The sequence below is a fragment of the Salvelinus alpinus genome, chromosome 26, assembly GCF_045679555.1.
Source record: "Salvelinus alpinus chromosome 26, SLU_Salpinus.1, whole genome shotgun sequence".
NCBI lineage: Eukaryota > Metazoa > Chordata > Actinopteri > Salmoniformes > Salmonidae > Salvelinus > Salvelinus alpinus.
The window spans coordinates 3,927,098-4,045,703 of record NC_092111.1 but is presented as its reverse complement, the minus strand read 5'-3'; the positions used below and the strand labels follow the sequence as shown (position 1 = coordinate 4,045,703).

General features: G+C 42.9%; 4 protein-coding genes and 1 long non-coding RNA gene across 6 annotated transcripts; 4 read left to right on the top strand and 1 right to left on the bottom strand.

Moving 5' to 3' along the window:
* The first annotated feature begins 314 nt into the window (after nt 1–314).
* LOC139554478 (low-density lipoprotein receptor-related protein 12-like) lies at nt 315–30,975 on the top strand. The gene is made up of 10 exons (XM_071367292.1): nt 315–1,536; nt 8,634–8,690; nt 18,890–19,025; nt 21,870–22,072; nt 23,156–23,334; nt 25,651–25,881; nt 26,101–26,322; nt 27,166–27,635; nt 27,975–28,107; nt 28,983–30,975. The coding sequence occupies exons 1-10, from the start codon at nt 1,455–1,457 to the stop codon at nt 29,928–29,930; spliced, it is 2,661 nt and encodes an 886-aa protein (XP_071223393.1). The 5' UTR covers nt 315–1,454; the 3' UTR covers nt 29,931–30,975.
* A 20,555-nt stretch (nt 30,976–51,530) lies between these two features.
* Nucleotides 51,531–52,482, top strand: LOC139554288 (uncharacterized). The gene is made up of 3 exons (XR_011670806.1): nt 51,531–51,774; nt 51,904–51,985; nt 52,167–52,482. It is a non-coding gene; the product is annotated as an uncharacterized lncRNA (long non-coding RNA).
* A 1,387-nt stretch (nt 52,483–53,869) lies between these two features.
* LOC139555384 (uncharacterized) lies at nt 53,870–57,279 on the top strand. Its single transcript, XM_071369138.1, has 6 exons — nt 53,870–55,445; nt 56,206–56,423; nt 56,535–56,591; nt 56,696–56,795; nt 56,895–57,068; nt 57,189–57,279. Exons 1-5 carry the CDS (start codon nt 53,870–53,872, stop codon nt 57,065–57,067), a joined length of 2,124 nt encoding a protein of 707 aa, XP_071225239.1. The 3' UTR covers nt 57,068; nt 57,189–57,279.
* A 6,155-nt stretch (nt 57,280–63,434) lies between these two features.
* Nucleotides 63,435–66,780, bottom strand: LOC139554477 (mitoguardin 1-like). Its single transcript, XM_071367291.1, has 12 exons — nt 66,714–66,780; nt 65,816–65,986; nt 65,546–65,692; nt 65,376–65,456; nt 65,105–65,254; nt 64,941–64,990; nt 64,750–64,819; nt 64,571–64,657; nt 64,379–64,477; nt 64,176–64,256; nt 63,964–64,068; nt 63,435–63,778 (listed from the first exon to the last, which is right to left on the bottom strand). The coding sequence occupies exons 2-12, from the start codon at nt 65,831–65,833 to the stop codon at nt 63,647–63,649; spliced, it is 1,020 nt and encodes a 339-aa protein (XP_071223392.1). The 5' UTR covers nt 65,834–65,986; nt 66,714–66,780; the 3' UTR covers nt 63,435–63,646.
* A 1,812-nt stretch (nt 66,781–68,592) lies between these two features.
* Nucleotides 68,593–92,154, top strand: vps72a (vacuolar protein sorting 72 homolog a). 2 transcript variants are annotated; one of them, XM_071367289.1, is made up of 6 exons: nt 68,593–68,878; nt 81,899–82,051; nt 83,543–83,657; nt 86,787–86,963; nt 87,558–87,702; nt 91,480–92,154. In XM_071367289.1, the coding sequence occupies exons 1-6, from the start codon at nt 68,762–68,764 to the stop codon at nt 91,871–91,873; spliced, it is 1,101 nt and encodes a 366-aa protein (XP_071223390.1). In that variant the 5' UTR covers nt 68,593–68,761; the 3' UTR covers nt 91,874–92,154. The 2 variants fall into 2 exon arrangements, with proteins under 2 accessions (XP_071223390.1, XP_071223391.1); XM_071367290.1 differs by lacking the exon at nt 68,593–68,878 and adding an exon at nt 71,648–72,291.
* The last annotated feature ends 26,452 nt before the right edge of the window (nt 92,155–118,606 follow it).

Sequence of the window (118,606 nt, the reverse complement as noted above, 5' to 3'; positions counted from 1 at the left end):
TCCTTAGATACAATCTTGGCCTAATTCCAATACTTCCAAGTTATACGGAGTGTTATTGTCAGCATGAAAGGTGATTGATGGTCGTTTTTCAGGCGGAGTTGTAATGCTCGTTTGCGAGCGCACTGTTTGTCTCGTTGTCGTTTCCCTATTCCACCGGCCTGCACCTACGGGTGACGTTTTTTTAGATATTTAAACGTGTAATTCGCACTCCGACCTGAGAAAGGCAGCAATACGCAATACAGCGTCTAGTCTGCCGGAAACGCACAAAAAGACGAAGCAGAAGGGGATGATGATGATGATAATGATACTGATGATACTGATACCCCGGCTGTAACAACATTCAGCCGATTCATAGCTAGTAGTGGCTACAACGGGGTGTACTGTTACATACAGGTTAGGGCCCGGAGTTTTAGGGGGCTTATGCTTTATAACATTTTCAATGATGATGAAACTCTAAATAAACATTTTAGACACCACTAGAAGAAGACAGTGAAGTGACATTTCAAGGATACCTCAGGAATATTTTCGTTCCGTTCTGCCATTGCTTTGGAAGCTAGCTTACGTTAGCAGGCTAGCTTGTAGCTAGCAGTTGGGAGGTTGTGGAGGCGTAAAACGAGAGAAGAGGGATTGCAACGCTCTTTTGTTTTTTAGTTCAGTTATCTTTCGGTTATATTGTATTTATTTTTCTAGTTTACATTCAGTGACATTTATGTGCGATTTCAATGTTGGTATTGAAACGTCATTGCGCTAACCCAGCTAGCTATCTTTGTTAACGATAGCTAACGTTTGCGTTGATCACTAACGTTAGCTAGCTAGCTAACACAAAGGGGAGTTCTAGTAGCTAACGTTAGCTAGTTAACGGTGGAGTTGACTATATTGCTAGCAATGCCTTTGCATTTTCCTCTGTTCTGGAACAATGCATAACACAAAGGTTAATATCATACTAGGAGATGGGGTGTCACATATATCTACACATGTAATGTGACGATGGATTAATATTGGCTAGGAATAGATAGCTTACATTAGAGTAATCGTTAGCTAGCAGTTTGGTTAGCTAAAATTCAATGTCGCTATTTTGTTGTTATACTAGCTAACTAACTAGCCAGCCAGTTACAACGCACTGTTGTTTTTAACGGTTTGATTGCAGTATTTTGTCAAGACGGCTATAGTATTGTTTCTTCATTGTCATCTAGCTAGCAAGATAACTGTATGAGATCTGTATTGGCTGTATAATTGATTGTCGATCACTGTCAGTTGTCTGGCCAGAAAGGAATTGGCAAACGTTAGTTAAAATAACATTAAATCCGTAGCAATCTCATTGGTTGCTTTTGTATTTGTCACTTCCTAAATGTTTTTGGGACACCAAAGAGAGCTTGCTTAGTTACATTTTTGGGAACATTGTAACAAGTAACAAAGTAGCAACAAATATAATTTGGCCTAGTTCATTAGCTATAATGGCCTACTACACTTTGAGCTCAAATGGGATTTCATCTTCTTCATGGATATCTCTACACATGGTCCTCTTCATATTCACTGGTAAGTATTTAATAACTACATATTTGTTACAACTCTCATACAATCTATACCACAGCAACTCAAGCACACAGCAGGATATGGCCATTTCCATCTAAAAGGACCCATGCGCACCGACGTAGTCCTGTGTAGCTCAGTTGGTAGAGCATGTCGCTAGATAAGCCAGGGTTGTGGGTTCGATTCCCATGGTGGACCAGTATGAAAATGTATGCTCTAAGTCTCGTCTGCTAAATGACTAAAATGTAACATGAAGTTTATAGGAGCATATAACATTTGGTGTCAAATGAAAGCTAAGAGTCTATATTTTGGGGAGATTCTCACAATGCTATATGTATTGCGATTCGATACTGGGATTTTCTTGTGATTTGATGTTCCAATCATATTGCTCACTACAGTGCATTCGGGAAAGTATTCAGACCCCTTGACTTTTTCCACAATTTGTTACTTTACAGCCTTATTCTAAAATGGATAAAATATTTTTTCCTGTCACCAATCTTCACAGAATACCACATAATGACAAAGCAAAAACAGGTTTTTAGACATTTTTGGAAATGTATTAAAATTAATAACAGAAATGTCATATTTGCATAAGTATTCAGACCATTTGTTATGAGAATTGAAATTGAGCTCAGGTGCATCATGTTTCCATTGATCATCCTTGAGATGTTTCTACAACTTGATTGGAGTCCCCCTGTGGTAAATTCAATTCATTGGACATGATTTGGAAAGTCACACACACCTGTCTATATACGGTCCCACAGTTGACAGTGCATGTCAGAGCAAAAACCAAGCCATGGGGTCGAAGGAATTGTCCGTAGAGCTCAGAGACAGAATTGTATCGATGCACAAATCTGGGGAAGGGTACCAAAACATGTCTGCAGCATTGAAGGTCCCCAAGAACACAGTGGCTTCCATCATTCTTGAATGGAAGAAGTTTGGAACCACCAAGACTCTCCCTAGAGCTGGCTGCCTGGCCAAACTGAGCAATCGGTGGAGAAGGGCCTTGGTCAGGGAGGTGACCAAGAACCAGATAGTCACTCTGACAGAGCTCCAGCATTCCTCTGTGGAGATGGGAGAACCTTCCAGAAGGACAACTATCTCTGCAGCACTCCACCAATCAGGCCTTTATGGTAGAGTGGCCAGAGGGAAGCCACTCCTCAGTAAAAGGCACATGACAGCCCGCTTGGAGTTTGCCGAAAGGCACCTAAAGGACTCAGACCATGAGAAACAAGATTGAACTCTTTGACATGAATGCTAATCGTCACGTCTGGAGGAAACCTGGCACCATCCCTACGGTGAAGCATGGTGGAGGCAGCATCATGCTGTGGAGATGTCTTTCAGCGGCAGGGACTGGGAGACTAGTCAGGATCGAGGCAAAGATGAACGTAGCAAAGTACAGAGAGATCCTTGATGAACCTGCTCCAGAGCGCTCAGGACCTCAGACTGGAGCAAAGGTTCACCTTCCAACAGAACAACCCTAAGAACACAGCCAAGACAACGCAGGTGTGGCTTCGGGACAAGTCTCTGAATGTCCTTGAGTGGCTCAACCAGAGCCTGGACTTGAACCCGATCGAACATCTCTGGAGAGACCTGAAAATAGCTGTGCAGCGATGCTCCCCATCCAACCTGACAGAGAATCTGCAGAGACAAATGGGAGAAACTCCCCAAATACAGGTGTGCCAAGCTTGTAGCGTCATATCCAAGAAGACTCAAGGCTGTAATTGCTGCCAAAGGTGTTTAAACAAAGTACTGAGTAAAGGGTATGAATACTTATGTAAATGTGATATTTCAGCTTTTTATAGTTAATAGATTTGCAAAAATATCTAAACCAGTTTTTGCTTTGTTATTATGGGTATTTTGTGTAGATTGATGGAAAAAATAACATTAAAAATAATACATTTTAGAATAAGGCTGTAACGTAACAAAATGTGGAAAAGTCAAGGGGTCTGAATACTTTACGAATTCACTGTATATGTCTGCTGCAGAGACACGAGAAAATTTGTTTTGATCAGTCATGGAAATAAAAGTGCTGAAAACATGTTGGCACACTATTTTTAAAAAGCTGTAGAACAAGTTATAGAATGAAAAATACCTGAATTTCGGCGCAGGTACAGCCAACTAGTGCTAGCTAACGCTACCTGTCATTTTTATTTTTTTATTTTTACAAATCGATACTTTGAGTCTTGGTATTGATATAATATTGTCCAAAATTATATCGCAGTTTGTAACTGCCGATTTCCCCCCCCCCCCCCCCCACCATCACTTTCCAATTACCCACATATCTTTATGATATTTTCTTATTTCTCTCCCGCATGAGGGAGAATTATGAAAGTTCACAGAAGTAATAACTATAGGTAGACCTACCGTTTAGTTAGTGTTTTTACTGCTAACAATTTTGTTTATGAATCGGTAACAGTGACTGAAAAATCTGCAACAAAATGACTGCAATTGAATTTGCCACAATGGGGAAATCATAGTAATCCCAAACCACAGTTGCAGTAGAGTATGGTACAGTAGAGCACAAATGAGTAATATACTGTACTGAACTGTACTCTTTACTGTACTCTACTGTACCAGGGGTCGCATTAACACAGAATTCTGCGTATTTAAAATGAATGCAAAAAATAAAGATAAAACACTATTTTTAAGCACAAATCTCAAATGTTTCTTATTGTAATATCTGCTCGGCTTCAGAAAAATGTTGTGCTTCAGTTGCACTTTTCCGCTCGGATGAGAAATCTGTGCCCTCGTCGTCAGACTAAGCAAATTCACGTATTCACGAACGGGCATTCTATCAGCAGACAGCACTCTGATGTGCTAATTTTCTCGGTGTACTTTTATCCGGTAAAATGCAAGATTAACTTCAAGCAAAACATTAGAAAATGTAGATGGTTACAATCATTCTATGATAAACATTAGAAATGTGATGTACATGCTTTGTTTTGCAAAAAATACCTTGCTTTTTCATTGTAAGCTAATTTATTTGTGTGGCTGCTAGCCAAATAGCATTATACTTCTATTGTCAACTGATGAAAATTAAGCTATTTTCTGCCAAATTTTTGCCATTCATTTATTTTGTGTGATGAAAAACCTTAGTTGAATGCCCATGATGGGGTGGCAGGGTAGCCTAGTGGTTAGAGCGTTGGTCTAGTAACTGAAAGGTTGCAAGTTCAAATCCCGAGCTGACAAGGTACAAATCTGTCGTTCTACCTCTGAACAGGCAGTTAACCCACTTGCCTAGTAAAATAAAGGTATTAAAAAAAAGATCGCTGTTGACTTTTAATACACTGCTCAAAAAAATAAAGGGAACACTTAAACAACACAATGTAACTCCAAGTCAATCACACTTCTGTGAAATCAAACTGTCCACTTAGGAAGCAACACTCATTGACAATAAATTTCACATGCTGTTGTGCAAATGGAATAGACAAAAGGTGGAAATTATAGGCAATTAGCAAGACACCCCCAATAAAGGAGTGGTTCTGCAGGTGGTGACCACAGACCACTTCTCAGTTCTTATGCTTCCTGGCTGATGTTTTGGTCACTTTTGAATGCTGGCGGTGCTTTCACTCTAGTGGTAGCATGAGACGGAGTCTACAACCCACACAAGTGGCTCAGGTAGTGCAGCTCATCCAGGATGGCACATCAATGCGAGCTGTGGCAAGAAGGTTTGCTGTGTCTGTCAGCGTAGTGTCCAGAGCATGGAGGCGCTACCAGGAGACAGGCCAGTACATCAGGAGACGTGGAGGAGACCGTAGGAGGGCAACAACCCAGCAGCAGGACCGCTACCTCCGCCTTTGTGCAAGGAGGAGCAGGTGGAGCACTGCCAGAGCCCTGCAAAATGACCTCCAGCAGGCCACAAATGTGCATGTGTCTGCTCAAACGGTCAGAAACAGACTCCATGAGGGTGGTATGAGGGCCCGACGTCCACAGGTGGGGGTTGTGCTTACAGCCCAACACCATGCAGGACGTTTGGCATTTGCCAGAGACGATTTTGGACAATCCGTCAAGACAACCATGATAAAGGGTTAAACAGGTTTTAAATCTACTCTTAAATTTTATTGAATATAGCTATGATCCCCTTTATATCTTCATGTAATGACATGGGGGGAAAAATGGCACATTGTCATTGACTTGTCAACAGCTGCAACAAGTTGTCCAGTGTAGGAAATCCTCACTGGTACCCTAGTTTATAGAAAGGCCCTCATAATTATGCATTTCTGTATAGTACAGATCAAGGACCCATGATGTCATTATTTTACTGTAAATATGTTACCGGGTGTTGATCCACTTCACTTTACTGAAGTTCAATAGCCAAAAATGTCCTGAACAAAATATAAACGCAACATGAAACAATTTAAAAGATTTTACTGAGTTACCGTTCATATAAGGAAATCAGTCAATTGAAATAAATAAATTAGGCCCTAATCTATGTATTTCACATAACTGAGAATACAGATATGCATCTTTTGGTCACAGATATATATATATATTTTTTTAAAGTAGGGTCATGATTTAAAAACAAAAAACAGTATCTGGTGTGACCACCATTTGCCTAATGCAGCGCGACACATCTCCTTCACATAAAGTTGATCAGGCTGTTGATTGTGGCCTGTGGAATGTTGACCCACTCCTCTTCAATGGCTCTGTGAAGTTGCTGGATATTGTCGGGAACTGGAACACAACTGTCGTACACATAAATCCAGAGCATCCCAAACACGCTCAGTGGGTGACGTTTGCAGAGTATGCAGGCCATAATAGAACTGGGAAATGTTCAGCTTCCAGAAATAGTGTACGACATGGGGCCGTACATTATCATACTGAAACAAGAGTTGATGGCAGTGGATAAATGGCACGACAATGGGCCTAAGGATCTCGTGTTCGTTGTCCGTAGCTTATGCCTGCCCATACCATAACCAAATAGCCACCACGGGGCTCTCTGTTCACAACGTTGGCATCAGCAAACCGCTCACCCACACAACGCCATACACGTGGTCTGCAGTTGTGAGGCCAGTTGGACGTACTGCCAAATTCTCTAAAACGACGTTGGATGCGGCTTACGGTAAATAAATGAACATTACATTCTCTGGCAACAGCTCTTGTGGACTTTCCTGTAGTCAGCTTGCCAATTGCACGCTCCCTCAACTTGAGACATCTGTGGCATTGTGTTGTGTGACAAAACTGCACATTTTAGTGGCCTTTTATTGTCCTCAGCACAACGTGCACCTGTGTATGGATCATGCTGTTTAATCAGCTTCTTGATATGCCACACCTGTCAGGTGAACGGATTATTTTGCCAACGGAGAAATGCTCACAAACAGATATGTAAACAAATTTGTGCACAAAATCTGAAAGAAAGCATTTTGTGCATATAGCAAATTTATGGGATCTTTTATTTCAGCTCATGAAACATGGGACCAACACTTAACATGTTGCGTTTTATATTTGTGTTCAGTATACCATCAATAAGCTACAATAAAATAACAAAGGCCAAGTCATTTATTTTTTATCTACATCCCTGTTGGTGTGCATTTGTGTGCACATCTGACAGATGTGGCATATCAAGAAGCTGATTAAACAGCATGACCATTACTAGGGTTGCACATTTAGGGGAATATTCAGAGGTGGAAACTTTCTTTGGGAATATATGGGAATTAACGGGAATGTATGGGAATTAACGGAAATATATGCAAATTAATATTAATACCATTTAAATGTAGATGTTTTTTGCTTTGGATATATTTACCATATCATATGGAGACAGAAACATAAACCTTTTACCTTATAAGTAGACATAATTGCAAATGATTAAGTCCTTCCAATAGAAATAAAAAACAATTTAGTTACGAATTGAACTTTAATGAAATGAGTTGACCGTGGGTGGCTTTTGACCATTCAAATCAGATGTTAGGTACTCGTATATGAATCCTATAAAATGGCCAAATTGGGTGCAATCAATTAGCTCAATTTCTCGGAGCCAAAATTATATTTCAACAAATTGATTTGGCAGGAATGCTAATCTTAACGGTTTCTAACAACAGAAGCGATTTCATAACAATCTGAGATGGTGGGTGTCAACCCTCTTTCTTGTGCTTTTTGAGGTGGAACTACCCAACCAACAAATGAATGCAATATGCCTACTGGGGTGTTTTTCCCCCCCATTACCATCCATAATGGGCATGTAGGCCTAGTGGCTTGCCTTAGTTGATTGAGACATGAGCGATGAAGTTTTCAGAATAGCATGTCATAGGTTAATACTTCTAAGTAGTTTGTCTAGTCAAATGATTCAGTCCTTGTCTTGTTTGCGTTTAGTCAGTTTCAAGGCTACCCCAGGGAAGGAGCAGTGGTTCTGTAGTCAAAACTAGTCGTTTAACAACATTGTTTCCTTTGTTGAGACATGTTGGAGGGTTTGTCTGAAGATTATTGATGCTCTGTTCTATTGCTCACTCACAACACCACACACCCGACGTTGCCTAAATGCACTCAGCTCACAGCTTGGCTAATAACAAGGCATAAGCCTAGGGCCAGGCAGCCAAGTACTTCAAGTCTTCCATTAGCCTAGCCTGTCAAGATATATATATTTCTATAGGCATGTAGAATTCATTCTTTCAGTCATATATTCTTTTCTTAATTTTCTATGATACTCATAACCTGCAAGAATGTTACGCCTAGTTAGTTTTCCACTTTCCACTATTTTCCACTCAGTTGGTGACCAATGTTTACGCGTGACACTTTGGGCAAGTGTAATCGTCCTCTCTAACTGCCAGTTGTTCCCATACACATTAGCCTACACACTGTCTCAAAGCTTCTCAAATTCTCCTGCTGCAAGACTACAGATGTCATTTCAGTTGCCTGTTAATCGACGTGTTGTTTGTAGCCTATGTCTAAAGTCAGTCTTGGGTTTCATTGATTCAATAGGTCAACATTTGCATTTGCCCTAGAACCAGTGGACTTGCCTCAGAAGGGCCACAGTTATGAATAAGCCCGTTTACACGAAAGATGAGTCCAAAGCTCCATCCATGAGTCCAAAGCTCACCATCTCGTGATCACACAATCATTCATTAGAAAATATCAATTTTTTTTGTTTTTATCTTTTCTAGGAAATGCAGTTTGCTCCCAGCACAACGAGAACGTTTACGTATCGGGGATTTCTAATGGTAAGTTGATTTAGCCTAGATTTATGATTATCTCTGAGCTTGTAGGCAGTAGGCTTACAACTCAGCCTTTGTTTTTGTCTGCGAAGAACCAAACACTACAATTGTTGCCCACAGCAGAATTTCAGAATAGCCTTTTTGCATGAACAGAACAGAACAACCAGAGTTGGACTGCAGATTGAAGGAAAAGCTGCCAACAAGTCAAGTGCTCAGCATATGTGGGAATTCCTTCAAGATTTGGAAAAGCATGCCTCGTGAAGCTGGTTGAGAGAATGCCAAGAGTGTGCAAAGCTCTCAAGGCAAAGGGTGGCTACTTTGAAGAATCTAAAATATATTTTGATTTGTTGAAAAAATGTTGGGTTACTTTATGATTCCATATGTGTTATTTCATAGTTTTGATGTATTCACTATTATTATATAAAGTAGAAAATAGTAAAAATAAAGAAAAACCCTTGAGTAGGTGTGTCCAAACTTTTGACTTGTACTGTATAGGCCCTCAGAAGCAAACAGTTTTTTCACTCACTATAAATAAGAACATTGTGGCCTACTTTCCTGATTCCATTGTGACATTTTTGTCTTGACAAACTCACAACGGGTATTCCAGTGATGGTAGTCCACAGTATGGCTAATCTATAATCTATTGGCTACATGACTTGCAAAGGAGTAGGCTATTTGATGCAGACATAAGTATAACATTTCCATTGTACAAAATTACATTCACTTACTAGCTCGAGGAAGTTTTGCCCTGGCTTGGAAACATCTCTTGCAATAACTTTTTTAAATGATGATAAAACTATTAGTAATTTAAAGTTAGTACTTTTTTTGTAGCCCAACAAAATTATATTACCCAACAAAAAAATGTAACAGTGATCATAAATTGTATTTCCATAGCTGCACGCATCAATATCTATTTGGAAAAGGGAAATTATTTTGATGGTGATTACATTTTTTTGCCCTGTCAGAAGCTCTCTGGCAGTTGAAGCATCTAGCCTAATGAAAAGCGAGGGTAATACATTTTTTGAATAAATAATTTATTTTAGCTCATACAGTGCCTTTCGAAAGTATTCACACCCCTTTACTTTTTCCACATTTTGTTGTTACAGCCTGAATTTAAAATGTATTAAATTGAGATTTTGTGTCACACAATAGCCCGTAACGTCGAATTTTGTTTCTAGAAATTAATAAAAAAAATGAAAAGCTGAAATGTCTTGAGTCCATAAGTATTCAACCTTATTTGTTATGGCAAGCCTAAGTAAGTTCAGGATTAAAACTGTGCTTAACAAATCACAGAAGTTGCAAACTCATTCTGTGTTCAATAATAAATCATAAGTTAATATGATTTTTGAATTGCTACCCATCGCTTTACCCCACACATACAATTATCTATAAGGTCCCTCAATCGAGTAGTGAGGTTTTTCAATACCTCGCAAAGAAGGACACCGATTGGTAGATGTGTAACAACAACAAAAAGCAAACGCTGATTATCCTTTTGTGCATGGTGAAGTTATGAAATAGGCTTTGGATGATGTATCAATACACCCAGTCACTACAAAGAAGCATGCGTCCTTCTTTTTCACCATGAGGCCAATGGTGATTTCAACACTTACAGAGTTCAGGCTCCCGAGTGGCGCAGCGGTCTAAAGCAGTGCGTCACTGCAGTCCCTGGTTCGAATCCAGGCTGCATCACATCCGGCCGTGATTGGGAGTCCCATAGGGCGGCGCACAATTGGCCCAGCGTCGCCCGGGTTTGGCCGGGGTAGGCCGCCATTTTATATAAGAATTTGTTCTTAACTGACTTGACTAGTTAAATAAAGGTTAAATTTAAATAAAGTATAATCAAAAAAATGGTTGTGATATGAGAGAACTAAGGATGGATCAACAACATTGTAGTTACGACACATACCAACCTAAATGACAGGGTGAAAAGGAAGCCTGTACAGAATACAAAATATTCCAAAACATGCATCATGTTTGCAAAAAGGCACTGAAGTAATACTGCAAAAGAAATTACTTTCTGTCCTGAAATATTTGGGGCAAATCCAACACAACACATCACTAAGTATCACTTCATATCATCGAGCATAGTGGTGGCTGCATCATGTTATGGGTATGCTTGTCATCGGCAAGGACTAGGGAGTTTTTTTTAGCATAGAAAGACACGGAATACAGCAAAGCACAGGCATAATCCTCAAGGAATACCTGGTTGTCTTTCCAACAGACACTGGGAGATGAATGCACCTTTCAGCAGTACAATAACCTAAAACACATGGCCAAATATACACATATACACCAAATATACACAACATCTGCACCCCCTTTTTGCTCTCAGAACAGTCTCATTTAGTCGAAGCAATGGACTCTACAAGGTGTCGAAAGCGTTCCACAGGGATGCTGGCCCATGTTGACTCCAATGCTTCCCAAAGTTGTGTCAAGTTGGCTTGATATCCTTTGGGTGGTGGACCATTCTTGATACACATGGAAAACTGTTGAGCGTGAAAAATCCAGCAATGTTGCAGTTCTTGACACACTCAAACCGGTGCGCCTGGCACCTACTACCATACCCTGTTCAAAGGCTCTCTACTTCCATACGGCAAGCGGTACCGGTGCATCAAGTTGATACAACAGTAGCTAAGATGGGAAGAAGTCTGTCCATAATAAAGCGTTGCTCAACCTTGTTAACAGCACTATCAACAAGGCAGGTCCTACAGGCCCTGGTTTTGTTGCACCTGAACTACTGTTCAGTAGTGTGGTCAGGTGCCACAAAGAGGGACTTGGGAAAGTTGTAGTTGGCTCAGAACAGGGCAGCACGGCTGGCCCTTAAAAGTACACGGAGAGCTAACAATAATGACATGCATGTCAATCTTCGTAAGAGGTGTTGACAAGCTGAAGGTACAGAGCTGTCTGTTTTAAAATACTAGCTCACAGCTCGGACACCCATGCATACCCCACAAGACATGCCACCAGAGGTCTCTTCACGGCCCCCAAGTCCAGAACAGACTATGGGAGGCGCACAGTACTACATAGAGCCATGACTACATGGCACTCTATTCCACATCAGGTAACTGATGAAAGCAGTAGAATCAGATTTAAAAAGCAGGTAAAAATACACCTTATGGAACAGCGGGGAATGTGAAGTAACACACATATGATAACACACGCACTATACACACACGTACACATGGATTTTGTGTTGTAGATATGTGGTTGTGGAGTATGCGCCTGAGGGCACACACTTAGTGTGTTGTGAATGCTGTAATGTTTTTAAATGTGTATAACTGCCTTAATTCTGCCGGACCCCAGGAGAGTAGCTTCTGCCTTTACATCAGCTAATGGGGATCCATAGTAAATACAAATCACTCGGAGTTACAATGTGGCAATTGTTTGCTTGCCGAGGATTATAGGATTGAAGTGGTTTCCTTGATCAAAGAAATTCCAAACCTACGTAAGAAACTGGGGGAAACGCAGATTGGAATGTTTACCTTTTCTACGCCGGTGGCTGGACGATGTTCGCATTTGTTGGATGCATCTCTGCCTTGCTGTTTGTTGTCCGACTGGCCGGTGTTGCCCAGAGTTCGCTCTCCACGGGAGCCATCTTCTTCCTCTCCTCCCCCATCTGATAGTGGAGTCGAAGGAGCACAGCAAGAGGAGCATGCAAATCCAATGATGGTCGCATGTTACGAGCCATGGAAGCTAAAGACAGCGGCCTGCCGCAAAGCAGGCTAATCAAATCAAATGTATTTATATAGCCCTTCTTACATCAGCTGATATCTCAAAGTGCTGTACAGAAACCCAGCCTAAAACCCCAAACAGCAAGCAATGCAGGTGTAGAAGCACGGTGGCTCGGAAAAACTCCCTAGAAAGGCCAAAAACTAGGAAGAAACCTAGAGAGGAACCAGGCTATGAGGGGTGGCCAGTCCTCTTCTGGCTGTGCCGGGTGGAGATTATAACAGAACATGGCCAAGATGTTCAAATGTTCATAAATGACCAGCATGGTCGAATAATAATAATCACAGTTGAATAATAAATAATCAGTAGTTGTCGAGGGTGCAGCAAGTCAGCACCTCAGGAGTAAATGTCAGTTGGCTTTTCATAGCCGATCATTAAGAGTATCTCTACCACTCCTGCGGTCTCTAGAGAGTTGAAAACAGCAGGTCTGGGACAGGTAGCACATCCGGTGAACAGGTCAGGGTTCCATAGCCGCAGGCAGAACAGTTGAAACTGGAGCAGCAGTACGACCAGGTGGACTGGGGACAGCAAGGAGTCATCATGCCAGGTAGTCCTGAGGCATGGCCCTAGGGCTCAGGTCCTCCGAGAGAGAGAAAGAAAGAGAGAATTAGAGAGAGCATACTTAAATTCACACAGGACACCGGATAAGACAGGAGAAGTACTCCAGATATAACAAACTGACCCTAGCCCCCCGACACAAACTACTGCAGCATAAATACTGGAGGCTGAGACAGGAGGGGTCTGGGGCCCCATCCGATGATACCCCCGGACAGGGCCAAACAGGAAGGATATAACCCCACCCACTTTGCCAAAGCACAGCCCCCACACCACTAGAGGGATATCTTCAACCACCAATTTACCATCCTGAGACAAGGCCGAGTGTAGCCCACAAAGATCTCCACCACGGCACAACCCAAGGGGGGGCGCCAACCCAGACAGGAAGATCACGTCAGTGACTCAACCCACTCAAGAGACGCACCCCTCCTAGGGACGGCATGAAAGAGCACCAGTAAGCCAGTGACTCAGCCCCTGTAATAGGGTTAGAGGCAGAGAATCCCAGTGGAGAGAGGGGAACCGGCCAGGCAGAGGCAGCAAGGGCGGTTCGTTGCTCCAGAGCCTTTCCGTTCACCTTCACACTCCTGGGCCAGACTACACTCAATCATATGACCCACTGAAGAGATGAGTCTTCAGTAAAGACTTAAAAGTTGAGACCGAGTCTGCGTCTCTCACATGGGTAGGCAGACCATTCCATAAAAATTGAGATCTATAGGAGAAAGCCCTGCCTCCAGCTGTTTGCTTAGAAATTCTAGGGACAATTAGGAGGCCTGCGTCTTGTGACCGTAGCGTACGTGTAGGTATGTACGGCAGGACCAAATCGGAAAGATAGGTAGGAGCAAGCCCATGTAATGCTTTGTAGGTTAGCAGTAAAACCTTGAAATCAGCCCTTGCCCTTGCCTTAACAGGAAGCCAGTGTAGGGAGGCTAGCACACTCTGTACGACGGGCCCGGAGCAGATACAAACAACTAATAGTTTCGCCGCCCTGGAGCCTGATCTCCTGCACCTTAGTCACTGGTGGTACCTGTGTCTCTCGGCCGCCGTGCCTACTCATTCCCCTACGATTTCGAAGTCGGCATCAGCAACCTTCCGTCCCTGCTCTGGATCGATCGGGCCTGCACCAGGCACCGGGAGCAACTGACTCAAGTTATCCTGCCTCTCGCCCATCCTTAAAGGGTTCTCCGAATCATGTGAAGCGTTGGAGTGGGTGAATTTCCTCATCCTTCTCGCCAGCCGTGATTTTGGCAGCTCCATGATAAGAAATGTTCCTGGTGCAAAAACAATGTCCTATCCCGGAGCTCGAGTAAATTACATTACTAAGCTGCTCCCGAATGTACTACGTCAGGACATGGAAATCAATTCTATCGTAGTCCATGTGGGTTTTAATGACATTATGAAGTCAGCTCTGAACAGTTGAAACTGGATTTTAAAGAGCTGACTGATTCTCTGCTAGACACTAATAAAATACCCATCATATCTGGCCCTGTGCCCTCTCTGAATCGTGTCATTGAACGCTTTAGCAGAATTATTTCGCTTCACAACTGGCTATGTGATTATTGCAGCTCAATGGGTGTATCTTTCGTTGACATTTTCAATACCTTTTTGGTAAACAAAACACGTTTTATAAGGAGGATGGATTATAGATCATACCTTTTGATACAGTGGTAGCAATATATACATTTGACATTTTAGTCATTTAGCAGATGCCCTTATCCAGAGCCACTTACAGTAGTGAGTTCATGCATTTTCTGGTACTGGTCCCCCGTGGGAATCAAGCGCCAAGCTCCACCAACTGAGCCACATGGTTATAGCATCAACAGAAAAGACAGAAATCCCAATGGTGGTGGTGGTTGCTGTTTATATTTAGAACTACATTCCTGTAAAGCTCAGAGGATCTCATGTTAAATTATGTTGGAAGTAATATGGCTACAGGTTCATCTGCCTCACCTAAAGCCCATTATTGTGGGAATCTGCTATAGACCCCCAAGTGCTAACAGTCAGTATCTGGATAACATGTGAAGTGCTTGATAAATGTATGTAATATCAACAGAGAGGTATGTTTTCTGTGTGATTGTAATATTGACTGGCTTTCATCAAGCTGCCCACTCAAGAAAAAGCTTCAAACTGTAACCAGTGCCTGCAACCTGGTTCAGGTTATCAGTCAACATACCAGGGTAGTTACAAACAGCACAGGAATGAAATCATCAACATATATTGAACACATCTTCACTAATGCTACAGACATTTGCTTGACAGCAGTATCCAAATCCATCGGATGTAGTGATCACAATGTAGTAATAATATCTAGGAAAACCAAAGTCACACGAGGTCATACAAGAAGTTTTGTAGTGATTCCTATGTTGATATAAACAATATTTGTGGTGTGGTGTGTAATGAGGAGCTACCACACGCTGCACTTGACACATTTATGAAATTGCTTATTCCAGTTACTAATAAGCATGCACCCATTTAATAAAATGACTGTAAAAACGGTTAAATCCCAGTGGATTGATGAAGAATATAATATTTGTATGGTTGAGAGAGCTGAGGCAAATAAGTCTGGCTGCACAACTGATTGGCAAATGTACTGCAAATTGAGAAATCGTGACTAAACTAAATAAGAAGAAGAAATTATACTATGAAACAAAGATGAATAACAGTAAAAAGCTCTTGACTTTTTACAATTGGCTCAGAACAGGGCAGCACAGCTAGGCCTTGAATCTACACAGAGAGCTACAATTAATAATATGCATGTCAATCTCTCGTGGCTCAAAGTGGAGGAGAAATTGACATCACTACTTGTTTTTGTAAGATGTGTTGACATGCTGAATGCATCGAGGTGTCTGTTTAAACTACTAGCACACAGCTCAGACACCCAATTCCACATCAGGAAACAGATGCAAGCGTTAGAATCAGATTTATAAAAATACACCTTATGGAACAGTATGGACTGTGAAGAGAACATCTGTCATTTTAGTCCCATTTGATTTGATTTGATTTAGTCCCATTCAAATCTGCCATGTTAGTCATTTTTACTTGGCAGGAAGGTTATTATCCCAGCACTAAAAACCTACTGTCTTCAGATCATAATTATCCTGTGCGAATCTTCACGCCCCTGTTTTGAGGGATATTACAGAGTTGAACAGGTGCTGCACCCAGTTTGGGTAAGAACATCTGGACAATTTGATGCTTAAAACAAAGTACTATGCATATAGCCTTCAGATGAACTGTTTTGTCATATATCAACTTTCCTAGTGCGATACTTCAGTTTTAAAAGATGAAGTGGATGATATTCTGCCAATGAATTGCTAAATTGCCGTACACGTCAGGTAATTAAATGTCTGGATAGGTTACAGTTCATGCTTCTTAATGATATGCATTATTATTTTGACTTTCTCTGAACTGTAGGCTAATATTAGGTTATCCTTAGATATTTGAAATATCTTCACGCCAGGAAGAGCCAATTTTGAATGAGGAAAAAAAAGAATTGCAGCGGCAGTTTGGTAGAACTAATTCCGTCCGAATCGTCCACTGAAAAAATGGACATGCTGGGGTAATAATTACATAACTGACATTCTATAGTAGAATTAGTCCCATGCGAATAGGGCTTAAATCATGGAAAGAGCAGGTGTTCCTAATGTTTTGTACATTCAGTGTAGAAAATATGTCAAGACTTGAAAATGGCTGTCTAGCAATTATCAACAACCAACCTGACAGAGCTTGAAGAATTAAAAAAAATGTATAATGGGCAAATATTGTACAATCCAGGTGTGCAAATATCTTAGGTGTTTCTAACCTTACTTATCTAATCAAGATGTATAGTTTTTTTCTGTAGATTGTTGACCAAAAATGAAAATGAAATACATTTTTCCCCCCACTTTTTAGCACAACAAAATTTGGAAAAAGTCAAGGGGTGTGAATACTTTCTGAAGGTCCTCAGATTTTATTATATTTTGCCATAGTCTTTTCCGACCATGCAACAAAGGGTGATAGAAAATCAGTAGCTAACAACAACCTAGCATGATGGACAATGTTTATTGGCAGGTGGAATCATGCCCAATTAGGTTGCAAGGTAAAAATGGTAGGCGGGATCAGGTCAGCCCAGTATTGTCCAATGAGGTTGCATGGTGGATCCAAGCACATCTTTTATTTACTCTCTTTGTGCACAGTGCAGGGTTCGAGAACAATGACGTGATACACACACAGTTGAAGTCGGAAGTTTACATACACCTTAGCCAAATACATTTAAACTCAGTTTTTCACAATTCCTGACATTTAATTCAAGTAAAAATTCCCTTTCTTAGGTCAGTTAGGATCAGCACTTTATTTTAAGAATGTGAAATGTCAGAATAATAGTAGAGAAATGATTTATTGCAGCTTTTATTTCTTTCATCACATTCCCAGTGGGTCAGAAGTTTACATACACTCAATTAGTATTTGGTAGCATTGCCTTTAAATTGTTTAACTTGGGTCAAACATTTCGGGTAGCCTTCCACAAGCTTCCCACAATATGTTGGGTGAATTTTGGCCCATTCCTCCTGACAGAGCTGGTGTAACTGAGTCAGGTTTGTACGCCTCCTTGCTCGCACACGCTTTTTCAGTTCTGCCCACAAATTTTCTATGGGATTGAGGTCAGGGCTTGTGATGGCCGCTCCAATACCTTGACTTTGTTGTCCTTAAGCCATTTTGCCACAACTTTGGAAGTATGCTTGGGGTCATTGTCTGTTTGGAAGACCCATTTGTGACCAAGCTTTAACTTCCTGTCTGATGTCTTGAGATGTTGCTTCAATATATCCACATAATTTTCCATCCTCATTATGCCATCTATTTTGTGAAGTGCACCAGTCCCTCCTGAAGTAAAGCACCCCATAACATGATGCTGCCACCCCCGTGCTTCACGGTTGGGATGGTGTTCTTCGGCTTGCAAGCTCCCCCTTTTTCCTCCAAACATAACGATGGTCATTATGGCCAAACAGTTCTATTTTTGCTTCATCAGACCAGAGGACATTTCTCCAAAAAGTACCATCTTTGTCCCCATGTGCAGTTGCAAACCGAAGTCTGGCTTTTTTTAATGGCGGTTTTGGAGCAGTAGCTTCTTCCTTGCTGAGCGGCCTTTCAGGTTATGTCGATATAGGACTTGTTTTACTGTGGATATAGATACTTTTGTACCTATTTCCTCCAGCATCTTCACAAGATCCTTTGCTGTTTTTCTGGGATTGATTTGCACTTTTCGCACCAAAGTACGTTCATTTCTAGGAGACAGAACGCGTCTCCTTCCTGAGCAGTATGACGGCTGCGTGGTCCCATGGTACTATTGTTTGTACAGATGAATGTGGTATCTTCAGGCGTTTGGAAATTGCTCCCAAGGATGAACTAGACTTGTGGAGGTCTCAAAAAATAATTCTGAGGTCTTGGCTGATTTCTTTTGATTTCCCCATGATGTCAAGCAAAGAGGCACTGAGTTTGAAGGCAGGCCTTGAAATACATCCACAGGTACACCTCCAATTGACTCAAATTATGTCAATTAGCCTATCAGAAGCTTCTAAAGCCATGACATCATTTTCTGGAATTTTCCAAGCTGTTTAAAGGCACAGTCAACTTAGTGTATGTAAACTTCTGACCCACTGGAATTGTGAAACAGTGAATGATAAGTGAAATAATCTGTCTGTAAACAATTGTTGGAAAAATTAGTTTTAATGACTCCAACCTAAGTGTATGTAAACTTCCGACTTCAACTGTATGTAAGGCGGAACACAATCTTTGGTGACCCGTTTTGGCTACCGTGACCCGTGAGCACTACTTTCAAAAATTCCGGCCTGAAATTATCACTTTAAATGCTCATTTGTGTGTCTGCGTGGGTTGTCTCTCTCTGTGTGTGTGTGTGTGTGTGTGTGTGTGTGTGTGTGTGTGTGTGTGTCCAGCCTGTGGAGATGTGGCAGAGCAGATCAGGGCGTCCAGTGGAGTGATCACCAGCCCTGGCTGGCCCTTCCAGTACCCCTCCAGGATCAACTGCAGCTGGAACATCAGGGCTAACCCTGGGGAAATCATCACCATCAGGTACAGCAAGCTCTACACCATCTCCTCTACACAATCTATACCGCTTCTCTTCCTCAGCACTTCGATCCATCTCTCCCTCTTCCTCCTCTCCTCCCTCAGTATCTCCCTCGCTCAGTCTGTACCCTCCTCAGCCTAGCTGGATGTGTACGCTGCCCACGCGATAAGAGGGCCTGATTAATGCAGGGGCCGATTCCTCCTGCCCCAAGCCCGTAGGGGGCAGTTGAGGTGGGGGAAAATGCAGAGATTTTTTTTTTACTGCAACCGCCAACTACAGAAGCCTGCACTCAATAAGTGTTAATCAGCAGATGGGGAAGAGAGGAGGTAGGGGGCCCATATGGGGGTTGGGTAACTGGGGGCCCTAAGCAAGGCAAAACACTTTAGTCGACCCCCTCAACCCGCCCGTACCATCCGTTCTATTAGCCAACGTGCAATCACTGGATAATAAACTGGATGAGCTCATTTCGAGACTGTCCTACCAACGGGACATTAAAAACTGTAGTATCTTATGTGTCACCGAGTCGTGGCTAATCGACGACACAGATAATATACAGTTGGCTGGGTTTTACGCGCATCGGCAGGACAGAACAGCTACGTCCGGTAAGACAAGGGGAGGGGGTGTGTGTCTTTGTCAATAACAGCTGGTGCGCAATGTCTAATTTTAAGGTAATCTTGAGGTATTGCTCGCCTAAGGTAGAGTACCTCATGATAAGCTGTAGACCACACTATCTACCAAGAGAGTTTTCATCTTTATTTTTCGTAGCCGTCTATTTACCACAAAAAACGAGGCTGGCACTAAGACCACACTCAAGAACTGTATAAGGCCATAAGCAAACAAGACAATGCTCATCCAGAAGCGACGCACCTAGAGGCCAGGGACAGTTTTTCTGAGATTGATTTGCACTTTTCGCAAAGTACGTTCATCTCTAGGAGACAGAACGCGTCTCCTTCCTGAGCGGTGTGACGGCTGCGTGGTCCCATGGTGTTTATACTTGCATACTATTGTTTGTACAGATGAACGCGGTACCTTCAGGCGTTTGGAAATTGCTCCCAAGGATAAATCAGAATTGTGGAGGTCTACAATTTTTTTTTCTGAGGTCTTGGCTGATTTCATATGATTTTCCCATGATGTCAAGTAAAGAGGCACTGAGTTTGAAGGTAGGCCTTGAAATGTATCCACAGGTGCACCTCCAATTGACTCAAATGATGTCAATTAGCCAATTGACTCCAATTATTTCAATCAGAAGCATCTAAAGCCATGACATAATTTTCTGGAATTTTCCAAGCTGTTTAAAGGCACAGTCAACTTAGTGTATGTAAACTTCTGACCCACTGGAATTGTGATACAGTGAATGATAAGTGAAATAAACAATTGTAAACAATTGTTGGAAAAATGTATTTTGTCATGCACGAACCGACTAGCCAAAACTATTGTTTGTTAACAAGAATTTTGTGGAGTGGTTGAAAAACAATTTTTAATGACTCCAATTTAATTGTATGTAAACTTCTGACTTCAACTGTACGTACGGTCACTGTGGGGACAACGTCATCGATGCACTTATTGATGAAGCCAGTGACTGTTGTGGTGTGCTCCTCAATGCTATCGGAAGAGTCTTGGAACATATTCCAGTCTGTGCTAGCAAAACAGTCCTGTAGTAAAACAGTCCTGTAGTAAAACAGTCCTGTAGCTTAGTATCTGCGTCATCTGACTACTTCCGTATTGAGCGAGTCACTGGTCCTTCCTGCTTTAGTTTCGCTTGTAAGCAGGAACCAGGACGATAGCGTTATGGTCAGATTTGCCAAATGGAGGGCGAGGGAGTTCTTTGTACGCACCTTTGTGTGTGTGTGAAGTAAAGGTTGTCTAGATTCTTTTCCCCCTCTGGTTGCACATGTTACATGCTGGTAGAAATGAGGTAAAACGGATTTAAGTTTCCCTGCGTTAAAGTCCCTGGCCACTAGGAACGCCGCCTCTGGATGAGCACCGACCAGAGTGCTGACAGCAACTTGCCTTTTCTTTATGGCAGTGCTGTGTCCATGGTTACCAGCACATCAATAGACCCTGTTTAGTGGTTAAGAACAAACAGAAAATGCAATCTATCAATGACCATTAATGGGCAACAGGGCTTGCATGCAAACAACACTTGATAAATTCACTAAATTAGTGAATGTGTTAGTAATAGGTTAGTAGTGCTTATACGCAAGTCATGGTTCTACACATTAGTAATATAAGTGGTTTTACTCTCTTTATTTAAAAAATAAAAGCAGTTCAGTTATTGGTTATGTCTCATCCAATGTATTCTAACCCTGGAGGAAAGTCAACTAGTCATATCAGGGAAATACATTGATCATCTTTATTGTTGGGAAACTTCTTTCAACTGTTTGCTTTTTTCTAGCATGTACCCTATGAAAGTCGCTCATATCGGTGACATCCAGTTTACAGACTTCGACTAGATATGTGGTTTTCTTACCTACTTCAGTTGAATGCACTTATTGTTATTCGCTCTGGATAAGAGTGTCTATAAAGCTAGAGTCCTTAATTAGTGAAACTGCCACGTCCTTTTGGGATATTTCAACAAGTTACTGCAAACAACGTAAACACTCGAACATCAATGCACGCGCAATAGAACAGCAGAATATGTACTGCACATTTTATTTTACCACGCTGCTAGACACTCCTCTCCGTTGTTTCATCAACAAAACAATAACAAAGATGCTGGGGCGAACAGTGGTGCTGTTTCCCAAAATGCGGATTCGATCTTTAACTTACTAAATTGTGAAATGCACAGTACATGAATGGTTTTTACTGTCGGGAAACCTCTTTTAACCCTTTGCCATTTCTCCCCCCAGTTTCCAGGACTTTGAGATCCAGAGCTCTCACCGTTGCGGCCTGGACTGGATCTCCATTAGCAGCTACAAGAACCTGGATGGATACCGGGCATGTGGCTCATCCATCCCAGCCCCTTACATTTCCTCCCAGGACCACGTGTGGATCAAGTTCCACTCGGACGACATCATGACCGGCAAGGGCTTCAGGCTGTCTTATATAACAGGTAGCACCGCTCGCAGAATCATGCTATTTATGTCTGTAGCGAGGGCTACTGTACGGTCAGATCAGAGATGACATGTGGACAGATGTCTACTGGTGGTGAGGATGTTCCTACCCCCAAGAGAAAAGAGAGAAAGCAGCTTTTAGTTTTTTTGTCCTCTTTCTATGCTTTTCTCTCTGTTGTCTCCAAGCATTGGATTTTCAAACGTGTAAAAAGACAAAGGATCAGAGGCTCACGGACTGTGTACGTCTATAAATTAACGTATGAAGAAATTGATTCTGCAGATCTAATGTTGATGGTGCACAGCTTGATCAATAGGCACTATCATTGTACATAATTTAACTAAATGGTCCTACAATTTTTGCTTGATTGTCACTAATGGTAAAACATTTTTAAATGGTCACACAGTGCATTAAATGGTGGTATTTCAAAGCAGAGCTCATTTCAAGCTACTTTTTTCAAGTCATCATTAGTCTCATCATGCAGCCTTACAATGTATTAAAAATCAAAACATATATCCCAACGTTTGTAGAACTAAAGTTACACTAATAACTCTAAAGTAAGAATATAGGAATAGGTATTTCTTTTTTAATTCGCTCAACACAGAATAGCCGCACGTGCGCACTCCCTCAAATTGTTTGGAGAAAATGTCCTTTCTATTTTATTCAGCTTTGTTCAATTGTATTCTTCATACTATAAAATAATGCCATGGAATTCTAAGCAAATCTTGTCTGCTAAATGAACTAGTGTAGCCCACAGCCATTTGGCATAGCCAGATCAGGACCTAACATAAGGACAACATTTTCTTCATATCATGCTTCTTTAGACCTGTTTTAAAATATATAATGGATTTATTGTGAAGATGTAGGCCATATTACATGGATTTATTCGACTTTTTAAAATGTACATGTTCCAAAGGTCTGCATCAGTGGCAGGGATGTGTGGAAGCCAGGAGATGCAAAATGTGTTTATGTTAATTAACGGTCAATTACCGTGAGACCGACAGATATTTGCTTGACAATCACCGGCTGACGAACTTTCCTAGACCGCCACAGTCCTAGTGTTTCCTAATATTCCTAATTTCAGGAAAATCGGAGATGATCAGCTGCGACTTGGACCAGTTCCACTGTTCCAACGGAAAGTGCATCCCGGAGTCGTGGAAGTGCAACACCATGGACGAGTGTGGTGACAACTCTGACGAGGAGCTGTGTGTACAGCCCAACCCCTCGGCAGCATTCTCCTTCCAGCCCTGTGCCTTCAACCAGGTATCTCATTTACATACAGTACCAGTCAAAAGTTTGGACTCATTCAAGGGTTTTTCTTTCTATTTATTATTTGCTACATTGTAGAATAATAGTGATGACATCAACTGTGAAATAACACATATGGGATCATGTAGTAACCAACAGAGTGTTAAACAAATCAAAATATATTTTAGATTCTTCAGTGGTCACCTTTTGCCTTGATGAAAGCTTTGCACACTCTTGGCATTCTCTCAACCAGCTTCATGAGCAATACTTTTCCAACAGTCTTGAAGGAGTTCCCACATATGCTGAGCACTTGTTGGCTGCTTTTCCTTCACTCTGCGGTCCAACTAATCCCAAACCATCTCAATTAGGTTGAGGTCGGGTGATTTTGGAGGCCAGGTCATCTGATGCAGCACTCCATCACTCTCCTTGGTCAAATAGCCATTACACAGCCTGGAGGTGTGTTTTTGGTCATTGTCCTGTTGAAATTATAGTCCCACTAAGCGCAAACCAGATGGGATGGCGTATCACTGCAGAATGCTGTGGTTGCCATGCTTTTTAAGTGTGCCTTGGATTCTAAATAAATCACAGACAGTGTCACCAGCAAGCACCATCACACCTCCTCCTCCAAGCTTCACGGTGGGAACCACACATGCGGAGATCATTCGTTCACCTACTCTGCGTCTCAGAAAGACACTGCGGTTGGAACCAAAACTCTCAAATTTGGACTCATCAGTCCAAAGGACAGATTTACACCGGTCTAATGTCCGTTGCTCGTGTTTCTTGGCTCAAGCAAGTCTCTTCTTATTATTGGTGTTCTGTAGTAGTGGTTTCTTTGTAGCAATTTGTCCATGATGGCCTGATTCACGCAGTGTCTGAATAGTTGATGTTGAGATGTGTCTGTTACTTGAACTCTGAAGCATATATTTGAGCTGCAATTTTTGAGGCTGGTAACTCTAATAAACGTATCCTCTGCAGCAGAGGTAAATCTGGGTCTTCCTTTCCTGTGGCGGTCCTCATGAGAGCCAGTTTCATCATAGCACTTGATGGTTTTTGCGACTGCACTTGAAGAAACTCCGGATTGACTGACCTTCATGTCTTAAAGTAATGATGGGGGATCGTTTCTCTTTGCTTATTTGAGCTGTTCTTGCCATAATATGGACTTGGTATTTCACTAAATAGGGCTATCTTCTGTATACCACCACTACCTTGTCATAACATAACTGATTGGCTGAAACGCATTAAGAAGGAAAGAAATTCCACAAATTAACTTTTAACAAGCCACACCTGTTAATTGAAATGCAATCCAGGGGACTACCTCATGAAGAGAATGCCAAGACAGTGCAAAGCTGTCATCAAGGGAAAGGGTGGCTACTTTGAAGAATCTCCAATCTAAAATCTATTTTGATTGAACACTTTTTTTGGTTACTACATGATTCCATATGTGTTATTTTATAGTTCTAATGTCTTCACTATTATTCTACAATGTAGAAAATAGTAAAAATAAAGAAAAACCCTGGAATGAGTAGGTGTGTCCAAACATTTGACTGGTACCCCTGAGTTAATACATGTTAGAATCATCTTCGGCAGCGATTACAGCTGTGACTCTTTCTGGGTAAGTCTCTAAGAGCTTTGCACACCTGGATTGTATACTTTTTGCATATTATGATTTTTTCAAATTCTTCAAGCTCTGTGAAATTGGTTATTGGTCATTGCTAGACAGCCATTTTCCAGTCATTAATTATTATTTTTTTGCCCTTTTTCTCCCCAATTTTCGTGATATCTAATTGGTAGTCTTGTCCCATCGCTGCCACTCTCGTAACTCTCGTAATTTGTTAAGCAAGTTTGTACTCCTGAACGTATTAGGGCTTGCTATAACAGAAGAGTTGAAAACGAATTGACTCAAGCATTTTCAGCTTTTCATTTTAAATTAGTTTGTAGAAAATGTTTTTCACATAATTCTTATGGGGTATTGTGTGTGTTTAGACCAGTGACACAAAATCTAAATTTAGGCGGTTTTAAATTAAGGCTGTAACACAACAAAATGTGGAAAAAGTCAAGGGGTGTGAATACGTTTTTACGTTTTTACGAATATTTTTAATTGAATATAAAGTGCTTTTGGGGTGTCTAATGTACAGCCAATCTTGCGCAAGCTGTCCATTTTGTTGCCCACTTGATAAAAACAAGGACCACAATTGAAAATACGTTTGTAGACTTTGTTTTCAATCCTCTACGATTTTTGTTGTACTCCCATGGCCGAGGAAACTATGTATTTTAAATTTGTAAAATAAAATAATTGTATTAATATTATGAATTAATACAATTATCATTCAGTTTCCCTGCCTGTCCCGCTACACCCGCGTCTACACCTGCCTGCACGAGTCGCTCAAATGTGACGGCAGCATCGACTGCCAGGACCTTGGTGACGAGATCGACTGTGACGTGCCCACCTGCGGCGAGTGGCTGCGGAACTTCTACGGCACCTTCAGCTCGCCCAACTACCCTGACTTCTACCCACCAGGCAGCAACTGCACCTGGCTTATCGACACGGGCGACCACCGCAAGGTTGGATGTAGCTAGGACTGTTGATTTTATAAATACAAAAAATCCTCAATGATTTTTTGTATGTGTGTATTGTTGTACGGTATTCACATGGCTGAGACAACTATGGGTTTGTCTGAAATGACACGCTATATGGTAAACTATTTTTGACAAAGGCTCACCAGACGCAGACTATGTATTTAAAAATCATTCATTAAACAATCTTTAATGGATTGTTTCCAGGTGATCCTGCGTTTCATGGACTTCAAGCTGGACGGGACGGGCTATGGGGACTACGTCAAGGTGTACGACGGCTTGGAAGAGAACCCTCGCCGTCTACTCCGCGTCCTCACAGCCTTCGACTCCCGTGCCCCCATGGCCGTGGTCTCGTCCTCGGGCCAGCTGCGTGTTCACTTCTACGCTGACAAGATCAATGCGGCAAGGGGCTTCAATGTCACCTACCAGGTAAGCGCATGAGTTCAACCCAAGTTTCTCCAAATTGATTAGTTGCTATTGGTTTGGTTGCTAGGGCCGATTGATTCAATTAATAGTTTTCAAAATATAATATAGCAAAATATAGTAAGAGGTACCCACATCGTTGCATACTAGCTTCTTATTTATTGCGTGGGAGAAAAGCAATAAAAAAAAAAATCAAAACCAACAATCTTGTTTATTTAAAGGGACATTTAGCTTTATCTCTGCCACTGTATATAGAATAGTAACAACGTTACGTTTTTTCATAAATATAACAAATCAACAAGCTCGTTTTCATTTCACTGGCAGAATTAGGAAGTTTCGACTTCCTGTCTATTCTTCTGCTCATAGTGTACCACAAGATCCAGCATTCATACCGAATGCACGACGGACCAGAGCAGGAAGCACTGCCCCACACAGAGCTGTAGTATTTCTGATGTGTCATCGTGTATATATAGGAATGAATCCGCTGAAAGACATCCAATGGCTCTATCGAAGAAGTACAACAATATCTACACGCACACAAATATATAGTGCGATTGGTATATCAGAGGCTTTGCGAAATGCCACAAAGCAGGACTTACTTCAATTTTCTGATCTCGTCCGTATTTTTGTCATTGGGTGTATCGTGTATCGTTAGACGCACGAAACCCAGACCCACTTTCTTTGAGGCCAAATATGTGTAAAACACATCACACTGACCTAGAAGTGCTTCGGATATTTCCCTTTAAACTCTCCCTTGAAAAGTCTTTATTTCTTTGTTTTGGAATCATTACGGATGCCCTCGAATCAACTAATCAATGAATCTACCTGATCTACCTCATCTCCTGCCAGGTGGACGGTTTCTGTCTGCCCTGGGAGATCCCGTGTGGGGGCAACTGGGGCTGCTACACGGAGCAGCAGCGCTGCGACGGTTACTGGCACTGCCCCAATGGCCGCGACGAGGTCAACTGCAGCACCTGCCAGGAGGATGAGTTTCCCTGCTCCAGAAACGGCGCCTGCTACCCGCGCTCGGACCGCTGCAACTACCAGAACCGCTGCCCCAACGGCTCGGACGAGAAGAACTGCTTCTTCTGCCAGCCGGGCAACTTCCACTGTAAGAACAACCGCTGTGTGTTCGAGAGCTGGGTGTGTGACGCGCAGGACGACTGCGGCGACGGAAGCGACGAGGAGAGTTGTCCGGTCATCGTGCCCACACGGGTCATCACGGCGGCGGTTATAGGAAGTCTCATCTGTGGCCTGCTGCTGGTCATCGCTCTGGGCTGCACCTGCAAGCTCTACTCCCTCCGGATGTTTGAGCGCAGGTAATAAACTCAGACCCCTTGTTATTACACAGTTGTTAAACAGTTATACAGTGCCCACATAAGTCATAAGACTTTATTTCTGTCTGTGTGGTTTGCTATGACAGCTTGAGTATGTTTCACACCTACTACGACAGATGATTGGTAATCCAGACTAGTCTTTAGGCTTTTATAAATGCTTTCTTTGGATTCAAATAGCTAGTTAGCTCTCTGATTTCTGTCTTTGATCTCCATCAAAGGACACTGAATGAACTTTGAAATGCATTTTTTTTTTGTACATCTAACTGATCTGGTTGTGTTTGTTGCTTCCATTCCTTTGAATCCCTCTAACTGTTTCCCCAGGTCATTTGAGACCCAGCTGTCCAGGGTTGAGGCTGAGCTCCTGAGGAGGGAGGCTCCTCCGTCGTATGGCCAGCTGATCGCCCAGGGCCTCATACCCCCCGTGGAGGACTTCCCCGTCTGCTCCGGCAACCAGGCAAGTCTACATCTAGATCAAACTGCCCTCTCTTGTTCTCCTCGGAAGATGTGATCCTCTTGTCCATACACGACTCAAGCTTCAGTCTGTGTTAAGAGTGCACATTTCAAGTCCGGACGTGAATGCCTATCTTTGTCATAGGATTGGAGACACCAAGAATCAACTGTGTAATATCTAACAACCCGGCTTCAGTAACAAAAGTTGAAGCGGTTTAACTCTGATTCATTAAGTGGAAGTTGACTGGGATTGTTTAGTTAAACAGTAACTGCTGTATGGAGAACATTATGGCTGTTTACAGTATATGGCCGTTTATATATAGTAAGATTTATTTGAGCTTACAGTGTACAGACAAAAAGGGGAAAAAAAGATATTCGGGTGAAATGAAATAATTGATTTAAAGCAGTTTGTAACTGGAGTGGAGGGAGGAAGCATCGTTTGTCTCTGAGTGGAGGGAGGATCGCGGTAGCAGCCAGGAGAGTCACAGTTAGTCAGCCAAACACGGACAGGTCCGGAGCCTCAGCCACCAATCAAGCGGTCCTGCCTGCTTCTCTGTATAGCCACTCCTCCAACAAGTTTCTTCAGCACCAACTTTTCTCTCCTCATAAAGCCTTTGTCATGGAAGTCCAAACAAACAGTCCCGTTTGCCGCCGGCTTACAACTATGTGGGATAAACTCTAGTCTTTCCTGGTTTCTGTTGGGAGACACATTTCCCAATGACCTTCAGATTCACATCTCAGGAGTTTGATGTTTATTGTCATTTATAATAGATTGGGTTACTTACTGTAAAGGACTGTGTAAACTGTTGATTTAAAAAGGGCTTTATTATTTGATTGATGATACTAACAGACTTGCTGTTCTCCCTGTGTGTTGTCCAGGCGTCTGTGTTGGAGAACCTGAGGTTGGCTGTTCGCTCCCAGCTGGGTTTCACCTCCATCCACCTGCCCACCTCCGGTCGCCACAGCAACATCTGGCAACGCCTCTTCAACTTCACACGCTCACGGCGCTCCGGCTCACTGGCCCTGGTGTCTGCTGACGGCGAGGACAACAGCACCAGCAGCGGTAACGGTGGCTGCTCGGCCCACGAACCCGACAGGGCTGGACCCCACCGGGGGCTGCTGCCCCTCGACTCGGACGACACAGATACAGAGAGCGAGCGTCGGGATGTCCCTGGGGCCGTGGGGGGGCTTGTAGCCCCCCTCCCCGTAAAGACCCCTCCGGCAACTGCAGTGGAGGCCATCGTCTCGGTGTCGACAAACTCCACCACTCCCGCCCCTCTGCCCAGCCGTAGGGACAGCCACCGGGCTAGGGCCAGCCCGGCAGTGGTGGAGACACACACCATAGAGACCCCAGGGGGTGAGGCAGCAGAGCCTCAGTGTACTGCGACCGGGAGGAGCCAGCTGAGCAGTGCCCTGAGCCGCGTCACCCGCAGCCTGCGCTGGGTACGTTTCTCCCTAGGCCGCTCCGGAGGCTCCTCGGGTGGGGGAACCCAGAACCTCAGCCCTCTGAGGCACCTAGAGCATGGAGCAGGGACCAGGGAGGACGAAGACGACGTGGAGCTGCTTATCCCTGTGTCGGATGCTGCCTCGGACACTGACTCCACCAGCGAGACCTCCAGGCTCCTCAGCCTGGAGGTAGGTCTAGATCAGGCTGCCCCCCGCCTATCATCCCCAGCCTCTCTCAGGTCAGGCCGGGTGTCCCTGGGCCGGAACGGGCCCTGTGAACACTGTAGCATGGTTCACACCGCACAGATCCCAGACGCCTGTCTGGAGGCCACAGGCAAGACGGAGACCAACAGCGATGACGAGTTACTTCTGCTCTGCTAATAGCTCTAACCTAAATGACGTTACAGTATGACTCAACTGACTGTCAAAAATGGACTGTCCCTGTCAAACTTTGCCATTTATTTTCTCTGGAAGAGGGCGGGGGTTAAATGTCATTTTTATGCCCCGTTTTTGAAAAGTCTGTGGTTCGTACTGTATTGCAGTCTTCTTGGTGTATTCATCAGATGGTACAATCTCTGCCCTCCTCCCCCTCTTCCCCTCCAAGTTCCAGTTCCAGACCTTTCCCTTGGGAGTTCCAACTCAGCCTGGGAACTGGGGAGTAGAACTACTGAATCTTGACTTTGTCTTGCCGAGAAAAAGTTCAATTGCCCGTGCACCTGTGAGTGTGAGTTAGGCCTAACTCGAGGCAAGCAGAGTGGGACTGAGGCGTATAACAACGCAGCCACAGCACCTCTTCTTCTTACACTAATTTGGGACGAAGCAGAATAAATAAGCTGTCTTTTTATGTTCAAGAATAATGGTACGAGAGAGACCAAGTATAGAGTACGGAAAATTAACAAACTAGAGCCTGTGAAAAGTTAGACGAGATTTAAAAATAGCTGTCAGCTTTATTTGATGTCAGTTGTTTCTTCTCCTTCGGTGTAGGGGATGTGAGGGTGAGGGCTCTGAGTGTCTGTGGCTTACCGTGTGATGGTATGTTTGTTTCAGTTCAACGGGAGGCTGTGTAACTCCTTTCCTATTGAAAGGTACTGATGTGTTCTCATGCGTGATCTTAGCAAGAGCAGTTTATTTATGAAAAGTAAATTGCAGAGAACCTCTTTCTGAAGACGAAAACGTTGTATAACATCCACAGATGTTTGTTGTATTTATTGTTTTGTTACTGTTTTGGTAACCTCAGTGTTTTGGTACTGAGAATACTTGTGCCACTGTGTATATTTATTTCATTTTCAGTAGTGATTAATTGAGAAGATGCATGTCAAATTGTCTTGTGCAATTTTTTTGTTAAAGTGATACATTGAAAAACAAGTATATAAACATAACTGTTTTCTGCATGTAGAAAATCAGAATAAAGCATTCAACCTGCTAACTTGTTTGTGTTTCTTTGTTGGGATATGAGGTGAAATTTGTCATGCTCAAAGTCAATAGTAAATTCCTCTCCATCCAAGATGGCATAGCAGTCGGACGTCCTTTGTCCTCGTCTTGTCGTGTCCCGTGTATATATATATTTACATCTTTCTTCGCATATCTTTTATATATTTTCTTTTCCAAAAACTCAACTTCAAAACACTCTCCTGCAACCCGCCTCACCAATAAAAAATAAAAAAAGTATTATTTACCTCAAATCTGAAATCCACAATAGAAGCTAACCAGAAGCTAGCAAGCTAGCCAGTTTACTGGCTAACGTTAGTATTCAGCTAACCAAGGTTTGTGGTCATCAGCTATCCTTTAGCTCGAAAAGCTATCGCCAGTTTTGTACAACGCGACTCAGACCAGAACATACCGGACCTATTTTTCTCTCCATATCCCCGGATTTCAACCGCAAGCTCTGGACATTTACACCTGGATCTCGCAGCTAGCTAGCTGCTATCCGTGTGACTATTGGCTTACATCGGTCCCGGAGCAAACACCAATTATTCCGGAGCTAGTCAGCTGAAGAGTTCCATCAGCCACTCCTGGGCTACAATCACCTATCCGGACCCGTTTTACTGCCGATGCGGAGCCCCACCGGGCCTTCACGACTGGACTACCGAACGTTATCTGCCCGAGGGAGTTATCCAACTGGCCCCTCCGCCGCGACGTTACCTGAACGCCCATCTGCGGCCCGCTAATCGTTAGCTGTCTTATCGGCTGCTATCTGAATAGGTCTATCGGACAATTTTTCTTGGGTCACTATAACTATATCTATTTTGCCAATTGGATTGATCCCCTCTACCACACGGAACCCCACTAATCTACCGTCGGAAACGCACGAGGTGGCTAAAAACAGGCCTCCATCCTATGCTATAGCTTGCTACCGATGGCTCGGCTAGCTGTCTGAATCTCCGTTACCCCAACCAACCTCACTACTCACTGGACCCTTATGATCACTCGACTAAGCATGCCTCTCCTTAATGTCAATATGCCTTGTCCATTGCTGTTCTGGTTAGTGTTTATTGACTTATTTCAATGTAGAGCCTCTAGCCCTGCTCATTATACCTTATCCAACCTTTCAGTTCCACCACCCACACATGCGATGACATCACCTGGTTTCAATGATGTTTCTAGAGACAATATCTCTCTCATCATCACTCAATACCTAGGTTTACCTCCACTGTATTCACATCCTACCATACCTTTGTCTGTACATTATACCTTGAAGCTATTTTATCGCCCCCAGAAACCTCCTTTTACTCTCTGTTCCGGACGTTCTAGACGACCAATCCTCATAGCTTTTAGCCGTACCCTTATCCTACTCCTCCTCTGTTCCTCTGGTGATGTAGAGGTGAATCCAGGCCCTGCAGTGCCTAGCTCCACTCCTATTCCCCAGGCACTCTCTTTTGATGACTTCTGGAACCGTAATAGCCTTGGTTTCATGCATGTTAATATTAGAAGCCTCCTCCCTAAGTTTGTTTTATTCACTGCTTTAGCACACTCTGCCAACCCGGATGTTCTAGCCGTGTCTGAATCCTGGCTTAGGAAGACCACCAAAAATTCTGAAATCTCCATTCCTAACTACAACATTTTCAGACAGCTTGATGCCCTCAATCTCACACAAATTATCAATGAACCTACCAGGTACCACCCCAAAGCCGTAAACACCCTCATAGATGTCATCCTAACCAACTTACCCTCTAAATACACCTCTGCGGTTTTCAACCAAGATCTCAGCGATCACTGCCTCATTGCCTGCATCCATAATGGGTCAGCGGTCAAACGACCGCCACTCATCACTGTCAAACGCTCCCTGAAACACTTCAGCAAGCAGGCCTTTCTAATCGATCTGGTCGGGGTATCCTGGAAGGATATTGATCTCATCCCGTCAGTAGAGGATGCCTGTTTCTTTTTTTTATGCCTTCCTCACCATCTTAAATAAGCACGCGCCATTCAAAAAATGTAGAACCAGGAACAGATATAACCCTTGGTTCTCTCCAGACCTGACTGCCCTTAACCAACACAAAAACATCCTATGGCGTTCTGCATTTGCATCGAACAGCCCCCGTGATATGCAACTTTTCAGGGAAGCTAGAAACCAATATACACAGGCAGTTAGAAAAGCCAAGGCTAGCTTTTTCAAGCAGAAATTTGCTTCCTGCAACACAAACTCAAAATGTTCTGGGACACTGTAAAGTCCATGGAGAATAAGAACACCTCCTCCCAGCTGCCCACTGCACTGAGGACAGGAAACTATAATATAATCCACTATAATTGAGAATTTCAATAAGCATTTTTCTACGGCTGGCCATGCTTTCCACCCGGCTACCCCTACCCCGGTCAACAGCACTGCACCCCCCACAGCAACTCGCCCAAGCCTTCCCCATTTCTCCTTCTCCCAAATCCAGTCAGCTGATGTTCTGAAAGAGCTGCAAAATCTGGACCCCTACAAATCAGCCGGGCTAGACAATCTGGACCCTTTCTTTCTAAAATTATCTGCCGAAATTGTTGCAACCCCTATTACTAGCATGTTCAACCTCTCTTTCGTGTCGTCTGAGATTCCCAAAGATTGGAAAGCAGCTGCGGTCATCCCCCTCTTCAACGGGGGGGACACTCTTGACCCAAACTGCTACAGACCTATATCTATCCTACCCTGCCTTTCTAAGGTCTTCGAAAGCAAAGTCAACAAACAGATTACCGACCATTTTGAATCCCACCATACCTTCTCCGCTATGCAATCTGGTTTCAGAGCTGGTCATGGGTGCACCTCAGCCACGCTCAAGGTCCTAAACGATATCCTAACCGCCATCGATAAGAAACAATACTGTGCAGCCGTATTCATTTACCTGGCCAAGGCTTTCGACTCTGTCAATCACCACATCCTCATCGGCAGACTCGATAGCCTTGGTTTCTTAAATGATTGCCTCGCCTGGTTCACCAACTACTTCTCTGATAGAGTTCAGTGTGTCAAATCGGAGGCCCTGTTGTCCAGGCCTCTGGCCGTCTCTATGGGGGTGCCACAGGGTTCAATTCTTGGACCGACTCTCTTCTCTGTATACATTAATGATGTCGCTCTTGCTGCTGGTGAGTCTCTGATCCACCTCTACGCAGACGACACCATTCTGTATACTTCTGGCCCTTCTTTGGACACAACCCTCCAGACAAGCTTCAATGCCATACAACTCTCCTTCCGTGGCCTCCAACTGCTCTTAAATACAAGTAAAACTAAATGCATGCTCTTCAACCGATCGCTGCCTGCACCTGCCCGCCCGTCCAACATCACTACTCTGGACAGTTCTGACTTAGAATATGTGGACAACTACAAATACCTAGGTGTCTGGTTAGACTGTAAACTCTCCTTCCAGACTCACATCAAACATCTCCAATCTAAAGTTAAATCTAATTGGCTTCCTATTTTGCAAACAAAGCATCCTTCACTCATCCTACCAAACATACCCTTGTAAAACTGACCATCCTACCGATGCTCGACTTCGGCGATGTCATTTACAAAATAGCCTCCAACACCCTACTCAATAAATTGGATGCAGTCTATCACAGTGCCATCCGTTTTGTCCCCAAAGCCCCATATACTACCCACCACTGCGACCTGTACGCTCTCGTTGGCTGGCCCTCGCTTCATACTCGTCGCCAAACCCACTGGCTCCAGGTCATCTACAAGACCCTGCTAGGTAAAGTCCCCCCTTATCTCAGCTCGCTGGTCACCATAGCAGCACCCACCTGTAGCACGCGCTCCAGCAGGTATATCTCTGGTCACCCCCAAAACCAATTCTTCCTTTGGCCGCCTCTCCTTCCAGTTCTCTGCTGCCAATGACTGGAATGAACTACAAAAATCTCTGAAACTGCAAACACTTATCTCCCTCACTAGCTTTAAGCACCAGCTGTCAGAGCAGCTCACAGATTACTGCACCTGTACATAGCCCATCTATAATTTAGCCCAAACAACTACCTCTCCCCCTACTGTATTCATTTATTTATTTTGCTCCTTTGCACCCCATTATTTCTATCTCTACTTTGCACATTCTTCCACTGCAAATCTACCATTCCAGTGTTTTACTTGCTATATTGTATTTACTTCGCCACCATGGCCTACTTATTGTCTTTACCTCCCTTATCTCACCTCATTTGCTCACATTGTATATAGACTTATTTTTCTACTGTATTATTGACTGTATGTTTGTTTTACTCCATGTGTAACTCTGTGTTGTTGTATGTATCGAACTGCTTTGCTTTATCTTGGCCAGGTCGCAATTGTAAATGAGAACTTGATCTCAACTTGCCTATCTGGTTAAATAAAGGTGAAATAAAAAAATAAAAAAATCAGGACAAATGTTCGTACCTGTATTGCTGTCAATATTTGTTTTCTTTACTGAATCACCTGATGATGGTCGACAATATCACTTGACAACTAGCCGGCAGCTAGACACAAATGCGGCAGGTAGCCTAGTGGTTACAGCGTTGGGCCAGTAACCGAAAGGTTGCTTGATCGAATCCCCGATCTGACAAGGTAAAAATCTGTCATTCCGTCCCTGAACAAGGCAGTTAACCCACTGTTCCTAGGCTGTCATTGTAAGAATTTGTTCTTAACTGGCTGGCCTAGTTAAATACAGGTTAAATAAAAAATGCGCATCCAATCCATCCAACAAGTATACTAAACAAAATCAGTCAATTCAAATAAATTCATTAGGCCCTAATTTATGGATTTCACATTACTGGGAATACAGATATGCATCTGTTGGTCACAGACACCTTACAAAAAAGGTAGGGGCGTGAATCAGAAAACCAGTCAGTATCTGGTGTGACCACCATTTGCCTTATGCAGTGCGACTCATCTACTTTGCATAAAGTTGGTCAGGGTGTCTCTGGCAAAAGCTCTGGTGGACATTCCTGCAGTCAGCATGCCAATTGCAGTCAGCATGCAGTCAGCATGCCTCAACTTGAGACATCAGTGGCAGTGTTGTGTGACAAAACTGCACATTTTAGTGGCCTTTTTTGTCCCCAGGACAAGGTGCACCTGTGTAATGATCATGCTGTTTAATCAGCTTCTTGATGTCACACCTGTCAGGTGGATGGATTATCTTGGCAAAGGATAAATGCTCACAAATAGGGATGTAAACAAATTTGTGCACGGAATATGAGAGAAATAAGCTTTTTGTGCGTTTGGAACATTTCTGGTACACTTTACATGTTGCGTTTATATTTTTGTTCAGTGTATACAGTATATGTTAATGACAGCAGGCCTATAGTTAACTATTTTGGTTAGAAGCATTCGATTTTGAATTAGCATATGCCTACATAATGTTGGATTTGTGTGAGATCTGTTTTCACGGCGAAACATAATGAAACGTTACGTAGGTATAGTTACACTTACGGTGCATTTTCAGAGATCTCCAAGATCCCTGATTCGTACAGGGTTTAAGTTCAATGTTCTAATTGAATTGTTAAATGCTACATAACACTAATTAATGTCAGGAAAGAAAGGTAGTATTTTATATCATATGATCTGTGAAGACTCCAAGCATTAACTCATGAATTATGGACAATTCATGAACTAGGGTGCAAAACATGTATTATATTAAATGTAGTCTATTCTGTGTATGTTCAAGTGTTTAACATTGCCTTGGCTGAGAGGGTAGGCTACCGGCAGTGGTGTAGGCCAAGTGGAGGGTAAACGCTGGAGGGTAAACTCTGCTCAAAAAAATGCATTGAAAGTCCAGGGAGAGTTACTTTTTCACCGTGACCAGCAATCAGTTTACCCACCTATTATTTTTACCACTACATCACTGGCTACCGGTAGGCCTATTTGTAGTTCATGGTAATACACATTGTAGACTAGTCTAGTAAGTTGACCATGTCAGCAAGACGCATCAATATAATGCAGGCCTAATCAATGGCAATCGCTGAATGTCATTAGGCACACTTGGTGTTTTGTAACATCTGTCTATTTCCATTCATACAATGGCATGAGTATACATGCAGTATGGATGCTGGAATTATTTTGGAGTGGAAGAACAAGTTATTTCTCGGACAATCAGATGAAAATGTCATGACTGTTTGAGTTCATGCCACATTAAAAGGTAATTATGTTTTACAGTTTATTATTAGGCCCTTAAAAAAAAATCATGCACATGCTCAATACTGAGACCTTCCCAAATGTCATAGCGTAATTCACCTTCTGGTACAACCCTTATATTGTAAGACAACAGGCTTGGGCAGCTGCCATGGTAATACCTGGCATTGGAGTATTCTGTAAATTAGCGTTTTGATGGTCATGATGCATGCAAACTGTGAGAAGATATCTACTGCTCTCTAGTGGCAGGACTTTCCATGCCATGTCCACTTTCATAAGCAATATAAACAACAAAGTACATCACTGAAGAACACGTTTATTTGGGCCTGTTCAACGTGAATTGTTCAATAGCAGAACTAGTTTGATGCGTATTTCATTGGAAACATGCTGTTGTGATGATGTTAGGCCTATCTGTCTTAAAGCCAATTTATGCTTGATCCGAAAATGTGATCGGAGGCACCGTATGGATGGTGTAACGCAATTGCAGAGCCTATGTTGGCGTGCAGAAGCGCCGTACGGGAGGTCCAGTATAAACACAAACTCGCTTCCTTGACAACTTCCTTGACAACAGCTCTGCTCAGCGAAGTGCAAGAAGTACAGTTGAAGTCAGAAGTTTACATACACCTTAGCCAAATACATGTAAACTCAGTTTTTCACAATTCCTGACATTTAATCCTAGTAAACATTCCCTGTCTTAGGTCAGTTAGGATCACCACCTCATTTTAAGAATGTGAAATGTCAGAATAATAGTAGAGAGAATGATTTATTGCAGCTTTTATTTCTTTCATCACATTCCCAGTGGGTCAGAAGTTTACATACACTCAATTAGTATTTGGTAGTATTGCCTTTAAATTGTTTAACTTGGGTCAAACGTTTCGGGTAGCTTTCCACAAGCTTCCCACAACAAGTTGGGTGAATTTTGGCCCATTCCTCCTGACAGAGCTGGTGTAACTGGGTCAGGTTTGTAGGCCTCCTTGCTCGCACATGCTTTTTCAGTTCTGACCACACATTTTCTATAGGATTGAGGTCAGGGCTTTGTGATGGCCACTCAAATACCTTGACTTTGTTATCCTTAAACCATTTTGCCACAGCTTTGGAAGTATGCTTGGGGTCATTGTCCATTTGGAAGACCCATTTGCGACCAAGCTTTAACTTCCTGACTGATGTCTTGAGATGTTGCTTCAGTATATCCACATAATTTTCCTTCGTCATGATGCCATCTATTTTGTGAAGTGCACCAGTCCCTCCTGCAGCAAAGCACCCCCACAACATGATGCTGCCACCCCTGTGCTTCACGGTTGGAATGGTGTTCTTCGGCTTGCAAGCCTGCCCCTTTTTCCTCCAAACATAACGATGGTCATTATGGCCAAACAGTTCTATTTTTGTTTCATCAGACCAGAGGACATTTCTCCAAAAAGTACGATCTTTGTCCCCATGTGCAGTTGCAAACCGTAGTCTGGCTTTTTAATCGCGGTTTTGGAGCAGTGGCTTCTTCCTTGCTGGTCGGCCTTTCAGATTATGTTGATATAGGACTTGTTTTACCGTGGATATAGATACTTTTGTACATGTTTCCTCCAGCATCTTCACAGGGTCCTTTGCTGTTGTTCTGCGATTGATTTGCACTTTTCGCACCAAAGTACGTTCATCTCCAGGAGACAGAACGTGTCTCCTTCCTGAGCGGTATTTTTATGAGGTGGGTTGGCTGATTTCTTTTGATTTTCCCATGATGTCAAGCAAAGAGGCACTGAGTTTTAAGGTAGGCCTTGAAATACATCCACAGGTACACCTCCAATTATCTCAAATTATGTCAATTAGCCTATCAGAAGCTTCTAAAGCCATGACATCATTTTCTATAATTTTCCAAGCTGTTTAAAGGCACAGTCAACTTAGTGTATCTTCTGACCCACTGGAATTGTGATACAGTGAATTATAAGTTAAATAATCTGTCTGTAAACAATTGTTTGAAAAATCACTTGTGTCATGCACAAAGTAGATGTCCGAACCGACTTGCCAAAACTACAGTTTGTTAACGAGACATTTTTGGAGTGGTTGAAAAACAAGTTTTAATGACTCCAACCTAAGTGTATGTAAACTTCCAACTTCAACTGTAGGAGAACTATCGCCTTATGGTGACGATAGCCATGTTGCAAGCCCAGCTTCAGACACAATCGTGTGGCAAGGGTAATTTAAGGCAAGGGTAATTTAAGTGTAGGAAAGGACGAAGCACCATCTGTCCCACCAATAAGTACAGATAGTAGTATAAATCCCCAACATGTCAATACCTCTCAAATAAAAGTAGTGACGACGTCAATCTCTACTCCACTTTCAGATTGACATGCGTATTATTAATATTAGCTCTCTGTGTACATCCAAGGGCCAGCCGTGCTGCCCTGTTCAATTTTTCTAAGTCCTTTTTGTGGCCCCTGACAACACGACTGCACAGTAGTCAAGGTGCGACACAACTAGGGCCTGTAGGAACCTGCCTTGTTTATAGTGTTGTTAAGAAGGCAGAGCATCGCTTTATTATGGACAGACTTATCCCCATCTTAGGTACTGTTGTATCAATATGTTTTGACCATGACAGTTTACAATCCAGGGTTATTCCAAGCAGTTTAGTCACCTCAACTTGCTCAATTCCCACATTATTCATCACAATATGTAGTTGAGGTTCAGGGTTTAGTGAATGATTTGTCCCATATACAAAGCTTTTAGTTTTGGAAATATTTAGGACCAACTTATTCCTTGCTAGCCATTTTGAAACTAACTGCAGCTCTTTGTTAAGTGTTAGTCCTTTCTGTCGCTGTAGTAGCTGACGTGTATAGTGTTGAGTCATCCTCATACATAGACACACTGGCCTCACTCAAAGCCAGTGGCATGTCGTTAGTAAAGCTTTTTTTAAATCAAGGGGCCTAAACAGCTACCCTGGGTAATTCCTGCTTCTACCTGAATTATGTTTGAGAGGCTTCCATTAAAGAACACCCTATGTGTTCTGTTAGACAAGTAACTCTTTATCCACATTATAGCAGGGGGTGTAAAGCGGTAACACAAGTTTTTCCAGCAGCAGACTATGATCGATAATGTCAAAAGCTGCACTGAATTCAAACAAGACAGCCCCCACAATCATTTTATCATGAATTCTCTCAGCCAATCATCAGTCATTTGTGTAAGTGCTTGTTGAGTGTTCTTCCCAATATGCATGCTGAAAGTCTGTCAATTTGTTTACTGTGAAATAGCATTGTATCTGGTCAAACAATTTTTTTCCAGAAGTTTACTAAGGGTTGGTAACAGACTGATTGGTCAGCTGTTTGAGCCAGTAAAGGGGGCTTTACTATTCTTAGGTAGCGGAAGGACTTTAGCTTCCCTCCAGGCCTGAGGGCACACACTTTCTAGTAGGCTTAAATTGAAGATGTGGCAAATAGGAGTGGCAATATCGTCCGCTATTATCCTCAGTAATTTTCCATCCAGATTGCCAGACCTCGGTGGCTTGTCATTGTTGATAGACAATTTGTTCACCTCTTCTACACTGACTTTACAGAATTCAAAAGTACAATTCTTGTCTTCAATAATCTGGTCAGATATACTTGGATGTGTAGTGTTAAGAGTTTGTTGCTGGAATGTCATCCCTAAGTTTGTTTATCTTGTCAATGAAAAAGTCATTAAAGTAGTTGACAATATCAGTGGGTTTTAAGATAAATGAGCGATCTGATTCAAGGAATGATGGAGCCGAGTTGGCTTTTTTCCACAATATTTAATTGAAGGTGCTCCAAAGCTTTTTACTATCATTATTTTGTATTATTTATTTATTTGTTTCATAGTATAGTTTCTTTTTATTTAGCTTAGTCACATGATTTCTTAAATTTGCAGTACGTTTGCCAATCAGTTGGGCTGCCAGACTTATTTGCCATACCTCATCCCTCTCAACCATACAACTAACTGTTAGCAGCTTAGCGGCTCTTTCAAGCAGACTTTAACCTGTCAGTTAAGCAGGATTCCGGGACAAGAAATAGCGGTCCCGAGTGATCACTGTAAAGCTTTTGGTCATCTTTCAAGTGTTTGCAGAAGGGAGAAACAGATGTCCAAGTTGTGGAAAATATAATTTCATGGGTTTTAAAAGTGATGAAAATGTGACATGTTGCGATTGTGGTGGGAACCATGAAGCCACATCTTCGGAATGCCTAACGAGTGAAAGAGAATGAGGTGGCCAAGTCAGGGTTGTCCAGAGCATTTCATATGCAGCAGCTGTTAAAAGGGTTGAGGGTTTGAATGGTGCTCATGAAGAGTCCATGGTGGTGGATAGGCCGTCACTGCAGGCTGCAAGGGGTTGCCTTTCACCAGCACGACTTTGATATTGTAAAGGTTAAGACTTTGTGGCCTTTATAGCTATGGTGATTAATGGCACTGCCAAGGTGGAGAGAAGGTCCAGGAAAATAGATATTATTGTGAATGAGGCGGATCGGTTCCTTAAACTGAACTAGGCCCTAGAGTCTCGAGTCTGAGGAGGGAGATATGGAGATTTGAAAGAAAGAAGTGGGAGTTTTGTTTTTGTCAATGTACTATTTTTATTTGGGTGGATTAAGTTAGTTTCCCTATCACGTATGGATTTGATTTTTACCTTATTTTTTTCAACCCAAAACCGCCATAAAACCCACAGAAGAAGGTTCTGTAGTGCAGTAATGATCGAGTGAATACAGCTATGACCGGAAGTTAGGAGGGACGTTGAAGGAGCACGTCGGAGAAGGCGGAGAGCGCACTTGTTTGAAATTGAAAAATGCCACGGTAGCTTTTGATAAAGAAAAACATCAAGACGAAGCAGCTGCATTATAAGTGGGATGCACTGTTGAGCGCTACATCTCGAGGGGTTCATGCTGATTGTACAGAGATTGTGACAGCCGGTTAAATGACGTCCCTTGAGAAAGAAAGAACAAGATATATGTCAGGAGAAGTGCAGTATTACCATAAGGAGACGTATACTTGAAATACGGAGGAGGAATGGAGGGAAAAAGAGGGGCAGAGGAGGTCAGAGAGAGGGAGGAAGATGGTGACCTTGAGTCGGTTCAAAATGGCAGTAAAAAGGGACATGGTTTGTTAAAGAAGAATGCTGGAAAGTGTAAGCAGAGTGAGCTGAAGACAGGAGGAGAAATGGAAGTGAATGAGGGCGAAGTATCTGAGGTCTGTGGTGAAGTTCTCGGAGCCCGAGGCTTGCACCAAGGGTCAGAATAAAGCATCCCGGAGTCGCCTCTTCACTGTTGACGTTGAGACTGTTGTTTTGCGGGTACTATTTAATGAAGCTGCCAGTTGAGGACTTGTGAGGCGTCTGTTTCTCAAACTAGACACTCTAATGTACTTGTCCACTTGCTCAGTTGTGCACCGGGGCCTCCCACTCCTCTTTCTATTCTGGTTAGAGCCAGTTTGCGCTGTTCTGTGAAGGGAGTAGTACACAGCGTTGTATGAGATCTTCAGTTCCTTGGCAATTTCTCGCATGGAATAGCCTTCATTTCTCAGAACAAGAATAGACTGACACGTTTCAGAAGAAAGTTCTTTGTTTCTGGCCATTTTGAGCCTGTAATCGAACCCACAAATGCTGATGCTCCAGATACTCAACTAGTCTAAAGAAGGCCAGTTTTATTGCTTCTTTAATCAGAACAACAGTTTTCAGCTGTGCTAACATAATTGCAAAAGGGTTTTCTAATGATCAATTAGCCTTTATCATTTTAAAACTTGGATTAGCTAACAAAACGTGCCATTTGAACACAGGAATGATGGTTGCTGATAATGGGCCTCTGTATGCCTATGTAGATATTCTGTAAAGAATCTGCTGTTTCCAGCTACAATAGTCATTTACAACATTAACAATGTCTACACTGTATTTCTGATCAATTTGATGTTCTTTCAATGGTAAAGAAATATGCTTTCCTTTAAAAAACAAGGACATTTCTAAGTAACCCCAAACATTTGAACGGTAGTGTACATAATTAGAAATAAGAAATTATCCTTATTTTAAAATGGTGTTCTACTTGAAAAAACCTAAATATACACATTGCGAGATATTTGGCGAAATATACCGGCATGCCTCTCCATAGGAAAACAATGGGGGGAGCTCAGCGTTCCAAGGGCAAAAAGTATTTCAGGGCTAGAGATCGATGACAGTGAGATACACTGCCCAGCCTTACATAATTAGAAAGAATAGATTATCCTGAATAAAATGGTGTCCTACTTGAAAAAAATCTAAATATACACATTGCGAGATATTTGGCGAAATAGAAATACATACCCCTATTTCCCCCCAAAAATGGCAGTCTGAAAGTTCTAAGAACAGTCTTAATTTAACCAGTTTACCATTTATCTACTAGCATTTGCCTTTGTGTTTAACATTTTGTGGTTTGTAATCTAGCGGTTAAGAGCGTTGGGCAGTAACCAAAAGGTGTCTAGTTCGAATCCCCGAACGGACTAGGTGAAAAATCTATGTACCCTTGAGCAAGACACTTAACCTTAGTCGCTCTGGATAAGAGCGTCTGCTAAATTACTCAAATGTAAACTAGGCCTCTATGTGAAAGCGTGGCAATCATTTATTAACTTTTCATTATTCACAGATCTACTCCTCTGACATTGCAGGCAGGTTGGCAGACAGACTCCTCTGATGGCAGGCAGGCAGCACACTCACGAAAACAAACTGCTCAGCAAAGCAAAGGCTTTTTTGGGAGCTACCAGATTTACTATAAAAAAAGCACATTTTTAGTGTCTGTATTTATATGTTAAGGGTGTGTTACTTTCGCAGATAATGTCACCCATCTAAATCAATAGTTTATTTAAAATAATTCACTTAAATGTATGGAGTTTGTCAGTTTCATTGTTTGTTATGGTTTAAATGGTTATAAGTGATAAAATGAACTAGAAAATTGTATATTTTGCAATTCTGAGTAATTACTACTTTAGTAAGGATATACAATTTATTCAATACTACTGCAGTTGCTAAATAATTCCAATAGATGGCAACATAAGACCACAGTGGTGTATCTCCCTGGATACACCACCTTTTTTCGCTCTCCCAAAAGCAAAACAGGCTTAATACGAGATTTTATTTTCAGCTTTATTTAACTAGGCAAGTCAGTTAAGAACAAATTCTTATTAACAATGACAGCCTAGGAACAGCTCGGGGATTCGATCAAGCAACCTTTCAGTTACTGGCCCAACGCTCTAACCACTAGGCTACCTGTAAAGTAATGAGTGACCATTTTTTTTAAATCAACATAGTCTATGGTTGCATGCTATGTTATGTCAGTCATACTGCTGCTATAGCCTGTACTTGATGCTTTGTGGTCTTATGCTGCCATCTATTGATTATATTTAGCAATAAAAGTTATTAATTCACATAAAGACATTGGTGGAGCAGCTGAGAAATAGAGTATTTTTCTTATTAATTCCTGAGATCAGTCTCAAACCTGCCCCACCTATCCAAGCCAATTGCTGGACTTTCACATATAGGTTACTAAGTCACACCCAGTTCAAACCACATTTGAAAAATAAAATGTGGCTTGTTTAACAAGTGTTCTGCCTTGCAATAACAACAAAAAAATAGCAAAATGCTTGCATAGGTTTTGATTAAAAAACATAAAAATGCTATTTAGTACTATAATGGTATTTACTAACATAATATTACGACAAAAAATTGTTAAGTGTTCTAGGCTACCCTACCCAAGAATTAGGGTTTAGGGTTAAGGCTAAAATAGTTTATACCTATTGTTAGGGCTAAAATAGGTTATACCAATGGTTAGGGTTTTTAAAGCATAAAAACAGTATGGGTTTATGGGTACTACATAACTCATTTGTGACACTTGCTAGGCTCATAATCTGAGGTAGCAACTGCGTCAGATCTACAAATCAATGAGCTAGACCTATCCATTTGGTTTGCAACTCTGTGAACCTGCGCAGCATTCGCTCCATTCGATGCCAACTAACAAACAGATTTGGATGCATATCAAATTACCGTTCTGTTTAAGTTAACCATATTTTCTTACAGAAAATGTGTAAACTATGACCAGAAAATGTTTAATGTTCGATGGCTATGCGCCAGCCATCATTAGCACTGTGGGTCACAATAACATGTACCCAGGTGAACAGTGAGTGTGTTCACCAAGTAGCACTGCTGGTGTTAATAATAAATTACTTGAGGTAAGCCTATGAGTTTAACGTGGGCATGTCTCAATGCCAACAATAGCGAAGCAATTGTGACGTAGAATAATGGCCTGGGAATAGAACGTTCGGATGGTGAATTGGTGCCACTGTGCTCAATAGAACTAATAAGAGCTGGCAGGGTGAAAAATGCCGTAAAATAAGGCCTGTTTTTTTGCGATTTCTTCAAACTACGGCAAGCAGTTGGAACAGATGGTAATATTATGAAACTGGGCTCCACGGCGGATGCAATGAACTCGTTTTTATCAGAAAAAAGCGTTGTTTAAAATGTCATGTGTCCAGCCTAGATTTATTGCGCTACAGTAGCGGAGGAATATATAATAGTGTATATATATCAAGCTAGCTACTATCTCTCTTCTTTCCCATGTGAAATTATAACATGTAAACTATTAAGAGAAAAGTAACAGGTTAGCCATTAATAATCTCACTCAATTATATTTTACCAATAGTCTCCAGTATTGATTCGCAAAATGACAACTGTTAACTAGTCGTCAGCTAGTTTCTCGCATGTGCAGAGCCCAGCTAATTTAACTTAGCTAACTTACCCTTACTGCTCCTCGGCATGTTTTAACAGAAAATAGCTAGCCAAACAGTTAACGCCCACTACAAAATGTATTAATACCTAATGTATAACATGAATCTATATATTTGTAACTTTTCTATCTTGGTGGCGTTATAAAAGTCTCAACAACGAATACTTACTTTAAAGTTAGCTACATCAAATCAAGTGTTGAAGTCCATCTTCTCCAAATCAATCACAACTCTCTTATACTTTGCTTGAAAAATGTAAAACAATTACTAAATAAATACCCTACCATCTAACAATACACTCACTAATTTCAAAATTAAATAAAATTAACACCACTCTACTCCACTAATTAACCTTTATTTAACCAGATAGGCAAGTTGAGAACAAGTTATCATTTACAACTGCGACCTGGCCAAGATAAAGCAAAGCAGTTCGACACATACAACAACACAGAGTTACACATGGAGTAAACAAACATACAGTCAATAATACAGTAGAAAAACAAGTCTATATACAATGTGAGCAAATTAGGTGACATAAGGGAGGTAGGGCAATAAATAGGCCATGGTGGTAAATACATTTAATACAATATAGCAATTAAAAACATTGGAATGGTAGATTTGCAGTAGATGAATGTGCAAAGTAGAAATACTGGGGTGCAAAGGAGCAAGATAAATAAAATAAATTCAGTAGGGGATGAGGTAGTTGTTTGGGCTATGTACAGGTGCAGTGATCTGTGAGACGCTCTGACAGCTGGTGCTTAAAGCTAGTGAGGGAGATAAGTGTCTCAGTTTCAGAGATTTTTGTAGTTCGTTCCAGTCATTGGCAGCAGAGAACTGGAAGGAGAGGCGGCCAAAGGAGGAATTGGCTTTGGGGGTGACCAGTGAGATATACCTGCTGGAGCACGTGCTACGGGTGAGTGCTGCTATGGTGACCAGCGAGCTGAGATAAGGCGGGACTTTACCTAGCAGGGTCTTGTAGATGACCTGGAGCCAGTGGGTTTGTCGACGAGTATGAAGCGAGGGCCAGCCAACGAGAGCGTACAGGTCGCAGTGGTGGGTGGTATATGGGGCTTTGGTGACAAAATGGATGGCACTGTGATAGACTGCATTAAATTTGTTGAGTAGGGTGTTGGAGGCTATTTTGTAAATGACATCGCCTAAGTCGAGGATCGGTAGGATGGTCAGTTTTACGAAGGTATGTTTGGCAGCATGAGTGAAGGATGCTTTGTTGCGAAATAGGAAGCCTAACTTTGGATTGGAGATGTTTGATGTGAGTCGCGAAAGAGAGTTTACAGTCTAACCAGACACCTAGGTATTTGTAGTTGTCCACATATTCTAAGTCAGAACCGTCCAGAGTAGTGATGCTGGACGGGCGGGCAGGTGCAGGCAGCGATCAGTTGAAGAGCATGCATTTAGTTTTACTTGTATTTAAGAGCAGTTGGAGGCCACGGAAGGAGAGTTGTATGGCATTGAAGCTCGTCTGGAGGGTAGTTAACACAGTGTACAAAGAAGGGCCAGAAGTATACAGAATGGTGTCATCTGCGTAGAGGTGGATCAGAGACTCACCAGCAGCAAGAGCGACATCATTGATGTATACAGAGAGAGTCGGCCCAAGAATTGAACCCTGTGGCACCCCCTAGACTGCCAGAGGCCCGGACTACAGGAAGCCGATTTTACACACTGAACTCTATCGGAGAAGTAGTTGGTGAACCAGGCGAGGCAATCATTTGAGAACCAAGGCTGTTGAGTCTGTCGATAAGGATGTGTTGATTGACAGACTCGAAAGCCTTGGCCAGGTCAATGAATACGGCTGCACAGTATTGTTTCTTATCGATGGCGGTTAAGATATCGTTTAGGACCTTGAGCGTGGCTGAGGTGCACCCATGACCATGATAGAGCATGATGCTTGCAATGCCAGGGTAGTGGGTTCGATTCCCGTCACCACCCATACATAAACAACAGCAGGTTTTATTGTAAGTCGCTTTGGATAAAAGCGTCTGATGAATGACATATATTATTTTTATATATTCACTTACTTGCTGTCCAATGTAGAGGAAAAGGGGTCAATTCAAGAGGGAGCTATGAAATTCATGTCCAAACGTCGTTTTCTTTGCCTGATGTCATTAGAAATGACATAGAATTAATCTTTAGCTTGTTCTCTACAATATTATATTCATATACTTGTACTTGACAGTGTTGATGAAATAATAACGATCATTTGCTGTGACCATTACTAGTTTAGACTGCACCGCACTTGGTTGTATGTGTTCCATATTTGGTGTTGTGAGGTTAAATTCTCAGAGTAAATCGTAGGTCACTTTTCAACCATATATGGTAGAGACATTGGGTTTAGACTATTGTTTTCTGACAATGTTCTATTGATTGGGCATATTTGTAAACCTTGAATGAATTAATCATTTTATGTTTTTGGGCTATTTTGCTTTCCTATATCGTTGGTATAATATTAAATACAATTACCAAATATTGTGTTTTATAAAGTCACTAGCTAGGTTGGAAGAATGAGACAAACAAGGTGATTTTTTTTTCTTGTGTTGTTTAACTCCTGAAAGTATAGTCTTTGCCACAGTGGGCTATAAAGTCTTTTGGAGGACATGTTGACCAATTTCAGACAAGGGGGGCCACAGCCCACAGAAAAAAAGCCCTGGAGGGTCCACACTACCGGTCAAAAGTTTTAGAACACCTACTCATTCAAGGGTTTTTCTTTATTTTTACTATTTTCTACATTGAAGAAAAATAGTGAAGACATCAAAACGATGAAATAACACATATGGAATCATGTAGTAGCCAAAAAAGTGTTAAACAAATCCAAATATATTTTAGATTCTTCAAAGTAGCCACCCTTTGCCTTGATGACAGCTTTGCACACTCTTGGCATTCTCTCAACCAGCTTCATGAGAAAGTCACATGGAATGCATTTCAATTAACAGGTGTGCCTTCTTAAAAGTGGAATTTCTTTCCTTTAATGCATTTGACACAATCAATTGTGTTGTGACAAGGTGGGGGGTATACAGAAGACAGCCCTATTTGGTAAAATACCAAGTCCATATTATGGCAAGAACAGCTCAAATAAGCAAAGAGAAACAACAGTTCATCATTACTTTATGACAAGCGCTATGATGAAACTGGCTCTCATGAGGACAACCACAGCAATGGAAGACCCAGAGTTACCTCTGCTGCAGAGGATAAGTTCATTAGAGTTACCAGCCTCAGATATTGCTGCCCAAATAAATGCTTCACAGAGTTCAAGTAACTGACACATCTCAACATCAACTGTTCAGAGGAGACTGTGCTATCCTTAGGATGCCATCTATCTAGATGATCATGTAATACTGTATTAAAATCTCCACCTAATATTACTTTGGCCAATGGAAATTTAGACATCATTTTACTTATTTTCCTCTCAATGTCTCTAAATAAAACACAGTTACTTAAAAGTTTGGCTCACACAAACAATGCTCATTCCTCAAGAAATATAAAGTTTTATCAAATTAGCAAATAAAACTCAGTCCTGCACAACTCACTTGATAAGTCGAGCAGTCAACAAACTAGGCGTCAGCGTGAATTTCCCTTCCATTACCAAAAGCCTTAGCTCCCGCAAAGTATGCACTTCTCCCTTCCTTCCTTCATTCCTTGCTCTCTCAATTATCGGCCACAGACGATTCCGAGCTTCTTTGTCAAATGCTGTCAGATCCTCAGGTTGTTCTTCTTTAAATAGTCATTTTTCTTAGCCCTTTTCCATGTCATACCCCTCGCTGTCCTGGAGATGAATCTCATGATCACTGGTCGTGGTGGCTGGTTGTTTTCCCCATCTCTCAGCCTACCCAGGCGGTGCACTACATCCAGATAACCTGCAACAACATTTCACTCCTCCTCCGGGACTATTGCCCTGCACTCTTGCTTTGATGTTCTCGTCAGATTTGTCTGCTATTCCATAAATTCGTAGACTCCATCTCCGAATATACAGGTCATTCTCGTTTACCTTTGACTCCATTTCAGTGAGTTTCTTCTCCTGCTTTGCAACCTGAATGTTCAATGTTGCGTTCTGCTGCTTCAGAGTTTTTACTTCCTCAGCACTGAAATCAATCGATTTCTTCTGGTTAACTATACTGATAGTGTTCTTTTACACCAAATCCATTATGTCATCTGCGCACTCTTTGATTTCAGCCGTGAGGATGCGGACGATGTTGTCCTGTAGCTGGCTCATTGATGGTTCACTTCTCAGCTTCTTTGGAAGTTGCTCCTTGGTTGGGGTATTCGGGTATGAATCGCATTCACCCCCCTTTTTTACACTGCAAGCATATGAGTGAGTTTCAACAATGCCTCTTTTCTCCTTGGAAGTTTCAACATCCATCATCTCAGCAAGTTTGGTCATGTCCTGATTACATGCTACTAGCTATGAAGACGTTAGCAGGCTAACTTAACTACACACGCTGAAACTTTTCGATAGTTAGCTTGTTCGTTGGAAATCGTCAAAAATATATGTCAATGGTTTGATTAATTACAAAATTACTTATTGTATGGTTTGATATATTTTTTTGTGAAAAAAAAACAACAAATTGCAACTGCAGTGTAAAACTATAAACTTTGAGAAAACCCTCAAATTGTTCCTCAGCTAGAAATGTTACACCCTCTCATGTCCCCATCTTGACCATGTCACTGATTTCATGGAGCTCTCCTGCGCATCATTTACTTCACAAAATCCCGCAAACGTGAAAGCGCCAGAAATAAACATCGCGAGATTGTAAATATGTGTGAGAGTCAGAGATTTGAAAGCAGACGCTTTCATCCAAAACGACGTACACTAATGCGTACATACATTTTACAGTTCCGTGGCCCAGGGAAATGAGACTTTTTCGAAGCAATTTTTGTATCTCTTTCTTTGTAATAGTGTATGTATTCAATCATTTCGAATTGATCACTTCCCACTGGGCACATACATCAATTCAATGTTTATTCCACGTTGGTTCAACATAATTTAATTGAAATTACATGGATATTGTGTCTGCAGGCAATTTCATTATGGTTTCATGTGCCTTGATTCTGACATTTCACATGTGATCCTGGTAGGATTGGGCTACATAATTACAGTGGTGCAGTAAATGTAATCTCAATTCAATACGATGTGCATATACTGTACATATAGCCAATATAGCTATTGAACCCATGTTCAGTGACTGTAATCTGTGACGCAGGTGGCCTAATATGTTTGTGACGTTCCATGGAATCCACGGTATTGTTTAAAACTAGATGCTGATTGGCTTGCAGGTCATTCTACAGTGTAAATTATAAACGAAAACGTGCTTTTATATCAGTGTTACAGATTCACATTAACGAGCGTGTCTCAACCCGTACCACGCTTTTATCTGCCTAAAGGTATCTTCACGCACGACTGGATAGGCCTTTTGGATATGCTTGTCCAAGGTAAAGAAATGCGTCAAGCTATACCCTACTTTTAATGTTTTAGGTCCGAACTCAAGTTACTCCAGTCAAGTGATTAATCGTAAAAGTGAGTTGTTTTGACACAGCAGTCCAATGGCCAATGCTGTTTTTGCACTATGAGACCCTCTGCTACATACTATGATGAGCCAATAACATGCATAGATTATGCATTAGGCATTGCACAAGTCAGTGTCTAGGTCAGAATGTAAAGTTGCTATTTCCGTCAACTCTAGTTACTCAAGTCAAGTGATTAATCGTAAGAGTTAGTTGTTTTGATTGTCAAAACAAATAACTTTGATGGAATATTCCAAATTACAATGGCAATTATGCATCACAAATTCACAATATTACTTGTATTTCAATGATTCATCCAGGCCCAAGACATAAAGTCGCCTGAAAGCTGTGTAGCAATCATTTCATTGCTGACCCATAGGATGGTAATCACGTACATGATTGGCTTAATCTAGAATCATGGATACCTTTCATGTGAGTACTCACACACCAGATTTTTTTACATACACACTGTCTCATGTACACACTGCACTGTCTCATGTACACTTGTTAATGCTATCTTTGAAATGTCTAACAAAATGTTGACTTTATCGTTTCATCAAGACCTTCTCATCACAAGTTGGAACTAGTGGTCAACATTGGGACAATGCAGCCATTAATAACATGGACCAATATTTTCATGGAGGTAAGCACTACACTTCTGATGGGTTAAAAGATTGTATTACATTATCTAAAAGTAAGAAAGTAAACCCCAGCTGTTGTTATTCTTTTCACAGGGAAGGACAATCCCCATTATGCCATGAATGTTTCATTGCCGAACAACTATAGATATTTTTCCTCTAATTTGGCTCTCGTTCCTCCAACAGTGAGCAAGACCTGCCAGCAGAGCTCACTGGAGCAGGGAGACATCCCATCATCCTTTTGGCGCCTGACAAAGTACACTTTTTTTCTTCTAAATAACACTATAGTAACATCTTCTGCACAAAGTTACATTCCTAATAAGATTGGTGTTAAGTGAGAAAGAATACTAAAGATGGTCCAATGGGCATGGTCTGAAGCCTCTCGTCATCTCAGTATGTTGAACCGCCTGATTTCTTGCAGGCTTGAGATTCAGATCCTGCTGAACGATGTTAAGCAGTCGATTAACCACATGCAGGGGACGCTGAACACCATGCAGGGGCAGTGTATTGAGTTGCAGACTGCCATGTCTAAGGTAGTGTCAGATGAGTCTCAGATAGAGAAGAATAAGTCTATGATGGTATGGTGATAATGATTGAGATGGGGATTATAATAATGATGACTAGCGGTACCCCACCCTACGGGCAGTAAATCATTGGATCTGATTAATTCAATTCAATGCAATTCAATCTTTGAGGACTGCAACCATAGAAATACAATTTATTTACACTAATAATAAGCTATTGTCAACTTCCCGTCTATGCTTATCTTGCTCATTGCTCACTGTCAATTGCTGACTGTTACCCTATGTGTGCAACTATTATTGATTTATCACAGAAAGATAATTTGGTTGCAAATGTACCTGCGGCCATGTAAATAATTGTTAGGCTACTCATTTTGAATCGACCGGTGGCAACTTGTGTGACCGTAAAAGTCTGTGTGTGACTGGGCACAGTAAAATAATTTGGTTACTGACCTGCCCTACATCATAGAAGGCCCTTCAAGTCGGAACTAGGAAATTCTGACATTTCTGACTCGCTAACTCGTTATGGAATGATGATTTAAAGTTTCCCACTTGTGAAGTATCAGAATCAACCAGTAGGAAGCTCTACGCTAATAACTTACATTCATTTTAACTCTGAGTTTCCGATGGCATGTGAATGCGTCAATAATTGCCATGGTAATTTTGAATGTTCAGTCAGTGAGCATTATGGGTAATTGCCCTACATACTTACATGAAATGCTGTAGTAACAGTGCCATTCCAAACACAATAACTGTGAAATTTAACAAAGATACAAAATATTGCTAAAGTGAAGAAAATCAGCTCAAAATTGTAGGAGGAAAAGATCCTGCAGCAGGGAGGCTTACAGTATTATAATATATTGTAGATAACATTAATATAATTTGTGTATTTACAGTATCAGTACACATACAAATGAAAGTATATGCTAGGGATTGATCTACACTGAGTGAACAAAACATTAAGAAGACCTTCCTATTGAGTTGCCCCCTCCCTTGGTGGTGGACCATTCTTGATAACTGTTGATCGTGAAAAACCCAACAGCATTGCAGTTCTTGACACAAACCGGTGCTTCTGGCACCTACTACCATACTCTGTTCAAAGGGACTTAAATCTTTGGTCTTGCCCATTCGCCCTCTGAATGACATACATACACAATCCATGTCTCAATTGTCTAAAAATCTATCTTTAACCTGTCTCCTCCCCTTCATCTACACTGAGAAGAAGATTTAACAATTAACATCAATAAGGGATTATAGATTTCACCTGATTAGTCTATGTCACGGAAAGAGAAGGTGTTCTTAATGTTTAAAACACTCAGTGTATGTGTCAATGATGTTATAGATTCCAAGTGGTTGATTTTTTAGGGAATGACTATATGCTCTATATTATACCTGCAGATCATCACAGCAGCCAAAGTTGCTGTGCAGAGGGAGGAGATCCTCCGAGAATCAGGCCTCATCCCGTCACAGAGAGAGGGGATCCTCCAAACAGCCAGTGTCCCTGCACAGAGGGAGGGGATTCTCTCAGCAGCTAGCATCACTGCACAGAGGGAGGAGATCCTCCGAACATCAGGCCTCATCCCTGCACAGAGGGGGGGGATCCTCCGAGCATCAGGCCTCATCCCGTCACCGAAGGAGGGATTTCTCTCTGCAGCTTCTATCACTGCGCAGAAGAAGAAGATCCTCAGAGCATCAGGCCTCATCGTTGCACAAAAGGAGTTGATCCTCCTGATGGCCAGTGTCACTGCGCAGAGGAAGGGAATCGTCCCAAAGGCTAGTGTCCCTGCTGAGAGGGAGGAGATCCTCAGAGCATCAAGCCTCATCCCGTCACAGAGGGAGGGGATCCTCCAAACAGCCAGTGTCCCTGCACAGAGGGAGGGGATTCCCCCAGCAGCTAGCATCACTGCGCAGAGGGAGGAGATCCTCAGAGCATCAGGCCTCATCCCTGAAGAGAGGGAGGGGATTCTCTCAGCAGCTAGCATCACTGCACAGAGGGAAGAGATCCTCCGAGCATCAGGCCTCATCCCGTCACAGAGGGAGAGGATCCTCCGAGCATCAGGCCTCATCCCGTCACAGAGGGAGGGGATTCGTCCAGCATCTTCTATCGTTGCGCAGAAGAAGAAGATCCTCAGAGCATCAGGCCTCATCCCTGCACAAAAGGAGTTGATCCTCCTGATGGCCAGTGTCACTGCGCAGAGGAAGGGAATTGTCCCAATGGCCAGCGTCCCTGCTAACAGGGAGGGGATTGTCCCAAAGGCTAGTGTCCCTGCTGAGAGGGAGGAGATCCTCCGAGCATCAGGCCTCACCTCTACACAGAGGGAGGGGATCCTCCAAACAGCCAGTGTCCCTGCACAGAGGGAGGGGATTCTCCCAGCAGCTAGCATCACTGCGCAGAGGGAGGAGATCCTCCGAGCATCAGGCCTCATCCCTGAAGAGAGGGAGGACATCCTCCTCACAGCCAGTGTCCCTGCACAAAGGGAGGGGATCCTCCAAACAGCCAGTGTCTTTGCACAGAGGGAGGAGATCCTCCGAGCATCAGGCCTCATCCCTGAAGAGAGGGAGGACATCCTCCTCACAGCCAGTGTCCCTGCACAGAGGAAGGGGATTCTTCCAGCAGCTACTGTCACCGTGCAAAAGGAGAAGATCCTCCGAGCATCAGGCCTCATCCCTACACAGAGGGAGTTGATCCTCCTGATGGACAGTGTCACTGCGCAGAGGGAGGGAATCTTCCCAACGGCCAGCGTCACTGCGCACAGGGAGTGGATCGTCCCAAAGGCTAGTGTCCCTGCAGAGAGGGAGGAGATCCTCCTCACAGCCAGTGTCCCTGTGAAGAATGGAAACAATCATCCACAACCACCTCCCATCATCCCCATGGTGGCACCACTGTGGAAATGGGATGGTGGAGCGTGTACTCCACCTGTGGATTTCTATTCCAAGAGAAGAGGTCACTTAACCTTACCTAATTAGTAAAGAAATTACCATTGTGATAGCTTGAGAATTAGTTGTGATAGATCAAATGTATGGCTCATGTGAGTGTATAGCTGTAATACTTTCATGCATTTTCTACATAAAACAGGTTTAGGTCCATTTTACTTCTACATTTTAGTCATTTAGCAGACGCTCTTATCCAGAGCGACTTACAGTAGTGAGCGTATACATTTTCATACTCCGGTGAATCTCTCCAGGATTTCGCATGGATTTTTTTGATATTAGCTGATAAATATGCTAGATTTTGCAGCGACAATTATGACATTTTGCGTAGCAATATGCAATTGTTTTGTCCAATTTGTTGCAAAAATGCGCTGACAAGGGAAAAAACTGTGTTGACGTGTGGCTTGATTGAACCATATTATGCAGTAAATGTGCGGTGATTGGTTGAAACTGCGAGCCCTCTTATTGTACTGTGGTAATGGGTCAGTTCTATGCGATAATATTGTGATGATGTGACTATTTTATGCAGAAATAGTTTGGTGATTGGTCAAATTTGCAAGCCCTCACATAATATGCAGGGAATTGTTGATTTTGCAACCAAAACAATGCGATGGCAGAGTCCTGGAGTAACCTCCCAGTAATCCCTGTGACTGCGTGTAGGTTAAGATTGGGTTGTAACAGAGTATCAGAGCGAGACGTTCCTACCTGTCATCTAGTAATTGTTCTGTGTGGTGACATGAGCAGAGTGGCCTGACTTCTTCCACTTATTACAGATGTCCGACTTAGATATGTTGAGCATCCTGCTATGATGTCCATCACCAAGCCGGAACACTCCGAGGCCAACCCTCAGTGCCAGACTGGCAGCCGGCCGGTGGCTGAGCCCGAGACCCCTGCTGTTCACAATAACAGTGGAGGCTGGCTCAGCTGGGTCTTTGGGAGTGGAAGAGTTAATAAGAAGGAGGTTCATCTACCTGAGGACAAAGACAGATCTGTAAGGAACTGGTTATTAACACTATATTCTATGTAGAGACAATTGAGTGGATTTAAAAAAAAAAAAAAACATTTTTGGCTTGCTTCACATTGCTAATATCTTCTTCATCAGATTGTCTGGGATCCAACTCTGCACAGATGGGTTAACAAAACTGAGCCCAAGGCTGAGGTACACACTTAAATTCAATGAAATTAAAAACAGTGAACAACCATTGTATTTCAACTGTGATAATATTACTAACAATTTGGAAAATGTGTTGATGTGTTTTACAGAACAAGTGTGTACCACCACCTCCACCGATGGGGACATATGGATATCAGGGGAACACTGGCAGTGTCCCCAAAGGAGTGAATCCTTACTCTATGAAAGCAGGTGAATATTGCTTTAGAATTCATGTGGTTTAACCAAGACTGTGTCAGCCGATCATAGATGTCCCTGGTGGTCTCCTGCCAACACCTTTCCCACTACCAGCAGGTCTATGGGGCAGCAGATACCCTACAATACATTACAATGATGGGACCAACTCAAAGCCTCCAAGCCATGGGCCTGGACTGCTTCCTAGACAGCTCTCTGGCTTGCTCCCTCCTTCACACTTTGACCTCATGGCACCAATGGTTGTGCCACCTGACACTCTACCCTACTGAGGTATGACTCTGGAAAATCCTTCTAAATTGTATCCATTCATCATTAACTGAGATTTTACTTTAACATAGCAAATGCCTGAAGTAGCAAGGATGTTAACTATTTTTTATTTTTGTCCAACAGGCCATTTGCCCAGAGTGGATTTGCCATACATCTATTTTTTCAGCATTAAAAAACTTCAGCATTAAAAATGTATTAAAAGGTGATCTTTTAATTATATCTCTCCTTTGTGTCCTCATGTTCACATTCATTTGATGTGTTCTATCATCATTTACAATGCTTATTGCTTCTGCATTGCTTTACAGACAAGTGTATATTATACACATATACTTTATTTTAGACATTACATTACAAAAACATATTTTTGTGCATTTTGGATTTCCTACATTTACTTACTGTACAGACAAGTATATTTTATACATATATATTGTTTTTAAAGTTTTATTTTTGTATGTATTCCATAGACAGCACGAAATATATTTAGATGCATTTTGAATTCCTAAATGTCAATATTTTTATTTTCTGTGTCACGTGTTTATGCCCATTTATGTACCCTTCTATATGTTCTATATGTATATGTTACCCTTCCAATGAGCTTATCATATAAACTACAACGCGAAAAGTACGGTTTACTTCACTTTTAATCATGTTAACACAGGTAACAGCCGTTTACAGTCTTTCTTTAGTTTTTCATTCTTACTCTTCCCAATTCACTTAAACTATATTTCTTTATTTCCCATGGGCTTCACCAGAGTACCCCCTAGTGGCTGGAATACAAGTGTATTAAGCCTCTTACAACACCCCACTGCAAAAACGAAATGTTGTCCCAGTTGCAGCCTAGTATCCAAACTGATATGCCATTTTTAGTTTTTTTAAAACAGCGGGACACCACCCTCACCTTCGACCAGCTGGTGGACCTGTCCATTCGGCTGGATAACCTGCTGGCTACCCACAGACGTCCAGAGCGAAGTCTGTCGGTTCCATCTCCCAGCACCAGCGCTCCGATGCCCATGGAGCTGGGAGGTGCTGCGCTCAGGGAGACCGGAGGAGGTTCCTTCACGTGCACCATCTGTGGCCGCAGAGCTCACACTGCCGGTCGGTGCCGGGTTGGTTCCTCTGGGGGTCGAGGCAGCAGGCAGGGCACTCTGGCATCACCCCAGGTGGGCCGGCATCATTCTCACCCAGAGCCCTCTGTTGCACACATGTTTTTGTATGTTACTTTTCCTGAGTTTTCCCCGCATTCCCAGCATAAAGCGCTCGTCGATTCAGGCGTGGCTGGCAATTTTATAGACAGATCATTCGCCCATAGTTAAGGGATCCCCATTGTTCCAGTGGCTATGCCCTTCCCAGTTCACGCCTTCGACAGTCGACCATTAGGGTCAGGGTTGATTAGGGAGGCCACCATTCCCGCTCAGTCGCTTCCTCATTGACTCTCCTGCGTTTCCCGTGGTGCTAGGCCTACCCTGGTTAGCCTGTCATGACCCCACTGTTTCATGGCAACGGAGGGCTCTCACGGGGTGGTCGCGAGAGTACTCGGGGGGGTGTCTAGGGGTTTCTGTTGGTGCTACTACGGTGGAAAGTCCAGACCAGGTTTCCACCGTGCGCATTCCCCCCGAATATTCCGATTTGGCTCTGAGAAGGCGACTCAATTACCACCCCATCGTCGGGAGGGTTGTGCGATAAATCTCCTGGTAGACGCTGCACTTCCCAGGGGTCACGTGTATCCCCTGTCACAGGCGGAGACAGCGGCTATGGAAACATTTGTCTCTGAATATCTGCTTCAGGGGTACATTCGGTCCTCCACTTCACCCGCCTCCTCAAGTTTCTTTTTTGTGAAGAAGAAGGAGGGAGGTATGCGCCCGTGTATTGACTATCGAGCCCTAAACCAGATCACTGTGAAGTACAGTTACCCGCTACCTCTCATAGCCACAGCGATTGAGTCAATGCACGGGGCGCGCTTCTTCACCAAACTAGATCTCAGGAGCGCTTACAACCTGGTGCGTTTCTGGGAGGGAGACGAGTGGAAGACGGCGTTCAGTACTACCTCAGGGCATTATGAGTACCTCGTCATGCCGTACGGGTTGATGAATGCTCCATCAGTCTTCCAAGCCTTTGTAGACAAGATTTTCAGGGACCTGCACAGGCAGGTGTAGTGGTGTATATTGATGACATTCTGATATACTACGCTGCACGCGCCGAGCATGTGTCCATCAATATAGTGGTGTATATTGATGGTCGACTGTTGGAGCATGACCTGTACGTCAAGGCTGAGAAATGCCTGTTCTTCCAGCAGTCTGTCTCCTTCCATTTCCACCTCAGGGGTGGAGATGGAAAGTGACCGCATTTCAGCCGTGCGTAATTGGCCAACTCCCACCATGGTAAAGGAAGTGCAGCGGTTTCTAGAGTTTGCCAATTACTACCGGAGGTTTATCCGGGGTTTTGGTCAGGTAGCGGCTCCCATTACCTCACTGCTGAAGGGGGGCCCGGTACGTCTGCAGTGGTCGGCTGAGGCGGACAGGGCTTTTGGTCACCTAAGGGCTCTGTTTACCTCGGATCCCATGCTGGCCCATCCGGATCCCTCTTTGGCGTTCACAGTGGAGGTGGACCAAGGCTGGGATAGGAGCTGTGCTCTCTCAGCGCTCGGGTACGCCACCGAAGCTCCGCCCCTGTGCCTTCTTCTCGAGGAAGCTCAGCCCGGCGGAGCGAAACTATGACATGGCGGACCGGGAGCTGTTGGCTGTCATCAAGGCGTTGAAGGCATGGAGACATTGGCTTGAGGGGGCAAAACACCCTTTTCTCATCTGGACTGACCACCGCAATCTGGAGTACATCCGGGCAGCGAGGAGACTGAATCCTCGCCAGGCAAGGTGGGCCATGTTTTTTACCCGTTATATTTTCACCCTTTCTTACAGACCAGGTTCCCAGAATGTCAAGGCAGACGCACTGTCTGGCTGTATGACACAGAGGAGCGGCCCATGGATCCCACCCCCATACTCCCGGCCTCCTGCCTGGTGGCGCTGGTAGTATGGGAGCTGGACGCGGACATTGAGCAGGCGTTATGGGCAGGGCCCGCTCCTCTCCAGTGTCCTGCTGGGCATCTGTACGTTCCGTCTACTGTCCGTGACCGACTGATCTATTGGGCTCACACGTCACCCTCGTCTGGTCATCCAGGTATCGGTCAGACAGTGCGCTGTTTGATTGGGAAGTACTGGTGGCCCACCTTGGCTAAGGACGTGAGGGTTTATGTTTCCTCCTGCTCGGTGTGCGCCCAGTGTAAGGCTCCTAGGCACCTGCCCAGAGGTAAGTTACACCCCTTACCCGTTCCACAACTGCCATGGTCTCACCTGTCGATAGATTTTCTCACAGATCTCCCCCCCACGATCCTGGTCGTTGTGGACCGTTTCTCCAAGTCCTGCCGTCTGCTTCCTCTGCCCGGTCTCCCTACGGCCCTACAGACTGCGGAGGCCTTGTTCACTAACGTCTTCCAGCACTGCGGGGTACCTGAGGATAAAGTCTGGAGAGCGTTCATGGAGCTTCTGGGGGTCTCGATCAGCCTTACCACAGGTTTTCCACCCGAGAGTAACGGGCAGGTGGAGAGAGTTGGGGCAGGATGTGGGTAGGTTTCTGCGGTCTTGTTGCCAGGAACGGCCGGGGGAGTTCATGCCCTGGGCAGAGATGGCCCAGAACTCGCTTCGCCAGTCCTCCACTAACCTCTCCCCCTTCCAGTGCGTACTGGGGTATCAGCCGGTTCTGGCTCCTTGGCATCAGAGTCAGACCGGGGCTCCTGCGGTGGACGACTGGTTCCGGCGTGCGGAGGAGACATGGGACGCCTCCCATGTTCACCTTCAGCGCGCCGTGCTTTGCCAGAAAGCCAGCGCCCTCCGGGTCGTCCCCGAGGCCGGTGTCGGCGCGCTGCTGGAGCCCCGCGTCAAGGTGGGGGGGGTACTGTCACGACTTCCGCCGAAGTCGGTTCCTCTCCTTGTTCGGGCGGCGTTCGGCGGTCGACGTCACCGGTCTTCTAGCAATCGCCGATCCACCTTTCATTTTCCATTTGTTTTGTCTTGTTTTACCACACACCTGGTTTACATTCCCTGACGGGTATATAACCCTCTGTTCCCCCCATGTCTGTGTGTGGAATTGTTTGTTGTAAAGTGTATGTGCACTTCAGACTGGTTTGCGACGGGTTATTTCAACCCATATTTTGTTGTTCTGGGTGCCGTTAGTTTTTTCCTCATTAAACTGCTCCAGTTATTACCCAGTTCTGCTCTCCTGCGCCTGACTTCCCTGCAGCCCGTTACGCACCTCTTTCAAGATCAATATCTTAGGTTTTGTACCATTGATTTTTCCATGCGCAGAACTTAGAACCCGGAGTTAATGAAATGCCCAGGAAATGGCACAGAAAATTTGGGGCAGTCTCTCCATAAAAGTCAATGGCCACACACCAATACATGGATTTGACAGTCAAACTATTACTTAAATAGCAGTTAACTGTTGTCACTGTTGTTATTCCATAGAGGGTCGTGATTCGTTTAGGTTAACTAACAAAAGAAGTGGTCTGGTCCCTTTTCCATGATGGAAACCTCCCGAAATCAACATCTAACATTCCAAAATATAGATATAACCCTTCAAGTACTCATCTAACCAACTTCTTCAGGGCCAGCCAGGCCCCCTGTCGCCGCCCAGGCGCCCTGAAACCCAACCCCCATAAGAAGAAGCCCAAATACGACCTGCCCTTGCCCAGTATACATACAAGGTCAGGGGACAACACTGGTTTTTCGTATTGTAGTTAAACTTGTTTTATACACAGTTTAAAGGGATAGTTCATCCCAATTACAAAATTACTTAAGTTGCGTTCACATTTCATTTGAAATCCAATGCATCCAAAGTGTACATTAGTCTTTCCTGGTTCATAACATATTTTTTGGTCCCTTTCAGATCACAGCCATGTCAACAGTGGGCGTCAGGCTTGTAAGAGACATGAATTATATGTGAGATTCAGTGAACAAGGCTGGAAGGTGAGATTCTATCTCTTAACTACTCATTGTACTGAATAGATAATCATGAGCTAACATTGTACCACCTTATTTGCTGTAACACACAGTTAGTATTTTTAGGGAAGCAATGCATTTGTGTAGGATGTGCATTGTAGAGTATGTTCTTTGCATTCTTTATCATGTATTTCTCTAAGAAAGAGTCTATTCTAGTCATTCATCTAATCTTGTCATTCGATTTCTATGGTGTTTCTCTCCATTAGGACTGGGTATTGGCTCCTATGGGTTACTCTGCCTTCTACTGTGATGGAGAATGCCTCTACCCTCTGTGTTCCTGCATGAACTCCCCCACCCACACTATGATCCAACTAGTGGTCAGTATGCACTACTACACTCTCTCTCACATGAACGCTAGCATTACTGGTTTCAGTGGGAAAGATGGTAAATGGTTCAGACATTAATGGCAAATATAAAAAACTAAAATACCCAAGTTACCGGAGTCTACAATGGCAGACTGTTAATGTAGAGTAGGGATAGTGAGAAGTAACATTCAAGACTGAAGCAATTATCCCCTCTAGTGGTATACTTTATACTGTACCAGGTTACTACACACACTGATAATACAAAACATTGAGGACACCTGCTCTTTCCATGACATAGACTGACCATGTGAAAGCTATGATCCCTTATTGATGTCACTTGTTGATTCCACTTCAATCAGTGTAGATGAAGGGGAGTTAAAGAAAGATTTTAAAACCTTGAGAGAATTGAGACATGGATTGTGTGTGTCAATAGACTGACCAGAGGGTGATTCGGCAAGACAAAAGATTGAACTCCCTTTGAACAGGGTATGGTAGTAGGTGCCAGGCGCACCGGGTTAAGTGTGTCAAGAACTGCAACACTGCTGTTTTTTTCATGCTCAACAGTTTCCCATGTGTATCAACAATGGTTCACCACCCAAAGGACGTCCAGCCAACTTGACACAACATGGGCCAGCATCCTTGTGGAACGCATAGGGCAGCTTGTAGAGTCCATGCCCCGACGAATTGAGGCTGTTCTGAGGGGAAAAGGGTGTGGAACTCAATATTAGGAAGATGTTCCTAATGTTTTGTGCACTCAGTGTATGTAGTCCTACATGTTTTTAAATAGTACAGTATCACAAACCACAGTACAAAACCATATAAAGTGTGGGCCTGTAGTATCTGTAAATCAACTAAACGTTGTTTTTTATTTCCATATGCAGATAATAAAGCATCATTGTTCATGTAATAATATAATATTAGCATTATACCTCTAGGAAGAGGAAATGGTCATAAAATCAAATAGATGAAAAGACGGAAACAAAAATGTTTTTGAACTGCAACTTTTTTTATTTAAAAATGTCAAATTCAGTGCAAAGTAATGTAGTGCATTGGTGTCTAGATCCCTGTTGGGTGGCAAAGTGTCACAAGAATCCTGTGGGGAGAGAAAACAAGAGAATACATTAAATTAATGGGTGTTAACTAATCAGGGTTCAACAAAGCACTTCAAGTCCTCAATTCCTTCAAAAGAGAGAGAGAAGGAGAAAGGAGTATGGTCCCTGCAGTAGGACTACATGCTGGCCATGAGGTTCTCCAAGTGGTACTCCAGGAGGCTGGAGAGCTCAGTGACCAGAGACTCTGGGTTAAAGTACCAGGCCAGCTGCTGGCCAAACATGTCATCTAGCAGAGCCATCAGCCCGCCCTGAAGAGAACACCACACAACACATAGAAAATGGCTCTGAGTTACTAGCTTATCAAGAGGAGAGAGACAATTACAAATACTCCCACTAAAATGGCATTGGAACCTGGTTAACCATGAATAAGGAAGTAAAAAGGAAGTACACTAAGAATATGGAAGTAAACAGGAAGTAACCTCTTGACTCTTACATTGAGCAGCAGCAGGTATCTGTCTGCCTCTGGCTCCATGTTGGCAGCAGTGGGCAGGAAAGAGTACAGGAGAGCGTACAGACGCTCCACGAACCCACCAGGGTGCTAAAGGAAACAAAGGAGGAGAAAAGAGGAGAGAATAGAAAAGAGGAATTTAAGTGAAACTGCTAATAGAGAGATATCAAAACATGTACCAGTGAGATGCTACTTACCACCATCAGGGACTTCTGAGCTGTCATTAACCCAAACAGCACCAGCTCAAAGAGGACATCGATCATGTTCACATGATGGATCTAGGACAAGAAAACACGTTTGGAGAAAATAGGAATGATTTCATATAGATCAGCTACTGTGATGTATAAAAGACACGCATGTGGAAGAACTCAGTGAGACTTGAAAGAGTTAATGAACTCACCTTTGCCTCAGCCAGCTCCCTCTCAATGTCATTCCGCTTGGAGGGGTCACTCAGGTAGTCCACAAAGTCGTTATAGGTACGGATGAACTTGGCCTCGTCCTATGAGAAAGAAAAGAGCATCTTAGTGAACAGAACACATTTCCCCTCAGGGACGCTCTCTTTCCCTTGAAAGAGAATGAGTTAGTGAGTTACCATGTGGTTGGCCTGAACCAGTGCGCCCAGGAGGACCTTTCCCGCCACAAACAGATGGTTCCTGCTCAGGGTGGAACCAAGCAGGGTCTAGGGAAGAGGGAAGAGTTAGGGTGAGACACCTTCCTCTAGGAGACAGAACAAGAAGTCACAAAGAGAAAAATAAAAGTGGGTCCACTCACAGTGAAGGCCTGGCGCAGGGAGACGAGCCTCAGGGCGATGTCCTCCACTCTCTTGGTGGTAAGGTAGAGGCTGTGAAAGGGAGGGAATGGAGCATGTCAACCATTAGAGTCAATGGGGGATAACAGCATTATGACCACTATCCTTCAGCATCTCACAAGCCCAGACTACACAGACATTTAGAGGAACTCACTTTAGCAGAGGAACCTCCCTCTCCTCAGGCAGCAGGTCCTCCTCCCAGCCCTACGACAACAAAACAAGCATTCAAAATCAGTGACCAATGCAATGACATAAACAATCGGTCAATGGAAGGATCTTAATGCTCCTAGTCAATAGTATGTGTGTGTAACGTCTGACCTCATAGCAATTGTAGCCCTCAGGCTCTGGGTCAGTGAACTGCTGAGTGGTGGGCGTAGAGAAGGAGGCAGCCTCCGACCACGCTGAAGAGGAGAGAAGCCCGTCCAGCCCCATGTGGAGAGTGGCGTACACCACTGAGACATCAGTCTGCTGCTCAAAACACACACAACACACCTGTTTACCACACACACGTTATTAGAAAACACAGCAAATCTAATGCAAACATGCCCAGTAATGTCTAGTCTATATACATAGGAAATCGTTTATTTACCTGGTAGCAGCCAAGCGTCATGTCCACAGTCGTCTCGTGGCGGAGGTGAGACGCATAGTGGGTCACCCTGCCAGCCACACGCTGACAGAGAGAAAATACATGTTAAGGCCAAATGGAATAAGTGAAGAAAAGGCTAATCGAATACTATTTCAGTAGTATTTACATCTTACCTGGATCCAAGTGATGGACTGCACTTTGGTGGCACAGTAGGGGATGCCCTCTGGACTAAGCCTGGCTGTCTCCTTGGAGATGGCCCACACCAGTTGAGTCTCCAGGCCTCTCACCCTACTCACGTGGTGCATCCTCACCACCACCTGCTGTTGAGATAAACAACAAGACAACATCAACAAAACCACTTCAGCAATTGCTGTGACACATTTCCATCAAGATCAAATGACTGACAATGTAGATTAGGATTAGGTAGTTACAAAGACACATACCTGGGATCCCCCACGCATGTAGGTGATGATGGGGCTGATGAACTGGAAAGTTCTCCAAGCTTTAAATCTATTTATTCCTACCTCATGCCATCATCCTGAAAGGATGGGACATCACCACTTAACACACCCTGTAACTCTTCTGACGTCAAGTCTCGCACTTCCGTTCCATCCCTGCAGTACAGATGATAACCATAAATAAATGCTAAAAATCCAATCTTACTGAAACATATCACTCTTTGTCCTATCCCTCTGTACTGGTTTATCTCTACTAGTCTCACCACTCCTCCCTCTTAACCCATCTTCCTCTACTTTCTTCACTGCCTCAGCATGGAGGCAGTGAAGAAAGACACCTCAACCAACCTCTCTCGCACGGGAGATGTCTGATCCCCAGCTCCATGGGCACCCCTACAGTTAACACATTCCACTACTTTCCCCAATATACGTTATTTTGTCTCATGTCCTTCTCACTCCTTGGACACTCCCTACTACACACTGCTGCCACATGCTCATAAGCTTGACACCTGTAACATCGTAATGTATTCGACACACACGCTCATACAGGATAACTTATATATCCTGTACTTTGTTGGGCAAAGAGTCATCTTCAAAAATCAAAAGAACGGACAATGCGTCTTATGTTTCTTCACTCTCGCCACCCTGTCTGCATCGCATCAAACGACAAGCATCACATACACTAGGAATCTTTCCCCTTAGCTGGTCAACTTTTAAATTTACTGCCACCCCAGTTATCACTCCTTTCATTTGTGCCCTTTTCTTGAGAACAAAACAAATAGCTTTTTTTGCTCACATTCGTTTTACGCAGAGCGCATACTCCCTCTGACCAACACAAACAATTATCACTAGACCACTTCTGGTTACCCTCACGATTCCACATTACCCAATGTTACGTTCCCCAGTTTCTGTGTTGTGGTTTTGTTGGTATGTGTGTTTCAGGATGGCTTCCTGAAATTCCCCCAAGCAGCTGATTGGTTGGCCATTGCTAATTGGAGCTGACTCCGCCCTCGTCAGAGGATACAGCTGTATCCCATTACAGCTTTATATAAGCCAGTGTTCCTTTGTTGGGAAAGAGCTGAGGGTGATAGCCTGTTTTGGTTGTTTCTTAGAAAGAGCTGAGGGTTATAATCATATGTTGGTGGTTTCTCAGATAGAGATTTGGTATGTACTGTTGAGAGAGAGAGAGAGAGAGAGAGAGAGAGAGAGAGAGAGAGAGAGAGAGAGAGAGAGAGAGAGAGAGAGAGAGAGAGAGAGAGAGAGAGAGAGAGAGAGAGAGAGAGAGAGAGAGAAGAGAGAGAGAGAGAGAGAGAGAGAGAGAGAGAGAGAGAGAGAGAGAGAGAGAGAGAGAGAGAGAGAGAGAGAGAGAGAGAGAGAGAGAGAGAGAGAGAGAGAGAGAGAGAGAGAGAGAGAGAGAGAGAGAGAGAGAGAGAGAGAGAGAGAGAGAGAGAGAGAGAGAGAGAGAGAGAGAGAGAGAGAGAGAGAGAGAGAGAGAGAGATGTCCTGTGTTGTTTGTGTGAAATTGTTTGTAAAATTCTGTTTCATTTGTTCCCAGGGGGAAGGGGAAGGCACCTAGGGAGTGCTTAGGCAAGAGGCCTGCGGGCATACATAACCCGTAGTATTTACTGTCTATACACACTAGGTAAGACATGGGCGGACCACCCCCTGTATTTTGGTTAGTGCACCAGGTGGTGCTAAGTTAGGTAAGTAGTGGTTTGGTAGGAGAGGGGGCTTTGACATTTACTTTCTTTGCTTTGGTTCCGTTCAGCCCCTTTTCCCCAAATTTACCGTGTGAAGGAATACATTTCCAGTAAATGGTAAATTCTCTGCCTCTGTCATCCTTACTCACACCTACAATCCCATACCTCTTTCACTCCACGGGGAATTGAGTTGTAGCAGGGTGTTGCATTCCCTCTTCCTAGAGGTGTGCGTGTAACACCCAACAATTTTTTCACCCACCGTGAAACCACAAATGGATCAGCCAAAAGGCAAGTGTTGTGTATTGATATTCTAGTTTTGTCCCTTTTTAGGGCACCTGTAACCCCCTTGCTTACCTAACGTTGAAATGCTTGGAATGTTCTTCCTGTGAAATGCATTACTCACTGCCCAAGTTAATTTCTACTCCAGTCTCATGTCCTGTCCTTATATTAGTTGTATAAGTAATACAGTGTGCTATACAACAGCATGAGTCCACTTTTTCCATAAACTTCACTCCTACTGTCAGACTCATCTTTTTCCTGATCCTCGGTGTGCATACCTCAGTCTCCAATAACTTCACCCTCATTCACTTCCATTTATCCTCCTGTCCTCAGCTCCCTCTGCTTACATTTTCTTCCATTCTTTAACAAACCATCTCCTTTTTTCCACCATTTTTATCTGACTCAAGATCAACCTCTTCTTCCCTCTCTCTTAGACCTCCACTCTCTCTCTTCTCCATTTTCCAAGTAATCATCTCCTTATGATAATACTGCACTACTCCTTCCAACCATCTTGTTCTTGCTTTCTCTAGGGACTCCATTTCCGCGGAGGCGTCCCGTATCGTCCTTTCTCTGTGAACTCAGTCATTCGCCTAGGAACAAGCGCAGCCTAGCTACGAGAGGTCATTCTCCGTTTTTCAAATCACCCTCCGCATCTCATTTTGAATTTAGTTTGAATATGATGACGATGTATTTTATTGACGTCACTAATCCATCTGACTGACATCTGCTAGACCAATAAACGCGACTTTGAAAAACCCATATCGACACTTGATCCCACCTACTCGGCTCACTTGCCTCCCATTGGAAACGACAGGATGTGCTATATTTTAATAGAACATCTTTGATATCGACGTCATTAGCTGCTGCATAGTCTTTTGTGGTAGCTAACAACAAACAAGTTCTATTTTTCAGCTAGCTAGCACGTTCCCTATTAATCTAGCTGAGCTAGATCAACATGAGTTTAGCATTTAGCAAAGAGCCCCGTAAAACGGCGGGGAACCGCATGTCTAAATTGTTAGATGCTGAAGAGGAAGATGAATTCTACAAGACCACATACGGTGGATTCAACGACGTAAGTAGCTAATTTGGCTAGCTGTCTTGGCAGATAGCTAGCTATTGCGTCGCAGTAGTGATCGGGAAACGAAGTTTAAAGTAATAATGTAGCTAGCGAACATTACACAGTACCCAGATCACAGGATTTGGAAGAGATGGCCCGCCCTCTAAATTCAGGGGGTTTCTAATTCAGCTGCAGTGTTTTCATTTCAAGGGACAGAGAATAGAGTAAGGACGTCAAACGTTTAGCCTGCGTCTGGATAAGACCCCCTGGTTAAATTGTGCTTAAGATCTTTCTTTTTTTTACGTCTAAGTGGTTTATGGACACTTTCCTAAGATTGAGTTGCACCCCCCATTTTGCTATCAGAACAGCCTCAATTCATTGGAGCATAGACTACAATGTGTGGAAAGCGTTCCACAGGAGGGATTCTGGCCCATATTGACTCATGCTCTCTTTCCACAGTAGTGTCAAGTTGGTTGGTGGACCATTTCTTGATACACATGGGAAACTATTGAGCAGTTGCAGTTCTTGACCCAAACCAGTGCACCTGGAACCTACTACATACCCGTTCAAACCAAGGCACTTAACATTTTATTTTACCCTTATTTTACCAGGTAAATTGACTGACAACACATTCTCATTTACAGCAACGACCTGGGAAATACAGGGGAGAGGAATGAGACAATTGGAAGCTGGTGGTAGTTAGGTGGCCGTGATGGTATGAGGGCCGGATTGAGAATTTAGCCAGGACACCAGGGTTAACACCCGTGCTCTTACGATAATTGCCATGGGATCTTTAGTGAAAGGGCTTAAAATGAACTGTTTTGTCCACCAGCCACTATGGCAGGTAGATAAAAAACATCTAATACTTGTTTTGCCATAAAAAAATAAAAAAAAAGTTAAACTTTATTTTTCTTTATTTAACTAGGCAAGTCAGTTAAGAAGAAATTCTTATTTACAATGACGGCCTACACCGGCCAAACCCGGACGACGCTGGGCCAATTGTGCGCCGCCCTATGGGACTCCCAATCACAGCCAGTTGTGATACAGCCTGGATTTGAACCAGGGTGTCTGTAGTGGTGCCTCAAGCACTGAGATGCAGTGCTTTAGACCTCTGCGCCACTCGGGAGCCCAAATGATATTAAAGAAACAGATGACCGTGCTTTATAATGTTTTTAAACAAGAAATGTATTAGTAAGAAGTAATGTGGTGTATTGCTCAATTTCATAAAAGTGTGTGACCAGAGTCTTTTAATCTAAATATTCAGCAGCTCCTTTAAGGGTGGAAGTTTACCGTGGTAATGGGGCCACTGGAGTCCTGTGGTATGTATCAAATGAAATGCTATTTGTCACGTGCCGAATACAGCAGGTGTAGCTTTTACAGTGAAGTGTGAGAGAGAGAGATTTGGGATCTGACTAGGATGTCTAATTTGAGTGTGCTGCTTCAACTTATAAAGTTCAAACAAAACAATGTAAATAGCCAAGAAACACGAGGACAGTCTCACTTTGTAGACTTTCGAGTAAATTAGACCAAATTTTAGGCTTGTGCCAAGCGCCTCAAAATGAATCTGTCAAGCACTTGGCTCATTGCACACAGCTCCCATGTCAGGCAGTGTTGCTGCGCTAGGTGAGATATGTATTTCTTTGTGTAATTAGCAGCTATGAAACAAAACAGCAGAAATACTTAAACAGCTACTGCAGCAGTTTTCTAACCAAAACTCGCACGTGCTCATACTTGATTTAGGACTATTTTTATTCTCAAATGTAATGCTCGCACTGTAGAGCCTTGCAAGTTGACCACCCGCCAATGTGGTGACCTTGAGTTGGTTAAAAATGGCGGGAAAAAGGGAGATGGTTTATTAAGAACAATGGTAGAAAGTATAAGCAGAGTGAGCTGAAGACAGGAGGAGAAATTTAAGTGATTGAAGGTGAAGTATCGGAGGTGGTAGGAATGGTGAAGTTCTCAGAGACCGAGGCTTGCACCGAGGGTTAGGATAAAGATGAGTCTGACAGGAGGGAAGTTTTTGGAAAAAGTGGACCCTTGCCTTTTGGCTGATCTATTTGTGGTTTCAGATTGGGTGAAAACAGAATTGGGTACTGTGGAATCGGTGAGGGTAACCAGAAGTGGTCTTGTGATAATTGTTTGTGTTTCAGCTGGTCAGAGGGAGAAGGCGCTCTGCGTTAAACGAATGGGGGCAAGAAATCTGAATTGTTTCACTCTCAAAAAAAGGGTGCCATTGAAAGGAGTGATTACTAGGGTAGCAGTAAATGTTAAAGTTGACCAACTGAAGGAGAAGATTCCCAGTGTTTGTGATGCTCGTCGTTCGGTGCAACGCAGACAGGGTGGCGTGAGTGGTGAAACAAAAGTCATTGTCTGTTCTTTTGAGTTTTGATGTTGAGTCTTCGCCCGGAAAAGTGATGTTAGGATATATAAGTTATCCTGTATGAGATTTTGTACCGAATACATTACGTTGTTACAGGTGTCAAGCTTATGGGCATGTGGCAGCAGTGTGTAGGAGGGGAGAAGTGTGCAGAAGGGCATGAGACAAAGGATTGTGTAGCATACGGGGAAGTAGTTGCCAGCCCATGGGGTTGGGGATCAGAAATGTCCCGTACGAGAGAGGCAGGTTGAGGTTTCCAGGGTTAGGGTTGTGCAGAAGTAATTTTCTGAGGAAGATGGGGGAGGGATCTGGAGAGGAGTGGTGTGAGTAGTAGATCTGTACCAGTACAGAAGGATAGGCCAAAAGGTGATATATGTTTCAGTAAGTTTGGATTTTTCAGCATTTGTAGGAATGGTTATCAACTGTACTGCAGGGATGGAATGTAAAATTGCAGAAATTGAGGTTGTGTTGGGAGCTGCAGAGAGGTATTTGGGTGTGCGAGACTTGACATCAGAAGAGTTACAGGGTGTATTAAGTGGTGATGTCCCATCCTTTCAGGTTGTTGGCATGAGGTAGGACTAAATAGATTTAAATAGTGGAGTAAGCTGGTTATTTTATTTATTTGTAGGGTAGTGTTAGATGGAATGGAATTTGTTTATTTATACTTTTTTTTTTTTTTCAAGCAAAGTATAATGGAGTTGTACTCCAGTCTAGTAGGTGGCGGTAATGCAACATATTTGATGCCAACCGCCATTAAACCTCACCGAAGAAGGTTCTGTAGTGCGGTCAAACCTGAAGAAGAAAAAGCATGTCGCACCATATCGACGTCATTAGCTGCATGCAAAGTCTTTTGTGATAGCTAACGTTAACTATAACTTGATTGTTAGCTTTCAACCAGCTAGCACGTTCCCTATTAATCTAGCTGTGTTAGTTCAACATGAGTTTAGCATTTAGTAAAGAGCCCCGTAAAACGGCGGGGAACCGCATGTCTAAGTTATTAGATGTTGAAGAAGATGAATTCTACAAAACAACATACGGCGGATTCAACGACGTAAGTAGCTAATTTAGCGTCGCAGTAGTGGTTGGGAAACGAAGTGTACTGTAAAAATGTAGTTAGCGAACAGTACCCAGATCTCTTCCAAATCCTGTGATGGTCAGCTCTCTAAATTCAGTGGTTTCTACTTTAGCTGCAGTGTTTTAATATCAAGGGACAGATAATAGAGTAGGGACGTCAAACGTTCAGCCTGCTGCTGCTCTGACCCCCTTGTTAAATTGTGCATAGGATCATTTCTTTCATCTCTAAGTGATTCAATTTAGTGAGGAATATGTAATTATTTAAACCTGCGTTTTTTTTCATTTACTATCATCTTAAATTAAGATGAAATTATTTGTACATTTCTGATTGTACAAATCTTGTATGAGAGAGAGATTTGGCATCTGTCTAGGATCTCTATGTTGACTCAAACTAAAGTTGAAACAACAATGGAAATAGCTAAGAAACACGTGGACAGTCTCACTTTGTAGACTTTTGAGTAAATTAGACCAACTTTTAGCCCTGTGCCAAGTTCCTCAAAATGAATCTATCAGCCCTTTACTCATTGCACACAGCTCCCATGCCAGGCAGTGTTGCTGCGCTAAGTAGGATATGTAATTTCTTTGTGCAATTAGCGGCTATGAAACAAAATAGCAAAAATTATATACTGCAGCATTTTCCTAACATGTGCCCATACTTGACTTATGGAGTATTTTTATTTGCAAATGTAATGCTCCCACTGTAGACCACCTGGTGAAATAGACATTCTTACCCACCAGTACCTAAATTGACCTGCATTTGGTGGGTGGCGTGCGTTAATTTTATGCCCTGTTTAGTGAACACAGAAAGTCAGGACACCTGTCTACCATTCCATCTGAAAGACAGCACTCTACACAGGGAAATGTACCCAATCACTGCCCTGGGGAATTGGGCTATATATTTTGTTAGACCAGAGGAAAGAGTGCCTCCTCCTGGCCCTCCAGTACCACTTACAGCAGCACCTGGTCTCCCATCCAGGGACTGACCAAGACCAACCCTGCTTAGCTTCAGAGGCAAGCCAGCAGTGGAATGCAGGGTGCTATGTTGCTCTGAATGGCACATACACAGTCCTTGTCTCAAGGCTTAACAATTCAGTCTCCTCCCCTTCATTTACACCGTTTGAAGTGGATTTACCAAGTGATATCAATAATGGATCATAGCTTTCACTTGGATTCACCTGGTCATATCTAAAGTGTCATCTAAAATAACCCTCATTTATAACACAGTTCTTATTTGATTAATGGTGGTCGGACCCATCTATGTGAAGCTAGCCACAATAGTGGACTTTGCGGTTAGCCTTCAGAATTAAAGTAGACTGTTGGAATGTTATGTAAAATCAGCAAAAGACAATCATTTGTTAATTTCACAAATCTGTTGAAATCACACTGGATGTATTAAACTTTAGAATTGCGTTGGGGGCATACTTATTTCACTGTACAGCCTTATCAATGACATGGGGTATCAGTCTACTCAGTGACACAGAGGACGTTAGCGTCATAGCTCTTATTGCGGGACTCTGAAACAACTGTGAATTGATCCACATTTTTTTGTCAACCTATGTGTATTGAACATTATTCCAGTGTAAAAACTATACTGTGTGGATGTTTTGGAGTCTAACTCTGAGGAGGACGTTGGGAAAAAATATATTTAGTATTGAGCAGACTGATACCCCATTTCATTGATCCCCAATCCTTAGGTAAAGCTTGTACAGTGCAATATGATTGTCAATACACACAATAGGCTGACTGGGGAGGGGATTTCACACAGTCACAGTCCCTCGATAAGAGCTACAACGCTAATATTTGCGTAAACTCTAAACAATTGTGTTCTGTGGGTGTCACAGAGTAAACTGATACCCCATTTCATTGCTTCACATTCCAACCTTGTTTATAACATTCTAAATAGTCTAAATATGGCATGATTCCACCAATTGTAACCTTCTGCATCACTTTCAAAGAGGTACTTTTATTTTGAAGGCAAACCGCAAATTCCGCTATTGTGCCTAATCCTTATTGTGGCAAGCTTCACAGTACATAGCCCGGTCTGGTCTAGCGTCACTAGACAGATGAAGCTAGCTGGCTGCTTATAACGTTAGCTCTGAAGTTCAATTTCAATAAGCGAACAACAAGTGGCTACCTAGCTAATTCTTACTCACAAGGATTCCTAAGTCATTGCTAAGAATAGTGAAAATGACTGCAGTTTCTACTGGTCATTGTTTTCAGGCTAGGTTGTATTGGTGCTAGCTAGGTACCAAGCTAAAGCTAGCTAGCTACCCCAGAAGTTGTGGTCAAACAAATAATGCTTCATTACCAACGCGGTATTGTATACACATCTTTCGTGGCCGGTATTTGCTTGTTTGCAGACTTTTTTGTACAGATTTTACAGTGCTACTGATAGTAGTGGTGGTGCTTGGCTTGCATGTGCAAATTCAGAACACACAGCATTCTATAATGGAACTGTGTTTGACGTGCCAAATTAAAAGCTAATGCGTCAAATAGTATCTTTTTTGACATGCAAAGACCCAAACGGTGTTCCATAGTATGTCGTGAAGCTAATGGCAGTGACGCTAGTACTGTGTACCTCCGGTAGGGCAACATCTGAAAAATAGCGTACTTGGTAATGTTAGTGTGTACCGGTGGTCGACTAGTCGCGAAAGCCAACATCACCCACGAGAGAAACGGTTGATTGTCAAGGGCAATGAATTCCATTATCTTGGTGTTAATGGATTTCGCCTTTGAGTTGTATCGCTGAAATTTTCTTACTCTTTGAAATGACTGCTCAATCCATACAGCAGACATTGTGGGATAGGTTAGGAATGCTGTGTTGCACGTGTAGTGCAACATTTTATGTGGCGTCATTACGTTATATAGGTATGCACGTCAGCATTGACATGTTTTGCACATCGGCGTTAAACTAGACATCGGGCCGATACCAATGTTGGCATTTTTGCTAATATCGTCCGATTCCGATATGTTCACCGATATATCGTGCATCCCTACTTGAAAGTATTAATTAAAATACTTATTTCCAACGTGGTCCTCGATGGAAAAAACAACACATATAATGATTCAAAGGCAAGACAAAATTACAAACAACCATGAATACATACATTTATATTGACATCCTAAAAAGTGGGACTATTCACTACACTTCTGCCTAACCTTAAAAATCAACCGTATTCATTTCACATTAAAACAATCTATTAATTCGTTTTACTGGGGGAGGTCAGGTAATGTAATTATGTGCACGAGCACAAAACGCCACATCTATAATGTTTGTCCTTTCCGAATCTACCATGTCAGTAATTTTTACATGTCAGGAGAGTAACAATTCCAGCCAGAATAACCTTCTGTTTTTTTGCGAACTCCAAGGTCCTCTGATAATGCTAGTCCCGTGCTAATCGGCATCCCTGTGTTTTTGAGATAAATGTGTGAGTTTGACAAGTGTTGCCCGCGGTTTGTGCAAGAAAACAATAACTGATTCGATAAATAAATTAAATGTTATTGCGGGTATAGCGAAATGCTTGTGTTTCTACCTCCGACAGTGCCGTAATATCTAACCATTTCACAACATATACCCAATACACACAAATCTAGGTAAAGGAATGGAATTCGGAATATATATTTATATTATATACAGTGGGGCAAAAAAGTATTTAGTCAGCCACCAATTGTGCAAGTTCTCCCACTTAAAAAGATGAGAGAGGCCTGTCATTTTCATCATAGGTACACTTCAACTATGACAGGCAAAATGAGAAAAAAAAATCCAGAAAATCACATTGTAGGATTTTTAATGAATTTATTTGCAAATTATGGTGGAAAATAAACTTTTGTTATTGACCAAATACTTATCTCAGTACTTTGTTATACCCTTTGTTGGCAATGACAGAGGTCAAACGTTTTCTGTAAGTCTTCACAAGGTTTTCACACACTGTTGCTGTTATTTTGGCCCATTCCTCCATGCAGATCTCCTCTAGAGCAGTGATGTTTTGGGGCTGTTGCTGGGCAACACGGACTTTCAACTCCCTCCAAAGATTTTCTATGGGGTTGAGATCTGGAGACTGGCTAGGCCACTCCAGGACCTTGAAATGCTTCTTACGAAGCCACTCCTTCGTTGCCCGGGCGGTGTGTTTGGGATCATTGTCATGCTGACAGACCCAGCCACGTTTCATCTTCAATGCCCTTGCTGATGGAAGGAGGTTTTCACTCAAAATCTCACAATACAGTGTGTTAGTGTGTTACTGATGGTAGGCTTTGTTACTTTGGTCCCAGCTCTCTGCAGGTCATTCACTAGGTCCCTCTGTGTGGTTCTGGGATTTTTGCTCACCGTTCTTGTGATCATTTTGACCCCACGGGGTGAGATCTTGCGTGGAGCCCCAGATCGAGGGAGATTATCAGTGGTCTTGTATGTCTTCCATTTCCTAATAATTGCTCCCACAGTTGATTTCTTCAAACCAAGCTGCTTACCTATTGCAGATTCAGTCTTCCCATTCTGGTGCAGGTCTACAATTTTGTTTCTGGTGTCCTTTGACAGCTCTTTGGTCTTGGCCATAGTGGAGTTTGGAGTGTGACTGTTTGAGGTTGTGGACAGGTGTCTTTTATACTGATAACAAGTTCAAACAGGTGCCATTAATACAGGTAACGAGTGGAGGACAGAGGAGCCTCTTAAAGAAGGTCTGTGAGAGCCAGACATCTTGCTTGTTTGTAGGTGACCAAATACTTATTTTCCACCATAATTTGCAAATAAATTCATTAAAAATCCTACAATGTGATTTTCTGGAGAAAAAAATTCTCGTTTTGTCTGCGCATGCTTTGAGGACGCAGCTAGGGATGCCATCTGGGCCGGCAGCCTTGCGAGGGTTAACGAGTTTAAATGTCTTACTCACGTCGGCCACAGAGAACAAGAGCCCGCAGTCCCACTGTTATCCTCAAAGCAGGCGAAGGTGTTCAGCTTATCCGGAAAGCAAGATTCCGGTGTGCATGACGTGGCTGGTTTTCCTTTTGTATTCCGGGGTTGTCCATAGTCCCTGCCACATATGTCTCGTGAAGAACAGAATAGCATACTCTGAGTTGTCCTTATTTTAGGTCCTGATCTAGCGATGCCATATGGCTGTGTGCTACACTCATTTAGCAGACAAGATTTGCTTAGAATTCCGTGGCATTATGTTATAGAATGGCGAATACAATTGAACAAAGCTGATTAAAATAGAAAGGATATTTTCTCCAAATAATTGTGTTGAACGCTTAACAAATATGTACTCTTATATGCTTAATTTAGTTATTTATGTAACTTTAGTTGGGCTATATGTTTAGATTTTTTATTCATTCTACGGCTGCATGATTTGAAAAAAGTTACATGAAAGGCATGAGATAAGCAATGTAAAATGTACTGTTTCCGTAAAATGTATATAGGTTCAGAAATTTTGTGAAACAGCACAGATAAAAATATATGGTAAATAGAAATCAAACTGTATGGACATCAGACATAGATGAGAGGTTGAGGGTAGAGTAAAGGGCAGGACTAAAAACAAACAAAATATAACTATTGTAAAATGGATAGGCTTCTACATACATTTTACAGACAGTGTTGTTCATTAGTTTAGAAAAATATATATTTTAGAATGTATATACACTACCGTTCAAAAGTTTGGGGTCACTTAGAAATGTCCTTTTTTTTAAATAAAAGCACATTTTTGTCCACTTAAAATAACATCAAATTGATCAGCAATACAGTGTAGACATTGTTGTAAATGACTATTGTAGCTGGAAACAGCTGATTTATAAAAAATTAATTGAATATCTACATAGGCGTACAGAGGCCCATTATCAGCAACCATCACTCCTGTGTTCCAATGGCACGTTGTGTTAGCTAATCCAAGTTTATCATTTTAAAAGGTTAATTGATAATTAGAAAACCCTTTTGCAATTATGTTAGCACAGCTGAAAACTGTTGTTCTGATTTAAGAAGCAATAAAACTGGCCTTCTTTAGACTAGTTGAGTATCTGGAGCATCAGCATTTGTGGGTTCGATTACAGGCTCAAAATGGCCAGAAACGAATACTCTTCTGAAACTTGTCAGTCTATTCTTGTTCTGAGAAATGAAGGCTATTCCATGTGAGAAATTGCTAAGAAACTGAAGATCTCGTACAGCGCTGTGTACTACTCCCTTCACAGAACAGCGCAAACTGGCTCTAACCAGAATAGAAAGAGTGTGAGGCCCCGGTGCACAACTGAGCAAGTGGACAAGTATATTAGTGTCTAGTTTGAGAAACAGACGCCTCACAAGTCCTCAACTGGCAGCTTCATTAAATAGTACCCGCAAAACAACAGTCTCAACCAGTCTTCCATAATTTGGAATTATGGAATTTGTTGTGGAAGAATGGTGTCTCATCCCTCCATTAGAGTTCCAGACACTTGTAGAATCTATGAAGTCAACGGACAGATTTTTTTAGGTACACCCGTCTTGTAGTCTGTGCCTCCAGAACAGCCTTAATTCTTTGGGCATGGATTCTACAAGTCGGAAACATTCTACAGGGATGTTGGTTCATGCTGACATGATGGTACACCGCTGCCACCAGCCTGTAACGTTGAGAACAGGCAGAATGGGCTCATTCTGCTTATGCCAAATTCTGACTCCCATCACTATGACGCAACAGGAACCGGGATTCATCAAACCAGGCAATGTTTGTCTTCTCAATTGTCCAGTGATGGTGATCGCGTGCCCAATGGAGCCGTTTCTTCTTTTTTGTTGTTGATAGGTGTGGAACCTGGTGTGGTCATCTGCTGCAATAGCCCATCCGTGACAAGGATCGACGAGTAGTGCGTTCCGAGATGCCTTTTGTGGCCCACCTGTTGGCTTGCACGATTCTTGCCATCCTCCTTCGACAATCTGTTTTCGCCCACAAGACTGCCACTGACTGGATGTTTTTTGTTTGTCGCACCATTCTTGGTAAACCCTAGACACTGTCGTGCAAGAAAAGCCCAGGAGGGCAGCCGTTTCTGAGATTCTGGATCCGGCGCGCCTGGCACCGACAATCATATCACGCTCAAAGTCGCTTAGGTCACTCTTTTTGCCAATTCTAACGTTAATTCTAACAGTAACTGAATGCCTGGATGCCTGTCTGCCTGCTGTGTATATAGCAAGCCACGCCCATGTGACTCACTGTCTGTAGGAGGTATCTATTTTCATGAACAGGGTGGTGTACCTTTATAAACTGCCGTGTGTGTGATTATTTGTATTTATTTTTGTCGAACGAACAGCTGACTGAATGACCACAATGCAGCAGCACACAGGCCAGGAACATCTAACCCTGGCAATTTGTCTGCTAAACTCATGGTTACACACTCAATGGCTGACTGGTATTGTGATGCAATAATTTCCATGGTACTATAGAATGTTCATTCAAATGATAACTGATTTAGCTCATATTTTTTGTAATGTGAATCAAATCTTAGCACATTTTACTTCCTGTTTTGCTGCTATGGGTACCTCAATAATTCTATATTATCAGTGCGCTGGAGAGGTTCCAACCAACGTAATGCACCAAGTACACATGTCGATCAGGAGCTCTCCCAGGCCAGTCTTGTTCTCTTATATACTGCAGACAAGTTATATTTGCATGATTTAGCTTATTCGTCATTCATAATTAATTCATCATTAACGTTTGCTTCATTCATGTGACCGACCAGTACCTCATGAAGCTTCTTCTCTCTAAGCGGAGACGTTGAAACTGAGATATCTTTCATTCTCAAATCAAGGGTCTGGGCGTACTGATAGTGAGGATTCGTTCAATATCTGCAATCAGTCACTTGCATGAACACAGAAATTGGTTATTAGAAAAGCACAAACATTTTCCATCACACCATCATTGACGTGAATGGGGAAGCCCATTCTATTTCTATAACAGATGCCGTCAGGGGGGATAAAAATGCTATTCGAAAGGTTATTACGGTGACCGGGGTCATTTTGCTGGCCAATTACATCATCCAAAATTCTATGACCAACAAAGTGTCCTAATAGGTAGGGCTGTGGCGACGTTTCCTTTTATATCACCAATTATTTCTGGTTTTATCAACGTTAGCCAACTAACACACACCCCCCCCCCCGTCGAGTCCTGCACAGTTTGTGTGCGTCCTTGTTTGTGTTCCTTGGAGTTTTAGCTGTTAGGAATAGCTAATAGCTTCAAACGGTCAAAAGTTCGAGCCAAATTTGTAGGAGCGAAACAGAAACCGCTCTTTGTCCCCACCGCGGATATCGAAGCTTACTCGCGTAGATGTGGTTCTTTAAACTAAGCGGTGACCCCATTTTCAAATCGGGAAACTTTGTGTTTGTGAACCCTAATATGGGAAACGCTGAAGTAGAGAAATAAAGAGATTGGCGGATTTTACTTGTTTTATCACTAGCTTCTTTTTTGAAACCTTAATTTGTGAAGCTTACATATGCCTGTGTTTGTGATGTTATTGATTGCAGGAATCCATACTTTTTGATGATAAATGCATTACAGGTGACCTTTGCTAAAACGCATATCAGAGAATTAGGCTAATTGAGTTCCAAACCAGATCTTTTGTCCAATCAAATGTGTTTAATTGTTGAGATGGCGCTTCATGTTTGGTTGTGATGCAAGGCAGCCGTATACAGATCTGATGCGAATTTTGGTGGAGACCTCATTATTCATTTATCGTAACGTATGGATTACAGCAACCAATTACAGCAACATTTAGCTACAAAGGACAGATGTGAGTATACAGCAAACTTCAAAATTGACTTTCCTTAGACTACAGAATGATTTAAAGCACTTAGGCCGAATGCAGGGGTGTCAAACTAATTTTGCGCTGGGGGCTGCATTCGGTCTTCAACGATGTCCGGAAGGTCGCACTGAAAATGTGTTTGATGTCCTTGCTGTCAATATGTGCAACAAAAAAAAGTCCTCTATCCATAATTTTTTTTACATTTGTGATGCTCCCTGACTGTGTAATGATTGTTAGCAGCCTGGACAGTCAAGAAAATATATGAATATAGGTCCATTATTGTTTCGATTTGGTTTTAGTCGTTTTAAATTATATTGAGTTTGTGTCCCCCCCACCATTTTAAAGTATATTGAGTTCGCCCAATTATTAAAAAAATAAAAAATAATGGATCAGTTTTAAAATCAAATTGGCCTGTATCTTGGACTCTTCACTGTGTAGTCTTATGAGTAGGTACATCGCTGGCTCACATTTTCACACCACACAAAGTATTATTAGAACAGACATTCCCATTCAAGTCAGTGTTCTGTGGGGACGGTGTTGTAGGGGCTACTAGCATTGAGTGAGTGATATATTTCTCTCTTGAGCTTTTTTCTACTAGCTGGCGTGCATAAAGATGGCGGCTTCAATGCAGTTACTTGTTTGCTAACTTTGCCGTATTGTAGCTTGCCCTTTGGATATCTCTGTTTTTGTATCTGCATTAGCAGAGTATACACCGGCAATTTTTATAAAGTAGACTATTGCTTTATGGGTTTATTTGGTCCATGTAAATAAAACATTTATTTGGCCATTCGCTATCGACCATTATTAATATGTATGTTTGATTTGGACTCTCCCTCAAGGAATCAGGAGATGATGAGTACAGAGGGGAGCACTCGGACACAGAGGACGAGGTCGACAGTGACTTTGACATAGATGAGGGTGACGAGCCCGATAGTGACCAGGAGGATGATGCGCCTCGCAGGAAGAGTCGAGTTGTCACCAAAGCTTATAAGGTAACTTAATGCACTTGCATCCTCACTACTTCTACCCAACAACCACAATGTGCACCCCTGGGGGACCGCGAACATAGGCGATCAACCACTAGACTCCAACTAAAAGTTAATACCGGGTCATTCCATATTGAATTAATCACCCTTTTTGATTTTAACAAAAATTCCCATGCACATTTACCCATGAGAGAAATGGTTATAATCAGGGCCACGTGTATGCCTAACAGACCGTGGCAAACACATTGATAGAACATCGTCTTGGCACAACTCGCGTATGACCATCCATTCAAGAGCAGAAGGTGCTCAAAGTTAACCCATATTGGACCCCCTACCATGCGACATTGATGTGCATCATTTGATTTTGGTATCGTTTTTAGAGCCGACCTCACTTAGTCGACTGGTCGATTGTTTGGTCGATAGGCTATTGGTCGACCGAGAATTATTTTAGTTGAGCAGTAGCAAAAGAAAAACTAAATATCATTGTGTACAAGACACCTGTCTGATGCGCGCCTGACTGTGTGGACTGATCCATTGTGGAGGCTGTGGGGATGTCACAGTCCATCAGTCTAAGACATTGAAATGATATATGGTTATATTACATACAGAGCATTCGGGAGGTATTCAGACCTCTTCACTTTTTACACATTTTGTTATGTTAGAGCCTTATTCTAAAATGTATTAAATGTTTTCCTCATCAATCTACACACAATGACATGGCGAAAACAGGTTTTTATTTTAGCAAATGTATTAATACATTTTAAAAAGTATCACATTTACAGAAGTATTCAGACCCTTTACTCAGTAATTTGTTGAAGCACCTTTGGCAGCGATTACAGCCTCGAGTCTTCTTGAGTATGGCGCTACAAGCTTGGCGCACCTGTATTTGGGGAGTTTCTCCCATTTCTTATTTGCAGATCCTCTCAAGCTCTGTCAGGTTGTCGCTGCACAACTATTTTCAGGTCTCTCCAGAGATGTTCGATCGGGTTCAAGTCCGGGCTCTGGCTGGGCCACTCAAGGACATTGAGATTTGTCCCGAAGCCACACCTTCGTTGTCTTCGCTGTTTGCTTAGGGTCGTCCTATTGGAAGGTAACCTTCGCCCCAGTCTGAGGTCCTGAGCGCTAGTTTAGAAAGAATTCTAAAAACCTGTTTTCACGTTGTCATTATAGGGAAGTAGATTGATGAGGAAAATGTTTTATTTAATCAATTTTAGAATAAGGCTGTAACGTAACAAAATGTGGAAAAGGTGAAAGGGACTGAATATTTTCCAAATGCACTGTATATGGAAAAATACACGTTTTACTATTTGGTCCAAAAGAACAGACTCTTGGTCGACCAAGTTTTTTTCTTTGTCGGAGACGGCCCTAATCGTTTTAGATAATGCCATTTATGAAAATTTATCAAAGTATGAACTTTAATAAATCATGTGGGTTTTGCATGTTTTTTTCATACCGTATGCAAATTTCCCACGCACATGTTGGTTGTTTTATTCCAAGGAACCTCTGAAGGTGACCAAGCCTAAACCAAAGAGGCCCTCGGAGGAGCTGAAGAAGACGGAGAAAGTCAAAATGGAGAGGAGGGTGCCGCTGGAGTTTCAGGACTTTGGAGAGAGTAAGAGGCCTCTATCTATACGGGCTCTATTTTCAGCAAAACAACTTACTGCCCAAACGCAAGTGGGTTTACAGTATTGGCTGTGGTATTTTCCTACCATAACGTAAGGATTGGCAATTTTATCAATATAACATTAGCAAGCTTACACTGAGGTGGGAGGGTGGCATTATCTGAGATGTGTCCTTTAAAATGCCCATACGCCCAAGGAAAATTGCACATTTCATTGAATATCTCACGTTTAAACGGAATTCTCTGTAAACAAACATGGGCGTTGCAGATATGCATGGTGGAAAGAGTCAATTAAAATAGCTACGTCTAGGCTATCTCTCTTGTTGGAAAGCCTGTTTCTGATGACGTGGTAGGAATGTAATTTTGAGACCAAATTATGAATCATTTTGAGCAAACATTTTGGGACACAGTAGCGATGTGTCATTTCTCAAATACCAGCAACAATCACAATTTAGTTTTTACTGTCAGAAGTTACTTAGTGAGCTAAAGTAGTCGTCAACTCCTAGTGCTGATACACACACGCACAGCCTTCCTCATAACTGGAGTCAAATTCTGGTGTCACCACCTGCACCATAGCTGGATCTACACAACCGATGTCTCAGAGATATTTATATATGGTATCGTTTTATATATACAGTGGGGAGAACAAGTATTTGATACACTGCCGATTTTGCAGGTTTTCCTACTTACAAAGCATGTAGAGGTCTGTCATTTTTATCATAGGTACACTTTTACATTTACATTACATTTAAGTCATTTAGCAGACGCTCTTATCCAGAGCGACTTACAAATTGGTGCATTCACCTTATGATATCCAGTGGAACAACCACTTTACAATAGTGCATCTAACTCTTTTAAGGGGGGGGGGGGGGTTAGAAGGATTACTTTATCCTATCCTAGGTATTCCTTAAAGAGGTGGGGTTTCAGGTGTCTCCGGAAGGTGGTGATTGACACTTCAACTGTGAGAGACGGAATCTAAAACAAAAATCCAGAAAATCACATTGTATGATTTTTAAGTAAATAATTAAGTAGTTACCAGCAACAATAGTCATGTATAACATTAACCACGTCTACACTGTATTTCTGATCAATTTGATGTTATTTTAATGGATTTAAAAATAATAATAAACTTTTCTTTCAAAAACAAGGACATTTCTAAGTGACCCCAAACTTTTGAACGGTAGTGTGTGTGTATATATCTTTCTCAGTGCATTCGGAAAGTATTCAGACCCCTTGACTTTTTCCAAATTTTATTACATTAAAGCCTTATTATAAAATTGATTAAATTTAATATTTTCTTCATCAATCTACACACAATACACCATAATCACAAAGCAAAAACAGTTTTTTTCCTAATTTTTGCAAATGTATTCAAATAAAAATTCAGTCCCTTTGCTATGAGACTCGAAATTGAGCTCCGGTGCATCTTTTTTCCATTGATCAACCTTGATGTTTCTACGACTTGATTGGAGTCCACCTGTGGTTAATCCAATTGATTGGACATGATTTGGAAAGGCACACACCTGTCTATATAAGGTCCCACAGTTTACAGTGCATGTCAGAGCATAATCCAAGCCATGATGTTGAAGAAATTGAAAGAAGTTTGGAACCGCCAACACTCTTCCTAGAGCTGGCCGCCCGGCAAAAGTGAGCAATCATGGGAGAACGGCCTTGGTCAGGGAGGTGACCAAGAACCTGATGGTCACTGACAGATCTCCAGAGTTCCTCTGTGGAGATGGGAGAACCTTCCAGAAGGACAACCATCTCTGCAGCACTCCACCAATCAGGCCTTTATTGTAGAGTGGCCAGACAGAAGCCACTCCTCAGTAAAAGGCACATGACAGCCCGCTTGGAGTTTGCCAAAAGGCACATAAAGGACTCTGACCATGAGAAACAATATTCTCTGGTCTGATGAAACCACAATTGAACTTGTTGACCTGAATGCCAAGCGTCACGTCTGGAGGAAACCTGGCACCATCCCTATGGTGAAGCATGGTAGTGGTAGCATCATGCTGTGGGGATGTTTTTCAGCGACTGGGAGACTAGTTAGGATCGTGGGGAAAGATGAACGGGACAAAGTACTGATAGATTCTTGATGAATACTTGCTCCAGAGCGCTCAGGACCTGACTGGGGTGACGGTTCACCTTCCATCAGGACAGCAACCCTAAGCACACAGTCACGACAACGCAGGAGTGGCTTCGGGACAAGCCTCAATGTCCTTGAATGGCCCAGCCAGAGCCCGGACTTGAACCTGATTGAATATCTCTGGAGAGACCTGAAAATAGCTGTGCAACGACGCTCCCCATCCAACCTGACAGAGCCGGAGAGGATTTGCAGAGAAGAATGGCAGAAACTCCCCAAATACAGATGTGCCAAACTTGTAGCGTCCTACCCAAGAAGACTCAAGGCTGTAATCGCTGCCAAAGGTGCTTCAACAAAGTACTAAGTAAAAGGGTCTGAATACTTATGTAAATGTGATATTTCCATATTTTTTTTAATTACACATTAGCAAAAATGTCTAAAAAACAGTTTTTAATTGTTGGCAGTATTACCATATGGCCCAACGCCTTACAAACAGTCCAGTCCAACTCGTATTACAAAAGTATCCCTTTCTGAAAAATGTGCCAACATTACATTTTGTGAAAATAGTCAAATATGTAAGAACACATAGTATGAAAAGGTACAGGGCACACTCGGTACAAATGACTCATAGAATGGAACATAACTTGGTGGAACTTGCAACTGGGTTATGGGGATCACAGAATTCCATCCAGGAGGGAACTACCAATTAATTATACGCCTGAGCAACAGTCCAGCACTGCTGTGGGCAGTAAATCATTAACGTTGGCTTAATGCCCACTCAAACCCCAAAAGAATAAGCCATTTGACTACGTTAAAAGGGAGATACCGACCCACAAGCTTACACATGCTGTCACAGAAGCGATTAATGGCAAAGATAGGAGGTGCGTCCTCTACCTTTTTTTTGACTCTGTGATTTTGCCAATATTGTCAAATCTAATGCAGACACGTATTGGGTAATTGACTAATTTAATAATGTTAAATTGTATTTTGAGTGGAACATCCCTGTAAGCCTTGTCACTGACTGGCAACTTCCCCAGCTCGGAAGTCTGTGCGCCAGTCGACCAGCGAGCATACGCGGAAGACCAACCTGCGACTGCAAGAAAGACAGGATGCCCCACGACGGCGGAGGGGAGCCCACCACGACCGGCCCCTGACCCAGGAAGAGTTGCTGGCTGAGGCCAAAATAACTGCTGAGCTCAACCTCCGATCCCTAGGTAAGACTAAAGGGGGAATCTAAATGGTCAAGAGTTGACCCGTTAATTCCCAATAACGACGACGTGGTTCAAGTTCAATTAAGTTTACTGATTCATAACATCACCGTCCACATAGGCACAGTGAAACAGTAACAAGAAATTGTGCAAAAATACAAGGGAGTGCACACCATAATTGTAGGTGTTTAAACTACCTGAATAGTAATTACAGACATATAGTGGAACTTGAATATACAAGTTAACAGCTCATGTTACCTGAATGGATTACAATGGGTTCCTATTAATCCCTATTACATGGTTTGATATTAATGACGTTGGTGGGAAATAAACTCTCTAAAAATATATTTAAAATGGAGGTTTAAGGACAAAAGCAGGGAAGGGAAAAATGGATGTCTCAGAATGAGACGGAGCGGAGATTTGTCCACGCACAAAGCCGTGAATGGGTCTCTTGCCCATCCAGAATAATTGACAGAAAAAATACCTAGCGCTAAAAGATATGACACATGGCACTGCATACTGAACAATGTGAGAAAATATGTCCAGAGCTTGGCCAGGGTTGTGTTAATTGGACCATTTCTGTATGTTCTTATTTTAAAGAGAACTACGAGCGTCTTGAGGCTGACAAGAAAAAACAGGTCCATAAGAAGCGGCGATTTGAGGGCCCCACCATCCGCTACCACTCTGTCCTCATGCCCCTGGTGCCCCACTCCATCTTAAAAGAGGAGAACGTGGATGTAGAAGGGTAAGGAGACACATTTTTAGGGGTTGGGAACATGTTGTTTTGCTGAATATATGCATTTGAGTTTCAGATTATAATTTTTTACAAGAATGTAGCAATGCTATTGGAAACAGATCGTTAAAAGCCTTCTAGTTTCTGGATAAATGCAGGGCCGGCGGCAAAATGAATCGGTTGGACAGGCATTTGATTTCCATTAGACCGGCATGTTTTTTTTTTTCAAAGGTGTTGTCCTAAAGACAGGCGGTCATTGTCATGTGGTTAATCATAAAAATCAGAATTGAAAATGATACAAATCTGAAAATTCTAATTCAACTAAGGCGAGAGCACCAGCCTTTGCCATATGGACACATTGATAGCCTACACTGTGATCCATTGGCGGCTAAAGAAATCTGCTCATGGAACTCCGAGATAGCCAATGCAGCAGTCTTCAACTAAATAAAATGCATATGCCTAAAGCCGACAAATAAAAACACAACCTGGTGAAAATGTTCCAGTAACATGTTTGAAGCAGACCACCATAGTCCCTGTGCCCAAGAACACTACGGTAGCCTGCCGAAATGACTATCGGCCTGTAGCACTCACGTCTGTAGCCATGAAGTGCTTTGAAAGGCTGGTCATGGCTCGCATCAACGCCATCATCCCAGAAACCCGAGACCGACTCCAATTCGCGTACCGCCCCAACAGATCCACAGATGATGCAATCTCTATTGCACTCCACACTGCCCTTTCCCACCTGGACAAAAGGAACACCTACGTGAGACTGCTATTCGTTGACTACAGCTCAGTGTTCAACACCATAGTACCCTCAAATCAAAGTTTATTTGTCACGTGCGCCATTTTCACAACAAGTGAAATGCTATCTTACAGGCTCTGACCAAAAGTGCAAAAAAGGTGTTAGGTGAGCAATGGGTAAGTAAAGAAATAAAACAACAGTAAAATGACAGGCTATATACAGTAGCGAGGCTATAAAAGTAGCGAGGCTACATACAGACACAGGTTAGTCAGGCGGATTGAGGTAGTATGTACATGTAGATATGGTTAAAGTGACTGCATATATGAAGAACAGAGTAGCAGTAGCGTAAATAAGGGGGTGGTGGGTGGCGGGACACAATGCAGATAGCCCGGTTAGCCAATGTGCGGGAGCACTGGTTGGTCGGCCCAATTGAGGTAGTATGTACATTAATGTATAGTTAGTGACTATGCATATATGATAAACGAAGAGTAGCAGCAGCGTAAAAAGAGGGTTTGGGGGAGAGCACACAATGCAAATAGTCCAGGTAGCCATTTGATTACCTGTAAAAACTGTTAAATGCCTTTTTGTCCTAGACTTGGCACTCCGGCACCGTTTGTCATGCGGTAGTAGAGAGAAGAGTCTATGACTGGGGCTGCTGGGGTCTGACTATTTTTAGGGCCTTCCTCTGACACCGCCTGGTGTAGAGGTCCTGGATGGCAGGCAGCTTAGCCCCAGTTATGTACTGGGCCGTACGCATTACCCTCTGTAGTGCCTTGCGGTCAGAGGCCGAGCAATTGCCATACCAGGCAGTGATGCAACCAGTCAGGATGCTCTCGATGTTGCAGCTGTAGAACCTTTTGAGGATCTCAGGACCCATGCCAAATCTTTTTAGTTTCCTGAGGGGGAATAGGCTTTGTCGTGCCCTCTTCACGACTGTCTTGGTGTGTTTGGACCATTCTAGTTTGTTGTTGATGTGGACACCAAGGAACTTGAAGCTCTCAACCTGCTCCACTACAGCCCCGTCGATGAGAATGGGGGCGTGCTCGGTCCTCCTTTTCCTGTAGTCCATATGTCCCCATTACCAGTAAAACATAATCAAAACCTTTTTCTTTCACTTACTTGCTGTGCTGTTTCGTTGTTAATTTGTTCAGACGTTTCATTCTCAACCAAGATTTCTATAGAATGCCGTTTGGGTGTCAAGAAAGATACATGTCAAATAACACTTTAACGTGTCAAATAACACTATTTGACAAATCAGGACCTGAATATGACTGCACCTCACACAATTGAACATGTTCATAATTTTTTTACATGGTTATTACACTATCACATCAATTCATCAATACATATGCTATGATCCTGGTGAAGTTGTCTCACGCACCTACAGTGCTGGTCATAAAAAAAGGCTAGCTAGCTCATGGATGCAAACTGACAATCTAGGTTTCATCATCTACGGTTCTTATTTGATTAATGGTGATCAGACCCATCTATGTGAAGCTAGCCGCAATAAGGTTTAGCCACAATAGTGGACTTTGCGGTTAGCCTTCAAAATAAAAGTATGGCATAATTCTATTTGTATTAATTTGCATCAATGTCAATGACATACTTTTATTTTGAAGGCAAACCGCGAATTCCACTATTGTGGCTAACTTCACAACACATAACCCGGTCCGATCGAGCGTCACTAGCCAGATGAAGCTAGCTGGCTGCTTATAACGTGAGCTTTGGGCAACAGGGTGAAGTGGCTAGCAAGCTATTTAGTTTTCATGAAGTTCAATTTCAATAGGCGAACAAGTGGCAACCTAGCTAATACTTAATCACAAGAATTCCTAAATCATTGCTAAGAATAATGAAAATGACTGACTGCAGCTTCTATTGGTTGTTGTTTTCAGCCTGGTTGTATTGGTGCTAGCTAGGTAGCAAGCTAAAGCTAGCTACCCCAGAAGTTGCGGTTGAACAAATTATGCTTTATTACCAACGCTTTATTGTGAACACATCGTTCGTGGCCGGTGTTTACTTGTTTGCAGACTTTTTTGTACAGCTTTGACAGTGCTACTGTATCTTTTTTGATACGCAAAGACCCAAATGGCATTCAATAGTATATGTTGTGAAACTAATAGCAGTGATGCTATTACTGTGTAACTCTGGTAGGACAACATCTGACAAATAGCGCACTTGGTAGTGTGTACCAGTCCTCAACCAGTCGGCGAAAGCCAACATCACCCATGACAGAGAGTGGTTGATTGTCAAAGGCAATGAATTCCATTATCTTGGCGTTAATGGATTTCGCCTTTGAGTTGTCTCGCTGAAATGTTCTTACTCTTTCAAATGACTGCTCGACTTGTTGACTGCTCGATCAACACAGCAGACATTGTGGGCTAGGTTAGGAATGCTGTGTTGCACGTGTAGTTCAACATTTTACGTGGCGTGATGTACCTATGTTATATAGGTATGCACAGTAGCTTTGACATCAGTTTTTACCATCAGTGTCAAACTAGACATCGGCCAATACCGATGGTGGCATTTTTAGCTAATATTGACCGATTCCGATATGTTCACCGATTTATATCGTGCATCCCTAGTTATTTTTCTTAATTTACATTTTTTATTCTATTAATTTTTTACTTCAGTTTATTTTAGTAAATACTTTAACTTATTTTTCTTAACTACGTTGTTGGTTTTAATATATATATATATATAATAAGAATTTGTTCTTAACTGACTTGCCTAGTTAAATAAAGGTCAAATAAAAACACGCAGACAGGATGCAGCAGCCGTCTTGCTGAAATCAAGTACTATTTGAATGTGAAAGTAATATTGGATGCATTTTCTGTATCGTTTTTGTCTCGTTGTTTAAGCCCAAGTAGCCACTAGTCTAGGCTACTTGGCAATGGCCACAGTGTAGACCTGGAGTAGAGTACAGCATTGTTTTCAATAAAGCTATTATTGCCCTCTGTCGGTAGTCTGTTTCATTACATATTTAACCTTTATTTAGCCAGGGAGTCTATGTACCACTAACTAAAGTGTTTGTATTTGTTTATTTAAAGGTTAGACCAGGACACACCGCTGCTCGTTGCTCCTGTGGCACCAAGTCCAGTGCCTTCCCAGCAACCCTTGGGAGGTCTTTGCTCCCGCACTTACATCACCTTTAGCGACGAGGAGGCCTTTGACGCTGCCTTCCCCCAGGCTGTGCGGACCGGCTCCCAGCCCCCCACCCAGGAAGTCTGTCCTGTCACCCACAAGGCTGCATTATACAGAGACCCAGTTACAGACATCCCCTATGCCAACACACGAGCCTTTCGCATTATTCGCGAAGCCTACCGCAAATATGTGGCAGCTCATGGATTCCCCAACTCTGCTGGGGGTTTCTCTGTGGTTGATGCCTCAGGTTCCAGGAGTGCACGCCAGAAAATGGTCAAGCAGAGCACAGTTGCAAGGTAGAGGCTTCTATTCTCTCAGAAGTCATGTCCTCCTTCAATTTAGAGCCCCACATCTGTTCAAAGATTTAAATCTACAGTGGGATTCATCTTTCAGCAAAATGGCAGCCCCAGTACTTGTTTTGGTGTACAGCTGAAGCATAGGGCTATGGAAATTCTTGTTTGTAAACATTGGAATAATAGAATTTACATTTGGGATAAAGCGGTGCTTTCCAACCCTGTTCCTGCAGAGCTACTCTCCTGTAGGTATGTGAATAAAATGTTCAATAAATTTCCTTTAACATCCTGGTCCCTTTTTTTTGCCTGGAGCTAAGGAGGCGCAAGTGTCAAACGCAGGTTAGTTTGCAATTTCGTCATGGAAAAACAGGCGCACTGGCATTTTACAGACCTAACACCAGGTTTGGCAATTTACCTGTGGGACCAGTGGCAATATTTGAAGTGTGTCCTTAAAACGAGTAAAATGGTGACAATTTCATGCAGTGCTAATGGGAAGTTTTAAGACCCACAAAAAGCAGGTCTTAACGGTAAACGCAGTTGGTAATGGCATGGATTTTGAGAGCGGGAGCACAGCCTATCCAGTCATGACGCACAGTTCTCATGGAAGGAGAGATCTCATATTTAGAAACATAAAAAAGCACTCTGTTTCCTCCCCGCATTTCATTGAACTTGATTAAAAACCAAGCACACCCTACCCTCTCCTTAATAGCAGAATCTCATAGGTGTGTATTTTTATGCTGGCCTTTAGCCAAGTAGCCTATGAATAAAGGGAGTTTTAAATGGTCTACTGAGATTGCTTTGAAATATCTTGGAGTTTTTTTCCCTCGTGCTTTTTCATTCTTCACAATTCACATAGCTGCATTTCACTTGTTCAAGTAGGTTATCCATCCCCATTTTCAAAGACATACTCCTCCAAACTATTCAGTCCTCCATATCAACTGCTGATTTCTTTTGAGGATCTACAATTTACAGTTGGCCTAGCACCTATATCAGTGTGAATGCTATAGCCTATGTTTAACAATGTATTTCCATATCGAAGCAACGCAATTAGAATTATGTGGACTGCAAACATGTTCAACATATTTAGCAAATATGGGGCAGACTATTTAACGAACTAGGCTATAACGGACTAGCAGTAGAATTGGACTTGATGACAACGCAATACATAAGACTGTAAATACACAACTTGAAGCAAACGCATACAGCGCCTTCTGAAAGTATTCCCAACCCTTTACTTTTTCAACATTTTGTTACAGCCTGAATGTAAAATGGATTAGAGATTGTGTCACTGATCTACACACACTACCCCATAATGTCAGTGGCATTGTGTTTGTAGAACATTTTACAAATGAATACAAAATGAAAATCTGAAATGTCTTTAGTCAATAAGTATTCAACCTCTTTGTTACGGGAAGCCTAAATAAGTTCAAGGGTAACAATGTGCTTAACAAATCACATGAGTTGCATGGAGTAGTGAGTTTCAAGCACAGATTCAACCACAAAGACCAGGGCGCTTTTTCAGTGCCTCGCAAAGAAGGGCACCGATTGGTAGATGTGTTTTTTTTTTTTTCTTTTTTTTACTATTAAAAGCAGACGGTGACTATCCCTTTGAGCATGGTGACGTTATTAATTAGGCTTTGGATGGTGTATCAATACACCCAGTCACTACAAAGATACAGGTGTCCTTCCTAACTCAGTTGCCGGAGAGTTAAGAGGGACCTCGGGAAAACTACAATTGTCACAGAACAGCTCAGCATGGCTGGCCCAACTTCTTGTCAATAGGGCGGCGCTGTTTTCACTTTGGAAAAAATCGTGCCCAAATGAAACGGCCTCGTACTCTTTTCTAGATCATACAATATGCATAGTATTATTACTATTGGATAGAAAACACTCAGAAGTTTCTAAAACTGTTTGAATTATGTCTGTGAGTAAAGCAGAACTCATTTTGCAGCAAACTTCCATGCAGGAAGTGAAAAATCTGAAAACGAGGCTCTGTTTCAGGGCCTGTCTATTCAATTGCCTTATATTTATCGATATGCATGCACTTCATACGCCTTCCACTAGATGTCAACAGGCAGTGGAAGGTGGAATGGGGTGTCTAGCTTGATCTGAGGCCGAACAAGAGCTTTTGGAGTGGCAGGTCAGGAATTTTCTTTGTCTACCAAGGCGCGCCGCGGAGCTCGACATTGGCTTCTGAAAAGCGTTACGTATACACGGCGAATATCTCCGGCTCTGATTTTATTTGATACATGTGATAATAACATAAAGTAGGTTTTTTCAACCGAGTTTTATCAGTTTATTCAATGTTTATTGGGACTTTTGGAATTTTCCGTTCTTTGGGCCAAAAGTTGATGGGCATGTTCGCGCCACATGGCTAGCCAAGGTTGCTAATTCGACAGAAGAAATGGACATTCTAAAACCAAACAACGATTTATTCTGGACCAAGGACTCCTTGTACAACATTCTGATGGAAGCTCAACAAAAGTAAGAAAACATTTATGATGTTATTTCGTATTTCTGTGTAAAATGTTGAGTCCTATTCTCCGCCGTTTTGGTGAGCGCTGTCTCACAATAACACAAGCTGTATGTTATGGTAAAGTTATTTTTAAAAATCTAACACCGCGGTTGCATTAAGAACCAGTGTATCTTTCATTTGCCATACAACAAGTATTTTTATGTAAAGTTTATGATGAGTTCTTTGGTCAGATTAGGTGAGTGTCCAAAATATCTCTGGAGATTCTGGTGAATCGATGCTACGTATTCACAATGTATAATCAGGATTTGTAGCTCTAAATATGCACATTTTCGAACAAAACATAAGTGTATTGTATAACATGATGTTATAAGACTGTCATCTGATGAATTTGTTCAAGGTTAGTGATTAATTTTATATCTTCTGCTGGTTTTTGCGAAAGCTACCTTTTGCGGTGAATAAATGCGTTTGTGTGTTTGGCTATTGTGGTAAGCTAATATAATTCTATATTGTGTTTTCGCTGTAAAACACTTTAAAAAATCGGAAATATTGGCTGGATTCACACGATGTTTATCTTTCATTTGCTGTACACCATGTATTTTTCATAAATGTTTTATGATGAGTATTTAGGTATTTCACGTTGCTCTCTGTAATTATTCTGGCTGCTTTGGTGATATTTTTGATGGTAGCTGCAATGTAAAACTATGATTTATACCTCAAATATGCACATTTTTGAACAAAACATAAATGTATTGTATAACATGTTATAAGACTGTCATCTGAAGAAGTTGTTTCTTGGTTAGTGACTAATTTTATCTCTATTTTGTCGGTTTTGTGAAAGCTACCTATGCGGTAGAAACATGGTGAAAATATGCGGTTGTGTGTTTGGCTATTGTGGTTAGCTAATAGAAATACATATTGTGTTTTCACTGTAAAACATTTTAAAAATCGGAAATGATGGCTGGATTCACAAGCTGTTTATCTTTCATTTGCTGTATTGGACTTGTGATTTCATGAAAATTATATTATATGATATCCCTGTCCCGTTAGGCTAGGCTATGCTAGTCAGCTTTTTTGATGAGGAGGATCCCGGATCCGGGAGAGAGAAGTGGTAGAGGCTAAATGTACACGGAGAGCTAACATTAATACTGTGCATGTAAATCTCTCGTGGCTCAAAATGGAGGAGAGATTGACTTCATTACTTGTTTTTCGTAAGAAGTGTTGACATGCTGAATGCACCTAGGTGTCTGTTTAAACTACTAGCACACAGCTCAGACAGCCATGCATACCCTACAAGACATGCCACCAGAGGTCTCTTCACAATCCCCAAGTCCAGAACAGACTATGGGAGGCGCACACGGAAATCTATTCCACATCAGTTAACTGATGAAAGCAGTAGAATCAGATTTAATAAAACATGAAAATACCCCTTATGGAACAGCAAAGAGACCCATGATTAGGGAAAGTAGGATACCTAGTCAGTTATACAACTGAATGCCTTCAACTGAAATGTGTCTTCTGCATTTAACCCAACCCTTCTGGATCCGAGAGGCGTGGGGGCTGCCATAATCGACATCCACATCTTCAGCCCCCAGGGAACAGTGCCTTGCTCAGGGGCAAAACGACAGATTTGTACCTTGTCAGCTCGGGGATTCAATCCAGCAACCTTTCAGTTACTGGCACAATGCTCCAAGGGAACACACTGAATGTGTTGAGTAAGGTATTATGAAATGGAATGTCATGTAGTATTTTTAACTGTATGTAACTGTCTTCTGTTGCTGGACCCCAGGAAGAGTGCTAATGGGGATCCATAATAAATACAACCCTGAGACCGGGTTTGGTAATTTGTAAGTCTAAATTGAATTAATGATGATCATAGGAAGTTTCTGCATGAGTGCTTTGTAGATCAACCCAAGAAAATGCTGCTTGCATTGTGTTTTTGCATACAAAACACAATAGTGAGTTCTATAGCCATCACCAGTAATAAACCTAAGGGAACAATGTACAACAGCATCTAGTGGTTTAAGTGTAGATGTTGCTGCATGCATATAGATAATGTCCTCATAATCTAACGTAGACAAGTGACCTGGAGAATTTCCAGATGTTGATTTAGTTATGGATCCATAACGAATCCTATGGGAATAAATTTCACTGATTTACAGAAATATTGGAACAAAGTTGTCTAACAAAGACAAACAATTTAGAATCCTCCAATCCTCTTATGGTGTAGCCTACTCCCGACTGACGTTGTACAGCGCCATATTTTCCATTCTATCCTAACGGAAACCCTGAGGGTTTTGTTATTCTAGGAATAGAAACACCATAATATTAATCAAATTAATAAAGCCAAATTTCTTAAAATCAATCCCATATGCTATGTTATTACAAAAATGGTTTTAAATTATCTGGTCATGCCAATTTGGAAGACTATCAAATGCTTCTCAAAGATGCCCTCTGTTGGTCAAACTAGCATTAACTTGCATTAACAGAAAAAATGGCTGATAATTAGATAACGTCCCACAGGATGCTGCAGCAGCAAGGTGTTCTGCAGTATGATGCAACTTTATTACCGACCCCATTGTGTATGTTTTACATTTGCTATCTTGTTGTTTTTAGTCCCACCCTTCAGCTCCATTCCACCCCTCCCATCTATCTCTTAACACAATCCATTTTGGATTTCTATTTGCCATATATTTTTCAACTGTGCTGTGATGCTTCACAAAAGTACTGAACCTTTCTATTCTCATAGTTTCTACAGATTGTAAATTAAAGATAAATGTTTGCTAAAATAATTATTAAGTAAATGTTGCAATTCTTCAGCCGTGGCTGGACCTGTGACCAAAAACTAGCTATATATGTACAGTACCAAAACTTTATCTAATGACTCTGCATCCTCACAGAAAAATCTGCAGAGCTGGGAAGATTGTATCCCCCATATATATAACATTATATTGGTTGCAAGAATTTTGTATAATTTAAATTGAAAATGTTTACGTTTTGAATCTGGCGTCGTTTTGAGTGTCTAATTCATAAACCATGTGCCATGGAATCGGTACATCGAAAATCTCTTCCCAACTATTTTGCAATCTATATGGCACAGCTGTCAATTTTAACAACATCCGGTGTAATTGGAGAGCGCCAAATTCAAATTTCAAAATCGTAATATTAAACATTCATGAACATACATTTAACATCTTTACTTCTTGTTAATCCAACTGCGTTGTCAGATTTCAAAAAGGCTTTAAGGCGAAAGCATACCATGCGATTATCTGAGGACAGCGCCCCACATCAACATATTTTTTCAACCAGCACAGGCTTCATAAAATCACAAATAGCGATGAAATAAATCACTTACCTTTGAAGATCTTCCTCGGTTTGCAATCCCAAGGGTCCCAGCTACAACATGAATGGTCGTTTTGTTCAATAAAATCCTTCTTTATATCCCCAAAAAGTATGTTAAATTGGCGCCATTGATGTCAGTAATCCACTCCTTCAACATGCAGACAAAGGAATCCAAAAAGCTACCGGTAAACTTCATCCAAAAAGTCAAACAACGTTTCTATACAATCCTCAGGTACCCTACTATGTAAATAAACGTTAATATTTCATACGGAAAGAACGGTGTTCAATAGGAAAGGAAAATAACGAAGAGCGCGCCCTCATTTACGCCCCTCAAAAGACTACTTTTCCTGTTGAGCTCCCTTTGGAAAGACTACTATTACTTGTTAGTTTTTCTAGAAACAAGCCAGAAACCCTGTATAAAGACTGTTGACATCTAGTGGAAGCCATATGTACTGCAATCTGGGAGGAATATTTATATACAGACCCATAGACTTGCATTGGAAAGGCCTGTGACCTCCAAAAAAAAACTTTCTGGATGGATTTTCCTCGGGTTTTCGTCTGCCATATCAATAATGTTATACTCACAGACAGTATTTTAACCGTTTTAGAAACTTGAACGTGTTTTCTATCAAATTCTACCAATTATATGCATATCCTAGCGTCTGGGCCTGAGTAACAGGCAGTTTACTTTGGGCACGTCAGTCAGGCGGAAATTCAGGAAACTGCCCCCTAGCCCTAAGGAGTTTTAAGAGTGGCTGGCCCAGTGATCCAGTTGTTTTGAGGGATGTGGATGGTCAACACCTTTAGTTTGCGCTCCCTATTTGATTTCTAGAAAAACTTTCCTTTGTCTGATTTAGTTTTGGTCCACAATTTGTTTACTTCCTGTCTTTAAGTGGGGATTTTTCTTTTGTTTGCCTCTTCTCTGGCAAATTTTGTGGGTGCTTATAAGGTAGGTCTCTTAAATGTTCCAGTTGTGTTGGTAGTCAACTTTCAGTGAACACCACCATGAGTGTCTTTCAGAACACCTCCTAAAATCCCTGTTTCGTTTTGGTTCTTGGTCAGTGGCTCTGTTTGTTCATGCTTCTGTTGGAGTGACATTTTTGGTTTTCTTGCTGGGGAACATAACAAAATGGGGGCTCGTCTGGGCTATTGTTTCCACATGAGTATTATAGTCGCTATAGTCACCTACTCTGAAGCTCTGCCCAGATATTTGAGAGTTCAAAATGCTCTGTTGTGTAGAGTTTCTGTCACTGATTACCACCTTGAGGGGTTAAGATTGGTGGAATGATTTAGAAATGTTCTTAAACACGCTAATAAAATTAAAATGAGGTCAAGGCCTAAGTTTGATGCATTAGTGGAAAACCCTACGTGAGAAATGCTAGATATATTTACAAAGGCGAATCTGCTCATAATTTCAAAGCACTGGGACTTCAAGGTGGCAATTGGCGACCCAAAAGCAGTAGTCAGAGTTGATTGGTACTGCAAAAGGGTCCTACGGGTGGTAGAGTACGCCCCATAGTTGTGCAACAGAGATAAGTAGAACAAAAGGTGAAATGGGAACAGAAATTAGAGCTTGAGTATAAAGAAAGAGAATGTGCTCCAACAGAAATTAGTTGGAGCACAGGGATAGACGATGGGCGTGCAGCCAAACAACAAGAGTAGAGTTTGAACTTTTTTGGAACAGCCGACTTGTACCGCCTTTCAACGTAAAGGAGGTGGATGTATATTTTACTGAGCGGATTGCCACATTCCTAAAATTGCTAAGATATTTAGTCACTGCTTCTTCAAAATGTTCTTGTGGGAAAGGCTCAAAGCGTATGCTGCTTTTTCTTTTGATGAGTTCAGATTGACACTTATATGGCTGCTATCCTTCAAGCTTACGAGTTGGTCCTAGAGGCATCCAGACAATTATGAAAATTACGAAACAATCACAAAGCCATGTTGAGTTCGCAAGAGAACAAGCATGTATTTTGATCAGTTGTGTGGGTCTCAAGAGGTCGAGGACCTTGAGGATTTAAAGACGCTCATATTGTTCAAGCAGTTCAAGAATGTAGGTGTGAATATATATTTTTAGGGGGTAGATCAGCTTTAATACTGCATCATTTCCAGTCCCCGTATATATTTTTTGCCGATATTTGGACATTGACCAAGTTAATATTATTTTAGCTGTCTACCACAGCATATTGGAGTTGAAATTAAATAATGAATATGAGCTGAACATGCAATTTGAGGGTATTTACATCCAAATCGGGTGAACGGTGTAGGAATTACAGCACTTTTTATGTGGTTTTTAAGGGACCAAAAGTAATTGGACAATAGGCTGCTCAGCTCTTCCATGGCCAGGTCTGTGTTATTCCCTTATTAGTTACTGCCAGTGAAGCAATCCATCATTAGGCTGAAATCAAAACAAACCCACCAGAGATAGCAAAAACATTAGGTGTGGCCAAGTCAACTATTTGGTACAGTCTTAAAAAGAATGAACGCACGGGTGAGTTCAGGAACACCAAAAGGCCCGGAAGACCACAGAAAACAACTGTGGTGGATGACATAAGAATTCTTTCCCTGGTGAAGAAAAACCCCTTCACAACAGTTGGCCAGATCAAGAACACCCTCCAGGAGGTAGGCATATCTGTGTCAAAGTCAACATTCAAGAGAAGACTTCACCAGAGTAAATACAGACGGTTTACCACAAGACGTAAACCATTGGTAAGCCTCAAAAACAGGAAGACCAGATTAGTTTGCTAAACAAAAGCCCGTACAGTTCTGGAACAACATCCTATGGACAGATGAGACAAACTTGTACCAGAATGATGGGAAGAGAAGAGTATGACAAAAGGAAGGAACTGCTCATGATCTGAAGCATACCACTTCATGGTGGAGGTAGTGTTATGGTGTGGGAACTGGTTCCCTTGTATGTATTAATGTGACTGCGGACAAAAGCAGCAGGATGAATTCTGAAGTGTTAAGGGCTATATTATCTGCTCAGATTCAGCCAAATGCTTCAAAACTCATTGGACAGCGCTTCGCAGTGCAGATGGACAATGACCCGAAGCATACTGCGAAAGCAACCCAATACTTGGTTAAGGCAAAGAAGTGAAATGGTCTGCAATGGCCAAGTCAATCACCTGAATCCAATTGAGCATGCATTTCACTTGCTGAAGGCAACACGCCCCAAGAACCAGCAGGAACTGAAGGCAGCTGCTGTAAAGGCCTGGCAGAGCGTCACCAGGGAAGAAACCCAGCATCTGGTGATGTCTATTGGTTCCAGACTTCAGGCAGTCATTGACAGCAAAGGATTTGCAACCAAGTATTAAAACTCACAATTTAATTTATGATTGTTTGTTTGTCCAATTACTTTTGAGCCCCTAAAATTGGGGGGACCACGTAAGTGCTGTAATTCCTACACCGTTCACCCAATTTGGATGTAAATACCCTCAAATTAAAACTGAAAGTTCTCCAAATCCTGTGAAGCGTTGGAGTGGGCGCATTTTCTCTTCTTTCTCACCAGCCGTGATTTTGGGCAGCTCCATAGTAAGAAATGTGACCGTTCCCGGTGCAAAAACAACATCCTATCCTGGAGCTCACGTAAGTGACGTTACTATGCTGCTCCCGAATGTACTACTTCAGGACATGGAGATCGATTCTACTGTAGTCCATGTGGGATTTAATGACATTATGAAGGGCAGCTCTGAACAGTTGAAACTGGATTTTAAAGAGCTGATTGACTCTCTGCTAGACACTAACAAAAGACCCATCGCATCTGGCCCTGTGCCCTCTGAATCGTGGCATTGAACACTTAAGCAGGATTCTTTCTCTTCACATCTGGCTACGTGAAAATTGCAGCTCAATATTTGTAACATTTGTTGACAATTTCGATACCTTTTGGAAACAAAACACATTTTAAAAGGAGGATGGGATCCACCCAAATAAATCATTTGGATTCCTGGATCCTTTCACAGCATTATAAGGCTGACCATGACTTATCTATGAGCCATGCCCAGCTCATCACTACTACTGTGATGAAGAGTTGTCAGGAGGTTAAGCGTTGTCATGCTTCAGACAATGTACATTACACCAGGGGCATTGGTAGACACAATGTTAGTAACCTAATTTATGTCCCTCTAACTGCCCTGAATGACTCTGTTGATCCTACTGCTATTGTATGGAGTAATCATGTGCCTATGAACCAGATTTATACTGTTAGCACTGAGGCGGTGTGCCCTAGGAGGAAGTCCACTCTGTGCAGCTCAAAATAGCCCACGTTATCTACAGAAACAAGGTTAATGAAATCATTAATTTGCTAGTAACAGATTACTTTCATATTCTGACTATCTCTGAAACTCACTTAGATAATACCTTTTGATACAGTGGTAGCAATACAAGGTTATAACACTTAAAAAGACAGAAATGCCAATAGTGGAGGTGTTGCTGATTTTATTTAAAACCACATTCCTGTAGAGAGAGGATCACATGTTAAATACTGTTTATAATATGGCTTCGGGTTCATAATGTAATATGGCTACAGGTTCATCTGCCTCACCTAAAGCCCATTCTTGTGGGAAACTGCTATAGACCAAGTGCTAACAGTCAGTGGCTGGATAACGTGTGAAATGCTTGGTAATGTATGTGATATCAACAGACGTATATTTTCTGGGTGATTTTAAATATTGACTGGCTTTCATCAAGCTGCCCTCAAGGAAAAGCTTCAAACTGTAGCCAGTGCCTGTAACCTGGTTCAGGTTATTAGTCAACCTATCAGGGTAGTTACAAACAGCATAGGAATGAAATCATCAACATGTATTGATCACATCTTTACTAATTCTGCAGAAATTAGCTGTATCCAGATCCATCGGATTTAGTGATCACAATGTAGTAGCCATATCTAGGAAAAGCAAAGTTCCAAAGGCCTGGCCTAATATTGTCACGCCCTGGCCTTAGTATTCTTTGTTTTCTTAATTATTTTAGTTAGGTCAGGGTGTGACATGGGGAATGTATGTGTTTTTTGTAGTGTCTAGGGTGGTTGTAAGGTTTAGGGGGTTTATTAGAGTAGTTGGGTTTATGTTTAGTATAGTAGTCTAGCTGTGTCTATGGTTGAGTGTAGATATCTAGGAAAGTCTATGGTTGCCTGAATTGGGTCTCAATTAGAGACAGCTGGTTATTGTTGTCTCTGATTGGGAGCCATATTTAAGGCAACCATAGGCTTTAGCTGTTTGTGGGGAATTGTCTATGTTGAACGTAAGTAGTTTGTGTGTGCACTTGCGTTTGTAGCTTCACGGTCGTTTGTTGTTTTTGTATAGTTTGTATAAGTGTTTCGTTTCATGTTCATCTTCGTCGTTATAATAAAAGAAGATGGCTTATTTTCCACATGCTGCGTTTTGGTCCGTCTCTCCTCCACACGATCGTGACAGAATTCCCCACCAACATGGGACCAAGCAGCGTAAATCAAGGCAGAGTGGCTGGAAGCCCGAGAGGCTACCCCAAAAATTTATTGGGGGAGGGCACACGGGGAGTGTGGCTGGGTCAAGTGGGAGAATTGAGCCAGTTCCCCGTGCTTACCATCAGGAGCAGTTGGCTAAACGAAGGTATGAGTCGGAGAATGTGGAGGAGTTATTGGACAGATTGGAGGAAAGTGAAAGGATGGGAGATTATGAGACATTTGAGGAGTTGTTGGTGTTATTGGAGGAGAGCGAAGAGAGAGAGATGTTGATATGGGGGAGCATACAACCAGGTAAGGTTGGGAAGCCTCCTGTGCGTCTCCTGAGCCCTGTACGCACTGTTCCTTCTTCCCGCACTCTTCCTGAGGTGCGTGCCCTCAGCCTGGTACCACCAGTACCGGTACCATGCACCAGGCCTATAGTGCGCCTCGAGAGTCCAGTGTGCCCTGTTCCTCCTCCACGTACTAGCCCTATGGTGCGTGTCTCCAGTCCGGTACCACGCACCAAGTTTCCTGTGTGTTCCCAGAGTCCTGTGCGTCCTGTTCCTTCTCCCCGCACTAGCCCTGAGATGCGTGTCCCCAGCCCGGTACCACCAGTTCCGGCACCACGCACTAGGCCTAATGTGCGTCTCCAGGGTCCTGTATGCCCTGTTCCTTCTCCCCGCACTAGCCTGAAGGTGCGTGTCCTTAGCCCGGTGCCTCCAGTTCCGGCACCACGCACCAGGCCTACAGTGCGCCTCATCCGGCCAGAGCCATCCGTCTCCCCAGCGCCATCTGAGCCATCCGTCTCCCCAGCGCCATCTGAGCCATCCGTCTCCCCAGCGCCATCTGAGCCATCCGTCTCCCCAGCGCCATCTGAGCCATCCGTCTCCCCAGCGCCATCTGAGCCGTCCGTCTCCCCAGCGCCATCTGAGCCGTCCGTCTCCCCAGCGCCATCTGAGCCGTCCGTCTCCCCAGCGCCATCTGAGCCGTCCGTCTCCCCAGCGCCATCTGAGCCGTCCGTCTCCCCAGCGCCATCTGAGCCGTCCGTCTCCCCAGCGCCGTCTGAGCCGTCCGTCTGCCCAGCGCCGTCTGAGCCATCCTTCTGTCCCGAGCCATTAGAGCCGCCTGTCTGTCCCGAGCCGTCAGAGCCGCCCGTCAGTCAGGAGCCGCTAGAGCCATTCGTCAGACAGGATCTGCCAGAGCCGCCAACCAGACAGGATCTGCCAGAGCCGCCAACCAGACAGGATCTGCCAGAGCCGCCAACCAGACAGGATCTGCCAGAGCCGCCAACCAGACAGGATCTGCCAGAGCCGCCAACCAGACAGGATCTGCCAGAGCCGCCAACCAGACAGGATCTGCCAGAGCCGCCAACCAGACAGGATCTGCCAGAGCCGCCAACCAGACAGGATCTGCCAGAGCCGCCAACCAGACCGGATCTGCCAGAGCCGCCAACCAGACCGGATCTGCCAGAGCCGCCAACCAGACCGGATCTGCCAGAGCCGCCAACCAGACAGGATCTGCCAGAGCCGCCAACCAGACAGGATCTGCCAGAGCCGTCAGCCAGCCATGAGCAGCCAGAGCCGTCAGCCAGCCATGAGCAGCCAGAGCCGTCAGCCAGCCATGAGCAGCCAGATCCGTCAGCCAGCCATGAGCAGCCAGATCCGTCAGCCAGCCATGAGCAGCCAGATCCGTCAGCCAGCCATGAGCAGCCAGATCCGTCAGCCAGCCATGAGCAGCCAGATCCGTCAGCCAGCCATGAGCAGCCAGATCCGTCAGCCAGCCAGGAGCAGCCAGATCCGTCAGCCAGCCAGGAGCAGCCAGATCCGTCAGCCAGCCAGGAGCAGCCAGATACGTCAGCCAGCCAGGAGCAGCCAGATCCGTCAGCCAGCCAGGAGCAGCCAGATCCGTCAGCCAGCCAGGAGCAGCCAGATCCGTCAGCCAGCCAGGAGCAGCCAGATCCGTCAGCCAGCCAGGAGCAGCCAGATCCGTCAGCCAGCCAGGAGCAGCCAGATCCGTCAGCCAGCCAGGAGCAGCCAGATCCGTCAGCCAGCCAGGAGCAGCCAGATCCGTCAGCCAGCCAGGATCCGTCAGCCAGCCAGGATCCGCCAGCCAGCCAGGATCCGCCATTCAGTCCGGTGCTGCCCTTCAGTCCGGTGCTGCCCTTCAGTCCGGAGCTGCCGTACCTCAGTCCGGAGCTGCCCCTTATCCTGGGGCTGCCCCTTATCCTGGGGCTGCCCCTTATCCTGGTGCTGCCCCTTATCCTGGTGCTGTCCCTTATCCTGGTGCTGCCCCTTAGTCCGGTGCTGCCCCTTAGTCCGGTGCTGCCCTTCAGTCCGGTGCTGCCCTTCAGTCCGGTGCTGCCCTTCAGTCCGGTGCTGCCCTTCAGTCCGGAGCTGCCGTACCTCAGTCCGGAGCTGTCCCTTATCCTGGTGCTGTCCCTTATCCTGGTGCTGTCCCTTATCCTGGTGCTGTCCCTTAGTCCGGTGCTGCCCCTTAGTCCGGTGCTGCCCCTTAGTCCGGTGCTGCCCCTTAGTCCGGTGCTGCCTCTTAGTCCGGTGCTGCCCCTTATTCCAGTGGGGTTAAGAAAGCGGGTAGTGACTATGGTGGGGTGGGGACCACGACCAGTGCCGGAGCCGCCGCCGTGGACGGACGCCCACCCAGACCCTCCCCTAGACTATGTGCTGGTGCGCCCGGAGTTCTCACCTTAAGGGGGGGGTTATGTCACGCCCTGGCCTTAGTATTCTTTGTTTTCTTAATTATTTTAGTTAGGTCAGGGTGTGACATGGGGAATGTATGTGTTTTTTGTAGTGTCTAGGGTGGTTGTAAGGTTTAGGGGGTTTATTAGAGTAGTTGGGTTTATGTTTAGTATAGTAGTCTAGCTGTGTCTATGGTTGAGTGTAGTTATCTAGGAAAGTCTATGGTTGCCTGAATTGGGTCTCAATTAGAGACAGCTGGTTATTGTTGTCACTGATTGGGAGCCATATTTAAGGCAACCATAGGCTTTAGCTGTTTGTGGGGAATTGTCTATGTTGAACGTAAGTAGTTTGTGTGTGCACTTGCGTTTGTAGCTTCACGGTCATTTGTTTTTGTATAGTTTGTATAAGTGTTTCGTTTCATGTTCATCTTCGTCGTTATAATAAAAGAAGATGGCTTATTTTCCACATGCTGCGTTTTGGTCCGTCTCTCCTCCACAGGATCGTGACAAATATTGTGTGTAAGAGGTCATACAATATGTTTTGTTGTGATGTAAAGAATATTTGCTGGTCTGTGGTGTTTAATGAAGAGCAACCAGACGCTGCATTTGACACATTTATGAAATTGCTTATTCCAGTTACTAATAAGCATGCACCCATTAATAAAATGAATGTATAAACTGTTAAATTCCCATGGATTGAGGAATTGATCAATTGTGTGGTTGAGGGATGAGGCACAAGGAATGGCAAATACGTCTGGCTGCACATCCGATTGGCAAACCTATTGCAAATTGAGAAATCATGTGACTAAAATGAATAATGAAACTACACTATGGAACAAATATAAGTGACAAAGAATGACAGTAAAAAGCTTTGGAGCACCGTAAATTACATTTTGGCGGGAAAAAGGCAAACTCAGCTCTCAGACAGCTCATCACAAAACCAACTGATATTGCCAACTACTTTAACGATTAGAAAACTTAGGCATGCCAGCAAGAAACACTGACACTACACATCCAAGTATATCTGACCAAATTATGAAAGGCAAGCATTGTAATTTTGAATTCCGTAAAGTGAGTGTGGAAGAGGTGAAAAACGTATTGTCTTTAAACAATGACAAGCCACCTGACAACTTGGATTGAAAATTACTGAGGATAATAGCAGACGATATTGCCTTTCCTGTTTGCCATATTTTCAATTTAAGCCTACTAGTTTTCCATGTTTTGTTTCTAAATGTCTGCGCAAGAGTGAAGGTTTCGTCGAATTGTGAGATTGTACTTTTGCACATATAACACACTGGCTGAGGAAAGGCACTACTCCCAATATAGGTGAACCCCAAATCAATGTATTTCTCATCATATTTGCGCCTCTTTGATTGTCCAACGTCCCTGTCTGTTCGGTGCTTTCCCGGGTAAGGGGGTAGTAGCTCTTCGGCTGCATCAGATTCAACTGTCAACAAATGTAGAATTACTGATACTAGCATTGGATGTGATCGTGGAAGCAGAACAGCGTGTGTCGTCGACAGGTGCAGGTGTAGTACTGCTGGTAGTAGCAGTACTACCAGTAGAGCTGGTATGTGTCTCTATGGGCGCTGGCCTTACTTTTTTAACCATTTATCAATTTAATAAATACAAAATGTTGCGGTTTATTCTTTGTTTAATTATTCAAGGCCCCTTTTGTTACTTTGTTTTATAACTAAAATGCTTGACTGTATTTAAAGACACGGGGGCTCCCGAGTGGCGCAGCAGTTTAATGCACTGCATCTCAGTTCAAGAGGCATCACTACAGTACCTGGTTCATATCCAGGGGTTGGCTGGGGTAGGCCGTCATTGTAAATAAGAATTTGTTCTTAACTGACTTGCCTAGTTGAATAAAGGTTAAATACATGCCATTCTGCTGCAGTATGATGCAACTTGTAAAGATTGAACAACTGTATGTATGCGGATGACTCAACACTAAGCATTGTATTTGGGACAAATCATTCACTTAACCCTAAACCTCAATTAAGTCTCCTAACGAATAATGGGGAAGTTGAGGTGACTAAACTGCCTGGATTGTAAACTGTCATGGTCAAAACATACACAGTAGCTTAGATGGGGAGAAGTATGTCCATAAAGTGCTGCTCTGCCATAACAGCACTAACAAGGCAGGTCCTACAGGCCCTAGTTTTGTTGCACCTGGACTACTGTTCAGTCGTGTGGTCAAGTGCCACAAAGAGGGCTCAGAACAGGGCAGCACGGCTGGCCCATGGATGTACACAAAGATCAAACATTTATAGTATGCATGTCAATCTCTCCACGCACAAAGTGGAGGAAAGAATTACCTCTTCACTACTTGTATTTGTGAGAGGTCCGTTGGACTACTGGCACACAGCTCGGACACCCATGCATACACCACAAGACATGCCACAGGATAGCTCGTGATGTGTTTATAGCAGATGACAGGGGTGGGCTGAGGTTGATAGACCTTGAGGTTAAGATGAGCTATGAGAATTAACCCCCCCCCCCCCCCCTTTGTTCAGGGACACATTATTCAATTTCTGTTAGTCACATGTCTGTGGAACTTGTTCAGTTTGTCTCAGTTGTTGAATCTTGTTATGTTCATACAAATATTTACACATGTTAAGTTTACTAAAAATAAACGCAGTTGACAGTGAGAGGACGTTTCTTTTTTTGCTGAGTTTATATACACTGTATGAAATGATTTATTGTAAACCATGGTATGTTTGAAATGAAAACTCCAGAAAAATTGTGTATATATATATATACACACACACATGGAATGTAGTGGAGTACTTTAAATAATATTTAGTTAAGTAATTTACACCACTGGACTTGTTACACCAGTTTCACAACGTTTTCATGTGAAACAATATTGAACCTGTGCTGACCCCTAGTGGACATCAAGATGATCTACACCACACACACCTGCGCTCGCGCACACACACACACACAAAATTACCTTAAAACAGATGGATGCTTCACATACATTGCTCTTTTTTATTAGACACTATATATGTCCAATAAAGACCCATTCAAAAGTCGGAATGTGAAGCACAAATGACTGGAAAGTTCTTCAAAATCAGCTGTAGTGAGTCAAGCATCTTGAGGTTACCTGAAATAAGTCAAAGCATATATTAAATTGAACTCAACAACATCAATGTATGTTTCTGTAGTACAAGTAGGCTGGTATATACAGTACCGGTAACAATTGTGCACAAGCCATCTAGCTAATAAAATATTGGAGATAGCAGTCATTAGTTACATTTTAACCATAGCGATAGCCTAATTGAGGCGCAATAAAGTTCACCGGAGAATGGAAATAATAACTAAACCAATGAACGAGAAATGGTGGAGGCTACCAGAATGAAGAGACATTTTCGGAATAAACGTGGTGAGTGATTCACTTAATTACATAGTAAACACTCCACTTTGCAATCACTGACACCTTTCGCACTCTTCTGTCCACTAGAGGGTGTATTCAGGCTGGTATGGCAGTAAGCCAGGGAACGAGAGTTGGATAGACCAGCGATTGCCAAACTTATAGTTCCCTACCCCTTCAAACATTCAACATCCAGCTGCGTACCCCCTGGCACCAGGGTCAGCGCACTCTCAAATGTTTTTTACCATCATTGCAAGCCTGCCACACACACTATACGATTTATTAAACATAAGAGTGAGTGGGAGTTTGTCACAACCCTGCTCGTGGGAAGTGACAAAGAGCTCTTATAGGACCAGGGCACAATTAATAATATAATAATCAATTTTGCTCTTTATTTAGCCATATTACATTTAAGATGTTAACTTACATATTGCCTAGTTAAATAAATAAACTAAAATATAACCTTATTTGTTCATCAAAAATTGTGAATAAGAAGGGTGCGCTTGGAAGGATGCACATAACTCTGCAAATGTGGGTTGTATTGGAGAGAGTGTCTTTTTCCACACACAGTCTGTGCCTGTATTTAGTTTTCATGCTAGTGAGGGCCGAGAATCCACTCTCACATAGGTACGTGGTTGCAAAGGGCATCAGTGTCTTAACAGCGCGATTTGCCAAGGAAGGATACTCTGAGCGCAGCCCAATCCAGAAATCTGGCAGTAGCTTCTGATTAAATTCTATTTTCACAGAACCTCTTGTTGCAATTTTGATGAGGCTCTCTTGTTCAGATATCGGTAAGTGGACTGGAGGCAGGGAATGAAAGGGATAACGAATCCAGTTGTTTGTGTCCTCCGTTTCGGGAAAGTACCTTCGTAATTGCGCACCCAACTCACTCCGGTGCTTCCCTATATCACGTTTGACATTGTCCGTAAGTTTGAGTTCATTTGTACACAAAAAATCATGCAATGATGGAAAGACCTGTGTGTTGTCCTTGTTAATGCCGACAGAGAAGAGCTCCAACCTCTTAATCATAGCCTCAATTTTTTCCCGCACATTGAATATAGTTGCGGAGAGTCCCTGTAATCCGAGATTCAGATCATTCAGGCGTGAAAAACTCATCATGCAAGCGGTCAGACAGGCGAAACTGATGGTCAGTAAAGTAAACTTTAAGCTTGTCTCTCAATTCAAAAAAATGTGTCAATACTTTGCCCCTTGATAACCAGCGCACTTCTGTATGTTGTTAAGGCTTTACATGGTCGCTGCCCATATCATTGCATAGTGCAGAAAATACACAAGCGTTTAGGGGCCATGCTTTAATAAAGTTAACAATTTCACTGTAGTGTCCAAAGAGTCTTTCAAGCTGTCAGGCATTCCCTTGGCAGCAAGAGCCTCTCGGTGGATGCTGCAGTGTACCCAAGTGGTGTCGGGAGCAACTGCTTGCACGCGCGTTACCACTCCACTATGTCTCCCTGTCATGGCTTATGCACCATCAGTAAAGATACCAACACATCTTGACCACCAAAGTCCATTTGATGTCACAAAGCTGTCCAGTACTTAAAAAATATCCTCTCCTTTTGCCATGGTTTCCAGTGGTTTGCAGAAGAGGATGTCTTCCCTAATTGACCCCCCCCCGAAGTAACGGACATATACCAGGAGCTGTGCCAGGCCCGCCACGTCTGTTGACTCATCCAGCTGTAACACATAGAATTCACTGGCTTGTATGCGAAACAGTGATTGTTTCAAAACATTTCCTGCCATGTCACTGATGCGTCGTGAAACAGTGTGGTTTGATGAAAGAATTTTCGGTGTAGTTTTTTGGGCCTTTTCCCCCAGCATTTTCCCAGCCATCTGGGAAAGCAGGAAGAATGAAGTCCTCCAAAATAATATGGGGCTTGCCTGTCCTAGCCACTCGGTGGCTCATCATATAAGATGCTTCTAGCCCCTTCTTATTAATGGTATCTTTTGCTTTTATACATGTCTTACTACTCGAAAGTCGTCTTAATTCTTGCTTAAAAAACTCCCGTGGCTTATTTTTCAAATTGGCATGTTTTGTTTCAAAATGTCTGCGCAAGAGTGACGGTTTCATCGAGTTGTGAGAGTACTTTTGCACATATAACACACTGTGGCTGAGGAAAGGCACTACTCCCAATATAAGTGAACGCCAAATCAATGTATTTCTCATCATATTTGCGCCTCTTCGATGGTCCAACGTCCCTGTCTGTTCGGTGCTTTCCCGGGTAAGGGGGTAGTAGCTCTTCGGCTGCATCAGATTCAACTGTCAACAAACGTAGAATTACTGATGCTAGCATTGGATGTGATCGTGGAAGCAGAACAACGTGTGTCGTCGACAGGGGCAGGTGTAGTACTGCTGGTAGTAGCAGTACTACCAGTAGAGATGGTATGTGTCTCTATGGGCGCTGGCCTTACTTTTTTAACCATTTACAATTTTAGAGCAAACATAATGAGCAGCAGCTACATTTGGCTACATACGGACCGTTAGTGAAATTCCCGCGAGAGAGTAGCGGTCAATATGATTGGATTTAATGTGATTGAACACAAGATGGTTTTATTTTTGGCAGTGAAATGAGGCTACGAGGAGGAAAAACTCACCCAAATGTATAGCCCCGTTGGAAAATACTGTTTGAAAATGTGATTTAAAAAAAAACTAAAATTACAAATATATCCATTTTTTATTTGGCGTACCCCCAACAGCATTGCACGTACCACTGGGGGTACCTTGGATAGACTATTTAAAGTTCGTGTAGCGCATAAAAGTTGAGGGACTTGAATAGCCATTCCATTTTAAAATAGTCTTTATATTATTCATGTTATAATTAAAAGAGTGTTTAAAACAGTACATTCTACTGGGCAAAAAGCTGACAACCCCTGGTATTCCCAGGCAATCTCCCATCTAAGTACTAACCAGGCCCTACCCTGCTTAGTTTCCGAGATCAGGTGTATTCAGGCTAGAGTTGGATAGACTATTTAAAGTTCATGTAAACCGATATAGTCGAGGCACGACAATAGCCATTCCATTTTAAAATGGCCATTATATTACACCTCCAATCAAACCTACCTATAATTTCTACTCCCCAGTACCTCTCTAACAAGTCCCTCCTCACATAGAACCCAGCTACAGCCACACTGTCAAACATCATGTGCATTAGATTCTTATCCAATACTCCATATGCATCACACACACACACACAAGATACCAACTTGTATACCTGGTGAAACACCACCTTGGTAAAAACCCAATTGTGGATAAGCATAAAAATCAGAACACTACCATATTCTCCCACAACTGCTCCACATCTAAGCCTGGAAACACTTGTCTCCACACTTTCTCAGACACAGGCTCCTTGACCTTCCTGGTAAGAAGAACCCAGTAGATGGCCCTCGCCCAGGTAGTGGATAAGGCCCGCGCAGACTCCCCAAGCACCACCTGCAGCTCAGGCAAGGTCTCTAAACCACCATTACTCGTGGCATAGTCCAGCAGCCTCACCCACTCCCCTGACAAACACTCCCTTATCCTCTCAAACATTCGAAACACCGTCCCTCTCCTGGCATCCTCATCTACACCCCAGAAAGCATCCAGGATCGTCTGATCGGGCAGGAACCTCACTCTTATCATACCCACCCTCATAAGCACCTTAGCCTCAGATTTCAGCACTAAGTTCAGACAAAAACGGTAGATTCAAAATCACCCCAACAGAGTCACACTCATAGGTAACCTGCGGTAAAAACTCCCCCCAGGCCCCCGATCAAACTCAGGTGCCATTTGGTAGTATTTTATTAGGATCCCAATTAGCTGTTGCAAAAGCAGCAGCTACTCTTCCTGGGGTCCACACAAAACATGAAACAGAATGACATAATACAGATCAAGGACAGAACTACATAAAAAAATGAAAGGCACACATAGCCTACATATCGTTGCATACACACAAACTATCTAGGTCAAATAGGCCATTGCATACATGCTAGACTTTGGACACATTAACAACCCGTAGTCTCCGCAACCCCCACTCCTATGCAACCAGTGCCTGAAACTCCTTCAACCCATGACTCTCCACCCCATACAAAAATCTTTGCACTCTCAACTTGACCTCCAGATCTACTAATCTCAACCCACCCCTATCATAATCTACTATCATCACATCATGAGAAATCTTAACTCCCTTTCCACCCCACAGGAAGCCAGACACTATGTTGTTAATATCCTTCAGAGCCCATACAGTCATGTCCAGAACCCCTAAAGTATACACATATTTTGACATCAACAGAGCATTCACCCCACCACTTTCCCCCTTGGTTTTAATTTCCTTTGTTTTCAGAAATTCAAAGTGGACAAAATTTGATTAATCACCCCAATATTCACTCCCAAAATTCTCACATATTCCGTGACTGTCTTAAAAAGAATGTTACAGGTAGAAACAAGCGTATCAGCCACACATTTTTCAGATTTTTCAGAATTTCATCATTCAACTTAGACCCAGAAGCCCTCCCACACACATCAAAACACATCAGACAGTCCCTACATCCCGCACGGTACAGGTAGTATCATCGGAGTAATGGTGCAGCACACTGACGCCACCCCTCGGCAGGTCCACTCCATGCACACCTTTATCACGCTTGACAAAGAACCGTTTGCAGCCAAATGCTCAACTAAGATGCTGTACAGCAAAGCAGACCGTGCACAACCTTGGTAAATTAGGGCTAGGGTCCTTTTTTCTCAATTTCCGCCTGACTGACGTTCCCAAAGTAAACTGCCTGTTGCTAAGGCCCTGAAGCCAGGATATGCATATATTTGGTACCATTGGAAAGAAAACACTTTGAAGTTTGTAGAAACGTTAAAATAATGTAGGAGACTAAAACACAATAGGTATGGTAGGAGAAAATCCAAAGAAAAACCAACCGGAAATTATTTGTTTTTGAGAGCCCATGCTCTTACAATGGAACGTATAGGGAAATAATGAGCTCCCAGGATGCAATTCATATGGCTTCCACAGGGTGTCAGCAGTCTATGTTCAAGGTTTCAGGCTTGTAACTTCCAAAACGAATGAGAAAGAACAGTTTTAGTACAGGGACACAGTCTTGGAAATTCGTGCAATGAAGACAGGATTCACCTGCTAAAATCAGTTTCCTATTGAACATACTTCTTTCAATATGAAATGTTATAGTTTGATTACATTTTAGGGTGTCTGAGGAGTCAATAGAAACATATTTTGACTTGTTTTATACAAAGTTTAGGGGTAGATTTTCGGATTCCTTTCTCTGCTGGTTGAACGAGTTGATTACTCAAATCGATGGCGCCAACTAAACTGACTTTTTGGGATATAAAGAAGGATTTTATCTAACAAAACGACACTACATGTTATATCTGGGACCCTTTGGATGACAAATCAGAGGAAGATTTTCAAAAAGTTAATATTTAAACAGTATTTGTGAATTTATGAAACCTGTGCCAGTGGGAAAATATTTTGATTTTGGGCGCCGTCCTCAAACAATCGCATGGCATGCTTTCGCTATAATGGCTACTCTAAATCGGACAGTGCAGTTAGATTAACAAGAATTTAAGCTTTCAACCAATATAAGACACTTGTATGTACCTAAATGTTTATTATTATTCATTTTTTGATTATTTATTTGAATTGCGCACCCTCCAGTTTCACCGGAAGTTGTCCCGCTAGTGGGATGCCTAGCCCAAAATATTATTAACCTCTGCCAACGTAATGTCAGCGTTGCACATCACCACATCAGTCAACACCGTATCTTCCACTGCGTCAAGCACACTCCCCATACACACCTCATCCACCCTGCCCGAAGTAAATAAACCCTAAAAGACTGCACTGTATTCAAAATACCCTCCAGATCTGTCACCCTCTCCCCCCACTCATTTTTCAGTGCTCCTCTCCCCCTCCACTACATACTGCAATCTACTCTTCACCACTGCCCCCATACACCTGTGCCTCTAAGACCCTCAACTCCTCCCACACCCTCAGGTATTCTGCAGCAGCATCAGCCTGGAATATTCTCTACCTTTTCTAACTCAAATAGCAGGTAGTCATTAAGGGTCCTCTCCTTCCTCCTCAACACACTAGCCGGTCGAGCAAAAGACATTGCCAGCCACTTGAACTCCCCTTTTAAACCTTCCCACCACACAGACTCAAACAGAGGATCTGACATGGCATCACACAGTCTTTCACTACTACTCGAAACCCCTCGTCCTTCAGCAGACTGGCATTAAAACACCACAACCCACCTCACCCGGGAACGCCCCCAGCTGGAAGAGCAGAGCATCATGAGGGAATACTCTGCTCCCCCAACCAGGTGCGCAACCCCTCTATGAGCGAGACACAAATATGTGTGACTGCCTGAGCTCACCCATCACCACCTGTCTGCGAGAGAACACCCGCTTATCAGGATTGCTCTCCCTCCACATATCCACCAAATTCTCATCCCGCAAGAGCCTTAACAGCACGCCACAAGAGGAGTCCGAGCAAATCCATCCACACATTAAAATCCCCAACAAGCAGACAGTTCCTTACACAAACAAAACCCTTCGCTCAATTTCAGTATTAGGAGAATACACATTGTACAATGAATACTCCACATCTTGAAAAGTGAAACCCACTCCCACCAGTCAACTCACATTATCGGTATATAACAAACGTAGACGTCTTTGACCAAAACAGCTACTCCACATTTACGCACAGTACCATTACTCAGATAAATGTGTCCATTCCAGCGCTGACTTACATTGTCCATGCAAGGCTCAGTCCAGTGTCTCTTGTAGACATAATATATCCGCAGAGAAGGCTTCCAACATCAGCTCTAGCTTTCCTGTGCTACATAGTCCATTGTTGGTAGAGACAACTCACACCATATTGGACACAGAGGAAGAGCTAAATCCAGTCCATTGTTTTTTCCTTTTTTCTTCTTCTTGGCTAGCAGGTTCCTTCTATTATCCCTCTGTACAGAGTGGATATACTCCATCTCTTCCCTCCGGGAGCACAACATTCCTCCCGCAGCCAGCACAGCCACGTTCGCATCTCCCAGTACACTCTTGCATCATTTTTGTGTTTATTGGTATTTATTAAGAATCCCCATTTATTAAGGATCCCCATACTCTTCCTGCGGTCCAGCAAATTTCCCTGCTCACCACACTTATGGCAGACAAAAATCAGGGCACTCACACAGCATGTGTCCTGGCTGAATACACAACCTGCAGACCTTGACCTGACGGTCATGTATCACACGGAAATACTCGGTCCCTTCCAACGTCTTGAATGTGGTCGAATACGGCAGTGAGCGCCATCTGTGCCATCTGTCCCAGGCCAAAAGTGCTGCTTCACCGGTGACATCGCAGACACACCCCACGCTCGAAGCCGATCCCGGATGGCCTCGTCTGTGATGTACACCGGAAGGTTTAAGAAAGAGACAACCCTCTCGTCAAGTGATAGGTCCTTCGCCATGACGCAACAGCCCCCAAATTTTAAAGCCATCCATCAGCGTCTCTTTTCCTTGTGGACTTGACAAGGTCACTTCATATCGTTTGTCCGCTTTGAACCGGTTGCCGCACACCAGTCCACACTTCCTTAATCCCTCTCAATAACTCCATCATAGTAATTTTCTCCTGACCCAAAATTTCCACAGCCACTTAAAGTATTTTCGTAATTTCGCGTCTGTCTAGTCCAAGAACCATTGTTCATATTGCCTTTGCTCGTTTTTGCCTTTGCTCGTTTAAAAAAAAAAAGTTTTATCAAATACTTTAAATACAGTTCATTTTTGTTAGAAAATCAGTTCAAACACAGTTCATTTTTGTTGGAAAATCAACTTACCCAATGACAGGCCAAAAATACCCCCAGCAGCTTCCCCACCTCCCCAAACAGGAAGATACTCTGCCATATCCACCCTGCGAATGTGTCTGCCACCCATTGCTTAACTACCAGTGCGCAAAGAACTCCCGCAGGCAGACACACTGCGAGAACAGGTGGATGAAGACCTCCGGTGCCTGTTTGCACACATCGCAGTCCATGCTCACCGCATGAGTGATCTGGTGTATCCCACATTAGTGAACAACCGGTTGTGCCGCATCTTAAAATCTAGATCCTCGCATACCATATCCCTTGACCATTAGATTCATCCACACCAGTGACACATCCATATCAGCGAACACCGTATTCCACATCTTTACAGAGGCCGGGGCCTTCACCACCAACAGCGCATACATGTTCTGTACAGGTATAAGCGATAAATCCACAATTGCATTTCCCCCACAATCCACATACCTCATCCCAAGGCCCCTCAGTGTTCACATTTCAATAATTTTGCCAACACTCTTATCCATAGCAACTTACAGTAGTTAGTGCACACATTTCATTTGTACTGGTCCCCCATGGGAATCGAACCCACAACCCTGGCATTTCAAGTGCCATGCTCTACCAACTGAGCCACATGGGAGCATATAGGCTGCAAGGATGCAGGACTTGATTTGGTCGTAGCTGCCTTCCCAGTTCATTGTTGACCTCTGCCAGGAACTCCCACGTCACGCTGTCCACGCCAGAACTCTTCTAGGCATCGAGGCCAGCGATGGCCGCTCCTACCTCCTCCTCCGGGATGTCATTGTCGCAGAAAGCCACGTCCACTGCCGACAACCTGGCACCTACTCCCTCCAGGACCTGGTCCACCGTCTCCTGATCCAACTCTTCCAGCACCTGCAAGACCTGTACATAGTCCCACACATGCACACCACTCTCGTCCTGTACAGCCTCGATGTAGCATCGGGCCTGCCTCTCCATCTCCAGGCCCAAGAAAAAGGCAGTACCCCTTTCAACTTCCATGGCATACTGGACCCGGGTTCTTACAATCGCTCCAATACAGTCACTCCGTTCAAACACATTTAGTTCCTCCTCATCCACTGTGTAGTCGGGATCAATGGCTGCCCTCTCCAGCTACCGCCTCATCTGCCCTCGGAGGCCTGCTCCCTCCCGCCCCTTAGCGGACTGTATTTGCTAGCTGAAGGCCATGCTCATTTCCTCCCACCACAGGCATACATCACACATATACTGTACAGGGGATGATAAAATGGCGCCGGAGCAGAAGGCAGACGTTTTACGTTCCAACAACCGATTGTGTTTTTTTTGTTCGTTTACCTGCATTGTTTGTCAATCATTTTTTTACTCATTTTGTACATAATGTTACCGCTACCGTCTCTTATGTCCGAAAATAACTTCTAGACATCAGGTCTGAGATTACTCACCGCAGACTAGCAGAATCCTTTTTCTTCTCTCAGCACTCTGGCGAGCCCAAGGCGGAGGATATATGGCTCCCTCAGGAACAGGCCTTGAGCCCCGTGATCTGCGTGAAGAGAAGGTAGAGAAAAAGAGGCTGGAGAGCGGGCTGCAAATTCGAAGGCGATTGAATAAACCCCCACTT

Coding starts and splice junctions, on each gene's coding strand:
- LOC139554478 (XM_071367292.1), top strand. CDS start 1,455: ATGGCCTACTACACTTTGAGCTCAAATGGGATTTCATCTTCTTCATGG. Junction 8,691..18,889: donor CGTATCGGGGATTTCTAATG/GTAAGTTGATTT, acceptor GTGTGTGTCCAG/CCTGTGGAGATGTGGCAGAG. Junction 26,323..27,165: donor GCTTCAATGTCACCTACCAG/GTAAGCGCATGA, acceptor ATCTCCTGCCAG/GTGGACGGTTTCTGTCTGCC.
- LOC139555384 (XM_071369138.1), top strand. CDS start 53,870: ATGACTATATGCTCTATATTATACCTGCAGATCATCACAGCAGCCAAA. Junction 56,592..56,695: donor AAACTGAGCCCAAGGCTGAG/GTACACACTTAA, acceptor TGTGTTTTACAG/AACAAGTGTGTACCACCACC. Junction 56,796..56,894: donor TCCTTACTCTATGAAAGCAG/GTGAATATTGCT, acceptor TCCCACTACCAG/CAGGTCTATGGGGCAGCAGA.
- LOC139554477 (XM_071367291.1), bottom strand. Junction 64,991..65,104: donor AGGGCTACAATTGCTATGAG/GTCAGACGTTAC, acceptor TTGTTGTCGTAG/GGCTGGGAGGAGGACCTGCT. Junction 63,779..63,963: donor GATACCTGCTGCTGCTCAAT/GTAAGAGTCAAG, acceptor TGTTCTCTTCAG/GGCGGGCTGATGGCTCTGCT.
- vps72a (XM_071367289.1), top strand. CDS start 68,762: ATGAGTTTAGCATTTAGCAAAGAGCCCCGTAAAACGGCGGGGAACCGC. Junction 68,879..81,898: donor CATACGGTGGATTCAACGAC/GTAAGTAGCTAA, acceptor CTCTCCCTCAAG/GAATCAGGAGATGATGAGTA. Junction 82,052..83,542: donor TTGTCACCAAAGCTTATAAG/GTAACTTAATGC, acceptor TTTTATTCCAAG/GAACCTCTGAAGGTGACCAA.